Source organism: Parasteatoda tepidariorum, chromosome 3, assembly GCF_982258835.1.
Source record: "Parasteatoda tepidariorum strain Cologne lab strain chromosome 3, Ptep-v5.0, whole genome shotgun sequence".
Lineage (NCBI taxonomy): Eukaryota > Metazoa > Arthropoda > Arachnida > Araneae > Theridiidae > Parasteatoda > Parasteatoda tepidariorum.
The window spans coordinates 659,436-803,614 of record NC_141757.1 but is presented as its reverse complement, the minus strand read 5'-3'; the positions used below and the strand labels follow the sequence as shown (position 1 = coordinate 803,614).

At 30.6% G+C, this 144,179-nt stretch overlaps 2 protein-coding genes and 2 long non-coding RNA genes across 9 annotated transcripts; 3 read left to right on the top strand and 1 right to left on the bottom strand.

The window, feature by feature from the left end:
• Positions 1–16,972: 16,972 nt before the first annotated feature.
• LOC147812691 (uncharacterized) lies at positions 16,973–18,715 on the top strand. Its single transcript, XM_087158509.1, has one exon. It carries the CDS (start codon positions 16,973–16,975, stop codon positions 18,713–18,715), a length of 1,743 nt encoding a protein of 580 aa, XP_087014635.1.
• Positions 18,716–18,860: 145 nt separating this feature from the next.
• LOC147812690 (uncharacterized) lies at positions 18,861–24,711 on the top strand. The gene is made up of 2 exons (XR_015432311.1): positions 18,861–19,466; positions 24,423–24,711. It is a non-coding gene; the product is annotated as an uncharacterized LOC147812690 (long non-coding RNA).
• Positions 24,712–50,149: 25,438 nt separating this feature from the next.
• Positions 50,150–52,043, top strand: LOC147812689 (uncharacterized). Its single transcript, XR_015432310.1, has 2 exons — positions 50,150–51,147; positions 51,233–52,043. It is a non-coding gene; the product is annotated as an uncharacterized LOC147812689 (long non-coding RNA).
• Positions 52,044–59,864: 7,821 nt separating this feature from the next.
• Positions 59,865–135,696, bottom strand: LOC107457188 (uncharacterized). 6 transcript variants are annotated; one of them, XM_087158560.1, is made up of 16 exons: positions 135,397–135,692; positions 133,755–133,845; positions 130,580–130,607; positions 127,992–128,030; positions 124,566–124,604; positions 113,824–113,918; positions 111,862–111,930; positions 96,053–96,077; positions 91,997–92,071; positions 89,581–89,717; positions 83,659–83,812; positions 79,567–79,636; positions 73,319–73,549; positions 70,412–70,583; positions 63,973–64,086; positions 59,865–60,220 (listed from the first exon to the last, which is right to left on the bottom strand). In XM_087158560.1, exons 2-16 carry the CDS (start codon positions 133,839–133,841, stop codon positions 60,179–60,181), a joined length of 1,377 nt encoding a protein of 458 aa, XP_087014686.1. In that variant the 5' UTR covers positions 133,842–133,845; positions 135,397–135,692; the 3' UTR covers positions 59,865–60,178. The 6 variants fall into 6 exon arrangements, with proteins under 6 accessions (XP_087014686.1, XP_087014685.1, XP_087014681.1 ...); XM_087158559.1 differs by having other exon boundaries at positions 60,093–60,220; positions 135,407–135,680; XM_087158555.1 differs by lacking the exon at positions 59,865–60,220 and adding an exon at positions 60,266–60,659 and having other exon boundaries at positions 135,407–135,696.
• Positions 135,697–144,179: the final 8,483 nt, after the last annotated feature.

Sequence of the window (144,179 nt, the reverse complement as noted above, 5' to 3'; positions counted from 1 at the left end):
CTGTTAGCGAAAAGTCCGGAAATCCGGATTTTTTCCGGAGCACAATGAGGCCTGAGTTACCTTATTTAAATTATTATTCTTATTAGCTCATTTATAATTATTATTGTTTTTGCTACAGTTTATAAAATTTCTCTGTTAACTTATTTAATTCGTTTTTACTGTTATATAATCTATATATTTCATCAAAAAATGGAAAGCAAAATATAATATTTTGCCCCCTAATTCACACTTAAAAAAGAGTGTGCCTCTGGGCAAGGAAAGGAAAAGATTGTGGAATAAAATAAACAAGACAGGTTCCAGAAACATGTTCATGCATTAATGATCTGCATTCACCCGTTTTATTGATAACATCGTGATGAAATCATAAAAGAAGGAAAAGTAATGGTCCGAAACCAAAGATCGTATTTTACAACATTTTTGTTCTCGAATCGTGGGTCGTTTCGAAATGATCCAGTTCAAATTGATTTTATTTCAAAATAGGCTTAAAATAGATTAAATTTGAAACGAATTGACTTAGAAGTTAAATGTATTTAAAAATAAGTCATCTTTACATTTAAGAAAAGTAACTAAATTAATTATTATAATAACGATAGGTAAAAAATAGTGTTTTAATAGTATAATTTATAATAGTATATAAATAATAGTATATAAATAATAGTATATAATAATAGTATATAAATAATAATAGTATATAAAAAAAAGTCAATTCCTACTTAAATCAACAAAGAAAAATTTTATTTTACTTACTTTTATTTTTTTCTCTCATATAAAACTAAAATTAATTAAATTTAATGAATGATTTAATATTTGAAAAAACTGTATTAATATGCATTTGAAAGTGTCATACTTGTAGTACTTCTAGTACCCAATTGAAGCGTCATTCCGAAGATTCAAGTAGAATTTTGAGGATCGGAGGTACAGGGATCAAGTTATTAAGAAAAACAGAATTACTCCGATGATTTAAGCGGTGTTTGGAGGTACTGGGGACAAGTATGAATGAAAAATCAGTCTTCCCACGACTTCAAGACGCGATTTGAGGTACTGGGATCAAGTTTTAATGAAAAATCAGTGATTCCCAGCTATAATTAGAGAATTGGAGGTACTGGGATCAAGTTTTTAAGCAAAACAAAGTTACTCCGAGGACTTAAGCAGTGACTTGAGGTACTGGGGTCAAGTTTTAAGCAAAACAAAGTTACTCCGAGGACTTAAGCAGTGATTTCGAGGAGAGAGGTTCCAGTACACCATTGGAGAGTTACTTCGATGATTTAAGCGATGACTTGAGGTACTGGGGTCAGGTTTTAAGCAAAGCAAAGTTACTCCGAGGACTTAAGCAGTGATTTAGAGGAGAGGGGTTCCAGTACTCCATTGGAGAGTTACTTCGATGATTTAAGCGGTGACTTGAGGTACTGGGGTCAAGTTTTAAGCAAAGCAAAGTTACTCCGAGGACTTAAGCAGTGATTTAGAGGAGAGGGGTTCCAGTACTCCAGTGGAGAGTTACTTCGATGATTTAAGCGGTGACTTGAGGTACTAGGGTCAAGTTTTAAGCAAAACAAAGTTACTCCGAGGACTTAAGCAGTGATTTAGAGCAGAGGGGTTCCAGTACTCCATTGGAGAGTTACTTCGATGATTCAAGCGGTGACTTGAGGTACTGGGGTCAAGTTTTAAGCAAAACAAAGTTACTCCGAGCACTTAAGCAGTGATTTAGAGGAGAGAGGTTCCAGTACACCAATGGAGAGTTACTTCGATGATTTAAGCGGTGACTTGAGGTACTGGGGTCAAGTTTTAAGCAAAACAAAGTTACTCCGAGGACTTAAGCAGTGATTTAGAGGAGAGGGGTTCCAGTACTCCATTGGAGAGTTACTTCGATGATTTAAGCGGTGACTTGAGGTACTGGGGTCAAGTTTTAAGCAAAACAAAGTTACTCCGAGGACTTAAACAGTGACTTGAGGTACTGGGGTCAAGTTTTAAGCAAAACAGAGTTACTCCGAGGATTTAAGCAGTGATTCAGAGGAGAAGGGTTCCAGTATTCCTTTGAAGAGTTACTCTGATGATTTAAGCGGTGATCTGAAGTACAGGGTTCAAGATATAAGCGAAAATCAGTTACTCCGCGGATTTAAGGTCTTTTTAGAGGATATTGGTTTAAGAAAGCTTTTTATTAAAGATTGAAAATTTAAACAAGACGTATAAATACAGGGAGAATGTGAACTAATAGTAGAAATTGAAAATAACGTGAAAAAAATAAATCGTCGTATTGTAATTAAAACTAAATTTTATAAAATTTCACTACATCTGAAATTGCAAACAGTTGAGGCGAGGTAATTTTCTTAAAATCTTCACCCTAATTAGAAATTAATAAAAATATTTAAGTTAAAGTATTTCAAATGTATCAATTGCTTTCCTTAAATCTATTTTCATCAGGCTTATCTCGATTTATCGTAACATCATATATTTCTATGGGAGAACTTTCTTATATGCATTTTGAATTCAAAATGCATTTAAAAAATTTGTGCATATTAATTAAATCTTCATCCTATTTAAAAAAAAGAATCAAAGAGATGAAATATTTAAAAGAAAAAAGGGGGGATTAATATAACTTTTGATTAGACGCTTAGCTTTATCGTTCAGAATAAACACCGGTAAACTTTATTCAAGAACTAAGATTTTGTGCGCAGGGTACGTAGCCGACTAAAAATTAGCACCTTAAATCACCAATCAAAAAATTAGCACCTTCAACTAAAAATTAGCACCTTAAAAGGTGCTAATATTATTATTGTATTACTTATATTATGATATATTAATAAAAGTATTTTTTGAGTTCCTTAAAAGTACTTTTAAGGGACTCAAAAAATATTTTTAATCTCTAGTTACAAAAAAATTCATAATTAGGATCTGTGAAGTCATACAAATTATTTTTGTCCATCGTTCTTAACTGAATTAATGCCAATAGTATCGTAAATCGATGTAATATTTTGATTGTATTTTCGGCAGTTATTGATATTGATTTTCAGTTGGTTTTTAAATGTACCGATATATTTCAAACAATATGGAAAATTTAAATCGTGCATCATTAGCATATATGGCAACGTTACTTTTAAAAAGTAACGAGTAAAAGTACAAGTATTTTTAAAAAAAGTAACGAGTGAAAAGTAAAAAGTTCTTATTTTAAAAAGTAACGAGTAAAAAGTACAAGTAAAAGTACAAGTTCTAAACAAAAAAAGTAACGATTTAAAAATACATTTCTAGGAAATCGAAAATTCAAAGTAACCTAAAATTTTATTGAATAATATTCTTATGTTCTTTAATGTTTTTGTAAAATTTTTGTTATTTATTTAATTACTTTTAATTTTGAAAGTTATGGACATTAATTTATTTCTAAATTTGGAAGAATGTTATAATATAATTTTATAATATAATCGTATAATATAATTTTAAAATCAAATATAATTTTAATATCAAATTTTTTATGGATTTTTACGAAAAAGAAATTTTATCTATTGATTTTAATTTTTTTTTATTTGTTTAAATTACCATTGATTTAAAATTGTATTACTCTATAGAAACGCGTTTTAAAATCACAAACATAAACAAAGCAAACACAAGGTTTCAGATAGCTTTGTGATCTTTGAGCTAGTAAAAAATAATTGAATGTGCAGTATAAGTTGAAACAGAACAGTCTACAGTTTTATTTGTAACAATGGCTAATGTTAAAGTAATGCGAGAAAATCATTTTCCGAACATCTCTGCCTAACGGATTAATTAAAATTTGCAAACGAATTTTAGTATCAGCGGTTAAATTAATACCTTCGAGTTTTCAAGAGTTAAAATAGTAATTATAATAGTTTTTAATAGCACAAGTGAAGTTCTTAGAGATTTGACTGGGCTTTATTTAACAAGGTCGGGCATGAACATAATTTTAGTGAAAATGTACTAGGTAAAAGTGTATTCAGTAAAAAATGTATTATTAGTGAGTTCAAACAGAAAATTGAAAAACGTAATAACAAAATCCGAAATTTTTTATTTAAAATGTATTAAATAAATGCATAGAACTCGAAAATGAATGAAAATAACTTGCTAATTAATATTTTTATTCATTTTGCAAAATAATTGCATTTCGAAAGGGGTGTCACTGAGTCTGCTGCGAGAATTTCTCAGAACGTGCTTAGCCACGCTGAATAAGCGCTCCACGGGAGCACTAGAAGGTACTGCAGTATTATATTTCACATATAATTTTTTTACGATTGGATATCGATTCGAAATTGATATGCTTTCGGTTTCGACATTTGAGCTCATGTATGCCATAAATTCTTCTGTCGCTGGTGATTGGCATGATGTTTTCAACTTTAGAAAATTTAAAATCCCTGGTTTTTTTTTCTGTTACGTTATAGTTATAGCAGGGTGTTCAGCTTGGACAATTCTTTCCAGTTTTTTTGTAGCCTCCTACCTACATTTTTCTTCCAACCAATTAAATTTGATTCAAGGTACCAGACCTGCAGCATATAATAAATCTTCCTGCGATTTCACATCGCGAAACCTTTCGCGCACGCCATCTAAAAGAGCTTTGTTGAAGGTTTACAAACTGTTGTTTTAATAATGTTACTATGAAGCTCTTCTTCAAAAGAGCCGCCTTTTGCCTTTCAGGAATGACAATTTTAAAAGATAAAGGTATTTAAGCACGAAGTTAGCTGCGAATGCATATATATGTCACATTAATTTTATAAATTAAAAAAACATAAGCATTTTTTTTTCTCTTCTTTTTAGAAAGCTTACCGAGTTTTAGAAAAAAGTAACGATTTCATTCGACATTTCCGTTACAAATACTTGTACTTTTTCCCTAAAAAAGTAACGAAAGTACAAGTAAAAGTACTAAATTTAAAAAGTAACGAAGTACAAGTAAAAGTACGTACTTTTTACTTGTACCGGCGGTACAAGTAACGAAAGTAAAAGTACTGCCATATATGATCATTAGTGTATTTACTTTTTATGGCAATAATTCTATCGAATTTTCTGTAGCTAAGTACTATTGATTTCTCCATTATTTATTACATCAACCTAATCTCCAAACGAAACGCACATTTGAGGAGTCAGATGCACGGGATTTCCTCGTTGATCTTTTTACCGCAATTTTCAACTGATTTCATGATTAATAATTTTTTTTCATCGTGATGATTACTTACAAAATACAAAGAAAAAAATTATTTGTGCCTCCCCCCCCCCATCAAAATGAGAAAATTTCAGCCATAATCTTAGAATAAAAAATTATGTAGTTTTTTTTGTTGTTGTTGCAAGCACAGCGCTTTTGTTATTTTAAATGAGTAGCGAACATGTTTGTTATTATTAAAAGTATCATTCAGAGAGATATTAGTGCTAGAGAACTTTGTCACACATAACTCGAAAAAAATTCCACCTCCGGGAAATTGAGTATCGCCAGGGGTGAGAAAACACCTGCACTGACTACCTTAATTATTTTCAATGAATCGGTTATTATAATTATTATTAGCAGCAGGTACCTCTTTTAACCAATGGTTAAGTATTCCAAAGATGATCAGCAAAATGAAAATATTTCAGTACTATACAAATGATTTGTTGTTTAATATGAGTATTTTAAGACAAATTTAACATTAAATACAAATATTTTTAAAACTTATTAAATATTGCCCATGGGCTGCAATAGTGGCACACCTCAGAAAAACACGCCTTTTGGACTAAGAACATGTGTAAATTTGAAAAAACACATTCTTTCAACAGCAATGCTAGCACAAATCATAATTCAACTTGAAGGTGATCTTCGTTTAAACAAACTAAAGCATTTTGCTTCAAAGTTAATTTTGAATTATTATTTATCCTGTTTTTATTTTGCTTCCTGATCTAAATTTATTCTTTATTTGAAGTCTGAGTGACAAATAATGTCTTTTAATTAAAAATTTACGAGTGTTGAGCTTGGATAAAATTAGCGATGATTTTCTTGTAATCAGTTTAAAATAGTTTTAGTTTGAAGCATTGTTAATTGTAGTTTTAATGTTGTTTTAAGATAATATTCAGAGTTGTGTTTTGTCAATGTAAAAAAAAAATAAAAGATAAGAAAAAATCAAATTTATTTAAATCAGAATTTTTGTTAATTTTGGAAACCATTATTCTTTTTTCCTTCTCTTCATCTGAGTATGATTTAATCCACCTTAAATTTCTTACTCAATTCCCAATATATTTAAGATTAAAAAACCAGCAAAGGTAGACAAACTATTATTGGAATTCTTAAAATTTAAGTTCTCATATTTAGTCACGTTGCTATATAATACTAAATTGCCATAACGATTAAAATTGACAAGACAATTTATTCAAAGGAAATGCTTCTTTACTCTATATAGAACCTTGTACAGAAAACTAATCGAAAAATTAGTATCGAATATTCTATTGAGGAAACGATCGATAAACGAAATCTGTTGTTCAGCTGATCGATAAGATGAGTTACAATCGATAAACAAGGCTCAAATGAAGCAGATTCTGCTGTGGAATCAACCAATGCGCCAGACAGCCTGTAATTTTCCATCGCGAGCCACGATAGCTCAGGGGATAGAGAGTTCGCCTTTCAATGAACCGGGTTCAAATCCCAGCGATTGCTCGCAGATACGAATCAGCATTTGGCTTGCAACCGACCACAGTGCTGACGTATCCTCAGTGGTAGATGGATCATGGATTAGAGTTCCCTTGCCGCCAGGCAAACCATGGGAGGTTTTCCTCTTCATGTAACACAAAAACCGTGGAAGGTTCTCGTGATCTTCCTCTCCATGTAACACAAATGCGGGTTGGTTCCATCAAAAAGTCCTCCACGAAGGCAAATTTCTCCCAATACTTGATACAGGAGTTCACTGGCCTTCTGGATTCGATTCAAAATGACAAGGCTACGGAGTTGAACATTAGTAGTTGTAAACCCAAATTTCGGCCAGCTGTTCAACGACGGTTATAAAATAAAATACCGAGGGTGTGCGGTATTGGTCCTCGTTAAACTGTGCTACCGTAAAGTGCTCGACTTCGCGCGCAGGTCGTCGGGCTACCGAAGCGGGGGTGCCATCCCCTCCGCAAAGGATCAAAATTGTGATGGCATGTCTTCGGATCATCCTCAGGGATGTTTCCCAGACCGTCGCCAATAGCCCATTGTGCAGCTCTAGTGCGACGTAAATGAACAACAACAACATAAAATAAAATATACTGGAACTGTATTTAGTTAGATTTTTTTTAAAGTTTTATCTCTTGTATAAGTTATACAAAATTGCATGTTTCATGTGAGAGTGGATTATAAAAATTTATCAAATGATAATGGGTTCAAGCCAATGAAAGGAGAGTGGGTTCGAGTACCTAGTTTTAAACAAAAAACAGTGGATCAATCAAATGGCAGTGGAAAATTATCAAATGATCGTCGGTTCAAGCACCGATGAAGAGAGAGTGGGTTCAAGTTTTAAACAAATGAGAGTGGATTATAAAATTTGATCATATGATAGGGGATTCAAGCACCGATTAATGGAGAGTGGTGATTTGAGTACTGATGTAAAGATAATGGGTTCAAGTTTTATACAAAATAGGGTGGATTATGAAAATTGATTAAATGATAGTGGGTTTAGGGACGGATTTAAGCTTGGTGCGGGTCCCTAATCTACTGAAAATGATGAGGCCTTTAAGTTCAATTCTATTTCCATACATCTAAAGTAAATTGTCATTATTTTTTATTGTTGATTCTTAACATTAAAAGAATTAATAATATTACTTGAGTGTTAAATATGTTGATTGTGATGACACTATAATGTAGAACCTTTCTTTTACTACACATATTATTTGAACGAAGGAAAAACAAGTTAGAACAGAAACACTTTTTAAGATCATCATAAGCCCATTTTACGTACCGAGTAAAAATTTATCATGCTGGAAGGTACATTGTATATTCCACAAAGCTCTTTTTTGCAACCTCTAAATATATAGTCTGCAATTTTAAATGCTTTTTACATTTTGCTTTACTTCTCAAAATCTATAAGACTTACAAACTTGAAATTATGAAGATGTGTAGAAAACATTCAAGGAGTTTGAAAGAATACACAGAAGACAAGGAAACTCCAGTAACAAGTATTGACGACAACAAAGCAAGATGCAGGTTCAACAGTTTTTCAGCTAGACATTAAATCAGGTATCTGTTACCATCAGCACCAGCTCTTTGACTAAACGCCTGCTTCTAGGAGGCCAAGTTCATAGTCCCGCAGTGGGCTGATCGTAAGCACACGGTTTCCAGTAGCCTCACCGAAGTCAAGCCTCACTGGCTGCTGTAAGTAAACAGGTGGGTGACCACAGGGACTAAGGGTGCACGGTCCAACTGTTCTACGGTAAAGGGCTTGACTTCCCGCTCAGAACAACGGCAACAAAAGTGGAGGAGTCATTCACTCCACTGAGATGCCATGTCTTCGGATCATCATCTAAAATGTTTCCCAGACAGTCGCCTATAGCCCATTGTACAGATCTAGTGCGATCTATGTAAAAAAATCTACCTACCAAACTCATAAGCAGTTTCGGATATTTTCTTTGAATCTTAATTTTAAGATCTAACCTATTTTATTCTTTATTTCTCATTCTCTTGTAAGCGCTGATGTGCCATTTGGAATACGAATACGTTGCTGCCACACTGCTGAACAATAGGTGTGGTTGTTCAAGTCTTCGTTTGCAAAGTCTTGGGTGGCAATTCGATTCCTCAAACTAGGTGTTTGATTACGATTGTCTCTTAATGGTTCGGAAACCACCCTAGTTCGATCTGGCCGAGCGGTATCAACCGCCAAACGCTGTGCAAAGAGTTGAGGTAGCTGGTTCGAATCCCTCTGTTATCCTGGATGTATCCTCGTGCTGTCCTTCTCTGTGTTGCGCTATCTGTCCTTTTATTTGACAAAGGTTTATAAGCCTAAATTGAGCACACAAACCAGAAAATGTACGTAACTCCAATGAATCAAATAAACAATAAACACTAGTTCGGTGAACCCCTTCCCTGTAGTTTCAAAGATGAAAAAGTCCTTGCACAATTGGACAATAGGCAAGAATGTTAAAGTAGTCGGTAGATTGCCACCACTCTGATATAAATTGTGTCAGTGAAGAGCGTGCATACGAAAAAAATTGTTTTCGGATTATCATTAAAGATCGTCGCCAATGATTCATTCGCGTAGCTCTAATGAAACTGCCACTAGTAACTCTCCTTCACTGTGGTCCCGCAATGGACTGATCGTAAAGACACGGTTCCCAGTTGTTGTTGTTCATTTACGTTGCACTAGAGCTGCACAATGGGCTATTGGCGACGGTCTGGGAAACATCCCGGAGGATGATCCAAAGACATGCCATCACAATTTTGATCTCTGCGGAGGGGATGGCACCCCCGCTTTGGTAGCCCGTCGACCTGCGCGCGAAGTCGAGCACTTTACGGTAGCACAGTTTAACGAGGCGGTTCCCAGTAGAACACCGAAGTCAAGCCACACTGGTTACTGTCAGTAAGCGAGTGGGTGACACACTTGGATCAGCCTAAGTAGGGGCCGAGGGTGGACGGTATCGGTCCTCGTTAAATTGTTCGACCGTAAAGTGCTCGACTTAACGTGCAGGTCATCGGGCTACCAAAGCAGGGAGCCATTCCCTCAGCAGAGAATCAAAATTGCGATGGAATGTCTTCGGATCATCCTCCGGGATGTTTCCCAGACCGTCGCCAATAGCCCATTGTGCAGCTTCAATGCACCTATGCTCCACTGCGAAACAATGACTTCTTGGCCACCGAGACAAAATAGTATTAAAAATTTTACTCATTTATTTTTAAAATCCGTAATGTACACAAGCATCGTGGGCTTTGAAGTGTTCACCAAATTGAAAAAAAAAAAAGTAAACAGCACTAAGGAAAGTATGAAAAACATCTAACAGTATGATCAATCCTATACCTCACTCCAAAATTTTTAATAAAAGGCCTTGTTACATTGAACCACATAAATTTATTTTGTCTACTTAATCACGGGTATGTGCAGGGATCTGATACAATGCCCCACCTGAAGTAGAATAAGAGTTAGTATTAACCTGAAAGGAACGGCACAAAGATATGCTACGGCTAAGTTTCGAACTCGTTACCTCCTACGCTTCGGATCAATTCGTAGGAGTTTGATACTCCTCGACCACAAGCATCTTTATTGAAATTACATACATTTTCAGATTTGTGTTCTCAATTTAGGCTTATAAACCTTTGCCTGGCAGAAGGACAGATAGAACAATTTAGAGAAAGACATCATACATCCAGGGCTGGATCGAGATTCGAACCCACCACCTTCACGCTTCGCACAGCGGTTGATACCACTCGGCTAGGGAGGCCCCTTAGTGAATATGGAAGTAAACAAAAAAAACCGGTAGTGGGAAGCGTTCTCACTTGAAATTGTCGTTCTATAAAAGAGCATTTCTCTGCTTAATACTGAAATTTGTTAAGTTTGAAGTTTAGGCCAGTGAACACCCATGTTCAACTTGCCAAGTTTGGTAGGATTTCCGTTACTAAATGTTACTCGGTTGCTAAGCAACCCATTTTAATGTTTTGTGATGAAATAATGTTCTGTGATTGCTCTGAGAGCAGGGGCGGATCTAGTTAAGGGCTTTTTGGGCTGCAGCCCAGGGCCCCGTGGATACAAAGGGCCCCAGTCCCCACTGAAAACAATAGGTGATATTTTGAATTAAAAAAATATCTAATATTAAAAAAAACCATTATAAGGTTGGCGACCCTGAGATCAATCAACCCATGCATGTGCGCGTCTTCGAACGGAGCACTTGCTTTGGCTTGTTTTTGGTCAGTGTATTTTTTCGCATCTATTACGGAGGACGCGTCTATTACGCCGCGCCGCCGCACATCTGTTCTTGTTGTCAAAGTAACAAACTTGTTTAATTTACTAATTTTAATTTCTAAAATCCCTTCTAAATACACAACCGGATTTTCTGATTGGAAACACATAGGAACTTGTTTAGAAAATCATGAAAATTCTAATGAACATAAGAAATCAGTGTTAGTGTGTTTGACACGAAAGGAAAATAGATCTGTCTTAGACAAGCAGCTTCAGAAGCAATTAAGAAAAGAAACAGAATATTATCACAATTTCCTAAAATGGGTTATTGCAGTGGTCATATTTTTTAGTATAAGGAGTTTAGCATTTTAGAGGTTCCGAGGAAGTATTTGATTCTCCACATAATGGTAATTTTATGGTTGCTCTGGAGATATTGGCAGAGTTCGATCCATTCATTCGTGAACACATTGAACAACGAGAGCTGCGACCAAAACGAGAGCTGCGACCGATAATATCATACTTATCAAAAAAAGTATACGAGGAAATAATTGAGATTATGGGACGACAGATAATTAATTAGTTGTCATACTGACTTACATTTATTTAATATTCTACAAGACTTTTTAGAAACAAATGGACTACTACTGGATAATTGTAGGGGACAATCTTATGACAACGCTGCTAATATGGCGGGTCACTACAATGGTGTACAAGCACTACTAAAACAAAATAATAAATCCGCGGATTATGTGCCATGTGCTGCGCATTCCCTTAACCTAATTGGTGAAGAATCTGTTAGGGTTGCAACCGAAATTTTGAACTTATTTGGAGCAGTGAAAAATATACATTTTCTTTTCTACTTCTACCCATGGGAGGGAAATGTTAAATCGAGAAACAAAACTCAAATTTACGTTAAAAAGTTTAAGCCAGACCAGACAGTCTTGTAACTATGATGCTGTCAAAGCTTTGAAAAATAATTATGATGACATTATGAAAATTTTCGACAGTTTCAGCGAAAATTAGGATGAGAAAGATGATTTCCGGAAAGAGGCACGTAATTTATTCAATAAAATGGTGAAACTCGATACTGGAATTTTGATTATTTTATGGGAAAAAATTTTGGGGAGATTTAATTTAGTTAATAAAAAAATATAGAGCCTTGGTTTAGATATTTGTGAAGGCAACAAGTTAATTGTGTCATTAAAAGACTTCGTGAACAACATAAGGCACCAATCAGATCAGAAGCTAAAGGAATACGAAGAGAAAGCTAAAAAATTAAGTACTAGTGTGGGAATAGACTACAATGACATAAACAAGAGACGCATTGCTCCAAAATTTTCAGATAAGTTCTCAGTATACGGCGCAGAAAAATTTATAAAAGACACACTAAACCTTGCGTTGGATAAGCTAATTATGGATTCAAATAAAAGGAGGCAACTCTATGAGATGTATAGCAAGAAATTCAAATTTTTAATGAATTTGCAAGACAAAAATATGGAAAACATAGATCTGGAAAGTGTACGTAATATTGTTGATTATTATCCAGATGACGTAGACGAGCATTTAGTGAATGGGTGCATTCAGTTAAAATCTTATTTACTTCAGTCTAAGCCAGAGTCTTACACCTCTTGCAGTGAAATTTTTATGCTAATTTATGAAAAGAAACTTGTTGATTTGCCATACTATCTTAAAGATCTTTTTGACTTTGCCAATCACTAGCTGTGAAGCGGAGCGCTCTTTCTCCAGGATGTCATATATAGAAAGCAAATATAGGACAACAATGTCGAACCATCGACTAAATCATTTATCAGTTCTATCCATAAATTGTGATTTAAGGAAGGACTTACAATGTGATGAGCAAATAAAGGAATTTGCAGCACAAAAATGCAGAAAGGTTACTTTATAATTTATATAACATAACTACACATAACCTGTCAATTTCTTTTGCAATAATGTTGTACAGTTGCTGTTTGTATGCATAAATAAATAAAAAATAAATAAAATTATTTTATTGTCCTATTTTTTTTTTCTAAATACTTATCTGCATCACTATAGAAAGCAGTTTTTTGAATATATGGCTATTAGGGCCCCTAAGTAGTTTCAGCCCAGGGCCCCACAAATTCACAATCAGCCCATGTCTGAGAGGTTTAATTAATTATAACTAATAGAAAATATCTCGAAGTTTCCAGGCAATAGAAAATTTTTAATCTGATTTCTGTCCAAAAAGCAAAGATTTATTTTCTTTTTCATCACCTTTGTAAAGAAAATTTGAATAGATGCATAACTTATTTATGATTTTCTAAGCTTTTAGAATTTGAATACACGAAATTTTAGTCTGATATTATTTGGGTTTTTTATGTTGTGTTTACTTTATTTATGCTAGGAATTAACACTAAAATCAAATTTACATAAATTATTATAACTAAATACAAAATTTTAGGGATGATCATTTTTACTGTTTTAATTCTTCTAGGCAAGAAAGTTTGAAGAAACAAAAAAAAAGTGCCTGAAAAATAAAATGTATATTGTATAGTAAATTCTAATGCACATTCATAAGATTTTATATAATTTGCGATATTTCTTTTATCTCTAATTAAAGTAATTGCTGAATGTTAAGTGGCATTTTAAAAACATTGAAATATGTTATGTTTAAGAATAATATATTGAAACAATGTTGTATGAGTAAATGTTTAAAAAATCGCTTCATTCTGCCAGATATTTAGGTTATATGGTTTTCTTTGGAGATAAAGATACAAATAGCATGCTGATATTTCGAAACATTTTGAAACTTATTTCCGCAAATTCACCATAAAATGTATACAATTCATTGCTATTTTGTGAGAAGACGGGAGAGCCGTGTTAAGATCACCGTACTTCTTAATGCTGACCATGAGAGTTGTATTAAGTTCACGGTCGTGGTCGCTACCACCTTGGGCCTCTACATTTCAGAGCATTTGGCAAAAAAGAACAATATCACTAGGTCACGGAGGCCCAAATTTTCTATACATGAAATATTGTGTTGTTCTATAAAGTAAAACAATCGTTGTGGGTATTTTTTTTTCTAAGTATAAAAATGCTGAATGTTTCATGGATGACTAGTCTTTTTTGGCTGCAGGTTAGAGTTTAACTCGTAGTTCAGTACTCTGTAGTTTTATGATTTAAAAGATTTTGAATATTAATGTGAACTTAAGCGCAAACGAGCCAGATTAAAAAACCTATCACTGATTAACATTGCTTCGACGCTTAGGGAAAAGAGTGTTTCCGTTAAAAGTTTTACCCAGACGAACTTGCGTCTCTTCAAAAGTATTGGAAACATCAAATTTTGAATTCTCAGAAAACTGCGAATTTTGCACCGAATTAGTCCTTCGCGATCATTTTGTGCATTCACTTCTTCCTTATCAACTCACCCACTCCAAAAGTGTATTAGAACTACAAAATTCGGATTTCTCGAAAAACTGCAAATTTTGCATTGAATTAGTTTCTTCACTGTACCCTCGCTTCTCCATCACCAACTCAACCCAACCGAACTCTCTTTTACAGCACAGAGGATATTTCTTCATTCGACCAAAAAAAACCCACGAACCATAATCCAATTCAGCGTGATTGTCCTGCATTTTTAAATTTTGAGAAACTAATGAGAATTTAGTCTACCCATCATGTTCCGATGAGTGAAGCTAGGAGAATTGCTTATTTGAAAAAGCCCTCATACGCAGAAATTACCCAGTCTGTGCCAGGAGAATACATTACCCGAGCAGAGTTAAAATCGGAACTTAACAAGTTCGCGGGTTCCATGCAACAACTGGTCGAGAATACCTGCGCAAAACAAGTTTCTATACTGGCGGCCCAAATTGAGAATTTGACGACCTCCATAAATAATGTTCTTATTCCCGCGATAACTAACATCCAACGAAGCACTATTGCCCAGGGTGCAATCACAGATACCAATATCTCAACCTACTCGTCCGACTTCTCTCCAGTACAGGCAAAAAAGAAGAAGAAATCGAACACACCCCCAACTTATGTGCAATTCACTACAAATCCTCTCCTAACAGCTGATCACCCTTTAGTCCAAGATCCGCCTATACCTATGGACAACTCCTTATCAATGCCTCTAATACCGTTGAATAACGATGAGGATGAATTATCTCTCGAGCCTTAAGAAAATGCTTTATTTTTTAAAAGAAAAACTCTTACTATATACTCTGTCCCAGGCGTTTAGAAAAACTTAAAAAAAAAAAAAAACTTTTATTTTTATTTCTTATAAACTATATCAATTCCGATATTTAATATAGTGCAATGGAATGCTCGCAGTCTTAGAAATAAACGCTACTGGCTGAGTCAAAACATCTTTTCAGAAGCCGATATTATCGCAATTCAGGAAACCTTCCTTCAAACCGATGATCAAATTAACTTTAAAAATAAAATTACTCTCCGACAAGATCGTGACCCCCCTAACCATAGAGGTGGTGGCACCCTCTTAGCTATTTCAAAACATATCCCATTTCAAAGAATTTATTTCCATAATCTCCCCCCTTCCCGAATTGAGACCCTAGGTGTAAAAATTCAAGTTAATAATAGACAAATCACGGTAGTTAATATCTATTCACCAGACGGTAATTACTCCTCACAATGGTTGGAAAATTTCCTTCCCAATATTGGGAAACCCTTCATCATCATCGGAGATTTTAACGTAAGACACCGAGCCCTCGGCTCTGTCTCGTGCTCCCAAACTGCTGATATCTTTCTCGACTGGATCCTAACAAATAATATTACTATTTTGAATACAAAGACTCCCACCCACTTTGGCGGCCCACATCATCAACAGTCATTATTAGATCTTACCCTAGTTTCCCCTGAACTTTACCAGAAATCTTCATACTCTGTCTTCCCAGACCCTTTTTATAGTGACCATTTTCCAATTATTACCAAAGTTAAATTCTCCTTAAACAACCCTAACATACCACGCCCGTACCTCCATTTGCAAAACGCACAAAATGAAATCACTCAAGCTCTGTCAAAGAGCAACTTCAACGCAAGGAACATAGAAGATACTTGCAATTCCGTTGTCAAAGATAATACCCGATTTACAAAATTTTCCCCGCATCCCACGACTCCGTGGTGGGATAAAAAATGCGCGTTTCTGCTAGGTCAAAAGCGCAAATTTTTGCGTAAGGCTAAAAAACAAGTCTCATCCACATTTTGGCTTAAATACAAACACTACTCCGCTCAACTCCGCCAATACATTAAAATCAGAAAAAGAATCTATTGGGACAAAATTTGTTCCAATTTAGGTTCCTCAAAAAACATTTTTAAAATCTTGAAAAGTATCTCAACTCGAAATTCCTCTGCTCCCTCCGAAAACTTGATTTTAACCCACCAAGCGACAGCTATCACCTGCCCAATCGACCAAGCGAACCTTTTTGGGGAGCACCTTTTTCAAGCTCAAAGCCCCTGTCCAATCCCTTTCTCATTCTGGGGCACAGGCTACAGCCACTTGGATACCCCTTTCTCGTCTACCGAACTGGAAGCAGCTATTCATCGAACAAAGAACACGGCACCCGGGCCAGACCGCATTCCGGCTATTCTCATTAAATTTATTCACTCCCATTACCTAACTAAGTTCCTTAACTTCTTTAATGTCATTCAAGATACAGCCCAACCTCCATGTTCATGGACCCAAGCAAAAATCATCCCGATCTTAAAACCAGGAAAAAACCCATCAGAAATTCTCAGCTACAGACCTATTGCTCTCACCTCGACTTTCGCCAAGGTCTACGAACGTATGCTTTTACAAAGGCTCCTTAATTTTTGCCTTCAACAAAATATCTCCCCCCCCCTCCCACACTGGCTTCCTCCCCTTTCGTGACTGTAATACAACTCACTCAATACTCTACCATGACATACGAGAAGCACGTGAGCGGAGAAAATTTATCGTTTGTGTTGCACTCGATCTAGTCTCGGCATACGACAACGTATGGATTGATGGTCTCCTCACCAAACTCCTCTCGGTCGGCATATCTGGAAAAACAGCGCTTTTCTTACAAAACTTTCTGTCCAATAGAACCTTGTACATCTCTTGGCGCAACACCCGGTCTAAAGATTTCCAGCAACCCCAGGGCCTCCCGCAGGGCAGTGTCCTCTCCCCCCTTCTTTTTATGTTTTACCTTAAAGACATTCACAAACACCTTCCTACTGGAGTTCAAATTCTTGTGTTCGCTGATGACATCTACATTTACTATGCTGCAAAATCTTTTGACAGGGTAATTGCTAAACTTCAAGATGCCCTCATCACCATTCAAACTTGGTGCACAGAGTGGAAAATGGCTATTTCACCCTCAAAAAGTGCAACTATTAATTTCTCTAACAAACGTGTCTCACCTACGATTCAGTTAACAATTTTTAACGAACGAATTCCCCAAGTTAATTCCATCAAAATTCTCGGCATCCATTACACTGCAAACATTTCTTTCCTCTGTCATTTTCAATACCTAAAAAAGAAATGTTTAAAAAAAATTAATGCACTCCGCTGCATCTCTAGCACTCAGTGGGGGTCTCGAACCTACCACCTCATTCAGATTGTAAATGCCACAATCAGAAGTATCTTAGAGTATGGCAGCCCAATCCTCTTCTCTGCGCCAAAGTCACATCTCCGAGTAATTGAAACAATCTACAACTCTAGCCTCCGCGCAGCAACTGGCCTCCCACGATGGACTCCAATTCATATCCTCCGCAGAGAAGCCGGCACTACCTCAATCTCACACAGACTTATTTTAGCAGCTAAAAAATTCTACCTCCGTCACTGTTCCCTTGGCTCTCACTCCCCAATAAATCGCCTTTTGCATAAATTCCACTTTACTAGACTTAAAAAGAAACCCCACCTTTTCCTCAAATTTCAGGACATCTTCAGCCAAAAAGGCATAAGTAAATTCAATATCATCCCCTTCCACATTCCAGTTTTCCTCACAGATCTCCCGAACCTCTGTCTTTTTGTACACGATCTTCCTTTTCAAACTACGAAAAATCCCAACGAAATCCTCCCTCTCTATCAGGAAACCCTCCACACCCTTTGGAAAGACTTTGTCATCCTGGCTACCGATGCCTCAAATTCCAGTACGAACACAGGTATTGCGGCTATTAACTCAAGGAACAACATGTCTTATATCTCTCAAATCCATCCTATTAACTCAGTTTTCACCGGAGAAGTTTTAGCAATTTGGTTAGCAGTCACAAAATTCACTACCGAGTATCTAGATTACGTTATTTTATCGGACAGTAAGTCCGCAATCACTGCCCTCATCTCAGCCACCCATAAATCCCCTCACAGCATCCTCCTCTTACAAAACAAGATAGTTTCAGCAAGTGCAAAAGTGAAATCAATCACGATCGCCTGGACACCAGCACACGTTGGCATCCCCCCCAATGAAACCGCTGATAAGCTGGCCAAACACGCCACCAATGCCCCTCGAGCCATCTCTTTTATCTCACCTGAAGACTTGTCATATTCAGCAGTTTTAGACTCAAACCGCGAACTCAGTAACCTCCGGACTAATTCAAAATACCACAAGCGTTTCCCCTTTGATCACCCTGTTAATAAAACTTCCCTCAATCAACTCCCAAACCGAAAATACGATATCTTAATCTCGCGTCTCCGAAGCAACACAATCCAACTTAACGAAATTTATGCAAAAATAGGGCTCGTAGACTCCCCTTTGTGCGATCATTGTCAACTTCCAGAATCTGCTATCCACCTCCTCTTTGAATGCAAAAAGTTCGAGCATCAGAGACAAACACTGCGCGCCTCAATCGGAGTTTTTCCACTCTCCCTTCACCGTCTTCTTAGTTATAACCAATACGATAATCTTCTCAAAAATTTAGTGGATTTTTTTAATTTCAACTAAGCGTTTCTAGCCTCCAGTTTTCAAATCCATAATTAAATGCAGTTACTAATTTTTAAGTTTTAGTTTAAGCCTCTCTGAGCGCCTGGGAAAAAGAGTATGTTTTTCTTATTTTTTTGTTTTGATGAACGTGTTTCTTCAAAAGTATTGGAACCACCAAATGCTAGTTTTTAATTTTTTCTAATCTTCCTCTCCAAAAGTGTTTTGGAAAATATTTAATTTTGATCTCTACTGTAAACTTGTTTCGCTTCTTCAAGAACAGCGTGCACTCTCATCACCTCATCGTCATCATCTTCAGCATCAACAACTCAACTCACAAAAATACACCTTACAGCAAGGGGGATAAAAGCGAGTAGCAGAGATCCCCCCCCCCACATCATCATCATCAAACCGCGAAAGTTGTTTTAAAAGGCAGCTGAACAATAAATGCGGTGTGAAAGTCGCTGAGTTTGGATGATTTAAAATTACTTAATTTAATTTAACGTGTCACGTTTCTCACAGTTTATTTTTTTTACTAATTTTGCTTCTTGTGTTAGTTTTTATGTTAAATTTTAACTGGTTAGATGAAAAAAAATTAATTTTCAAGATGTTTACGTCAGTTGACGTTATATTCGTCGAAAGGCTGCCGGCAATTGTGGACACTGGATTACGTGTTGCCCAAGTGTTTTTGGTTTGCTAAGATAATTTTCAACTCTGCCATAAGTGGATTCCTAACCAGTTGATTCCTTGCTGTCTTCTTAAACTTAAACTTACGGTAAGTCAAACTTCAAATTGTATGATTTGATTTAAAATTAATGTTTTTCTTGTGCCATTATTAATAGGAACATTTTATGTTTTTAAAATACATGATGATAATTTTGTATTCTTGATATTTGTTTTTTATTGACTCTCTTTTTTAGTTAGTATTTGAGTTTACTTTTGTCTTTACTAAACTCTATTACATTCTACCTTACATAAATCTGGTACATTCTACCATCGTTTTTCTTCAACAAAAAAAAAATTATGCTTGTTACACTTCCGAACTATATGTGTAACATTCCGAACTATAGAGTAAACTTTAAGCCATTTAGCTTTTTCATTACGTGCTTTATTTTATTGTATTTCTCTATTGTAAATGAAACTAGGACAATCTTAAATTATCTACGATAAATGCTTCTTTAAATTTTTCAAGTGAAGATAAATATTCTACTTATTAAAACTTATAGTTCCTTATTGAATTATGTGCGAATTTTAGTTTAAGGGTTTATACTTGTGTATTGCTTCAGTTTAAAATCTTAAATTTTTGTACTATAATTCAAAAATATATTTATATTAAAAGTTCTCAAAGAAACTTAATTTTGAAAAGTTGTATATATAGCCTGTAAAAAAATTTAACCAACTTTTGCTGTTTATTGTTTTTATTACTAAAGTGTTTTTCTGTAATATACCGTGAAAATATGCAAGACTTCAAGACTTTTGAATTAAAGTAAAATCCTAAACTGCCCTTATTTTAACTCTTATAAATGCATAACGTGAAACATTTAATTCTGAATTTTTAAACAGTCAGTTAATGTCTATATCAGGCTTAATTATTGAAAATTCGTAACAAATTTTGGGGGTTTGAAAAAGTTTCTCAAACAATATTTTCATTTTCTCAGAATAAAAACTCCTCACAAATGTATATTTTTGTAAATATATCTCAATAGGCATATACAGTCAAACTTCTATTAAACGAACTTCCCTTTTACGAATTTCTCAATTTTGCAAATTTTTTCGAGAAACCAAGAACATTTTGGAAATTTATTCGTAAAATAACTTCCAAATAGCAAAGTGAATTTTATACTTAACGAACTTTTTTTGAGATCCACTTTCCCTGTTTCCGTAAAAATTCAGAACATTTTAAACTTGTTAACGCATTTTATGGGGAAAATGCTCTTTAATTTTTTGAAGCCACTTAACTTTTAGAGAAAGCAGTAAAATCCCTTTTGTTTGAGTTTTTCGTTTGAAATGGAAAAAAAAAACTAACGGATTTTATCAGTAGCCATTAAACTTAAGAACGGATGTGGAAATGCATGCTTAATGTTGCTTTTATAATAAATTCAGATATAATATTATACATATATTTAGCTTCTTTTAGTTTAAAATGTATGTAGCATGATAGTGTAACACTGGATAATGTTTTGCTCTGTTCTTGCTTTCCGTGCAGATGTCTTTTTATGGTTAAGATTTCAAAATAAATTGTAGATAGCTACTACATAGCAAGATAAAGGTGTATTAATTGCTATTTTAATTATGTCTACTGTTTATGAATATAAAACCTGTTTTGTGTCGTTTAAGTATTTCAAAAGGTGACTTTCTATTTAGCGAATTTTCTATGTAACGAACTTATTATCGTCATTAAGCAACTTCGTTAAATAAGGGTCCGACTGTATTTTTATTTTTTCGGTTACTATTTTTCCGCGATAAGAGTGTTTGCGTATTTGGATTTTAAGTAATTTTTGAGGGACATAATTTCTCTTAATTTCTTCGCGTGTCTCCGCTAAGCCACACTGCAGTTAGATTGCTATATAATGGAAATCTATGGCTCTGATATAATTTTGGAATATAATATTGTAATTTCGAATTGACTGATGAATCATATGGCTAAATAATTCCTTAGTATAATCTCCCTTTTTACAATTCGATGTAGCTTAATTTTGTTGCATGGTTAGTTTTCCACTTAACTGGACAAAAGTACTTTTTCTGGAGAGTGGAAGACTGCTTATATTCTTAGATTTTTAACTATGAAAAACTTCTTTATTTACATGGTTTTGAAGAAGGAAAAAAACGTTATGGTTGGTATGTGAGCTGAAATGCTTTATGCTATTGTGAGCTGAAATGCTTTGCTCGTAAAATTGTAGTTTGAACTTCTAAATAGCACCTAGAATTTTAACTCTCCAATATTATAGTATTTAAATATTTAGTTTGACTTGAGAATACGCGCTAGAAGAGTCTGCACGCCATTAAACAAAATAAATCTAAATGTTATGCTAGTTGTGTTTTTCATGCAATTTCATAGATATTTTGTCATACAAAACTTACGTATTTTTATAACCTTACATAGTAAGAGAAACTGCTATAATTTAAATCTTTGCAATTACAATTAAATCTGTGACAATATTCGCACTTGAACGACATTTTTAAGGTTTTTGTTAGAAAATAATTTTTCACCCTCATGATTAACACTAGGTTTACTGACGTTTCTTATATACCTATCACTACGAACACTCGTCAATTTGAACGAATACATATAACAGCCATTACAGAGATGCCAACTTGCTCCGGACAGCAAATATATATTTTAAAGTGGTAGTTTATCAGTTGTGATTCTTTGTTTAATAAATTCAATTTAGTAAATCCACCACTATTTCTAAATAATTTGTAGGCTTATATTTTATTACTCAACCCTGTCCCGCTACCGTCAGGGGACATCCAGGAAGTACTGGTTGATTACAAACATTATTATAAACATGATGAATTGAAAATCAATCAATCGAAAATCGTTCAATCGAAGCACTTAATTTACAACAACGCTCAATCGTCCGCCAGTTCTGGACGATTGTTTTCAAAATGTTTTTTAATTATCTGTTCGATTCCCTTACTTATCCTTGGGGCTGTCCATAATTTCTTAATCAAATTGTTAGTCAGATTTGGAGAGTATAGGTTACGGATGTCCCAAGATTTCGGACAGGTAAGTAATATGTTAAAGATCGTCTAGACAACTTCACGTTTGGCACTGATCCGTTTTATTGTGGAATCTTGCTTGGTACGTACCCTGGGTTCCGTGATTAGTTAAACACTGATTAATATAGAAATTCGATAGGGTTCTCCTGTGGTTTACCTTTTTAATGTATTCGTATGTGTTTCTTCCCTGATTTGAAATATTGACCCATTGGTTTTGTAAATTTTGTTTAAAGATATCTGCTTTAATTGAGTTTTTAGATCTAATTTCGTATAAATCAATTTTTGGTTTTTAGCGTGCTAATTTAGCCCGACTGTCAGCCTCCTCATTGCCACGGTAGCCAACATCGGCTTTAATCCAATTAAACTTCATATTGTACCTAAAATTTTCTTTAACCATTTTGATCAAGAAACTCCTTCTCTTCCGTTCCCGGAAAGAGAATCCGAATTGAAGATTTGGTTATTGATGATCCAATGGATCGACTGAAGGTTTGCCCAGAGCACTGCCTTAAAATTCGTAGGCTTATATAATTCACCACTTGCAAAATTTACTTAGTTATTTACCGTTTTTAATTATTTTAGCATGTCCGGAGCAGTTGGCATCTCTGCACTTAGAAAACAATGTAGTTATATACTATAAGAAAAATATATGTGATATATATTTATGAAATATTCTTGTATTTTATTTTTCAATACTCTAACTAAACAACTGAAACCTTCAAAATCGGATATCAATTGACATTCTGCATTTGATCTTTCTATTATTGCCTATCGCAATAGTTGCTTATAGATTCTTAGTTATTAATTATTGATGTGAAGTTTGCATGTTTACTCAAAATTTTGTCGAAATTACGATCTCGTCAAATTGAATCATATTTATAGAAATGTACCACAAAGAGAATTTCAAAGATTTTGAAAGAAATAGACTTCAACATATATTTACCTCAATCAATGGATAAAAGTCATTACAAGACATAAAATAAAAATGTTCTGTAATTTTCCTTATAAAATTCGAAATGCGTCAAAATGACGCGTCCCGCGTAAACCTAGTGTTAAAAAACATTCTTAAGCTTTTCCTGTTTTGGAAGAAGTAATTTCGCCAAAGTTCGTATTAATTTAAATAAATTTCAATTATTGTAAAAATTATTCAATAACATTTTTACTGTTAATTTTTTTAATGATCATTTTTTTTTAAAAAGATTGAATGAAGGGTCGAAAGTGTAGTTTATACCCAAATTTTTCGGTGCTCTAATTTCTGTCAGTTTAGACTATAAGCTGGCTTATAGTTTATTTTAATAGACGTTTGCTTGTAAAACTTTCAGAGTTCGTAAGCTGGAAATGAATCAAATTTTAATTAAAGATGACAGATTATTTAAGATCCTGAGTTTTGATAGTTTGGTAAATTTGGAAGGTTACTTGAGGGCAAAGATGGGACACTGTTTTTTGATGCTCTAATAACAATAAAATATGTTAATTATAAGAGCTATCTAATATGAACTAAAATGTCTGTTAGATTATCAGAGTTATATTTGTACTAAAATAAAGAAATTTAAAAAGAAATTTCATAATCTAAAATTTATCGAAAATTGACTTTCTAAATTAAAGTAATTTTCATGATGAATAACTGTTTATCTAATATCTAAATAACTGCAAATAAGCACAAATTAAAAAAACTGTTTGAAAGTGAGCAGTGTTTCAAAGATTAAATTTTAAGCCATATTAAGTGATGTTTATCAAATTTGTAAATTGAATGTTAAGTTAACAATATATTTTAGCGGAATTTTGATTTTTGTCGGATATGATTGATTTTAGTTCGACTATTTATATGCCAGAAATTTTTCAGAATTAGGATTCTAAAATTTTCCTTGATTGCACGTTAGTTTGTTTCAAAACCAAAATATTGGTTCTTTATTCTTGAACACTTTTGCTACCATACTTTATTACATTAATCTTATATCAGATTGTTTCACACTTTATTTTAGTATTCATGAACATGTTTTTTCACTTTTAGGTCTGCCTTCTGGGAGTCTTGTCATATTTTCTGAGTTTTTCTGATGATACCTACTGACAAAGCCACCTGTTTTCATCATAAAAGGTCATTTTATAAGTCTTTCAAAATGTTAATGCTGATAATTCATTCTAATTTTGAATGGCTTGTGCATATTTTGTAGTGTTTAATATATCTCATTTGCTAAATAATCTGATACAGATTATCCTTACTTATTTTGTTAAAGCAAGATTGGAATTCAGTGATTTGTAAATAACTTCTTTAAAGTAAAATTTTTATCATTAATCAAAAATTAATTTTTCAAATATTTAATGACAACTGAAAGGCGGGCGAGAATCGTAATATTCCGGCTAAAAATAATTCTTATTGGTTCATCAAGAGTTGTTAATAACAAAATATTATTGATAAACTTATAGGCGTTACAGCCCAAAAGAGGGGTGCCCATCTCAGTTTTCTTGACCTGATGTGCAACAGCAGACGTTCCGATTGAGCCCTCCCCTCCCCCCCAAAGTTTAGCACTCATTTTATCGACCCTACTGAAGGAATAACCTTTAATATCTAATGGGAAAAGCTTTGTGTTGGATACTAAATAAAACAATCCAACTGTTCACTGATTTCAATTGTTTGTGGTCCCCAAACTATTTTTATTTTGGCACAACATTGTTTTGTTTTTATATTTTGCTTTAATATACAGATGTGTCATCTCAGAAAAATCTTCAATTGTCTGTTTTCAAAATTTCTTAGAATGTTTCTCTTGAATCATGCAGTTCAATCGATTCTTTTTTATTGTTAGGACTATTCTTCAGAAATTTAATTTCAAAATATTTTGTAAGGGGCCCGGAAAATTTGGGTCTTGGGCCTGAATTTGTCCTGATCGGTCCCTGGATATGTACATATAGAAGGTAAATCAAAATTCCCAATTTCATAGGCACTCTATACAAAATTTAATATAAATTACATTCATGAAAAATGTATATGCAGAGGTAATGTAAGCAAGTTTTGTATGTTATTCCCCACAGATGTTTAGTATGTGCTTTGTTTTACAACATCCATCAAGCACAAAATGTACCTGTCAAACATTTTTGCAACCTGCCTGAAATAGTTAAATCAATCAATAATTAACATTATTCAACTAATAAACATTGTTTAAATTCTAATAATAAATTGAATGGTTTCATACTATATTTTCTTTTTCTTGCCAATTATAATGACACTAGCTGACCCGGCAAACGATGTTTTGCCATATGAATTATTTCTAGAGTATGAAAATATGTCTTATTTATTGTAAATGTGTGCGTATGTGGTATATGAGTGGAAGAGGCATGGAGCGCTGGGAACGATGACGGAATGTGAAAGTAACAACACACCAAATAATATTTTTTTTTAATTTATGGCAACTTTTTCTTATAAATTATATATACAACGAATTCTGAAAATATTAGTCAACAATATTAATCTCTTAGTGCAATGGAGTGTACAATATTATTTTTTGTCATTCCATCTTTAGCTAACACAAATAAACTGGATGGTTTGCCCACTCGAGAGTATGCCACGTATCTGTGCGAAAAACATGGTGTGTTAAAGTCTAAGACGCAAACAGACATTGTTTGGCCTTATCATTGCGAATGCCAATCTAATGGGGAACTGAATGCGTTTAAATTGAATTGGCACATCTGTGGGTATAATAGAGATTAGTGGAAATAATATACTTTCACCCCGGAATTTGTCATTTAAAATAATGACTTCGATAACGTTGTTCATTAATTTTTTAACGACTAATCGCGTGCCGTTGCACAGCCAAGGTGGGTTCAAATTACGAAGCAAAATAACCGGAGATCCAACTTTGAGTACTAAATTATGCGGTGATATGCCAGGTAAATCCAATGAGTTTAAAAACTCTATTGGAAAATTTGCAGCTTCAATAGGATCGCAATCTGCATCAACGGATTTGCATGTCACCAAGTTACCTGGCAATAACTGTTGCATCTACAGATTCAATTCGTTGAAGTCCACATTTTTTGCTGCTAAAATCACCCTTTCTGCCAGCCACTCATGATGAATGCATTGCGTGTGTACATCGGGAAATATTAGGCTAATGAGAGCATCTTGTGAATCAATGATTGCGCAGAAATCGTCCGGTAATTTAAGCATCCAGTCTCATCCTTAGTAACCTTTCCATCACCGATATCTAACAATTGTTTTGAGAATGTTTCAGCAGATGGATCTTGAAGCATTTGGACGCGCATATTTACTTTTAGTAGAACTTTTTCAACATTACGCCAAAGTGGAGATGATCTCAAGAAAGCATTGATCTCATCAGCGTATATTAAACGCGGAATGACGAAGTGTTTGTCTGAAATCACCTGAAAGGAGTAACAGAGTGCCGCCAAATAATTTGTCATTATTTTTTTATATCTTTCAATGTCCTGTTCAACGCCTCAAGCGATTTTTGTGTTCCATAGTGCAATCATCCCAGATGATAATTTTACTGTGTTTTAACACTGTGGCCATAGAAGAAATATTTTTATGTTGCACACTGCATCTGGGTTGTTTTGAATATTTAGTGGCAGCTTAAATACTGAATGAGCTGTTCTGCCTCCGTCCAATAAAATTGCCGCAATGCCAGATGATGCAACGGCCAACGCGATGCCATTATTTGATCGTATTTCACAGAGAATTAGCGAAGTAATTAATGTTTTGCCAGTTCCACCTGGTGCATCAGGCAAAAAATCCACATTGTCCTGCTGAAACTGCGAACATAATGCGGTCATAAATGCTCCTTTGTTTCTCATTCATTAGTGGAACATTGCGAGTAACAATCACTGCCATTTTTATCGCATTGTATTGAAGTTCACGATTCATGTCAGTGTTTAATAAATCAGATGCACTTCGATTTGGCGAAAGCATACCGAAATGACTGAGTGGCAATTTGGCAATAATAATGCAAAGATCCTCAATAACAATCAGTGCTTCATTGTACATAGCATCGCTGAATACTATCGTTAGATCGTTGCAACGTGTGCGATATTGATACCGTATATCATCAGTCATCGAATCTTTGTGATATTCTCATAACGTTTCTATACGGGCCGAGAAACATGTAGCTAATACTATAGCAAATAGTAGACTATTTTGCTTTGCAGTACAGTTCAATGCTGCTTCAGCAAGCATACATTCCCACTGGTTGTCGTCTTCCAGCAAGCCGAGTGCAAAGCTTGCATCTTCATACGTTGGATGCTGATTTCCATCGACTTTACATATATCTTGAAATGACAATGAGCCGGTGTAATTAACCAACAACAGTCGAAAATAAAAGCACTGTCTGCCTTGGATTGACTGTAAATATTCTCCCCAAGGCGTTTGATTTGAATAAACCGGGACATGCATCAACCGGTGTGCCTTGCTTGTGGGGTGTCCATTTTTTTGAACTCTTGTGAAATAGGGTGGTACTTCTGAGTAGAGTAATGTCCGTGCAAAGACGTGCATCCGTACGATTACCCAATTCAAAAAATTTGGCGAGTGTAGTTTTTGGTGGATTTATAGCTCGGTCAATCGCTGTCTCGTTCGTGAAATATACGCTCTGACCGTTTTTAAGATGGACGGCTAAATGAATAACGGTTGGATCCCGTTCATTAATTGGGAAACCAAAGATACGTCAAACAGCTTCATTGGAGCTGATGTACCGGCCTATTTGGTACAGCGTTATTTCGTCGCTGTTATTCACTGGAAGAGCAGTCACATTGGTATTTTCAACTCGAAGTACTGCTATATCATTGCCTTTATTCACATACTTGCAAATATATTTGATGCTCTTCTTTTAAGGGCATGCATAAGTATTAGAGTTTAATATGACTTGTTGCAACGTGCGTGAATATTATTTTTGATTTATTATGTTTCTATGTCTAGTTTAGATCCGAATACGATTAAATAAAGATATATTTAAAATATACGTTAAATATGTCCAAAAAATGAAAAAAAAATTAGATACAAAACATTCTCGAATCCTTCTGAAGGTACACAGAAAATTTCATTTAAATCAGTCCAGCCGTTTAGGAGGAGTTCAGTGACATACACACGAACAGACGAAATATATATATAAAGATTGTGTGATTTACAATTTGGCAGGAAACAAGAATTTGCTGTAACTTTTGGATACTTCAATAAAAATGTGCCTTGATGCTTGTAGTTGATTTAACAAATCACAATGTAGAAATATTTCAACTCTTGTGAGAATTTTACGAGCTTTCTGTAACAGACATCTCTAATACTAATACCTTTCCTAGAAACATTTTTAATAGAAGCAAATATAGATGTTACTTATTTAAAGTAACCAAAGTGCTTTTTGTTTACAAAAATAGACTTTGTGTATGGAACAGAACAGTATATATATTTTTTAATAATGTAGTATATTTTTTAATAATAAAATCACGAGCATTTTTTTCATCACTGATATGCGAGAACGGGATTTTTTTAATATAATTCTGCAGAAAGTTCGGTAGGAAAAAAATATGTTGAAAAATTTTGCAGATAAAAACCCTAACTCTTTTCAAATAAAAAAAAAAAATTTCTGCAGGAATTCTGTAATATTATGCGACAATGTCCCCACGATTCTGCCACGTGGATCTCAACACAAAATAAAACATGGTTTATCACCATAATAAATTCAAATAATATCTTTTGATGACGAGTGAGATTAGCATGAAACCACTAAATTGAAAAGGCAAAGTAACAAAGGCTTTCATAGAAATATCTATTCATTATACTTTGATGATTTCTTGAGCATGAATTTTCAATAAAGATCCACGTAAAGAAAAATATTGAAATGAGATATAGAAATCTGACCCTCATATGATTATTTATATTTATTTAAAAATTAGTACGATAGATCAAACAACATTAACAATATAGAATTAAAAGTGCCAATTAGTTAAAGGATTTAAATTAAGTGTTCAATGGTTAAGCGTTTCTAAAGTTATATCAAATGGCTCTTTGGACTCATTCGATATATTTCAATAAAATGATAAAACTATATCGATAATTTACAATCAGGTCCAACAAAAAAAGCAGAGAATCGAAATTTACACTTTGCATTTTATAACTTAGTTTTTATATTTCAAAATAATAACTAAACTTGCATTTATTGAAAATTACTTTGCAAATTATTCCCAGAGCGTCAGTATAAATATTCTCTGAACATTAATTTTAACACATGTGTTATATAACTCAAAATTATAAAATAATACTTACTTTCTATATCCATGAAATCATTATCATAACCTGATCTAAACGGATAGATTAACAGAGGCATTGATAAGTACCGTTAACTGGGGGCATGCATTTTCTCCTCCCCCAGTTAACCTTAAATGCTGCCTCGCTTTAACAGCTTTTTTATTAAATTGTTTTTTGTTTTTTTTTAAATGTTTATGTAACATTGCCGAAATTGTAGGGCAGTTCCTGGATTGACTCCAGCAGTTTCACTGAACTGCCCCGCAATCTCCGCGAAAGCTTCAGCTTTTTTGGCCGATGTTACTTTGTCTCCTTATTTTCTATAATCCCAAGCTTTGGTTCCACTAACTGCATCAGCAGTTCTTTTTCAGTCTCTACAGAATGCCACTTTTGAGCCTTGTTAAATTAAGAAGAAAAAATAAATAACTGGTAGGAATAATCAAGCATGCAACTTCAGGAGTAAACAAGCAACGCGGTTATCACTTGTTTCTTATCCAATAGGAAAATGCCTATAACTGCCGGTCAAGTAACCCGCAGTTAAGAAACCGACGGTCAAAAAATAATGGTGGAATCTCTTTTGAACTCTCGGACAAAGTTTCCAAAAGGTTTCGGAATTGGGAGTTGCGCGCTAGGTCAGAGTCAACGGTGAATACGGGGGGGGGGGGGTAAAGGGATGAAAGGCTGAGTCAACCTTGCTTGGCCCAAGGAGCCAGGGACCTGTGGCACGACTGGGCGAAGCGTTACCACTGAGCCACCGGGAGTCTTATTGATAAACGAGTCTTGCCCCTAAATTATTTATTAACAGTTGATATTCGTAAATTTGAGTATTTGCATTTAAATTGTACCATGTATTAAAATGGTTGATAACTTTAAGCAGAAAATATTTAAGCTAGATTAACTTAAAATCCGGTTACGCGTCTTGTAAATTGGCAGCTTAAATTTATACTTCAAAAATAATTGTTAAACTTCAGACATTTTTTTTAGGAAAGTTAAATCATATCCTCTAATTAATCTTAACGCATTGTTCGCTCCAAAATAATAGAAAATAAGGATTTAAATTAAAATTAAAAATAAGCTGAAACAAACTTTCACGAAAAAATTTTTTTTATTGTAATTTAAGCTTCAGTTCTGCATGTTCCTGGCAGCTGGTTCAGAAGGGCGATTTGGTCTTGCATTTTTGTAGGCGAAAAGTGAAACATTACGAATTGGTATTGAATAGTTTAGTATTAAAAGTTTTAAACTAAAAAAAAGTTTAAGATGAGGAACAATACGCTATTTTTGAACGGCAAACTAGAACATTTCTAGAAATCTGCCTTTCTTTATTCTGATGCACTCTTTAGCAATGATTTGCATATTTCGGCCATTGGATTTTTAAACAAATTTAACAAAGTTTCGTATCAAAGTATAAAAAGCGAAAATACTTCTGACCATTTTAATTTAAGATAGACTGTATCAAATTTAATATTTAATTTATAATTTTAATTTATTGAAATTTAATTTTTTGAAGTTTAGCTTGATGGGGGTTTAACTTAATGGAAGCGTTATTGTTGTCAGTGAAAGGGGATAAAATAAATACTGTTTGCTGGCAGGATCCAAAAGCAGACTCGTATTATTCCTTGAAACCCGGAGAATTTTTTTCCAGAAACAAATTTTTAAACAAACGTGACAATTAGTGCAAGTAGTAATTACTCTTAGAAATATATTCTATCTCATAAAATACACTGCTGGACAATTGCTAAGGACTGATAACACTATCATCCATAGCAACCACAAAATGAAAGGAAGCAAAATGTGGAAAATTAGAATAAGTGCGGGATATAGTAAGAAGAGGTATGCGTATGCAATTTTTTTTCCCACGTCTGTTCATCACGTGATAGCGTTGACAAGAGCTTTAAAGGTTTTGATGCGTGTGGAGTGTTGCTGTTTCAAGTCAAAGTTTTACAGGAAAGATTTAGTTGACGAACTTGAAATTTTCGGCGTGTCTTCCCGATATCACTTAGATGATTTTAAGCGTGGCCGAATTATTGAAAAGATCGAAGAAGGGCGAAAAATAACAGATGTTGCCAGGGAGTTCGACATCGCTCACAGCGTTGTTTCACGGCTGTGGAAATCATTTAAAACTACTGGAATGTGTAGTAGGCGGCACGGGGGAGGTCGCGTTGGAAGTACCACGCCTGCTGAAGACAGATACATCGTTCTATCAGCAAAAAGTAACAGGCGCACCTCAGCTCAGCAGGTGGCAAATCAGTTTCTTGCTGCCACAGGAAAGCAGATCTCCCAAAAAGCTGTTGCCAGACGTTTGAGAGGAGGAGGACTATACGCCCGCAGACCTGTTGTGTGTGTGTCCCATTGACCAGACAGCACCGTACTGCCCGTTTGCAATGGTGTCGTGAGCATCACAATTGAACTAAACAGGACTGGGCATGAGTACTATTCTCATATGAGAGTAGGTTCAGTCTGTCATCGGATTGTAGACACCAACTGATCTGGCGCGAGAGTGGTACTGGTTATCGTCCAGAAAATATCCAGGAAAGGGACCGATATCCGACATGCAGTGTCATGGTGTGGGCCGGCATCATGATCAATGGCCGCACGCGCCTACATGTGGTTGCGAATGGGACTATGACGGGCCAACGATACATTGATGAAGTTCGACTTCCTCATGTTCGTCTTTCCAGTGGTGCTGTCGGTGATAAATTTGTTTTTATGGACGACAACGCAACATGTCATCAAACACTCGCTGTTCAGGATTGTCTAGACAGCGAGGGTATTCATCGCCTCGTATGGCCACCACGTTCTCCAGATCTAAACCCCATTGAAAATGTTTGGGATGCTTTGGGGAGGCAACTTGCTGGTCGAAACTATCCTCCGACAAACAAGAACACCCTCATCCGTGCACTGACAATGGAATGGGATAAATTGCCTCAACAACTGCTGGATAATGTTTGAAAAGTATGATACGACGTGTAGAATGTTGCATTACACTCCACGGTGGACATATCCCGTGCTGACACCTTTCTTCAAGTTGCCTGCTGACATTTAGATGCATTGTTCCATTTTTCCGTACGCAGCATCAAATGAACATTTTTTTTCCTTCAGATGTTTCATGGCTTTTGTACTTTCCAGAACAATGAATATTCTTTATTCTAATGTCTGAACAGTGTGGCAACTATATTTTATTCTACAAGGCCGCATGTCTTGCTTAATGTTATGCTACATTGCAATTTGTGATCCGTCCTTAGCAATTGTCCAGCAGTGTATATTTCTACTAATTTGAATTATGAGGACCGATACCGCCTAATCCCTGCGAAGCATTGCCCGCCAAGTATGGCAAAACATCTACTTTTGTTTCTTATAATGAAAGTGAAGTACGTACTTCGGTACTTTTTTAATCTAGTACTTTTTATTTGTATTTTCGTTGCATTTTGAGGGAAAGAGTAAAAATTTTTGTAACAAATGTCTAAAAATTAGCTAATTTTGAGAATTTTTTTTAAAATTAAATATTTAAATTATCAAATATTGGTTAAGTAGTCTTTAACAGTTAACCTTTTCGAAACTCTTGATGATTTTATAAACAATCTTTGAGCAGCTTACCGAATTTTTGAGTTTACGGCTATTAATGCTGAACTCCGTAGTGTGTAATTTTGAACCTAATCCATAGGACAAGGGATCAAGTATTGTGATAGATGTTTCCTAGGGGGAAAGATTATGACTTTTTTATGGAGCTAACCCGCATTGGAGTTACACGATTTAAAAAAAAAATAAGAACCTCGTACAGTTAGCCAGACGGCAAAGGGATTATAACCCGCGATCCATACACAATTTAGCCTAATATTTTTCGTCAGCATTTTGTTTGGTGCGGAATTCTAATCTACCAGCCATTTCTGAGATTCGAGCCCTGTTCACCTGATTGGGAACACTCTATTCTCTAAGCCACCATGACTGGCTTAACTCTTGATGATTGTAATTTCTTGTACGGGATAGGATGACTCTTTTGAGCACTTCACTGCTGCAAAAGTCATTGAGTGACTGAAAATAATGTTTCTTACTATGTTGGAATAGTCGAAGGATCTTTGGAGAATAAATGTCTTGTTGAGAAAGAATTCAGCTTAAAAGGTTTGCGAAAAAAATTAGATGTGGAATGTGCATTGAAATTCTGTAAACTAAGTGTGTATACTATTTTCAAGTTATCAAACTTCTAAAAAGCGCTAATAAATTATCAAACGTCTAAAAATTTAAAGGTTATAATTATTCTGATATGGTTGTACTGTATACCTTGACATCAAGTTCTCTATGAAATCTGGGAGAGAGTTCCGCCGCTAGTTTCCACAAACACTCTTGAAATATTTAAAGTCAAAACTTTTGTGGTTTTTGTTAATATCCCTTAGTTGTATCCGGTACGCTAATGGTAATTATCGGTCGTATGATTTGGGTACGCTATTATCAAAGCCTTGGAATATAAATTTTTGACATTCTATTTATAAATTTTGAAATCTCCTAAAAATACATTTGTTTGTCCTTGTTATGCGAGAGGACAGAAACCAATGGACATATGTTGAGGTTCCAGTTTTTAGTCGAAGAAGTACTTAAAGACTAAATTTTTTTTAAAGTAATTTTACATCAGAATACATTTTCTACTTGAAAAATAACTCAATCTTAGATGTATTTATTCATTTGAGTTTGACAAACAATACTTTTGTCTACCATATGTATGCATTGAAAATATTCAAAAATTTCAATAATTTAATGTTATTAAACCAAAAACTTTTAGCACAAAATTTAAATTTTTTAACAAGTTTTGAAATATAATGTTTATTTAATTGAAATATAGTATGGATTTAAAAATTTAAGGAGTCTAATCAGTTTTTTGATTTTGTATAAATATTTTTCGAATTTCACAATTTAAATGTGTAAGTTCATATCATTGAATTTAAAAAGATTTTGTGCTCAATATTTTGAGTGAATTCAATATGGAATATATCTATCACAAATTGTTATTTTATTAAATTTTAAAATTAAAATTTTTAACATTTTTAGAAAAAATAATTTTTTATTTAGTAGATTTCAGAGATTCCTACAAATAGTTCTTTCTTTAACTTTTTAAACAAACTTTTATCAAACGTGTCTGAGGTGAATTTATGGTAAACTAGTTTCTGAAAGTAGAAATAAAATTATATAAAATGTGGAACTTCAAAAAATTTACCAAATTAAAAATCCTTTTTCTGCGAAAAATTTTCATATTTTGGTTTCTGGTTATTTTAAGTTTTCTCTTTCAATAAACTTTAAGATATTTATAAAATTTTATAAATTTCGTATTTCAACTTTTTAAATAAAATTTATGATTATTTTGAGTACTTTTTAAAAGTAATTTTCTCATGTAGACTCACCGCAGACAGTGATACTGGGAGAAGTGTTACTAGTAGGAACACAGTTTGAAAATAGATATCGAAGTATACGTCGAATTTATTTTTTTTTCAAATTTTGGTGTGAACCTTTCAATCCCACGGTGGCTGCGAGCGTGTTATTTTTCAAAATACTTTCTTTTTGCCCGAGTATAAATTTATAAATAAAATAATTAGAACCATAATATGGTTATTTTTAGACTATCAGTTTAATATTATGAAATACTTAAAGTAGATTTGAGAGTTGAAATTTCTATGGATATTTTTTCGTTTGGAGTTTAGAAATTCGGTGAAAGTTTACTTGAAAATAAAGCTGTTAGAATCCATCTTCTAAATTTGCATCAGATGAATTAAAAGAAATACTCAAACAGCTTCCCCAATAGTAATATAATAAAGTGATATATAGTAAATAAGTTTATCTCTGTACAGTTTGAATGGATTATACACTTGAAAATACTAGATGCATTTAAGTTTCGTTTAAACCAGAGTAAATATAAAATTTTAGATTATTCGTATTGTTAGCAAATTTAAGAGTTTTAATGGACGAATCTAAATTAAGATATTACTCAAACTACTTATAAAAACATGATTTAAAAAAAACTTAGATTTGAATTGGAAAAAATCGTGAACATTAAATGTTTCATTACTTTGCGTAGTGTTTAGTGTTTTCCGTTAGGTTTCAAATCTATTTTCAGAATAACTTTTTGTATGTTTTCATCGCGGAAATTGTTTTATAAAATTGTAAATGTTTAAATAAATTTTATTTAAATACATTTTATTAAATCTTATTTTGCTCTGAATAATTACTAACCCATAACCTCATAACATATCTGTAAAAAAAATAACATTAACTTGATTCAGAGCAAAATAAGATTTGTTAAAAAAATGAATGTCTATAATGCAGATTGGCTCGTATAAAATAGTCGCATTTTTTAGAGTATATAATGAACATGAAGAGTACTTGCAAATTTCAACTGAATATATCTTCTCAAATCTCGTATTTTCAACTGGATATATCTTCTCAAATCTCGAATATTCTTCTTCAATATCTCGTATTTTGATTTATTCTTTAATTATTCTTTCAAAGGTTTTCTAAACTCCAAAAAATATTGCATTGTAAATAGTAGTTCAGTTTCAACTAAATTTGTAATCTGTTTTCTACAGGATTAACGAAAAGGCTAAAATTGAATTTCGAAATTATGTGAAGTTTTATCACATTACTCCTTCATGGAAATTTTACTTTTAAAAAATCAGTAAAGAGCAAAGTTTGGATGTTTGAAAATTAGCAAATAAAAGAATAACAGTAAAATTAGCACGTCAGATATCAAGCTAATTTTACATAGCAATTTAACATTACAAAATTATTTTCTCAATCTGCTTTGTGTATTGATGAAATATTACAACAAAGCAGTTAATTTTTGTAATCAAAATTTACTCGAATGTGTTTCTTAAATATCTTGTCTTCGCTTGTCACAGGTGACCCCAATGGCATTCAACGTGTTAAGAGTACAAAGCAAAGTTACTATATTTAAGCACACATCTGGTAATCTTAAATTTCTTTAATAATGCATGAATGTAAAATTTTTAATTAAAATTTTTATTAAATAATATATTGTATCAAATTTTCCTTTGAGTTTATAATTTTAAACTCTATGAAAATGCTGTGTAAGTGGTTAATATTGAACACTCAAACGAAACAAAATATCAAAATTAAATGTTTGCATTTAAAAAAATTTTATCTTAATCTTTTTAAATCTTCGTAATTTTTCCGAAAGTCAATTGATTTGTTGAACAAATTCGATATACATTATAAATTTTGTTTTAAAAAATAGATAAATAATTAAATTCTATTAATATGCCAGAAAATCTTTGAAACCCGCGGTATTAAATTTCGTACTTTAAACGTTATAAAATTATTATTTTAAAGGAGTTATTCAATTTGATATAGATATACTATATTAAATGTATTCATAATCAAAAACTGAGCACAAAAATTGATTATGTAAGATAATATTTTTATACAATAATTTTAAAAAAAGTTATAAAATCACTCAAAATTTTTAATGCATATATATTTCAACCAAATAAGGCATATATTTTATACTGTACTTAAATTCTAAATAATTTAAATTTTGGGACAAAATTTGATGTTTTTCAGATAGATAACTATTAGACTTATAGACAAAAATATTAAGTTGCCTATGTATGTACTCCCGTTCTGTTTTTGGGCAAGGAAATTCATCCGTAAGCCCATTGTTTAGTAAAAAAAGAAAATATATTTTTAAGTTTATAGAAAAGAAATATTTTTAATTAAGAAAATGGGGTTGAAAGACTTAAAATACATCATCAATAAGATGTCAAACTATTGATTCAGACATCTGTAAAATGTCTCACCATTTTTATAAAATTAAACTTTTTAAATACTTGAATGCTATAATTATTCTCAGATAGCTGTACTGTCTATTTCGACATTCTGTGGTAGCCGGCAGGAGGAAACTATTGGTTCTTATGAAATCAGATCAGCAATAGGCGCGGGATAAACATATTTTTTTTTTTTTTGTGGAAATAGCAATCATCAAAAGTGTTCCGAAAATAAGTTAACTGTTGAATATTACATTTAACTGAAAAAATTCAGAAACTTTCGAAAATGTTATAATAACTAATAAAACTTATTTCGATATTCTCGTTGCATATTTGTAGTTTTTTCCTCAAATCAACGAAAAATCAAAGGAACCAAATTAGAAGAATAAAAGAGCGCATTGTAACATTAAAAGTATTGCCATGTATGCTCACTAACCAATTACAAATTCATAATTTTAAAAAGAACAACGTCGTAAATTTGAATCTAAGAAAATAGTTTTTATTCATAAGATATTTTTAAATTAAAAAAAAAAGTTTTAAAGATAAAAACTAGGTAGCTCAAAGTATTACTCTGCTTTTAAATTTATTTTTTCTAAAATTCTAATATCTTAATGGTAGGAAAGAATACGTCATCAACAGAGCTTGGAATTGAACTAAAATTATTTCTTTTGCATCAGCTTAATTTGATTCCCTGTCATTAAGTAACTTAATTGGTGGTAAGAGTAATTAATAATTATGATATTTGAATAACAGTAATTATACTTTAATAGTTTTTAATAATATGACCTATTTAAATTATAAAAATTTTAAGATTTTATTGGTGTGCTGTCTATGTATTTAATTTAACTTCATTAAGACTGGAGTCATTAAATGTTCGCTTTCAGCCCTAATTTCATTATGTTAACATGGTTATTTAAAATCTTACTATTATCTTAATTATCTACTCAACAAGTGTAATCGTTTGAAACTTTAGAAGCTAATGTATATTTTCAAATTTTTACTTAACTGTAATACATATTTAAAACATTGTCATTATGCACAGTTAGCATTTCAAAAATGAAATTTCTAAGTTCAATTCAAATAAATCATACAGTGAAGGTAATTCAAACTAATTTGCTCGATTTTCCGCGATTTCTTAGATTGAAACGAAATGGTACTACGTTTTTCTTTGAATTCCCCAAAGAAACAAAATGAATTTTGTGATCTGAAACTTGAACATTGTTCAACAAGAGTGTTGTTCATTGTATAGTTTGTGTCCGTTATTGGTAAACGAAACTTCAAAATATAAAATTTTTGTCATGTTGCATGTTTTTCTTTCTAGCCTCCTACATAGTTAATTTTATGATTAGAATAGTTATAGTGACATCAAATGTCTTGTGACATTTTTTACTACTGAAGTTAAAACTTCGTGAAAATTAATCATAAGCTAATGTTACAAAGGATCTTCAATAGATGGTCTCATTTTATAAGTCGCTTATCCCTGTTACATTCATTTAGTGTCAGTATTGCGATCAAGATGTAGGGTAATTGTGTATTTAGCTGGTTGTAAATGGTTATATTTTTATCTTCGAAAAAACAATAGGCTTACCCTTCAATTGGTAAAAAAAAGCATTCTATTTTCTCTTTACAACTAACACTGAATTAGATATTTCGAATATTACTATAAATGAAGCATTTGAATATTTAAAAGAATTCACTTGTGTCAGCATTTTTGTCTTTCAATATCGAGATTTTTGCCACGCTTAATGTTTCGGGCAAGAACTGGAATAGTTAGAACTTAATGTGTATTCAAGATTTTATTTTTAAGATACCAACACGTAATACAATTTGAATTCATTAGGCATTTAGCGATTTTTGCATCGTATCGCAATATTTTTTGTTTCACCAGTCACTACAACGGCATTGACCAGATTGTTGGTCTCTAATCGAAGTAGGTATGGGTAGAATGTAGATGGAAGTTCTGTGCAAATGTGGAGCCTGACGTGGTAGTGGCAGACAGTCGTTCTGCTGCTTCGTCATACTTAATATTCGTCCAGCTGTTTCAGAACTTACAATTTCACTCATATCTGCTGCTGCAGTGAATTTTAGGACAAAGTATGGGACAAAGTTTATTCACGATTAAACGCGGGATCTGCAATTTCATGCCGTTGTGACTATACCTATTGGTGCATATTTAACTTTCAAAACAGAGGAAACAAACTACAGTTGAATCCACTAGTCGATTAAACTTTAAGGAAATTTTATTTCATGGTTAAGGGAGAAACGAAACAAGAAAAGGAATTAAGACTAGTTGACACGAATAGTTATAACTTAAAATTGTGCTATATCAGTTTGGTTAAGTTTAAGCATTGCGATGTTAGATCGAAAGTTTTGTCACTAACAGCGGTTGAATTCGATTTAACGTGGATATCAGATCATTCTGTTAGCACCACGTGATTTCACCTCTCTTCCATCTCTCTACCCTTTTTATTTTTCTCTTCCTTATTCTAGCAGGGCTTAGATATGTAGAATATCTTTCCATCTTCTTGCTGCCCACGTTAACGCTATCCATGGTATTAACGTCAGCGCTATTCAATCTTAAAATTAGACATATTCATTCCACCTTTTTTTTTTTATCGAAGTGGTTTCCTGTTTAGTTTTATTGCAGAAGTCTGGACTTGCGGTTTGAAACCAGAATATTTTTAAAATATTTCTTCAATGTTCGTCTTGCCAAGTCTTTTAGTTTTATTCAGCAGCTTTGCGTCCAGATTTCTTACCCATTTAGTTCATTCCTTTTATAAAGAATTTACACTATTTATTCTCTTTTACAATGAACTATTTGATTACCAAGAAGTTTTCGTTAACGCATTTTTAAGAATGTTGAATTATGATGTGCAGTATTTTTGCAACTTTTCAGAACCTTGATGACATATACTGCAAATGTGCACGAATACTGCTTTAAAAATTTAATTCTACTTAAAGGCAGGAATTAAAGGACTGAATATTGCCCATTGCAATAGTTTCGAAAATCAAGTTAAAGATGTGAAGAATTTTCTTAACTTGGTTCTGATCTGAGAATTAAATAAATGTGTTTAATGTGTTTTCAAAAAATTATTTTGTCCCTAAAACTATAACGAAAATTAAGAACCTTACGCTCTTGTTCTGGTACAATTGATTATGTTTTACAGTATAAATTGAGCTCTTAAATTTTAATTAGAGAACTTCATAATTTTCTTGGGGGGGGGGGGGTAAAAAATGCTTAGGTAAAACATGCAGGTCATTTGAATTTTTTTAAAGAGACAAGTAGCCATAGATTAATTTCAAAAAATTTAAGGGGCCAGAAGTCATGAGTTTAATTTGAAGTCAACGCTCATATTTGTCTTAATGAATACAAATAACTAAATGGTTGCTTCAAAATGTAGTACCATAATCTCGTTTAAAAGTGGTTTTGATTTTACTAAAATATTTATCAACATCTGCGCTCCTGCACCCCAGAGCCCAAGGTCAAGAAGACTGAGATGGGCACAGTAGGCCTTGGGCCCTCTATGGGCTGTCGTGCCACTGAGATTAGTTTTTAGTTATTTATCAATGATCTACAAAAGTTCAAAATATTTACTTGTGTTTGAAACCACATTACCTGTGTTTAGAAGTCAGTATGTATTGTAATGGTAAGTCGTACAATGGAAGTTTCTCTCTTATGAAATTGTATAAATTTATATTATCTAAAAGTGAAATGGTTTGGAATGTTTTCTTTGTGGTTAGGGAATATTTTCCTTCCACGATTCGGTCAGAAACCGATTGCAATCTTAGATGAGAAATTTACTACTTTTTTTAAATTTTTTTCTTTAGGCATTTCTTTCAAGTTCATTTACCAATGAAATAATAGACAACAGTAAGATTCTTCTCGAATTCGTAGAAATAACTTTTACTTTGATTCGCAAAATAAAATTAAAATAATAATCGTAAAACGATAATTTAGTAATCGTGATAAGTTAAATTCTGTTTTACAATTTCATAATTTTAACTGCAGACATTGGCACATTTTTACAATTCTGAAGTAAATTTGATTCATGGTTTTATAAATGTAAAACATTGAATATTAAATCTAAAGGTGAAATTATGAGATTGCTTTATAATATATTTTTAGTTTTGGAGACTTAAATAATGAAATAGTTAAAATCAGATACTTGTTAATCGAGGAATATAAAGCAGTGATAAATGTCGTGATGTCAGTTAAGTATAAAAAAATTAACAATGTACTATAAGATTTTTTTATTATCCTGTCCAATAAAATTCGAAAGCAGTTATCTTTAGATTTTTAAAATTCAAATTTGGTAATTATCGGTTCTTAGCAAAATATTTTTCTTTACTTTTTCTTGCTGTTCTTAAACTGAGCTCACTGCTAAATGCAATGTTTATAATGTATATTTTATGTACAATTTGTAATATATCACATAGTTTCGCTTTTGGTTTGGCGCTTAAGACAATTGAGTGACAAGCTGCTAGGATTGCAACTGTGTCAGAGCTGTATTTACATGTTTGTCTTCTAGAAAAGATTATATAGCAGATCTGACCTAAAGAATTGGAATAATATACATCTTTTTATTACAGCCCACCTTATAGTATCTGTCAGAATTATACGAATTATGTTAATGTAAGCAATATCCCTGGTGATAAAAATATTTACCAAGACAATGTAAAAATCCTGGAGAAGAAAAATTTTAACAGTAGAACATTTTTTTTTTAATCGAGACGTCTTGGAAAGAAATATAATTATTTTTTAAAAAAAAATTAGCTTTTTTTCTGTAAGTGAGAGTAAATTAATTAAACTTGAAGACGGAAATGTGTTTTTTTCTTCTTGCACTATACCATCAACTTCCTGTTCACTTTTCCTCAGAAAATTTTGAGGGACAGTCTTTAGTTTGTGTCCTTATGGAAAGTTATTCAACACCCCTGAGAAACATTAAATCTTTTTTTTTTTTAATTTGATCTTAAATAGTGTAGATATTTATCTATGCTAGTAAATTCAATTATGATTACTCATATAGGAGTTAAAATATTAAAATAGACTTGTATATTTTAAGGACATACTCCAATACTTGATCCAGGAGTCCCTTTTTCTTCTGGATGGGACTCAAAATTAAAAGGTTACGGGACAGAATAATAGTAGTCGCAAACCCAAAATTATGTCTACTATTCAACGACGGTTATAAAATATAAAATCTTATTTCAATATTTTACTCTTACAATTTTTGATTGATCAGTAAATAGAAGTGCCTACCTCCTTATGTCTGTATCTTATATCATGATGATAATTAATAACTATTTGAGCAGCAAGTGCACAAGTTACTTTTTAAGCATTATGGATTCTTAACACTATAAACGTTCACAAGGAAGATTTTTTGGTCCTACGTTTTCGCCTGATTCATTGAACCAAATTGCCGACTTTTGGCAAATACGTGGCTCATTCGCTTTAAAACACAGATGAACGTGCTATGAAACGGAAATTTTCAATGCATTGAACAAGTGTGAAATCCGAATCGGGAGTGGTAGACGGCCGTTCTGCTCCCTCTTCGAGCTTCACACTTGTTCAGCCGTTTTGGAACTTTTCCGTTCTTTCGACTACGTTGCCGTAAGAACCGGGGTGTCAAAAGAACTGGGTGGTCCTGAACTGCGATGCTAGCCCGCATGTCCGTGACCCTAAGTATCTGAAGAACTCTGGCGCTTACAGCTACATATATTTGACTGTTAGATCATCTAAATTATGCTTACCTACTCTAGTTAAAATTTAAAGGGCTGGGGTGGGATAGAGTAAGGTCCTGGATTGTAACTAAAGGTTGCCAATCCGTGCCCTGAAAAACCACCCGGTGCTCTAACGTTTAACCTTAGAAAAAAGAACGTTTATAGGTGCTTGGAATTCATTAATTTCGACGGTCACAATATTTTCCGGTTGAAAGGGATATTTATTGTTAGATGAGATTAGAGATGGGATAGGATGTGACATTTTGAAATTATTATGTATGTTATTATTCCAATTTTGAGCTTAACTTTAATCTGGTTCTTAAGATTAGCTTTTAAAGGCTTCAGGTTTATATGTTCGGACAACTCTTTCTTAATTACGAAATTTTTTAATTTGAAAATCTAGTTTAATATTAGAAAATATAAATATTAAAAGTTGAAATTGCCCAAAACTCTTCTATCCTGCGCTTATACAGATTTCAAAATCCCGGGCAATATCAAAATTATCTGAAAATATACTAGCTTTTTGATAATGTTTACCCATTATAAGCCATCAAAATTTTTCAGTTCTGTTAGGAAAAAATTATGTTCAGTAAAACACTTTCTCATTTTTGTTTTATGATGCGTGCAAAGGTGGGAAACATAGTATAAAAATGTGTAGTTCATTTTAAAACTTGCTAGATTTAAATTTTTAACATATTATTGGAAGACATTCGCTTGTTGCAAAATTAAAGTAATTTTCTAGCTTTAAACTAAATCTGTTTCTTAATAGATCTTATATAAACTTCAGTTTTTTACAGGAGTATTTTTATATCTTTTGAAAAAAGATTATTCAAATTGTTTAGACCTATTTTTAAATTTTGATATACTTCTGTTTTTATTTCTACTCTATTAAATTTAATGATCTAATCTATGGAATTCTATATTTTTGTTTACACTCTTGATATTTGTTAAAACCGAGACATGTGTATATAACAGATGAATTTAACCAAGCTTATTTTTTAGTATTACCTTAGAATATCGTTTAAAAGTAAATTTCTTTTTTACTTTTCATGCATTGAAAGACTTCCAAGTATTTAACTTTTGGTTAGAAACTTCATGTGAAGTTTTCGAACTGTACGATCAAATAAACCAGTGGTTTTATTTAAAATGTACTGTTGGCTGAATGTTCCTAGAGGAAGTGAACTCTTAATATTAACTTATTTAATAACTTATTGCATTTCTATCTAATAAGTATTAAAATTAAATTACGGTCACCATTTTTGTTTAATTCAAGTCAAAATGGCAAAGTGCTATAAACAGCTAAAATTAAAATTGTCTTAAGTAAACAATTTAAATAAAAATGTGATAAATTAACTAAACAGAGCAAATTTTAACTATACGCATGTTATCACTAACGGTACTTCATCCTAGTTTTTGGTTTAGTTAACTACGAAAAAACTCCAGCATGTTAGCGTCCTGATGTAGTATTGTTTGTGCAAACATTTGTATCTTCAAAATTTGTTTGGTTTTTATTAAATTCTCACATTTTTATTTAAATCGTGTACTTTATATCAAATAATATTGTTCTTAAATATTTAAATTCTGCATTATTGGATAAGATTATCGCTTTAAATTTATCCTTCTGTTTTGTGCGTGGGTACTGTTTTTGTCTCGTATTTTTCAGAATTGTCTTACTATTCGATTCGCTGCTGCTGAAGTTTCAACAAGCTGGTGAGGTGGTTCAAGTTTAGGGTGGTTCAATGAGGTGGTTCAAGTTTTGCCGAAGCTCCGAATGAGGTGGTTCAAGTTTTGCCGAAGCTCCGAATGAGGTGGTTCAAGTTTTGCCTAAGCTCCAAATGAGGTGGTTCAAGTTTTGCCTAAGCTCCGAATGAGGTGGTTCAAGTTTTGCCTAAGCTCCGAATGAGGTGGTTCAAGTTTTGCCGAAGCTCCGAATGAGGTGGTTCAAGTTTTGCCGAAGCTCCGAATGAGGTGGTTCAAGTTTTGCCGAAGCTCCGAATGAGGTGGTTCAAGTTTTGCCGAAGCTCCGAATGAGGTGGTTCAAGTTTTGCCGAAGCTCCGAATGAGGTGGTTCAAGTTTTGCCGAAGCTCCGAATGAGGTGGTTCAAGTTTTGCCGAAGCTCCGAATGAGGTGGTTCAAGTTTTGCCGAAGCTCCGAATGAGGCGGCCCACAGTAATAACTTAAGGGATTGTGATGTAAAAAGCAAAAAAAGGTGAAATGTTATTTTTCCATAATATCAGACAAAAGTAAAAATATCTTCCATTCTTTCATGTAACTTTGTTAATTTTAATAACAGAAATGCTTTTTCCCCCAAGGGAATTTTTGCCCCAAAGCCGAAGGCTAATAAATGTTTTTAGAACTCGTTATAAACAAAGATTTTTCTGTCTTGAAATGATTTAGAAAAGTTATCACGCTTGCCAGACGTCATGAGTTTTCAGCTTATTTTAACTTCAAAGAAAAATGAAGTATAAAAATTATCAAACAAAGATGCTTTTTAAGGTTTTACTCTAGTGTAAAAAAATCAAAATTTTAAGTTGATTTTTGTACAAGTAGCACCCTGTTTTTCCTGTGAAATCAAAATCTAGACAGTTCAAAAATTGAGAACGAAAATAACATATTTTAACCTGTAATTATAACCTATTCTGCAGCTCTAATGCGGCGTAAATTACCTCCCTTTTAAACAAATTGGAACCCGAACAAGACAATAAGGTGGGTTGACTACATTAATGAGGATTTCAAAGCACTTAGAAGAATCGAATACCTTCTCGAACTAAAGATTCGTTAGTCCTTGACTTACAAGAAGTCAAAGAATTTTACTAACGATTCACGTTGAAACAGAACTAAAACTTTTAATTTTTGCTGAAGTCAATTACTGATTTGTTAAGTGACATTTCAGTTTGCCAATGAGTTGCATTTGTTAGACCTCACTATTTCGTGGCGTTCTTTAAAAAAGTTCCTTTTCAAAAGAGTGCATCCAATTTTTGTTAGTATGTCTCATATTTATAAAAGTTAATTTTTTTAATGTTTACCCATTATAAGCCATCAAAATTTTTCAGTTCTGTTAGGAAAAAATTATGTTCAGTAAAACACTTTCTCATTTTTGTTTTATGATGTGTGCAAAGGTGGGAAACATAGTATAAAAATGTGTAGTTCATTTTAAAACTTGCTAGATTTAAATTTTTAACATATTATTGGAAGACATTCGCTTGTTACAAAATTAAAGTAATTTTCTAGCTTTAAACTAAATCTGTTTCTTAATAGATCTTATATAAACTTCAGTTTTTTTACAGGAGTATTTTTATATCTTTTGAAAAAAGATTATTCAAATTGTTTAGACCTATTTTTAAATTTTGATATACTTCTGTTCGTTTAATTTCTACTCTATTAAATTTAATGATCTAATCTATAGAATTCTATATTTTTGTTTACACTCTTGATATTTGTTAAAACCGAGACATCTGTATATAACAAAGACAATGTAGATGAAAATCAAAACTCAAAAAAAAAATTTCATAATTTAAAACGCCATTTTTCTCGCTTTACAATAAAATAGACATAGAAAGCATTTGAAGCTGGTATAAAATTCCAACTTTTAAAGCTAATTGAATATTTTATATTCAAAACTTGTTTACATGTACATGAATTAACCAAGCTTCTTTTTTAGTATTACCTTAGAATATCGTTTAAAAGTAAATTTCTTTTCTACTTTTCATGCATTGAAAGACTTCCAAGTATTTAACTTTTGGTTAGAAACTTCATGTGAAGTTTTCGAACTGTACGATCAAATAAACCAGTGGTTTTATTTAAAATGTACTGATCTGAATGTTGGTTGAATGTTCTTTAGAGGAAGTGAACTCTTAATATTAACTTACTTAATAACTTATTGTATTTCTATCTAATAAGTATTAAAATTAAATTATGGTCAACATTTTTGTTTAATTAAAGTCAAAATGGCAAAGTGCTATAAGCCGCTAAAATTAAAATTGTCTTAAGTAAACAATTTAAATAAAAATGTGATAAATTAACTAAAAACAAAGCAAATTTTAACTATAACCATTTTATCACAAACGGTACTTCATCCTATTTTTTGGTTTAGTTAACTACGAAAAAACTCCAGCATGTTAGCGTCCTGATTTAGTATTGTTTGTGCAAACATTTGTATCTTTAAAATTTGTTTGGTTTCTATTAAATTCTCACATTTTTACTTAAATCGTGTACTTTATATCAAATAATATTGTTCTTAAATATTTAAATTCTGCATTATTGGATAAGATTATCGCTTTAAATTTATCCTTCTGTTTTGTGCGTGGGTACTGTTTTTGTCTCGTATTTTTCAGAATTGTCTTACTATTCGATTCGCTGCTGCTGAAGTTTCAACAAGCTGGTGAGGTGGTTCAATGAGGTGGTTCAAGTTTTGCCCTAGCTCCGAATGAGGTTGTTCAAGTTTTGCTGAAGCTCCGAATGAGGTTGTTCAAGTTTTGCCGAAGCTCCGAATGAGGTTGTTCAAGTTTTGCCGAAGCTCCGAATGAGGTTGTTCAAGTTTTGCCGAAGCTCCGAATGAGGTGGTTCAAGTTTTGCCGAAGCTCCGAATGAGGTGGTTCAAGTTTTGCCGAAGCTCCGAATGAGGTTGTTCAAGTTTTGCCTAAGCTCCGAATGAGGTGGTTCAAGTTTTGCCTAAGCTCCGAATGAGGTGGTTCAAGTTTTGCCGAAGCTCCGAATGAGGTGGTTCAAGTTTTGCCGAAGCTCCGAATGAGGTGGTTCAAGTTTTGCCGAAGCTCCGAATGAGGTGGTTCAAGTTTTGCCGAAGCTCCGAATGAGGTGGTTCAAGTTTTGCCGAAACTCCGAATGAGGTGGTTCAAGTTTTGCCGAAGCTCCGAATGAGGTGGTTCAAGTTTTGCCGAAGCTCCGAATGAGGTGGTTCAAGTTTTGCCGAAGCTCCGAATGAGGTGGTTCAAGTTTTGCCCAAACTCCGAATGAGGTGGTTCAAGTTTTGCCGAAGCTCCGAATGAGGTTGTTCAAGTTTTGCCTAAGCTCCGAATGAGGTGGTTCAAGTTTTGCCTAAGCTCCGAATGAGGTGGTTCAAGTTTTGCCGAAGCTCCGAATGAGGTGGTTCAAGTTTTGCCGAAGCTCCGAATGAGGTGGTTCAAGTTTTGCCGAAGCTCCGAATGAGGTGGTTCAAGTTTTGCCGAAGCTCCGAATGAGGTGGTTCAAGTTTTGCCGAAACTCCGAATGAGGTGGTTCAAGTTTTGCCGAAGCTCCGAATGAGGTGGTTCAAGTTTTGCCGAAGCTCCGAATGAGGTGGTTCAAGTTTTGCCGAAGCTCCGAATGAGGTGGTTCAAGTTTTGCCCAAACTCCGAATGAGGTGGTTCAAGTTTTGCCGAAGCTCCGAATGAGGTGGTTCAAGTTTTGCCGAAGCTCCGAATGAGGTGGTTCAAGTTTTGCCGAAGCTCCGAATGAGGTGGTTCAAGTTTTGCCCAAACTCCGAATGAGGTGGTTCAAGTTTTGCCGAAGCTCCGAATGAGGTGGCCCACAGTAATAACTTAAGGGATTGTGATGCAAAAAGCAAAAAAAGGTGAAATGTAAATTTTAAAAATTAATTAAAAATTATCAAACAAAGATGTTTTTTAAGGTTTTACTCTAGTGTAAAAAATCAAAATTTTAAGTTGATTTTTGTACAAGTTGCACCCTGTTTTTCCTGTGAAATCAAAATCTAGACAGTTCAAAAATTGAGAACGAAAATAACATATTTTAACCTGTAATTGAGGGAGGGAGGGTAAGAGGCAACTTAAAGTATAAACAAAAGCAACAGGTGGCTAGGTAATAGAATTATTTAGCTACTGAAAACTTCGAAATTTGCCTAAAATGAATGCAGAGCCCTGATGGCTCAGTGGACAGTGTTCGCCTTCCCATGAGTTGAACCGGGTTCGAATTTCAGCGATGGCTGATCGATACGTATTCCGCATCCGGCTTGCACTGACCTCGGTGCTGACGTAAAATATCCCGAGTGGTAGACGGATCATGGGTTAAAAATCGCTTTACTGTCTGCCTAACCGTAAAAAGTTTTGATGGTTTTCCTCTCCATGAAACACAAATGCAGTTAATTATATTGAAAGTCCTCCTGGAGTTCCCTTGTCTTCTGGTTTGTGTTTAAGTGTGCAAGGCTACGGAGGTGAGCAATAATAGTCATAAATCCAGAAATGGGTCTGTTGTTCAATGCCGGTTGCGCAATTTTTCTGTAAGAGTTTGTGGAGCAAGGAAGGACAAAAACATTAGTTTAATAATGAAACTCAAACTTATTTCCTTTTTTTTAATTAAATGTTAACATCGATATCATGGACGGCGAGATCTGCCTACACGCAGCGGTGCTGGATCAAGAATGAATGCTAAATAGATTGTTCTATGGAAAAGAGTTATCAATTCCCCGTCTGGACTCTATGGCATCGTGGATACCGGGGCTTAAGATAATGTTAACGTCTTTAGGGTCGTATTAAGTTTATACATAGTTGTCCGTAACTTTTCAATGAAGGTCACACTGATAGCAGAGCCTTCTTATGTCTGTATATTAAATAGTGGATATCTTTAAAAACGTTATGCAAAACATAAACTTTTTAAGCATTATGGATTCTTAACACTATAAACGTTCACGAGGAAGATTTTTTGGTCCTACGCTTTCGCCTGATTCATTGAACCAAATTGCCGACTTTTGGCAAATACGTGGCTCATTCGTTTTAAAACACAGATGAACGTGTTATGAAACGGAAATTTTCAATGCATTGAAAAAGTGTGAAATCCGAATCGGGAGTGGTAGACGGCCGTTCTGCTCCCTCTTCGAGTGTCACACTTGTTCAGCCGTTTTGGAACTTTTCCGTTCTTTCGACTACGTTGCCGTAAGAACCGGGGTGTCAAAAGAACTGGGTGGTCTTGGACTGCGATGCTAGCCCGCATGTCCGTGACCCTAAGTCTCTGAAGAACTCTGGCGCTTACAGCTGCATATATTTGACTGTTAAATAGAGCAGGAAAATTTTAGATAATTTAAAACGCTGAGGTGGGATAGAGTAAGGTCCTGTACTGTAACTAAAGGTTGCCAGTGCGTGCCCTGAAAAATCACCCAGCTAACGTTTTATCTTAGAAAGAGAACGTTTATAGTGCTTGAAATTTTTTAAATCTATAATATTTTCTGGTTAAAAGGGCAAAAACATAGCTGCTGGGTAAAATTAGTTAAGTGATAGAATGGTGCATTTCTAAAATGTTAACAATGGTATTATTCGAAATTTGAACTAAGCTTTAATCTAATTCTTAAGAATAACTTTGAAAGCCTTGAGATCTATCTGTACGAATAATTTTTTTGTTTCCGAAATTATTCATTTGAAAATCTAGCTCAAAAATATTTACGATGAAAATCACTAAATTTTTTAAACTTGTGCTCACATAGGGTTAAAAAATCTGAGGTATGTCGAAATTTCTTTAAAATGTCAGTCTTTGAAGAATAGTTTTAAGGATTTGGGGAGAATTGAGGCATTGGAAGGCGAACGATCTATCACCTGAGCCATCACGACTCTTGTTTACATATTGCTAAAGAGTTAACTAAAAGCCTTTTTTAGTATCACTACTTTGGAATATAGTTTAAAAGCATATTTTTTACGTTACTCTTTTAAACATTCATAACTATTAGTGATAATTATATAAAGTTCTGTACAGTCTTCTGTGATTAACTTTAAATTGTACTCATACACTGCGAAATGAATGTTAAATATAGCAAGTGCATTATTACTATTGTTTAATAACTTTTTTTCGGTTTAGAATGTTGGATTATTCTACCTCATTGGTTTCGATATGTGCATAGGTACTGCTTTTGTGTCTTGTATTTTTCAGGATGGACTGTCTTCTTGAAATGCTGGTGTTGAACAAGCCTCGGGGAACTAAAACTGCACAGCTTCGAATAAAAGCATTAGAAGAGTCTATGGAAAAACTGCGCTATTTTAAGATGGCTTCTCACACCAAGAAAACTTTTCAATAGTTGGTGAGACCACGATTTTTCTCTTCTCTCTCTCTATTTAAAACAAAAAGTTTAATTTTTCTCAGACTGAATCTTTGCAATTTTGCAGATTCATGTGTCAGCGAAATCCTAAGGACATCTTGTTTGCAAATGAAATTAAGAACTGATTCATGGGTGCCCTCCCGATGAGGTATCTCAAGTTCCAATCCCCGGATGGTGCAGGCAAATTATTCTACCGGCACAGACCACAGTGCTGACATAAAATATCCTGAGTGTAGACGGATTGTGGGTTAAAATCTCTATACCGTCGGGCTAACCGTGGGAGGTTTTCCAGGTTTTCCTCTCCATGTAACGCAAATGCGGGTTAGTTGCTACAAAAATTCCTCCTTGAAGGCTTGTTTGGTCCAAGAGTTTCCTGGTCTTCTGGATTGGGTTCCATGGTGCAAGTTTATGGAGATGAACAGTAGTAGTTGTAAACCCAGAAATGAGTCTGCCGTCTAAGCCCGGTTGTACAATAAATTTATTTGATGGCACATATTACTGCACATAAAATAAACTGTTAACCAAGTTTCAGGGAATGGAAATTTACGTGGCTCCAACACCTGCAATGACATCCAAAACTTTCTATAAATTGTTGCTTACTTATAAAACGTTAAACTCTAGGCGGTTGTATTAATTTCATACATAGTTGACATACTGACTGTAACATTTTTTGTTGAAGGAGCGGGCGATAAAAATTAATGTAGAAAATTTGTTTTTTTAAAGAAAAGCTGTTAAATATAATTCTGTTAAATACTTCCAAGTTTATGTATTTCCAGAGCCTATACGTAAATAAAAAGTGTTGTTAAATGTAATGTGTGTTTTTTACTGTTAGAATAAAGTAGAGAAAAACTTTTGTGTCTACAGAATGAGGTTTTAAAGTGGGACCGGACCATGGATAACAGCAGTAATATTAGGAGTAATTGGTGGGAATAATCTACCAGCAGTGTATACAAACCATTTCTTCAGTTTTATCAAAAGTATATCTGGTAACATGGGCACTCATTTAAATTTTTTATGGATGTGTTGGCAAATCTAATTGATCTCGCAGAATATGTATTCAATCTAAAATAATCGACTAAACTTTCAGATGAACTAGGGATTTTATACATTTAGTAAGTCAGTCACCAAAGCTTTTACTGTCTTTGTTCTTTCAGCAAAGATTTTCAAACTTAGCCATTTTATTAACTGTAATATATATCTGTTCGAAACTAAAATATTTGAACCAAAATAAATTTTAGCAAACTTTTGTAAAATTTAAAAGTGTAATTACTACGTATTTATGTACTCTACGGTTATAGATGTGAGAAAAACTAGAAAAGTTGTAATAAAAGTGTTTTTATATATATATATAGTTAGCTACTTCAAATTTAGCCAATTGGTAGCAAATTTTGATACGGTGTAGTATTGTGTTGGGCAGTATTGTATAATTCTGATATTGTGTGTCTGACATTGTACTAAATTTTGTTCTATTGGTTTGTTGAAATAACTCAATTTTGTAATTTGTGTAAGACTTTTTATATAGTCTACAGATTCTATTTCTGTGTTTTGTAGTATATTAATTATAAATAAAAATGTTATACTTGCAATTTAGTTTTTGAGTTAGTTTTTTATTAGTTTGTGGTCGATTCTATATTTTCCTAGGCTTGATAAAAGTTAACTTTGAAATTTCCCAATAAGGGAATATAATTAAACTTCAATAAATTAATGTTACTTTTTTCAGATTCGAAGAGAATATATCAGCGAAAAGTATTTCTGTAGTATCTGCTTCAATGTCGTACAGCGCGCAAAATAAACTATTTCAAGTTGTAACTTTTCGTTCAAGTGATCGGATTTTCGAAAACTGAGTACAAATATTAATTGTTCAAAAGAATGACTTCAATAGCTAACAATATTTAACTATATTTAAGTATTAGGGGCTAAACTCGCTGCCGCTTACCAACCCCGATGATTTCTTCGCAATAATGGTTTCTTTTGCAGAAAATAGTTTTTCTACTTGAGATAAAATTATTCACTTAACATATATGAATTAACATAAAAGAATTCTGTTTGCTTACGCTTGTGCCTCCACTTCACACGTCCAAATATTATCTATTAGTATTATAAATATTTAGAATATATATTGGTGAATAGAGAAGCAATTTTTCATTTTTTTTTAAAATAACATTTATAGTGTTATAACATTATATTGTTCAAACGAATTTGAGCTCACAATCGTACTTTAATATTTTCGCTCACTCAACAGGCAGATATATTAAAAATTACTTTTATTTGTTTCTTATTGCACAGGAAACTGATCGTTAAGTTCTTAATAGATTTCTAACAGTTCTAAATAGCTCCAACAGACTTCTTTAACTGTAATTTATAACAGTATATTAATGTTTGCACAAAAATAATTGTAAAACGGTTAATAAGATTAGACCACCTTTCTAAATAACTTTATCTTAAAATGTAGAGCAGAATAACATAATCAAAAACAGTTCTCTTGAATTAAAAGCGCAATGATAACAGTGTAAGAAAATAATTTGGATAATGGAATAGATTGCATATATTTAAAAAAAAATTTAATAACTGAACAAAAATTTAAAAATTATTACGTCCACTATCCCATTTTCTCTATTCAAATCGTCTAATGCTTGTTAATATATTTATTTTATTTAGTTCGACTTAGTTTAGATTAATCAAAGATAAATGGTCACTTTTTGAAAAAGAGATTTTAGATGTCTTTATAATCGTCTGCTTCAAGAAGCTGTTTGAATATTTTCTCTTCATGTGCTAACCTCGTAGATGCTGGTGAAAGGAACTGTTTGAAAAAGCAGGTGAAGTGAATATCTTTTTTTTTTTTTTTTTTTTAAAAAAAAGGATCTCATTTTCTGAAATTTACTCGACCATAAGTTTGGCCTTTCAAAACCAGATCGTTTGTTTCATTTAAAATTTGAATTTTAAAAACTCGGAAGAAGGAAAAAAGTTCTTTTCAAAATATGCTCTTTTTTCCACTTTGTTTTTTTAAAAAAAATAGCATTTTTCTTAAGGTAAGTGAAATATTTTTATTTTATGAATAAAGAAAAATTATTTCTTTTAATTGTAATAAATACATTAATATCTAGTAACAAAATATAATTTTATTCTACAAATTTATGGTTTCTTTTCTTAATTATATTAAACTCTTTAAAAGTTAAAGCTTCTAGAAGAGAAACTCATTATTATACAATCAGTGATAATTTAGGAAGAAATAAAAGGATATAATAAACTATGAATATTCTTAACTCAATCTAAACTGACACTAATCTATCTAATTGTTTAAATTAAAATAAAGAATTGGGTGAAAATTGCTTTAGTGTCCCTCGTAATTTCAATTTTTTTTTAGTAATAAGGGTTTTGCTTATTCAACATTTTCCCCCTTTAAATGTTTATTTATCGTCTTTTAAAGTTTATTAATGTAGTGCACACCTTAAATGTGAATGCCCAAAATTAAAATTTTGTTTGGGAAAATCGAAAATTAGATTTCCGGACGTGAGTGTGACAAGCATTTTGTTACCCTCGGCCAAGCATGTAAATATTCAGCGATATCATAAAATCGCAATTAATCTCCCCTCAAACTTTGAAGAAATCCTTGAAAGAAGCGAATGAAGGACACCGAAAGAAATTAAATAATCGATTATATTTGATAAGATCTAAATATTATTGAATTTAATAATCTAAATAAGAATTTATGAAACAAAATGTTAAAATTTTTTATTTCTCTAGTAATGCTCATTTCTATTGAAACAAAAGTTTATAGATACATAATTCAAACACATTTAGTGCCTGCTGTTAAAGTATTTGTAAATTTAATAATTTGATTATGATTCTTATGCGCATAAATGTCAGTTACTATAATTATCTAAAACTTAGAGTAAATAATTATCTTCCTCTATATATTTATTTCTAAATAACTACTATCGTTTTAACATGCCTTTTTTCTTGATTCAGAATATTTTCTATTTTTGTGGGTCACTTTAGTTTATTCACTCCCTAATGTCCATGAAAATCTTCTTTTAAAATTAAATTTTCTTTTGTTATCCTAAAAAAGTGATGATACATCAAAACTAAAATTTCCTTTTCCAAACTATAAAAGTCCATATAACTTGCGACAACTGCTATTTTTCACTTCCAATATTGCTTTTGCTATTTCACTTTTTTTCTATTCATTCTTTCTATTCTTAGTTGCTATTTCACTTACTTTCTATTTTTAATAAAAAGAAATAAGACTTCGGAAATCGTCTTAAAGAAGGGTTCATTTCATTTTTTTCATAAAAATTTATACTTTTCTACTTCAAGAAAATTTAGAAACTCATTTTTTCCAGGATATTAAAAGTTTGCGAAATGCTCTCGGGGGGGGGGGGGAATAAATTCTCTGTACAAATTTAGTAAACACAATTTGATGCATTTTGGTTTCAGTGTAAATAATTGTGTTCACGTATTGACCACAACTTGTTATTTGTTTGCAGTAACGTATTTTATTACAGTTGTTGCTCTGATTAGTTTTTTTTTTCCAACGAACTTTGCTGTAAGAAATAGTTATGCCCTGACAATTCAATAGATATGCGTTTGGGATTGATTTTGTATCGATTGATTTGATTTGTTTTTCATGAGAATTGATGGATTTGTTTTTCATTTGATTTTGTAGAAATTTTTTGAAAAACTGTCATTCCTTTCCAGCGAGCTTTATGAATGTAATAATATAAGGGATATATTACTATGATGCCACAATAGACATTACGTATTTTTCTAGTTTTTAAAATTTCTTTAACTTTTTTTTAATCATTCGTAACCAAATGTTGATTAAATTAAATCAATCATTTAATTTTTATTACATTTTATAAAAAGAGAATATAAATCTTCTTATCGATCAATGTATTGAACGATTAACTTTTTATTTTAATACTAATGTAAGACTCGCCTCGCTGCCTCGAATACAACAATCTCTGACCACAAATATGTTTCAATAACATGTTCATCACAGTCTTGGTGGACATTCGCCAAATTATTTTCTGATTATGCTTTATTTATTTTTGATTCCATAATAATTTTTTTTTTTTTGGGGGGGGGGCTTTATGTTATTTTTCGATAAATCACCAATCTTGAGTCACGATGATTCAGGGGATAGAGCGTTCGCCTTCCAATGAGGTGAAACGGGGCTCGAATCTCAGTGATGGCTGGTCGATACGAACCCGCATCCGGCCGAACCGACCACAGCGCTGACGTGAAATATCCTCCTGTGGTGGACGGATCATGGGTTAAAGTTCCTTTGCTGTGAGGCTATTCGTGGAAGGTTCTCGTGGTCTTCCTCTCCATGTAACGCAAATGCGGGTTAATTTCATCAAAAAGTTCTCTACAAAGGCAAATTTCTCCCATTACTTAATCCAGGAGTTCCCTTGTCTTCTGGATTGGGTTCAAAATGACAAGGCTACGTAGTTGAACATTAGTAGTCGTAAACCCAACATTTGGGAGGGATGTTCAATGGCGGTTATGAAATATAAGATAAAATCACCCATCTTGGATCTCTTCCCATGCTCCGAACTCTCTGTTGGGAACAATTCAATCACTTTTTAAATTGGCTTTTGATTAGACTACTCGTGGGGGATTTATCTCCCATGGCCTGTCCTTATTAACATTATTATTAAAAATGTATTATTTAACTTAGTCTTGTTGTAGATAAAATATAATTTTATATCTGTAGTTCTACAAATACTAAATAAAAGATTTATTACAATTATGATCCAGTTTTCATCTTCAAATGTCATTATCCTGTTTTCATCACAATCTTCAACTAGTTAACTGCACCATACAACTTCCAAACACACAATATTCCGTCATTAAAATTATTTTCATTCAACAAAAAAAAAAAAAAAAACCTTCATCAAAAAATTAGGGTGTGATAATTATTTGCTTAATTATCATATTTTCTGATTCATTATTTAATTCATATTAAAATTTCCTTAGAAAATTTTCAGCCTGGATGGCTCGAGGTATAGACCTCCCCATGAAGTGAACATGGTTCGAATCCCAGACACTTCTGGTCGATCCACCTTGCACCGGTAGACAGATGTTAGTGTTCCTTTGCAGTCAGGCTAACCTTGGGAAGTTCTCGTGGTCTTCCTCTTCATGTAACGCAAATGCGGGTTAGTTGCTACAAAAATCCCTCCACGAAGGCAAAATTTCTCCCAATACTTGATACAGGAGTTTCTTTGTCTTCTGGATTGGGTTCAAAATGACAAAGCCACGGAGTTGAACATTAGTAGTCGTAAAAGCAAAATTGCGTCGGCTGTTCAACGACGGATATAAAATAAAATAAATACGTTATTTTGCTTTTCAAGTTTTTTTTAAATAAATGCATCATTTTAAAATAAAAATTTCTAGGAAATCAAGAGGCGAACTATTAATATCAAAAATAGTAGAAGATTTTAAAAATAATTTCTCGTGCTCCCCCCCCCCCCCCAAAAAAAAAAGAATTTGAATGTCTAAAATTTAATCGCCAACTCATGATAGTTAAAATTTACCACTTTCAAGTAAAACACTTATTTCCACAGTATCGGAATTAAAGCTGATAAGAATTGGTACAATTTTAAAAATCTCTAATGTAACTATATATTAATATATTTAGTACTTTTTACATAACTCCCTTCAACATTTAAGTTTTGCACAAAATACATTTATCAGCGGCAGCAAATCAAAGCCTGACTTCTTGCAAGATTTTGTATTAAATTCTTACGAGACCATTTCTCTATATGACCTTCAATTTAGTGTTTAAAATACTCATAAGTACAAAAAAGTTCTGTTAATTCTAATTCATTCATATATTACTGAATTATTAGACGCACTCTAGGATTCTATGTAAAATCTTAATTATCAGAGGTGATACACTATACACAGCATTATTGTTTTTATGCGGCTGTTTGCACTTGTTTACGTTCAGATATCAATGGATTAACATTGTAATGCAATATGTAAAAAAAAAATACAAATAGGAAGTATATAAAAAAATCTCCCAATTAAAAACCCATTACATGTTTGTTTAAATATAAAAGTATTGCCTAGAAAATCGTGCAAAACATGTCATTATTAAAACATTAAAGGGCATCTAATCATTGGGTCTAATTATTTTAATATACTAATATAATACCCGCTATTTTAAATATTCAATATTTATGCAATATATCGTCTCATTTAACCCATTGATACACGATTGTAAACAAGTGCAAACCGGTTTCAGTCGAGTAAAAACAATCAAGCTGTATAGTATTACCTGATAATTGAGATTTTACACATAATCTTATACTGCATCGAATAATTTGGCCACGTACTGTGCATTTGCTACCACTGATAAAATATTTCCTGAAATTCGTTGTAAATTCTTATTAAAACTGCACCAAATTACCACAATACCGGTATTCAGTATTTCCAAAATTTATTAAGCTTCCTCCTCTGCGTATGACAATTTCCTACGATTCCCTTAAAAGAATTTCCCCACAACATTTTCTCAATTTTGTTTCTTACCACGTTGCTTATTTTATTTATTTCAATTAATAAATATTACCAATATTAATTTAGCATTGGAATCGATGATAATATCATCAAAAAGAACATGTTACCTCTTTAACTCCAAAATGTTATCGAAGGTTTTTCACAAGTGATTTCAATTTTAGTCATTTACTTGGTCCACTTGTGTTGGGGTCATGAAAACCGGATTGATTGACAAAATTTAGCTTGAATATAAACGACTCGTACTCATGTAATTTTGTGTAAAAAAAAGTTTACCAATTATGACTAATAGAGCCGTGATGGCTCAGGGCGCTCAAAACTGTCTCCATGGATGTTTGTCGTCTGATTGATTTTTCATATCCTATCCTGGCTATATACGTGTTTTAAGACGTCACAAAATACTTCTCCTTTATTATTCAAATCACCGTCAAGACAGTCATTATTTTCATTATGTAAATACATTAAAAATGCCTGTTAGTGAAAATAAAAAGAAAAACAGCACATGTCACCATAGCAACGCATGCAAAGACGACGCATGGGCACTGTTTACTATTACTTTTGAACACAGTTGAAACCAAGACCCATCTTGTCAATAGGTAATATTTTTTCTCTTGAAAACTCATAGTATATCTTTAATATCACTTTTATTTATGTTATAAGACAAGAAATAGCTGAATGAAGAACAATAGTTCAAGTTGACTCCATGGCTACGAAACATTTAGAATAAATGAGATTCTGCGCGTTTAAAAATGTATAGCTAACACAGTTGTTATATTGATTTCAACTGATTAATTATAATTGTATTCTTGGTGAATAAGGATTACATTGATGCAGCGTGGAAATCAGCCGAGAGAGGGTGGTGTTATTAGAATTAGAACGTAGAATGGCTAGAAGCGGAACTGCGTCAACGTAAGTTTAAGTAAGTACTGAGCACTCTATTTTTGCCCGAATATGAACAAATATTTTTTTTATTTCATATAAGAAACAAAAGGAAAATAGCCTATGTAACATTATATAGAGTGTAGTTAGGCTTTTTGAGCTGATTTCTGCCCACATAGCATAATGGTTTGGCTGATTTCTGCCAACATTATAGTGTTCTGTTTGGCTGATTTCCCCCAATATGCCATTGTTTTGTTCAGCTGATTTCGGCACAAGAACAAAAAACACACAGCAATAAATTTAAAAAAGCATTATAACAACATTCATTGAAATGATAGGTATAACCAAAAGTATTATACTCTGCATGTATAGATTTTAAATTTAAAAAACAGAGTAAAGAAAGAGTTGAAGCAATAAAACAGCTGGAAAAAAAAATACAAAAGCAAATAATTTTTTTCTCTGCAGAATTGGATTCTAAAGATACTTTTCTCGTTCATAGGAAAGGAAAGAAATGCTCCTGATTTTTCTGCTCTCATTTTCAAATAAAAAATATTCGCCAATGACTGCTATGAAGAGGTTCCATAGAATTGAGTCAACACGCTTTACATACCAGTTAATTGGAATAGTATTCTTGTAGTGGTAGACGCACTAAACACTATGAAAAAAAAAATTTAATCAATACAAATGATAGAAATCAAAATAATAAAAAGATCTTTATCAAAGAGAGTACAATAATTTTCTCAAGAGCTGTAATTGACCAACTGTTTATTAAATGGATATAAAGTCGTTTGTGACAGTCAATAGTAAGAGGATGTATTTCTAAAAGAAGAGGAAGCGTCGTACAGTCCTTGCGGTTCATCGGATAAAGTGAGTCCGGGAATCTGCGTGACTGAAGAAGAGCTGTAAAATGAACCGGGAGTCTGTGTCATGAAAGCAGGAGCGGTGGGTGGTTTTTCCGGTTGGGAATCTCCCATCCAATTAAAGAAAGAAGAAGCCTTTTTGCTGTTGAATTGGCTCACAAGATTCATTAAGCTGTTTAGATTGTTTGTAGACTTGTTGCTTTCGTCTTCTTGTTTTGGATTGCTTTGATATTTCTGAAATCACATTAGAAGAAAATGAAAAAAAAAGAGAAGTACCCACAGCTTTAATAAAAAAAACTACTATTGGATTTACATGGTGATAAGAAACAGGGCTTGTATGATTTGCATCACTTGATTCTTCTTTTTCATTCATAAAATTTTTTTTACAGCATTTAAAAAAAAATTTTTCACAATATAATATAGATTATATCGCAAAATTTTATAAGAATACAGTGAAATCTCTCGGAAGAGACCACCCTCTGTCCCATAGCATTAATCTCTTCCTTCTCGCTTCCGTGAAAATGACGGGATGAGGTTTCGCCCCCCTATTTCTCGCTCCCGTGACATTTGCGAGATGGAGTGTTCAGTAGTAAAGTGGCAATAAGAATAAAACTAATTCATTTCTTTTGCCCAGAAAACCTTTTATTTCTCATTTTACACACCAGATGGCAGTACCAGGATATTTTTAAGATAATTGTAGATAGTTTATTTTAAACTCAGAACTAGGAAGAAACTCGGTACTACTGTCCAGTTTGTGACATTGGCCTCTGTATCTCATGCTTAGAAATTTATCACACAAGAAAAAATTACTAATCTTTATTTATATTATATGTAAGTTTAATAAAATTCTTTTTTAATGTTTAAAACACATATTTTTTAAATTTTCCCTGCTTGCTCTAAGTCATGTCGGCTTTTCCTAAAAATTTATTTTTTTAAAATTTCAAGATAAAAACAAATCAAAACTTAAAAATGAATATATATATATTGCTCACACACATATTTTTATATAATTTTCAGGGATAAAAAATTAGGCACTTTTATGATCGTTTTCATGAAAATTAACCGATTGTTAAGGGGTTAACAGTAGTATATGAAAAAGTAACTTGGATCAAATGCATCAAAAAGGTGAAATTAAACGTAATTTATCAGTAGAGTGAAATCTCTCGGGAGAGATCACTCTCTGCGCCACAGTATTAACAGTAGTACACGAAAAAGTAACTTGGATCAAATGCATCAAAAAGAGGTTCATTAAATGAACATTTCGAGAATCATGTTTTGATAAACTAATGTGAGGAGGGTTGTTATCGTCAATCTGCTACATTTCAGATTTTCAAATTCATGACTAATTCCTAGAATTTTTAATGACTTAACGAAGTTACTATTTTCTCCGACAATAACACAGCAATAAATTTAAAAAAGCATTATAATGACATTCATTGAAATGATAGGTATAACCAAAACTGTTATACTCTGCATCTTCATATTTAAAGATTTTAAATTTAAAAAACAGAATAATATCGTATTAAAAGTACCAATAATTAAAGAAATATTCATAAGTATGCACAGTTATTACGATTTTATAAAATAGTGAGAACTGTGGAAAAATTTATATGGAAAAAAAACAATAGAATAAATGTGTCAAATAGTAAATGCTCAGGTTTGTGATTTGAATTTTCTGTATCATAATATTATCAAGATTTTCAAAAATCAAGTAGAAATGAACAGCAATAACTGTAAAAATAAAAAAAAAAACTGGTCAAAACATCACACGAATTTTGCACAAATCAAGTCTGTCAAAAAGTAATTACTCAAACGAGCGATTCAAATTTTGCTTGTAATATTGGAATTGTGAAAACCATAAGAAAATCAGTTTAATTAACTGCAAAAGAAATAAAATCAAAACACGGATTGGGATGATATCAAGGGGGTTGAAAAGTAATTTTTTAAATGCACAAATTTAAAATTTTCATGGCGTTATATCACATTAAATATTAATATGATCTACTTGTAGCCAAATAAATAAAAAGGGCAAATATATCACAGCAATTTAAAAAAATTTAATAAACTACTTGATACCAATACTTGATCCATGAGTTCCACTCGTTTTCTGGATTGGGTTCGAGATTACAAGGCTACGGAGTCGAACACTAGTAGTCGTTAACCCAAAAATTGGCTCGACCGTTCAACAGCGGTTATAAAAAAAGCGAAGAAAATAAATTATTGATGCAGGGAAATCGGTGAGTTAGTGGAAGAATCACATGCCTACTCTTGTAATGTATTGATTAACAGTCATGAAAAGTTAAAAGAAAAATTAACCAAATACTTATATATTGCACAAAATTTTTGAAGGAATTATATAGACTGAAAAAGAAACGCAACCAACAGCATTTGGTATAGAGGGGAGAAATTATTTTTATATATAATATATAAATGAGTGAGATGCCAAGTCTAGTTCTAATACTTTAAAATAAAATGTACAAGAATTTTTATACATAGGTGTGATTTCTTGAAACTTCTGGACCTTGGAATTCTGGATTGGGGCTAGTGAAATCATCTCTGTGGAGGGGAGGGATGTTCTTTTGTATTTAAATCAAGATAAAATAGATAGTTTCAGTAGGATTACTAGCCCAGCATTGCTTTTATCTAAAAATCATGACTTTCCAGATTTGTAGATGTTCCTAACTTAAAGCAAGGGTTCCTAAACTGATTTGATGTTCCAAACTGGTGTTGGACTGGGTACATGGGTTTTATTGTTCTTAACTGCCTTAAAGTGTTCAAAACCTTGAACTTTGGTAAAAAGATAAAAATTCTATATGTGTAACCATTGTACACATAATTAATTACATACTTTAATAAATATGTGATACCTTTTATACAATTAGCTCTAACACATCATAGGAAAATAATATAATAGGAAAAGATTTATAACTTTTAAAGCTCTACAATTGATCAACAAAGGTGAATACATTATCCTTTAAATATGAATAAATAGGCTTTTAATACTGATAAATTATGTTTCTGCATAAGGATAAAATAAGGCGATATTAAAAACAATAATTAACTTTTTTAATAAAACCAAAACGTGTCTTAATTTTGTTTCTTGTTAAAAAATTAACCTTTTATTTTTCACACTATTTTTTTTTAAATTGTGACATAATTAGAAAAAAAAAAAGGATTTTGGACAGGACAGTTTAAACCGTGGATTAATCCATTCTGTCATAAACCTTGCCAATTCTGTCTCCTAGTAGGCCCAGTTACTATGTCATAAAAGAACATCGTTTCCAATGCAACTTTTTTTAAAATAAAAAACAAGTAGCTTGGAAGTTTAATATACATTAGGTAATTAATGTATTCATACATTTTCATTAATGAGTCACACTTGGTGTCATCACAAAACTATTACATTAATTTGATTTTAAAATGAATAAAGAATGATAGTAATAATATTAAACTTTTGCTTTACCAAATTTTTTACCTATAAAATTATTGAACATTAAGCTTTTCTGGGATATCTAAGTTGGATGTTTTTCTTAAAGGAAATACTTACACCGAGAAGATCGGGTGAAAGTTTTTGTAATTTTCTATTCATCACTATTGAGATCATGTGATTTCCAATCTTTTGTAACATAGAAAGCTCATCTTCTGTAGGATCCATTTTTTCCTGTAAAAAGATACAGTCAGAGTGCTTAAGTCTAATGAAACTAATTTACAAATTCAGAAAATATACAAAATAAGTAAGTAACATTTAAAATAATAAATCAAAACAGAAAAGCGCTTAAAGCAGCTAGATCCAAATTTGTTTCATTATTTTAATACATAAAGTCAAAAAAACAATTATAGCTGAAAACAACAAAAATTATAAAAAATTTTAAGATATGTGTGTTGGCAGAACAACACTTCACCAGGGCCTGCTAACAAGCCTTTCTGTTGTCAGAGATGAAACCAAAAACTGACAGTACCCCCCGAGGCCCCATAATGGAAAATCAAACAAGAAAAGCAATTAGAAAAATTGAAATGTAAATGCAGAAAAATAAATAACAAACAATCGCAAAGTAAGTCTTAATAATGACTTAAAAGTACACAAAATAAGACATAATAAAGAAACACCCACAAATAGGAAAAAGATAAAGTTACAGTTAGAATTGCCAAATCATTAAGAAAGTTTTAGAAATAAATCAAGCGCTGACCTCTTTTTTGAAAATCTTGAAAAAATAAACAGAAAAACATTCAAGGAGTACAAATTTTAAAAAGGTGTGTCCCCTGATGACGTGCAGCTTTGCTAACACACATATCTCTTTAAAAAAAAAGTTATAATTTTTGTTATCTGCTAGAATTGTTTTTCTGACTTTATAAATTGCTTAATATAAAGATCATTCGTGGATCTTATATAACAGGGTTCCCACTCCTTTAACAAAGCAAAAATTAAAGACTTTAAAAATAAAAAAAATTAGGACTTTTTTGAAAAATTAAGGACCTTAAATAATAGTACAATTGTTTATCATCAAATATACATATACCACCAGTGGCAGTGCCATCTATTTACCTTTAAAAAAAAAATCAATCAATAAATAAAAATAATTTTAAAAAAAACCATTTTACTATAATGTACGTTCTGATATAATTGTATTAATTAACAGGGCTTGCCAAAGTAGGACCAGGCAATTTTTGAAAACACGGGTCAGGTTTTTTAAAAATATTTTCAGATTGTTAAGGCCCAAAGACATTTATGAAGCTAATCCATATTCCATTTTTAATCACTTTATTGAAATTGCATTGTATAGTTAAATGCAGAAATTACGATTTGCAATTTTTTTCATACATTTAAAATAATTTTATACTTTTTCAAATATTTAAAATAGAAAGAAGAGTAAATAAAGAAATTTGGGAAAAACATTGAAAAAATTATCACAAAGTTTTATATTTCACTACAAGACTGCCTCACATATTCAGTTGAGGGCCAACCTTGCTAAATATTCAAATACGCCAAAAAATTCTTTCTTTTCTATTAGTAAAATATTTCATTTATAAGAGTATACATTAAAAGAATTAATACTAAAAGGTTGTTTTAGAGTTATGCATGAGAGTAGTTTTCTTTACTATGTCATAGTAAATTAAGTCCTATTTTAAGTAAAAACAGGATATACTAATATCTAAGCATCTTAAATCATTCCACTTTTATTTTCACTAGACTTAACTTAATATTTTTTTAATTTATTGCATAAATATTTTTATGAAAAATTTTTATACAATAAAAATACAATTATGCTTGAGAAGATTTATAATTTTCAAATCAATATGTTTTTTATTAGTTCTTAGTAAGAAATGTAAATAAAAAGGTCGAAAATGATTTTTCAAAGGTATCAATCCATTCTTATGGCCAGAAAATTGATAAGGTTCCTTAATTAACAAATACTGATAAAGTTTTTTTTTCATCATTTATAAATATTTACTTATATTATATTTTCATAATCATTCTCCTAATATTATTCTCTACTATTATTATTATTATTTGGATATTTTATTATGATTGTGAATTAACAGTATTAACAGTGGTATTCTTTTATTATAAAGTAATGCTATATCACCTTATTAGGTAACGTTTTGTAAAAAAATATTTAAAATTTTTGAAAAATTTATTGAAAATGGTATGTAAAATAATGGTTTGATATAATTATTAAACAGAAGAAATTTAAATATTGAAAAATTTTATGAAAAATTTATTGAAAACTGCATGTAAAATAATGGTTTGATATAATTATTAAACAGAAGAAATTTAAATATTGAAAAATTTTATGAAAAATTTATTGAAAACGGTATGTAAAATAATGGTTTGATATAATTATTAAACAGCAAATGTGTTAGATTTACTTAACTTTACATAATACTGCAACACAATCTGGCAAAAAACATGAACTAATTTTAAACAAACAAAAAGCTATATAGAAATTTAATAATAATAAAAAAAACGTACATTAAGTTGCAATGTTAAACTAATAAAATGATTATTAAAATCTAAGTTTGAATTTTATTCTAAGAGACATTAATAACAAAAAGTTTGGGACCTTTTAATTGAGTAGACTTAAATTTTTATGTAACAATCTGCTTATCCTTTAGAAACAAAAATTGACATTGCATCAAAACAAGTTATAAATAGTTACCAAACATTTAACTTTCTTGTTAGAAGCAAATCTTATTTGGTACTCAAGAAAAAAAGTTTAAAATATTTTTGAAAAAACTTGGTGTTTTATCATGTTATTGCTTTCTATAGATTTACAGTGACTTATTACTCACTGAAAATATTAAACAAATTTATTTAATTCTTCAAGATTTTTGGAAATAGTTCTCGTTATGGATTCTAGTTTAATTTTTTTTTCTTCTGATACTTCTATTCTTAGGGTTTTACTTCATTCCTATTAGCAGATCCCTTTCTGTCCCCCTATAAAGCTCTACCCTATGATGCATGGTCAAATTCTAAGTGATAAAAGAACGACTTTTTGTTTTAAAAAACTGAACGTGAAAATTGTTCCTATCAACAATAGTGATACTGAAAAATTAAGGACTTTCATAAACCTTGCACCAAAATAAAAATTAAGCAGTTTTTAAGGACTGTGGGAACATAAAGTAATTTTAGTAAATCATCTATATCATATTAAATAATAAAAAATGAAGCTTATTTATTTCAATTATTATTATTTCATTAAAATGAATCTTAAAAATAAAACAATAAGTATTAGTAAAACAAAATTGTAAATCATAACTACATAGCATTATAAATTCTCAGACAATATGCAATAAAAAATTGCACTACAACAGAAGAACACATTCTGCATAAGTTAAAGTAAAACATAAATGGAGGAGAAAAAGAAAATTTGGAAGATAAAAATGATTACTGATTCAATAAAGATGATAACTTCCGTACACATTGTTCATTTACTAATATGCACTTAACAAAATCAATCCATTCAGAAAGAGATCTAGAGCATTAAAGGAGCTTAAAAAAAAAAAAAAAAAAAAAAAAAAAAAAAAAAACAATTAAAGAATTATTTATAAAATTGAGGAAAAAATGCAGACAGAAAAATTAGTTTACAATCCTGTTTCAACCCACTTATTACAATAAAAGGTGCAGTTAAACATTGTTTGAATAGTGATCTTCTGACAAGTTAGGACATGCTATTATTATTATTTTGTATCTGATTTAAGTCAATGGCGTTTGAAAAAAATTGCAGAAACGAACATGAAATAAAGGACTCCTGGATCCATACTGGGGTCTGCCTAGGGTAAATTTATTACCCTTTAGCAGTACCTTCACAAAATAAACTTTCAGAAAAACGGTAGTTTCACAGAATACTTTTAAAAAAGGAAGTTCTCATGCAAACCCCAATCTCGTTGCAATCTATGGAAAAGAAGAGCTTTTCTGTCAGCTGTCTTTTACGAAAAGGTAGATCGTGTTTGGTCAGATAGCGTAATGTGGTCAGCCAAACCGGTCATTTACAACATATCAATATTTTAAAATGAAACGATGAGGCTCTTCCTCTATAAACTTTACAGGAAGTTGAAATTCGAACATTATATTAAATACTATTGTAAATTTATTCTAATAGACCTTTATTTTTTTAATGAACCATTCTTTTCGCTGTGAAACCTTTTCTGTACGGCCCAGTCAAAATGTTCTCATAATTAAAATAACTTTCAGTACTAGTACAGTAAATGCATGTTTTTATTAAATTCAAGTTGAAATTTAACTATGGACAACGATTTTTATGGATTTTGAAGTTTGGATGCAAATTTTAACCCAAAATTTTACAATAGCAAAATTGTTTTTGAATGTATGGGGAAAAAAATATAGAAATTTACCAGTCAAAAATGATTTGTAGTGACAATTTTTGAAAATATTTTCTTACTTTACCATATTTTTGTGTTGATTTCTTAATATATTTTGTAATTTTCACAAATTACGTCTAAATAATCACAAAATAGGAATTTCTTAAAAAAACCTGGACAGACCCCTGCCGTAGTGCAATGACAACACAAACAAGTAATATAAAAAAACAAATTTTTAAAGTCAAGTTTTAGTTACTTTTTCAATAATTAAAAAATTTTTGTCAAATTTAAAACTAAAATTAAGCAATTAAATTTAATGAATGAATTAATATTTGAAAAAGCTGTAACAACATCAAGTGTCATCATCCACTACAAGTTTAAAAAAAATGTATTTGAACTTGAGATGGATGACTAAAAAGTATTTTAGTAGAGATTGAAAATTTGAACAAGATATATAGGGAGAGTGTGAACTCATAGTAGGAATTGAATAAATAAAAAAATAACCAGATAAATGAGCATTAAATCAATGACTTTTTTCAGAATCAAATTTTTGAGAAAGAAACATTTTCTTTAATTACAAATTATTTATATTTTGCAATGTTGACACTGGATTAATTTTTAACAAATTTTAATTTGCTAAGTTTCTTCTGTGCTCTTTCCTTAATATTTTTAATCTCAGTGACCTTTAACGTTAGATTGATTTTTGGTTACAATTCTTCAATTTAACCATTACTGAATACGGATTTCTTAACCACGGCTGATTGTGAATCCTATGGGGGAAGAGACTGTTGAGTATGTAAGATAAATAGAAGAAGTCTTATCTATACTAGTTAAGACTTCACTTTTACACATTTTGCTCCTCAAATTTAGTCTCACTCTTACATCTATTCATTCCTGAGAAATGTGTGGTAACCATAGCTGCCAACATGGATAGGGAAAATATCCAGTACATTTTATGCAATAACATAAATTTCATGATAACTGTTGCATGATGTACTAAATATTCTACACATAGGGAATTTTAGGGATTTTAATAGTCATCAAAATAGAAAAACTGTAATATTTTCCTGTACATTAAACATACATAGCTGCCAACCTTAGGAATCAAAAATTAAGAACACTATATGCGACAAAATTATACGCACCCATTACGAGAGTAAAATAAAAATATAACTATTAAATAATAACATTAACAGACATATATTTAAATAATTTATGTAAATTAGTAAAACAAAACTATAAACACTATCTTTTGTGCTAAATTTATACTATTAATATTTTATAATTAGGAATGCCGGTATAATAGTTTAAAAACAATCATTACCTATTAATATATAATTTTCCTTCTCCACATTATAAAACACAGTTAAATAATACTCTACATCATAAACAAATATTTCTGATGCAAGTGTTTAAATACAATATATTTTTTAAAAAATAATAGTTGTTTAAGATTCAATTTAGTGAAATGATCAGCTATTGCAATAGTATTTTCCAATAAAAAGCTCCTAAAAATTACTTCTGAACAATATTCACAGGAAGCGTGTTTGCGGGGATCAGAACAAGGGATTGATTTAAAAGTAAAAATACTGCAATTTTAAAAAAATTCAGATTTTTTATTAAAAAAATCCGATTCTCAGATTTGATTTAAAAATTAGGAACAAATCCGAAAAATTCTGTTGAAATGTTATCTATTATGTTTATTCATAATTTTGAATATTAATAGGCAATTAATTCATCCAACATAGCTAAAAGTTTTTTTTTAATTAATTTAAAAGTATGAGTAAAAACAAACTGAACATTTTAAAACAAAACAAGTTTTGAACAGATTTCTATAAATGAGGTTATGTATTATTAACACTTGTTGAAATATTCAAGCAAGCAAGCAATAATCTGTTCAAAAATTCTATTTCAGTAGGGATTTTTTCAGGAAACTTACTCAATTTCAGGAAATTTTCTAAAATGTACAAAACCCAGGATTTTAACAATTTTAATTAAAACCAGTAGACCAGGAGAAAGTGGCAAAATCCAATGGTCTACCAGAAAATAAAGTAGAGTTGGCAGCTATGGGTAACCTTTTCATTTTTGTTCTATCTTTAAATTTCTTGAATGGAAACTCAATATTTGACATGGTTATAAAAATTGCAAGAAACTCGAATACATACTACTCTATGAAGAACAAGTTCGAGAAACATCATGGATGGCATAGTCTCAATGATTTTCAGTAATGACTGAAATAGATTGGAGTTGTTACTTTGAGTTGCTGCTCTCTCTTGCATTCTTCTTTGCTCAAGAACAACTCGCAAATCAGCATCAGATTCTCTTGTCTGCGAAACACTGATGGAAAGTAATTCAAATTTCGCAATCAAAATAAGTTTGTAGAAATGTATTTTCCAATATATATATATATATATATATATATATATATATATAGCATAATAAATATATAAGAAAAAAAACCCACAGAAAATTAAGAAAAACAAAAAGTTTTATTTACTGCGGATAAGCTGTAAGTAAATAGAACTCATAAAATAAGTTCAAAATGTAGAGAAAACATGGAAAAAGTTATAGAACAGTGTAAAAAGGGGAAAAAAAGAAGAAAAAGAATAATAAAAATCCGGGGGGGGGGGATCCGAAAAAAAGGGGAAAAAAGAAAAATAATAATAAAAATCAGAAAAAAGGGAAAAAAATTAATAAAAATCTGGAAAATAAAAGATATAATCTTTTCATCAACTTTTTGCGTATATAATCGCGTGAGCTAATGAAAAGATCATATCTTTTATCTTCCAGATTTTTATTAAATTTTTTCGGATTTTTTTTCTCCAGATTTTTATTATTTTTCTTTATTTTCCTTTTTCATTGTTCTGTAATTTTTCCCATGTTGTCTCTACACTTAAACTTTTATAGATACACAGTAAAACCTCGCTACAGCAATATTTGGGGGGGGGGAAATAACTATATTGTTGTTGAGGGGGGAAATATTGTTATATTGAGGGCCTACATACTTCGGAGAAACAATAAGATTTTTTTTATTTTTAATGTTATATATGTATTAACCATAAATATATTTATATATTATATGAAAAATTAATTTGCGGAGTGTTAATTATGGTTAAATATTAAAAACAACTGAAATAAATACAGAAAATAAGATGTTAGACATACCAGAAAACCGTTTTTATTGAAAATAATCCGATATTTTTGTTTGCTTATGGATTTTTTTTGACTGTTAATTCAACCTACAAAGCATGCATTGAGTCCAAAGTGTGAAAACGATTTGACTTTGTGAATGGTGCACCACCCACCCTCTACAGAAATAATTCTCTTTCAGGTGTTATTGTGATGCTTGTGGTCATTTGTGACTCATGATCAGCATTTAACATGAAGGAAATGAAATCAGATAGGAACGTTATATCTGTGACTTCTTACGAGATAAGGGAGGAAATTTCTAAGAATGGAAGCTCTTGGGGTGGTCAGCAGCGAGTCTTCTTTTGTCAGAAAAGGCAAAAGATGATAAAATAAGATTTTTTTTACATTATTTAAAAACCAATAATAAATGGAGAAAATACGGTTTAAATTTGGAAACAAAATCGTTTTACAAGGATTCACTTTCACGAAATTCCAAGGAGAGGCATAACAAAGGGTTGTGAGGATAGTAGTTTTTGACAATGTCAACCTTCATCTATGAAAAGGTACCCCTCCATAGAATCGAGTTAACATGACAGGGTGCGTAGCCAAATCTTTGAATCAAAAATAAGCACTTTTTGAAAACTTTTCAAGCACTTTACAAAAATTTTCAAGCACTCAAAAAATTCATATTCAATCAGTGATATCACAAAAACTTTTTATAAACAGTTTTAGCGTTAAAAAAAACCCAAAAAGAAAACAAATCAGTACTTTCCCACATCGCCGAGTGAATTCAACTTGACCCTGAACTCAGAACAAAAGTACCCGTACCCCCTACGTCAAAAAAGTGCTAGAAGTAAAATAAAATAAACAATAATAAAATTAAAATTAAAAAAAAAAAACATTTCATAAGGATCTGATATTCTCCATCCGAATTGGAGCACTCGGGTTTCGGTTTCAAGTGCGTGCATGTGCAAGTCATAAAGTGGGTACGACATGAAGTCCGCGTGAATGATTACGTAGCAAACTCCCCATTTTTCATGAAATGCATGGGATCCACCAGATATCACTGAAGGGGAAAAAAAATATTCGGGATAAAAGCACTTTTTAAAAACGCCAGATGAAAAATGCACCTTTAAAAGCTTTTAAAAACGAAATCTCCAAAAAAGCACCTTTAAGTACTTTTTACAAACGCTACGCACCCTGCATGACTTACATACTAGTGAATTGGAATCATATTTTTGTAGTGGTAGATACACTACAGGCTTCATAGCAGGAAAAAAAATCAAGACAAAATAAAATTGTTAATTTAGGACATTTTTGGGAACAATATACAAATATCGAACTGCTTTCAAGCAAAATAAACTAAAAAATTAAAGTCAGACCTCTGACTTCTCTTTTATTCATACAAAGATTTTCACAGGTCATTATATAAGGAAATAATGATAATTATCATTCGTTTTTGCGTCACACTGAAAAAAATAAATATTTCAATTATGTACCGAAATTTCTCTTAGAAGAGCACACATTTACTATTTGTTTAAAAAAAAAAAAAAAAAACAGATCTGTGTTAGAAAAAAAGTTTATAGACTAAAAATTGAAGCAAATAAACAATCGTTGTTACAGATAAAAAGAAATATGTTCCCATGCAACAGTTCATTTCTCTTCCCAGTGCGAATTAGCGAAAACTTTAAAATGTGAATTTTAGATAGATGAAATCTGTGAAAATTTCATCGAATGATACGTTTTTGCTCAGCGAAATTCCGAAAGCCGACAGTCTTGAGAAACACGGAATTCTGCAATAATCAGAGAAACGTCATACGCCTTGCTCCTAATATTTAGACCAGGAAGGGTCGTATGAAAAATGCGGAATTCCGGGCAACCCCCGGAACACGGTCACCCCTGGGTTGTGAAAATCTGTTTCATATAAGTGATATTTTTTGTACCTTGGTTGTTGGGTTGTTTCATGATGGCTATAATCAAATCGAATGGGGGATCTCCTTTCCCTGGGAGATTCGCCGCCACCGTAATAGCGACGATCTCTCACGTTGTCCGAAGAATACAAGTATCTTTCGTCGTAAGGGTCGTCTGAAAAGTGACCACCTCTCTGAAATTCTTGCTGTTTGTGATCAAGGTGCCTATAGTCCTCATCCCTATCACCCACATAATTAGTTCGCCTAAGGAAGAAAAAAGTAGACATTAATTATCAAGAATATTGTTTCTCGAAATTCAAATATTTTGATGCGGACCATTTTACAACAGTGGCATAGTTTTACTGTACGTTTGGAAGGGCTTATGCCTTCTGACACACACATACTTATATCTGCCAACTTGTACGGTCACTGATTTTACAAAGTGATAGTAAATGAACAAGTAATGTTCGAAATTTGTTTTTAATAATTAAACACTAATTAAACATTTATGAGCTAAGTAAGTTAACAAATAGATCATATTTACATAATTTTTAATTGTTGATCTGTCATAGTTAAAAATGTTTTTCTAAACTTTAAATTGAAAATTTAATAAGTCAAACTGCTATAATGTTACTACTACTAAGAAGTTTTTTTCTCAATAGCCATACAGGTTTGTATGTATATATATTCTGACATTAGGTGTTCAACAATATTTGTTTTCTTCCGTAATTCATTGTCAGTCTCTCAAACCTCTGAAAGCTTTAAACTTTATTGCAAAGAATGAAAAATCGCATAAACTAAATACTTTTAAAATTACAAAATATACCTCCAAGCATTTCTTGAGAAATTTGAAAAAAATAATAATTATATAGATATATACACAGTAAAATCTCCATTAAGCGGACATTCTAGGGACTGAAAACATTTTCTGTTTAGGAGAGTTGTCCACTTACGGGAAGGGTACCCTAATAATGAAGTTTAACACAGTTAATTGTTTTTAGAATATTTTCAAAGAAGTAGAAATAATTAAATAGTTTACAATATCTATCTACAAGGATATTTATTTAAACTTTAAGAAAGATAAAATAGAATATATAAAGAAGTTTGATATAAATACATAATTCTAGATGTAGCTACAGATAAATGAATATAATTTTCCTACTAGACATAGATACTCAAGTCAGACATATGATACCGAATAGGAGCTTTCAGTCTTTAGTCAGTTTCAATAATTAGGTTCACATCCCCTTACAAAAACCTATGAATTGATAGGGAACATGATTAATACCTTCTTGAAAGTAAACCTCCCATGATTCACAGTCATTCACATGAGGACCTATGGAAGTTGATTATTCACAATTGATCAGCTATCAAGTGTCTGAATAAGTGTGCCATTTATATGAACACATCAAAGACTATATTTCTGTTCTCTTTTTTACTGTGTTAAATACAGTCTTCAAACTAATGAGAAAATTAAAGAAATTTTAAAAGGGGAAGAAGCATTGAGAGCATTGAAGATGTCATTTCAACTCGAGGGGTCTCATAACCTGTGTGGTCCAGATGAAAAGATCAAAATATGGTGCTGTCCGAATTATTTCAGGAGAGCGGTATCCTTTTCTCTCCTTTCTTTACAAGGATAAGGCAGGGTGACAGGAGAAAGATTGATTCTTTAGTAGTGAAATAGCTTAACTATATTTTTAGTTATAGATAAGGCAAAAAAATAAAACAGTTTTAAAAATGGCAAAAAGTTGTATTTTCCCCCTTGCAATTTAAAGCAGAGATTTTTTTTTTTTTTTCAAATTTAGAAAAAGTAGTGTCCGGTTTGAAGAGATAGAAAATAATGTTTCAGGGCCAAAATGACTGTTCGCGTCTGGTTACAGAAGTGTCCGCTTTGCGGAGAATGTACATAATGGTTTATTCATAGAAGATTACCGGGGAATTAAAAATATGTCCGTATTGAGAGGCGTCCGTTTTGCAGGAGTGTCCATAACAGGAGGTTTCACTGTATATATATACTATAGGGCTCCGCCCCTTGCTCACTGCCGCTTGCTAACCCCTGATAATTGCTACGCAATTACATTTTCGTTCGCATTGCGAACAAACTTCGCGAACAACGAAAGTTGTCTTCCTGGAGATTAGCTGGCAATTTTTCTGCACCAACATCACATAGAGAGAATATGATAGGATTGTAAAATGTCAGAGGAACTTATTATCAACATTATAAACTTATATAAAGCAATTTCAATACAAACAATATTATAAACTTATATAAAGCGAGGAAGCAATATTATTTAACACATTACTATAGGGCATTAGCCGGAGATTAATCTCCGTATCTGAAGCACGCGTGGTAGAGCCTAACTCAAATCATTGTTGATCCTATAGGATGCCGAACGTTCCCTATATGTGTTTTATCTCTTCCCCCCCCCAGTAATTTAAATTTCAAACAAAAAACAATTAAAACCTGATGAAAAAAAACTTTAAAAAAATTACAAACAAATTAAAACATGTAATACAGTACGGAACCGATTATCCGGAACGATGAGGACCATCGCTACTCTGGATTACTGATTTTTCCAGTTATCTGAATCGCTACAAAAAGCCGTTTTTTTTATTGTTAAACCCAACTAAAAAAAACATTTTGGAAATAATCTTAAAAAGAAGAAAAAACGATGAAGTAATACACTAATGATTATTTCCAAAATTATGGTAAGGTAAACATCTTTCAAAAAAGAAAGAAAAATCCTAAAATCTTATGAGGAAAAAAAATTTTTTTTTTTTTTTTAAATGGCGGAAAAGTTATCGAATTTCGTTCCGGTTTTCTGATTTCCGGATAACGGGTTCTGTACTGTATTAATAAGTTGATTCTAAGTAATATTTCAAAAGCAAATACCATTGCAAGTAAGTACTCAATTAACTTCAATACTGTCAACTGACAAAATATTTTAGTTTCAATCAGAAGTATTCGTAAGTACACCAAGGAATTCGTTTCATTTAAATGTCTTGACCTTTAAATGTTTCTTCGCCGCGCATTCCGCCGCCGCGTTTTGATAGCACTATGACTATTTTCCAGTTAAATTTTGTGCAGCTAAATCATGTTCAGCTCTATGCCGCTGTTGATATCGCCTAAGATATTTACAGTGATCAATTTTTTATAAAAGATATAAGTATTTTAAAGTAAACTCTGTTCAATATATTTTGATAATTTGGAATGTAAATAGTTTTTTGAGAGAGTGTTGATTCGTGCTTCCAATAACTCTACCCGATTTATCAAAGCTATTAAAATATATTGGAATTCTAAAATAAATAACTGCGTTCTATCAAAACAAACATTTTATTATAAAACTTTAGAACAACTATCTTTTTGCATCGCCACTCAAAATTATTAATTAACACTGGATAATATTGCGTTAATGACACTCTTATCTAATCATAAACAATCGTTTGCATAAAGTTTAGTTCATAATAATCATACATAATCGTTTGCATAAATAATCGTTCGGTCTTTTTATAGCTTTACGTAATAAGTGTGTTTTTTTGTTTGTTTTTGGAATGGCGATGTTATAATTTTGTTGTTGAGTTAATAAATCTTCCTTTTTATAAACGTAATAGTAGAGTTTTCTTAATTATTTGATTCGAAGTCCTCTGAGTTTTATTTGAGGTCAGTTTGTATTTTGTATTTTTTGACAGCATTATTAAAAATTATTACCTTTTCACATATATGCGTTCTCTATTTTGATTGGCTGTTTTGTGCGTTACTAACCAGAAGTCTTCTGTGATTGGCTATGTGTTATCATTCCACTCTCTTCTTATATATAAAGATATATATATATGTATGGATTAAAGGTTTGAATGACGAAAAAAATGAATAACAAAAACTTTTTATGTTTACATCTTACTCACCTAACCGAATGGCTCATTAATCGAGTAGTGTATAATTTCAGGAGGGGCTTTGTCCCCCAAACCCTTCCAAAAACTATGCCACTGTCTTACAACAATAAAGAAGACTACAACAACCCCTCTTCCTCACAAATTAAGCAGGCCAGGGGAAAAAAATGATAAAGAAAAGTCTAGTCAGGACAATCTCAAAAAAGTAAAAACTTTGAAAAATAAAAAGTTGCAAACATAGATTTCGAATCAGAGAGACATCAACCTTCCATTCAGAGTTTCTCAAGAGATCACTAATCAGGCATCTCTTTTAAAGAGAAGAATTCAAAGCAGGCTCTTTATATCTAACCATATAAGATGTCAAACTAGCTGTCAATATTCAAAAACACAATAACGGAATTCAAATTAGCACAATTTATATGTACAACTTTATTCTATTTCGATGTACAATATTAATAAAATTAGGCATGTGGATGGACAGAATGGCCCACCAGGATACCGGGAAGTCCCGCTACGTCCTTCAACCTGATTACTTTCTGTTGAAATAAATTAAAAAAAGAAAGTGATATTAATTTTGCATTGTATCAAATAAAAAAAAATAAAAAAATTGATATAAATTTTACTTTGAATCTTAGTTTTTTAAGAAAAAAAATTATAAATAAAGAAATTTTATTTTATGGTTCAACATCATTTTTGTTTCCTCTGAACCTTCTCTAAGGTCCAGCCACGATGGGGGAGGAAAGAGATCACAGCGCTCCCAATAACAACCACCCCACTAGCTTAATAAATTTTATTTCAATGGGAAATAAAATGTTCTTCTGTTCTTGGGGAAAAAAATCTCTATTTTATGGAACGCTTCCTCCAAGAAAGTGCTCCTTTCTGAGTCTTCTTCTTCTTTGTCAGCACCCCTTGTAGGCCTTGGCTGTCTAAGTAAGTTTTCAGAGTAAGCAATTTATTTTTCATGGCATGGCAAAGCACGTAAAAAAGTTATTCAAGTTTAAGATCCATAGCAGTATCGTATAAAAAAAATCATGATTCGCAAAACAAAGTGACTGCCGAAAAATAACTTGAAATTTACGATGAAATCATAACAAATAAATCATGTCAAAAAGATATTAATTAAATGAGCGATCCACAACTCACGACTTGGAACATCGCATTAAATGCAATTAAATCGTATTAAATGTATTTTAATAATCATGCAAAAATTGGTAGTTTCGACTGCCAAAAAAACTATCGAAAAGTCATATGAATTTATGATGAAATTGGTAAAAATAAAGCGGGTCTAAAAGGATTACAGGAATTTGCGCATTGTAATAAAAATATTGCTTTTTTTTCTTTTTAAGAAAAAAAAAACATGTGAAACTCTATAGCAATAACCACTAAAAAATTGGTCGAGAAACAACATAGATTAGCAAAAGAGTTTGTGCAAATTGAGCTCGTCAAAAAGAGATAACTCAAATGCCCGATTCAAAATTTCCAGCAACATTTTTTAATTTTTCAAATAAATAATAACTTTTTACTTGTTTTCAAAAGCTCCCATTGGCTGCATATCAACAGTTAGTGTGCCTTGCAGCAGGGTTTGTTGATTTAAATCAGCTTGATTTAAATCACGATTTAAAACAAATGATTTTTTTAAAAAGAATCATTGATTTAAATCAACTGATTTTTTTAATATATATATTGATTTAAAAAGTTTAAAAACAGTGTTCTAAATTATTTATACTTTTAATATTTTATTTTCTTAGTTTTAAAATTTTTAGCTTGTCTATTTTGATATAGGATTAAAAATGAATATTTTAATATAAAAATAAAGATTAAATATTTATTTATATTTTGATGAATGACTACATTTATAAACACAATCTGTTACATTTATTTTGTCATTTTAAAAATCAAGAGAAAAAAAAAAGAAATAACAATTTCAAATTAAAATTATGGTTTGGTAATTGAAACTTTGTTTTAATAGTTAAAATATTCCTTAAATTCTCTATTTCATCTAGTCTTTAAATTTCCATCATGCATTTGTTTCAAAATGGTAGCTATGCATTCAAAGCTATGTATTATAATGAAATATTGCTTTAGGTAGTTAGAGCTTCTAAAATATTGCCATAATACAGATTTAATAAGAATTTAATTTTGATAAAACATTTATGAAGTTTTTTTTTTTACATCATAAATCAAAGTTTTTACAGTGTATTTAAATTTTAAAAAAATCCCATTTTTTGAATTTTTTTTTTTTTTTTAAATCAAGAACCCTGGCTTGCAGGCAGTAAGTTGGGGACCCCTATTTTAAACCATAACTTTCCCTGCATTAGAAATATTTCAACAAAGTCAGTAATTAACTCAGATTTAAAAATCAATTAAATAAATTATAATGCTCTTATACATACCTATCACCCCTTTTCACATTATTATCAATAATATCCTGATAAGGTTTTTTATAACTTTGACTTGAAGACACTAAAAAAGGAAGAGGAAAAAAATTAAAAATTTTCTTAGTTAAGTATCAACAAAACAGAAACTTTCAAAAATCTGTTATTTTTTTAAAATTCAAACAAATAATTGCTATTTCTTTTTTTAAATAAAAAATTTTAAAACATTCACTTCTTTTCAAAAGATTTGCTTTTTATATTACAATAAAATTTACTGGATGCATTTGGTAGTTTTTTTTTTTTTTTTTGATAGAAAAGGCTTTAGCTATAACTTAGGGTTGCACAACCTTTTGTGGTGAAGGGCCTATTGCACAGCAGGTAGATTAACGAAGGGCCGCACACATGATAGCGGCAAATATGATAATTTTTATATAAACATTAGTGTTTACATAAAAAATATTAAATCACTTAATATTTTTATCAGAAAACTTAGTATATTTTCGGAAAATTATTTGATTTTAATTAAAACTAAAAAAAAAAACATACTTTTTTAAAAAAAAACTTTTTCAATTTTTTACAATAATAATTTTTTTAATATATATACATTCATATATACATAAATATTGGGGGGGGGGATATAAATTCCAACCAAAATGAAGCTTACAGAATGAAAGTGCCTAAAACATACACATTTTAGAGTAATATAAATTTGAATTAAATATTTTAATTTAAGAAAATTTATAAAGTTTAAACAAAAACCAAATTAAAAGAAAATATTTTTATTGCATTCAGAAGTTCCCGCGGACCTCATATCAACAGTCGGTGGGCCGCAGGTTGTGCACCCCTAGTATAACTCATAATTCTTAAAAATGTTTGATAAAGATACAGTATGACATGTAGATACAGGAAAGATACAATATGAGCATGTGCTTTTTAAATAATTTCTTTCCACTTAATAATAATTTCCTTAATTGTTTTATGAAACAGATTGACTTCTTTTTCATTTTAATGAAGTAAAGATTTTATCTCATTTATCATTTATGGTTCTTCTCTTAGTTTAATTATGATTCGTATTTTCATTGACATATTACAATTCTTTTTTTTCAACATTTAAACAAAAATACTGGGTGGCTAGAAGGCTAACGGCTTAATTTCTAAGCACCTGGCATTTGCAAATAATATTTAAGATCATGTTAATAAATCCCAACTACAAAAAAAATAAGAGTTGTAAGGTTTTTTTTTGTTGTCAAATTTCATTATTTGTAAATCATGTATTTAAAATGATAGTTTATACTAACTTACTCAATATAAAATCTAATATAATTTTAATTCATAACTTGAAATAGAATTTATAATATTTTAAAAGTTACGGTAAAAGTGTAAGAAGAAAAAAAAACAATTTCATAAAAAATAAAATAATTAAAAAAATAATTAATTATGAGCTAAAGCTAATGAAATAATTATGAGCTAAAGCTTCAAAATACAAAACAGTTATTCAGCTACTCAGCATATTAAATATTTATAGTGGAATAAAATAAAAATGATAAATCTAAGAAATAAAGAATTCTCAAATTTAGAAAAAGCAACTATCAAAATATAAAAATAGCACAAAATATTTCCATTTCAAGTATATGAAAATTAAAAGAAGAACACTTTAACACAATTTCATTCATTTTATATATATATATATATATATATATATATATATATATATATATATATATATATATATATATATATATATATATATATATATATATATATATATATATATAGTTAAGATAAGATTTGGCCAAACAATAAAAGTACAAGAATCTTTTTCATTCCATGCAACATTAAATTATGACATTTGGAATAAGAACCAGAGTAGTAGTTTGAATATTAAAAGAAAAACATAACTTTCAATAAGAAATGAAAATTTTTTTTTAAAAAAAGTAACATAAACTTTCTTTTTAAACTTATCTTTCATTTCTAGCTTCGTTTTTATAAATGACAATTTATGAAAATTTGATGGGCAATTCTAGCAGCTTTTGGCAGTAATTTGATGATGTCTTCCTTTTCAATTTTGTATAATCTCACACAACAATCATGAAACCAATGATTTTTTTCCTACTTAAAAAAACTAGTATACTTCAATTATTTAGTTTCAAAAAACTTAAAAGAAGTTACAAGTCAGGAAGGAAAAAAAAAATTATCCCAGAAAGTATCAAAGAATTCAAGCATTTCACCAACTGTAAGTTTGATTTAATTTGTAGCGTATCCCACAACTAATATTCTAAATTAGGATTTTTCCCCCATAGATTTGTTGTCTGTTTATGGGGAAAAATCATTTTTAAATTGTTGATTGCACACCAAGTTAACAAGCAAGTACAATTCCAAGTACTTCCATTGTTACCTCTATATTCCTAATCTCTATATTCCTATAGAGGTAACAATTCCATTGTTACCTCTATACAGTCCCTAGAAAATTATTAGACACACTATAAGATTCTATGTAAAATCTTAATTATTAGGTGATACTGTACAGCTTTATTGTTTCTATGTGACTGAAACCGGTTTACACTTGTTTATATTCTTGTATCAATTGGTTAACATGCAATACGTTAAAAATAAATACAAACAGGAATTATATACAAAATCTCCCGAATAAAAGCCCATTGCATTTATGTTTAAATATAAAACTATTGCATATAAGCTTGTGTAAAACTTGTCATTATTGAAACACTACAGTGCTTCCAATAATTTTTCTCTAATTATTATAATATACTAATATAATACCTTACAATAGATATTCTATATTTATATAATATATCATCTAATTTTACCAATTGATACACAAACAAGTGCAAACCGGTTTTAGTTGCACAAAAACAATAAAGCTGTATAGTATCCCTTGATAATTTATCCTTGATAATTGAGACGTACAATAAGATTTTGCATAGAATCTTATTGCACATCTAATAATTTGGCTAGAGACTGTATATATACAAGGTCCGGCTATTAATTTCCAGGACTGACGTAACTGTAGGAGAAAGAAAAGCCGGAAGATGGCGCTAATGATTGCATATTGAAGGGTGTTTTCTTGCACATGTGCAGTGCAATCGGCGCCATTCTGAAGCGAGTAGTTCTCGTGTAAAGGCGCATTAAAACGGAGCTATTAAATTCCTGTTGTCGTAGTGAAATGGAGCAAAGAATTAACATAAAATTTTGCTTCAAATTGTGCAAGACAGCTGCAGAAACCTAAAAATTGTTAAAACAAGTTTACGGCAAGGAAGCATTATCTCACTCAAGAACTTTTGAATGGTTTAAATGCTTTCGAACGCTAAAGCGTGGAGGTTGATCCGCACACAGTTCCTACGCAAGCCGGAAGCAATTGAAAAAGTTCGCGTCCACACATTGCGTTTGCTGTGAGGCGATTCTCAGCTCAGCATGGTGTCGTTGAGTCGCAGCATCCACCATACCCGCCAGACCTAGCACACACTTTTTCCTGTTTCTTAAGCAGAAAAATTCACTGAAGGGAACAAGATTTCAGGATGTCGAAGCCTTCCCGAAAACTGTAACGTCACTAATAAAGAGCATTCCAAAAGAGGACTTTAAAACTTCTTTCCGAAATTTGTACAGCCGAGCACAGACGTGCATTACGGCTGATGGGGATTACTTCGAGTAATATTAAATAGCTATGTGTTTAACTTTTTTTTCTTCTGAGTTATTCCATGAGTCCTGGAAATTAATAGCCAGACCTTGTATAATTTAGATAAAGGATCAATTTTCAGTTTTCCCTAAATTCAATAATTATAGTATTGACATAATTTGATAGTGACATAAATGATATAATTTGACTTCACAAGAGCTTGAAATGTCAAATTTTTCAGTTTTACAGAAAACATTCTCAACACTTTAGAAGTTTACGTAATTTACAAGTGGAATAAAAATCATACGACGAAAGGGGATAACAAAAAGAGATTCTATGAAATACCTGTTTCTCAATAAAGATTAAGAACAACACAAAACAAAATAATTCAAATAATATCATGTAACCTCTTAATGCTCTTAACATTTCACTGACAAGTAAGCTACTGAATATTTATACAATATTTGTGAGACATTTACCTGATGGTTTTGACAGATCTAGTTTGACTTGCATAGTCCCAGTTCCGTGTTTATCTTGATGCAATCGAATGCATTCTGCCACAACAGGTTCAATCATTCCTTTTTTAAGATTAGTCTTATCAATCAGATCATGCTTCACTGGATCGTGTTCTTTCTGCAAAATATTTTGCAATTAAAATCTAACATAAATAGAGGGTCATTTGAAGAAATATTTATGGAGAGTAATTTCACTTCTCTAAAAAATTTTTGAATAGTCAATTCCAAACCATAGGTAACATTTTATAAATAACTGCCACTTTGTAACACAGACTACTACTATTACTTAAACAAAGAAAACATACAAAGATTATTGTTTGAATATTTCACCGAAATTCCATATTAACAAGTTAATTAAGGTTTCTAAAGAAAATTATACAAAATAAAAAAAGGAACTTTTTGTTAATTGTTTCTAAACGTCTATTGTTCAAATGATTAAAGAATTATTCAAACAATTATTTAACATGGTTAAAAATCTCAAATGATATAGCCTTTCCTCTAACAGCATATTGAAAACTGATATTTATAAGTTAAAAGTCATTATTTCTAAATCTTCAATTTTTTACCTTGAAAATGATTCTTTGCTTAAAAATATTAGGTTTAAAATGTTGATCATCTGGCTAACCTTACTGTAGAATTATCCAGCGACAAATTTGTACCTGTACAGTGCAGAACAAAAAAATAAAGGTTTTGTTTTCCTTCTTCCTAATAAAGAAATAAAATTCTTATATTTTATGTTTATATATCATTTAACTTGTTTCCCATACATTCTCTAGTTTTTGCAGGCTCTTTTAAAGTAAAAGGAGAATCAGTTATTACCTATGGAATGTAAGCAACATTTACGAACTTTTAACATTGTCATTACTACAGAATTGGAATTTTGAATCAATAATCGAATATTTACCAACAAAACAGTAAAATAAAATATTAATTTATAATTGGTTTGTAAAATAATCTCTATTTTAAATATAATTGTTATTTATAAGAGTTATATTAAAATGAAAAGGTTCAAAAGAAATAGAGAAAATTAGCATCAATGCAACAATTGTAACAATTTGTCAACAAACATTGCTGTTAGCAATTATAAGAAAATGAGTGATTGGTCGGCCTTGCTGAGAAAAATAATTTACCGATTTCATTGGAGTACAAAAGCTTTCAGAAAAGAAGTGCAATAAAAATCTATTATTAAATTATAATCAACAGGATTCCCACTCAATTTCAGAAAAAATATTCCATGACTTTTCCACCATATTTTATCTATAACATGCAATTAACTTTTAAATTTTTTTATTTGTTAAGTCAAATATTAGATTTTGTGAGCAAAAACATATAATAGAATGTGAATAGAAACATAGAAAACAGGGTGGCCACTGAAATCAGGTTACAAATTTCCTTGATTTTTCCAGGTTCTCCAGTAAAAATCTTAAAATTTCCAGGTCAGTGTGTGTGTGTGTTTTCTTCTTTTTTCTTTCTTTTAAAGTGTAGGTGGGTACAAGAAAAGTTTCAATATTATAAGGTATTTTATTTAAAATGTTATTTTTTTAATATATCAACTTGATTAGATATGGAGGAAACAATATGTTTAGTTCGCAGAAAATAATTTAATGAATTTTTTTTTTAAAGTGTTAAGTAGTTTTTGAACAAAATGTACCAAATAGCAAATACAGAAAAAAAGCCCCGGAAAAGTACTGTTTAATATATTTTCATTTAGCAAAAGAAAAAAATTCCAGGCGATTATACGTCGATAAATTTGTATATTTATTTACATTTATAATTATATTTATTACATTCAGAGCCATTCTATCCAAAGAGTGCTCTTGATAAAATTCATTGATATAATTTTCTTTACATTAATATCTAAAATCAAGTATTTGAATAGCGTTGTTTGTTTTGAATTAGCACTATTTTTTATGAGATATTCAGAAACTGTCAAATTTCTTGTTGCATATTCTATTAAAAAATAAAAAAAACTAGGTAAAATTTTTTAAATTTTATTCTTTTTTGCTTTGTTTTTTTTTCATATTTGAAATTAGAATATTTAAAGAATTCCAATCTAACCACATGGTTTCTCAACTTAGATGAGTTATTTTCTTTGTTTTGTTTTTACAACTGGGCAATTTCATGATGTTGGACCTAAAAAACGAACATAAATTTCTTAAAAAAACTATTTTATAAAACATAGGTTTATAATCATCAAATTTTTATATGAAATATTTAGTACATCATAACCTATCAAAAAACAATTTGTTTGATAAAAACTGATTATAAGTTCGAGTTAAATGGATTAAAATGTTGGTGTCGGATGTAAATCGCAAGAAAGCCAAAAATTATTACTCATTTACAAATTGTCTAAACTGTGTGAATTTGTTTGTAATTTAAATGTAAACTTGACAGAATTTTGAAGTTGACATTTGAATAAAAAATTTGAATCTTTTTTCCTTAGTGTCAGACGTAAATTTTTTGAATTGGATATAAATTTAAGTTAGTGATAACCATTATTCCCGATTGTAGCATTAAAGATGTGCCAAATGTATGAATATAAAATTTTATATGAATTCTAGAATAAATGTTAAGTTCAAAACACTATTTTTCAAAAAAAAAAAAATAATAATTGTTTTCCATCTTTCTAATAAATACATATAAATTTTCTTATACTCTAAGACAATACATCATTTAACATGTTTCCCATACCCCCCTCCCTTATTCTTGCTGAGCTTTTTAGTGTAAAAGGAGAAACAGTTTCAGAAATATCATCTCTGGAATGTAAGAAGCATTTACAAATTTATGACATAGTGATTAATACACAATACGAATTTTGAATCAAAAGTTTACCAACAAAACAGTGAAATTAAATGTTAACATCTAATTAGTTCGTAAAAGAGCCGTACTTAAAATAAAATATATTTCAGAAGGTTAAAATGAAATCCAGTAAATTAGCATCAATGCAACGATTTTGCTGTTAATTATGTTAGGTTCAATTATTATGTCACGTATTCATTATGTTATTCAAAAAAATGAATTATTATTTGGCTTTGAGAAAAATAATTCATTGGATGAGAACACAAAAGCTTTTAGAAAAAGAGAGCAAGATAAAATCTATTATTAAACTATAACCAATTATTTTTTGGATAATTTCAAAAAGTTAAAAATGATTTATTATTTTTAGCTATAAAATATGTGTCAAATAATACTTTTATAAACTGTAACACAAAATACTAAATTTTTATTGCACATTTATTTAATAGCTTGTGAGTTAAGCATAAATTGTTCACTCTACTATTTTTTATGTGTGATCTGTTTTTAATACTTTCTAACATTTTTAATTTGTAAAAAGGCAATCCAAATGCAGCTTTTGATTTTAAAAAAATGTGCTATATTCTGGAAGATTCTGTATATTTTACATTTTGCTGTTCTTTCTTAATAAATTAATCACAGCTTTTAGACAATTCGCAATTGCTTGGATTTATCTTTGTTCATTTGTTTGTGCAACATCGCTTTTTAGATTGAAACAGTTTTCATAGGTGTTATAAATAATAACAAACATATCAAAATATGGAGTACCATGGAAACTATAACGTCATCCAAAGTAACAAGTTTTTTCTTTACAAACATTTTTGAAATGCATGTTTTTAAAACATGTTTTTTACTAAAATTGTAGATACAGTAGAGAACCATGTATCTGGTATCCAGATAACGGGGGGAAATTTTGCTAGGTTATCCCAGGGCTAAAGAGAATACAAGGGCTAGTTCACTCCGCTCTTAGAGCTGAAGCGACGATTTCCCTCCTTATGACGTCACTGTGTCCACAGATCTCGGAGATCGCAAGCAAAGATATGATAACTTTGCATCTTTCTCTTTGTAAAAATAAGTTAGACTTTTTCTGGTTATTAGCCTTCAAACTTTACGTAATTAACACATTATTTCCGTTCATAAACATAGTTCAAAAAAAACTTTCTTGGTTATTATATTAAAAAAATACCATTTTAAACTTATAAAAATGTTTTGCTAGTTGGTGAAAATGACACAATAAATACTTTAATAAAAGATTTTTAATAATTTTCTTAACGAAAAAATACCCTCAAAGCATTGGAAGAAACTTGAACAATAAATAAATTCAATGCACGGTCTAGAAGATTAAAAAAAATAAATACTTTTATAAACATAAGCAAATATCCTAACCCCTTCTTCCACCTCTATCACTTTCCTTAATTACATAGTCTTATAATCTAAAGAGTCCAGAGGTTTCTCCATTCATTTAACAACTATAGGAGAATTTCAAGTGGCATTCTAATTTAGCAAGAAAATAATGGTGAGAATTTTAATGCAAGCAAAATATTGCTAAGTTGATGATATTTCAACTGTTTGAGGATAAATTTCAGTCTAAATAAAAGTGGATATAATGTATGGTAAAATAATTTAAATTAAGAGAAAATTTTCAGTTTTTCTTTTAAATTCCCTGATTTTTCCAGCTTTTTATCCAAATTTCCATGACTTTTCCAGGTTTTTTCAAGTATAAAAAAATTCCCTGATAATTCCAGGTGAGTGGCCACCCTGAAAAATTGCATTAAAAAGTGGAATTTTGCAATAGATGCCTATTGAGACTATTGAGCTCTAATCTCAATAACTGATTACTGTTATTGACAATTTTATGACTGGTTATTTTGCTAGTATAATGTAGGAGTTATACAGATTTTTTGCAAAAAATTGCAATTTTCCCTGTTTTTTAGAGTTGAAAAAAAATTCCTTGACAATTCCAGGTTTTCCCTGTTCTCCCTGACCCATGGGAGCCTTCAATGAACTAATGTTTAGAATTTTATAACGTTATTAAAACATTTTAAAGTTTTGTCCCAAAAAAAAAAAATACTAACAAAGCACGGAACAAACTTTAATGATAAATGGATTCAGCCCATGGACTAAAAGATTTTTTAAAAAATCTACTTTTATAAAGAGAAACAAATATCCTAACCAATTCTTCCACCCCCACCACAATCTTTGCCCTTCCTAAACTGCACAGTCCCTTAGTTTCCAAAGATTTCTCCATTTATTTAACAATCATGGGAGAATTTCATGCGACATTCTAGCTTTATGGGTTATAATGGAGCAAATTTTAAAGCAAGCAAAGTTGATATTATTTAAATTCTTTGGTGATGAATTTCCATTTAAAACAAGGGGGTATAACAAATAGTAAAATAATTTAAATTCAGAAAAAAAGATCTAGCTTTTCTTTAAAAATCTTTGACTTTAATCCAAATTTCCCTGATTTTCCCAGTATAAAAAAATTTCCTGATTATTCCAGGTGGGAGGATACCCTGTTAAAATCCTCCACCCTATATCTAAATGTATACTATTTCTATCCAAACTGTAACTGATTTTAATTAAGTAAATAGGCTGCAATGGAGCATTATTTTAACTTAAATATAAGTGGAATAAAATAATACCTTCTATGAATCTTAACACCATCAATTTTAGCAGAGGAGAAATGTTGATTCGCTGTGAAAAGCTGAACAATAATTTCTTTAGCTAATTTATTAATAAATAAACAGTTTGAAGTTTTAAAAATGTTTTTTCCATTTTGCACACTCTCCCAAAGCCATAACTTTAATTCACAAAATTTTTACTAATAGTATACAAAGGATGTTCATACGATATAAGTGAAATCAAAACTAAAAAAGCGGATGGAGGTGACATGTTTCCATTCAGCACACGTGGCGTCATTACCAATCGGGGATTTTTGATTGCATCACTTACGGAAGCCTTTTTGGGCAATTTAAATGTTTAATACTTAAATAAATAAACGTTCGAGAAAAAAAAAACAATTAGATATATAGGAGAGAATTTCCAATAAAAGATGGATATGAAAATAAAGAGATGTTGTCCTTTACTTACAAGATATGCCATTCTGTGCTTCAAACCAATGACATGTTCAATTAAAAACTGTCCATTCGGGACATTGGCAGAACAAAGAAAGCAATTGTAGATAGGTTTTCCTTCAAGACGCCGAATTTCACAACAATGCTGTAACCCTGAAATTAAACACAAAACTTAAATAAAGATCTAGAATAAATGAAACAGAAAAATTCAAAATACCTCTTTTATTATAAAAGTTAACATAATTATAAATAACCATAACAATGTCCTTTCGTTCCTTTTTTTTTGCATTATATCATTTTTTAAAAAAAAGATTTCTTTTAAAAACCGTCATTGAACAGCCGACCCAATTTAGGGTTTACGGCTACTAATGTTGAACTCCGTAGCCCTGTATTTTTGAACCCAACCCAGAAGACAAGGGAACTCATAAATCAAGTACAGTAGAGCGCCGATAATCCCAACTGCTCGAGACCAAACGTGGTTCGGATAATGAGAAGTTCGGATAATAGGAAAGTTGCTTAAAATCTAGTTTAGATGATTATTATTTATGCGCCAACTTCCCTTCACACTTTTTCCAGTCTTAAGACTGGCAGTAATATCTTAAATAGCTCTGGCGTGTTTAAAAGTTTTTTTTTAATTTTTAAATTTTTGTAAAACTTTTTTTTCATTTTAAATTTTTTTGGGTCATATTTCAGCTTTTTATAAATTTTTTGTCAATTACTGATTTTACTACATTTATCTTTATTTTTCATTGCCAAAGAAATCCAGCAAAGATTTTTGTTTCAAAGAAGATACTCTTTTTTGAGCAGCCATATCCCTTATTTTTTTTAAATAAATCAACTGAACTGAATCAACATCATTTTGACGTTCCAGCCAATTCATTGCAATATCTAATGCATTGCATGCTTCCATATGAGAAGGTCCACTATCTTGAACTTGGTCGCCTACTTCTTCCTCTTCGTCGGTGGAGTTCCGATTTTCATTCAAAATTTCAATAACAATTTCACCATCATTTAAAATCCTGGGTCATTTTCAGTGTCTCGACACCAACCTTCGATTTTTTCTGCTGTATAACCTGGCATCTTTTCATCCGGAAATTCTACTGGCTCAGAAACTTCAGTTTTGTTTGTTTTTCTGTTAAGAATCTTATTCCAAGATTTTCTAAGTGTCGATGTTTTTACTAAATTCCAGGCATCAGCTATCATCATGCAGCAATCTTTTAAATCAATAGCTCTGATTGAGTTTCGAAAATCCCCCTCATTTTCTTCATCCGAGAGAAAAATCTTCCTTAAAAGTTGCTTTCTATAAAGACGTTTTATGGTTTCAATGACACTTTGATGCATCGGCTGAATCAAAGGTGTCACATTAGGTGGCAGGAAAACAACACGAAACATTTCATTCTCCCTATCTAAGAGATCATGATTTGGATGCGACGGAGCATTGTCCAAGATGAGTTAATACTTTTCTTGCTTTTCCCAAATTTTCTTGATATTTCTTCCCATTTGGAATTAAAGTCTTATTGTACCACTCAATAAAAATGCTAGTGTACAGGCTGGTCTCAGTGTACACATGAGAGTACAATAATCTCAAGCTTTGTAGAAACACACGCGGACTCACAAGTATTTCATCAAACATGTAAAATGATTGGAGCTTTCATACGCTAATGACGAACGGTACACCAAAATAGATAGTGATTGAATGAATTGTGAAAGCGTTGAATAGAACAATGCGAAAAGCACGCTTTTACATAATACACGGCAAAAATCAATATTCCCTTTTCAAAAATCTCATTTTAGAAAAAGCACGATTTTTGGCCAATTCCACACGGTTTTCCGAATTTCGATATTTAAATAAATTATTAAAACATTCGACTTTAGTATTTAAGATATTTCTGTTTGACAAACTTGATTTGCGACAATTCTATAGTAAATCTACATAGTTTTTATATCTTATTTTACTATCAATTCCAGATGTTTTTAAAAATTTTGATATTTTTAAGTGATACGGTGTTATTAAGAAGAGAATCGCAGTTTCGCGTAAGGACTATTCGTCAACAATTTATACCAAAATAGCTCTTAACGTACTTAATTCCACAATGTTTTTCCATTTTTTTCCGGCAGCGTTAACTTGTTTCTTTTTCTAATTCAGATATTATTTTGGTTTATTAGATATTATAAAACAGTATTATTTTGGGAGAATTTTAAAATTTAAGCATTTGACGCTCTAGATTCCACACAGTTTTGGGATCTCCTTTTAGCCATTTCAACAGTTTGGTGCAATTTTTGCAAAAAGCTGGCATTTTAGATTTCGCTTTGGAGTAGCTATTCCAAACCCTATATAATGCAGTCTAATGTTTTAAGGTTTGAATTATAAATGTCTAATATTAAAATTTTTATGCTTCAATTTGTTATAACCATGAAAAGCATGTATTTACCTATAATTGGTTCTGATGACTTTTTAATTTCTGGTAATATAAGAGGATCTTCCTTAAGTATTTCATACTTCATTTCTAAAAAAAAAAAAAATCAACACATTAAAAATATACATTTTCATTATACAGCAGAATTACATAAAATTTTGTAGGGCATATGTCATCGACAATGTCAACCGTCATCCACGAAAAGGTACCCCAACATAGAATTGAGTTAATTGTTTTACATACTAATGAATTGGCATTGTATTTTTTTGTAGTGGTACATGCTACAGTACTCCCCCACCAGAATTATATCTGAGATAGATTTCGATGAACGGATACCACTAGTTGATTCGTGAGAAGCCGGGAGAGCTGTATTAAGATCACGGTCGTGGTCGCTCCTGTGTTGTCTTTAGTAGTCTAGTGTATATGTTGTACGTTGTATGTGATGGAGACTGAGAAGAAACAGCGTGAGGAGGTCAATGTCGCCGTCACAAATAGCAAATCAACTGTTCAGTGTGTGGATCATCCATCGAAGTAGGCTTGTTCAAATCATAGTGGGTGCTTCTGCCAAGGTAGGCATGTTCACATCACATCAGGGTCACCAATGTGGGGAAGTTATCGACAATGTCAACCTTCATCCATGAAAAAGTACCCCAACAAAGAATAGAATTAATTTGTCTTTTATATCAGTGAATTGGAATTGTATTTTTGTAGTGGTATACACAATACACTTTCTTTAGCTGAATTAAAAGAAGGGGTCAGTAAAAGTTTACCTTATTGTGAATCCCTTTATACACAAATTCTTAACCACCATCGCTCTTATACATAAACTGGCAAAATTACTCTTACCATCAACCAAGAGTAAATTTACTCATTTTGTAAATAAAAGTTTGGGCAGCAAATAACAGTTAAACTGGGCAATGGTTAATGTTGGCATCATATTGCACCGATTAATTTGTAAAGTGACTGTTGAGCAAGTAATTAGGTTGCTTTGATGCGCGAAGCACAGGAGAAATAACTGGAAAGTTTATCGTTGCATGTGATTACCATGGAATCTTTAAAGCCCCTGGTCAAATTATTAGACGCACTATAAGATTCTATGTAAAATCTTAATTATCAGGTGATACTATACAGATTTATTGTTTTTACGCAGTTTGCACTTATTTATGTTCCTCTATCAATTGGTTAGCATTGTAATGAAATGGGTTAAAAATAAACACAAATAGGAAGGGTATAAAAAAATCTGAATAAAAACACATTACATGTATGTTTAAATATAAAAGTATTGCCTAGAAAATCGCGCTAAACATGTCATTATTAAAACACTGCAGTGTGTCGAATCATTTGATCTCATTATTATTATATACTAGCCGCCTAAGGCGGCCAGATGTCCGCCACGCTAAAGGTTTTCACAAATAAAGTTTTTTAAAACATAGCAGGAAATCTGAAGATTAGTGGACAATTAAAGTGTTCCTGTCCAGCAATTTTGTCTTCATATCCAGTTCTGCTGCAGATGTGTTATAGCTCTTGAGGATGTTTGAAATTATATGGCTACAACGCTTAAGAAAAAAAAAAACTAAAATGCTAAATACATGAAAAGAACACGAAAACGAATAAATTTTTTATGGTATCAATTTCTATTTCTATATAATTTTTCATGGTATCAAATTCTATTTCTATATCTGTTACGTCAAGCACTCAGGTATTATAATTTGATCTAGTTGTGCTTGTATAATTTTGATCTAGTTGCGCTTTCTACGTCATTTTGTTAACATATCGTTTGGTTTGTTATTTAACATCGTTTGGTTTGTTATTTCTAAGTTAACTTTCAAAAAAATGGCTGGCATCAGCATTTTTATTCTTTAAGTTGTTTATTTTTTCTTTTGGAATTCGTTCCTTTTTAACGAAATGTTTTTCAACCTAATCGAATTCTTTGCCGACTGTTCTCTGTATATATAAAGAAAATAAAGTAAATATCTTTAAAGTGTTGTGAAAAGAATTTTTAGTTGTACAAAGTACTACAATATCGCTATAAAAATTATCGTCTTCGCTTAAGAAAAAAAAATAGAGCGTGGAAGGAAGAAGAAAAACTTATTATAACAATTATGAACAGCGACAAATATATCAAAGCGAAGCGTTCTATTTACGTATCGAATATGTTGCCACATTTTTAATACAAAAATTAAACTTTTCTCCACTTTAATAAATGTAAACTAATGCGAACTTTACAATTAAATTATTAATTCCTTCGTATATTATTAGTTTAAGTTGTCAAAAATTAATATTTCAATTGTGAGGTTCGCATTAGCATACATTTATAAGAGTGGGGAAAAGTATATGCATTTTTTAATAGTTTTTTGAATATGGCTCTTTGAAGACGAAAAAGCAGACGAAAAGCATAGACTTACAAAATGACTGATAACTAAATAACTAATCAAAATTTTTGAAAAAGAAAAAAAATACTTCTTCATTATGTCAAAACACAATTATGGGCCGAGTTTCGTGCCCGGGCGAGGCTTCTGGGGCGATATATTGTGATTACAGACACACACACACAGCCGCGTTTATTATTATGTATAGATTAATATAATACCTGATATAATAAATAATCTATATTTATATAATATATCGTCCAATTTATCCACTCGTCGAATTTATATGACATATCATCTTATTTAGCAGATTGATACACGAGTGTAAACAAGTGCGAACCGGTTTCAGTCTCATAAAAACAGTAAAGCTGTATAGTATCAACTGATAATTAAGATTTTACGAAGAATCTTATAGTCTGTCTAATAATTTTTCAGGGACTGTATAATCCCCCTTGAACTTGCAAACATGAGTCAAGGTTACGAATTTCTTTAGAAAAACGAAACTAGTCAATGATGTTAACCATTCATGACTTGATATTCCCTATCTGTTAAATCAAAAAAAAAAAAAATTTTACTTAAGTTCAGTGGATAAACCCATCATTTCCATGATCAAAAGTTTTCAAGATTCTATCGTCAAGAAAACAAGGTAAAATCTTTAATGTAGGAAACTTTTTTAAACAGAGTGAGTCCGATCGAGTAGTATGTATCAAGTCGAGTAGTAAGATCAAGTATTGGGAGTAATTTGCCTTCATGGTGGACTTTTTGATGGAACTAACCCGCATTTGCGTTACATGTAGAGGAAAGCCACGAAAACCTCCCACGGTTGACACAATCCGTGATTCGTCTACCATTTAGGATAGTTTACGTCATCACAGCCAGATGCGGAATTCGTTTTGACCAGCCATCCTTGGGATCCAAACTCGGTTCACCACGTTGAAAGACGTACGCTCTATCCCCTGAGCCATAAGGGCTCTACTTAAACTATTTTATTTTATATCCATTGTTCATCAGCCGACCCAATTTTGGGTTTGCGACTACTGATGTTCAACTCCGTAGCCTTGTCATTTTGAACCCAATCCAGAAGACAACTAAACTCCTGGATCGGTACCTCCAGAGGTATTGATTTGTTACAGGAACATTGAGGATTTTGCGACTCGACAGATTTAATGTGCATTGGCCACCATTTACTACAAGGAGAGTCTTCGGCCGGCAGGGAACGAACCCACGAGCTCTGGGACATGGGTCCAGTGCCCTACCCAACAGGCTATCCCGGCCTTACTTAAACTATTAACACACTTAACATACTGCAGTACTGGCAATAGCACCATCTGTTGAAGAATAAGAGAAGCATTTTTGCCATCAGCAGATATTTTATCGCCAAAATGATTTTTTTTTCTCCAAAATTTCTTTTAACAAATACGGAAAAATTGGAGAATATTCGGGTAAACAGGAGATAGTCGTAAAATACAGGAGTCTTTGTTAAAAAAACAGGAGACTTGGCAGGTATGTAAAAAGCAGAAAAAGTTTGCAGTCCTTATCTGAACTCCTTACTTCAGGAAAAAAGTCATTAAAAAAAAAAAAGACAAAAAATCTTTTTTTTTTTTTTTTTTTTTTTGCATAAACATCTGTAGAAAGGCAGTGTCTATGCAACACAGTGAGCTTGGCGGCAAAATACGAGAGTAAGCATATAACAATTCCTCACCTCCATGATCACCTTTCTTGGTATGCTGGAAAAAAAAAAGAAAAGGAACAATTAATATACTTTTAAAACACTTTAAAGAATGAATGATTTGAAAGTACTCAATCTCAATAATTTTAAATACATAACAGAAAAGGGATTTATTTAAAATCATATTCAAAACAAAACATGCAACAAAAATATTTTTTAAAAACATGGCACGAGAGTGAAAATACTCCCTCCCAGAAAGCGCGTCATCTCACAGCAACCTCGTGTCGGAATTTTCCTTTTATTGTCACAATAATGTTAGTACTAAAAACCTTTTTTCAATATAGCAAAAATAGTGCAGTCTCAAACCTTTCCTCCTAAAAGGATTAAAGATTATCTTAAAACCGTTTTTAAAAAGTATTGCCATTAAAGTAAAATGGTCACTTAAGTCCATAATGACGTTTTAGCCGATGTCAAACTGGCCATAGGATCGAATAGCATTGTCGATTAGAATTTAGTGATGAGGTGAATTTTAGTTGAGCATACGAGTGGTTGCGACAAGAAACCTTATAATAACCTAGATTTAAGAATATTTTCATCTTGAGACTAGCTTTATTCAAGGATTTTTTTCACGCTTGAAAACTCTACGTCGACCTCGATTTACGGTTTTTATATAGAAAGTAGTTTTCCAAAGTTTTGGATTACGGTAATGTGTGTAGAATAGAGCAGATTGTCACAGATTTCATTTTAAGATTAAAAAGTTTACACACAAACTGCATAAAAAACTTTTTAAGGTTTTCATTCAAAGGTTTTTGCTGAGTGAAAATAAACCTTATTTTGCTATCTTGGACTGTCTTCACATATATTTATAATTAATTTAAATGACATTTATTAGAGTATAAAAAAGATACAAACGTTTATTTACAACTATTTTTTCTTATTATTGTGATGCACAAGTGGCAATGGTCGATGAATGGTCTTCATCAAACAAAAATTAGAAGAATTAAAGCCCAAACAGTGAGACAAAGGGTTTCATGCAAGAATTAAAGTGGTTCTAAGAGGGTTCTTTTAAAAGCCAGTAATGATTTTTGAAATGCTTAATTATATTAAGATCTGATCAATAATCCATTATTTGTTTATCTAATATTTCAATTGCACACACAAGTTTTTTAAAATATACCAATGAAAAAAAAAACAATTATTAAAAATATTAAATTGGTATTTCCAATTCAAATCAAAATAACTAAATTCATTAATATAGGCAAATGTTTCTCTAATAACCTTTTTAAACATTTATAGAAGTTTTAATCTCAAAGAAAACCCTAATTCAGCATAGTTGGGGAGAAAAAATAAAAATGGGTTGGTAATTCTGAAAAATGTGGATGATAAGATCTTTTAAGTATTTCCAATTTAAACTAATATATTTATATTTAAAAACAATTTTTTTTTTAATAGAAGTCTTTTTTATCATCCTGTGATTCAGAAATTGTAAAATTTTTTAAAAAAATATTGTGCAAAATAAAAGGTTTATTTTTACACAAATTTAGTATTTTTTTAAAAAAAAATTTATTTTTTAATACTGCATTATTTATCCTTATGCAAAAACATTATTTATCAGTATTAAAAGCATATTTATATTTTAAGGATTAGGCATTCACTTTTGTTGTTCAATGAATTGTGGAGCTTCAAAAATTATAAACCTTTTCCTATTATATTATTTTCCTTTAATAAGTTAAAGTAAATTGTATAAAAAATATCAAATATTTATTGATACATGTAATTATTATATGTTCAATGGTTACACCTATAAAATTTTTACCTTTTACCAAAGTTCAAGGTTTTGGACAATTTAAGACAGTTGTAGCCACTTCAGGACAGTTTATGACAGTAAAACCCACGTGTCTTGTTTAGGACGTCCAAAACACCAACCCTGGTAAAATTGTCATTATGCTTGATCTTATGTTAGAAACGTTTTTCTTAATGATTTTGAATAAATAGAATTGTTTTTGCAATGCTTCATAAAATATTCACTCATTCATACATTTTTTGCTTTCCACTACTACTAATGATGTGTGCTGAATTTAACTCCATTTTGGAATCTGACATTATCAAAACAATACTCAAGTTCTACTATATCTACTGTAATGGAAAAAGGAATCTATTAATAAACCATTATTAGGAAGTACTCCGATTTGGTTCGTGTGTAGCACATATATTAGAGCCTCGACGACCGAGTGGTCGAGGCTCTAAACTGTCTAAAAGCTTCAACTAGCTTCAGATTAGTAAAGAAGGCTTATGCGCATTGCTGACCACATTGCCACAATGAGGCCCTAGGTCACAAAATTGTGAAGCATTAACCATAATGATACCTTGGCCTAAAACAGGCTGTTTCTGGAATGCTTTTACGTAGCTATATACAGGGTATCTGCACATTTTATTCTTTCAAATCCATGACTTTTCATGAATAATTCAAATAATTTTTCATGACTTACGGAAGTTACTATTTTCTCCACAAAAACACAATAAATTTAAAAAACCTTTATAATAACATTAGTTGAAATGATAGGTATAACCAAAACTGCCATGCCCGTCATCTTCATATTTATTGATTTTAAACTTAAAAACAGAGTAAAGAAAGAGTTGAAGCAATAAAAAAGCTGAAAAAAATACAAAAGCAAATAACTAAATACTGTCAGATATATGTAGTTATTTAAAGCTGTTTTATTTCTTTTTTAAAGTAAGTGTAATATAAAAAGCCTAAACTAGAATTTTAAATTGATAAAATAAAAACATAAATAAATAAAAAAAATTCTGAAATCACAGAAATTTAAAAGATATTTTGCTCTAAAATCGATGTTCTTTCCTTTTTTGAAAGAACACCATAATTTTTAAAGAACAGGATAAAAAAATTTTTTATTTTAATAGAATATGATTATGAGTGGGGATTTTGTCACTAATTTAAATATTTGGAACATCAAAACACTGTGAAATTGGGAGGGAGGGTAAATTCCATATAAAAAATTAGATTTTTCGACGACCAAAATTCATGACTTTCCAGTTGCGCAGATACCCTGTATAAATAAAGTTAAGAGTATTTTATCCTTTCCTTTTTCAAACTTACTGCTAATTGAGCATAATCTTGGTTGAACTGTTTAGGAGAGTAAAAAGTGTATAACGAGACATTTTAAAAATCCAAATTGACTTCAATCAATTGATGGATTCAGTTTTAAATATTTTGAAGAGTGTTTTTCATAGTAAAATATTCACGTCAAGAGTATTATACACTGTAAGAGTATTGAGAGTACATAAGCAAGAAAAAAATTGCAAATCCAAAGGAAGAACCTCGTGCCTATTAATGCGCAAAAAGAATATCTTTGTGCACTAAATCAATTAATGCTTTTGTTTTTTATCCATTTACAAAGTAATAACTCTGAACCGAGACATTAAAAACAGGGTCTAGGTTTTTTTTTTTAAAGAAATTTTGTGAAAACATATTATTGTGAAAATTTAGACAAAATTTGTGAAAATTAAAAATTATGTTAACAAATCAACACAAAAATATTGCAAAGTAAGAAAATATTTTCAAAAACTGTCACTACAAATAAAAATCATTTATGACTGGTAAATTTCTTTATACATATATTTTCCCATATGTTCAAAAACGCTATTGTAAAATTTTGGGCTTAAAATTGTATCCAAATTTAAAAATTCATAAAAATCACTGTCCATTATTAAATTTCAATTAGAATTTAATAGAAACATACATTTAACAGTAATAACACTGAAAGTTATTTTCATTAAGAGAACATTTTCGAATGGGTCGTACAGAAAAAAGCTTCACACGGAAAAAAAAAAAAAATAGACATCTATTAGAATAAATTTAGAATAATGATTCAAATTAATTTTCGGTATCACGGCATGGTTTCAGCCAGGCATGGGGAGGAAAAGAGCTCTTCTTACAAACCGAGTGGGAAACGAATTCTTTTATGTCGTAATAGAAAACCACGTGTGGGTTCTATTACAAATCAAAAAGCATAATTAACTGCAAAGTTTATTGTTTTTTTTTAAATAGATACAGCAACAAAATTTTAAAAGACGGGGGGGGGGGAGGAATTTTTTAGAATTTGCTGTTTTAAAAGTATTTTGTGAAGCTACCGTTTTTGATAGTCCGGTAATCGAAATAAATTTTCCTCCATGAAATTTAAGTATAGAAGTTTATATACAAAAATGAATTCCTTTTTTTATTTGTATAAATTTCAAGACATTTCTAGCCACAAGCCTGGGAATAGAAAGAAATAATAAATTTTTTTAGAGAAACTTACCTTAAAGTTTGCCAACATTGGAGAAATAAAATAACCGAGATATTACTAACCGACCCAATTTTGGGGTTTACGACTACTGATGTTCGACTCCGTAGCCTTGTCATTTTGAACTCAATCCAGAAGACAAGGGAACTCCGGGATAAAGCATTGGGTGAAATTTGCCTACATGGAGGACTATTTATTTAACAGACCCACATTTGAGTCACATGGAGAGGAAAACCACAAAAACCTTTCACAGTCAGCCTGACGACAAGGAGACTAATGCATGATCCGTCTACCAGTGAGAATATTTTATGTCAGCACTTTGGTCGGTGCAAGCCGGATGCTGAACTCGTATCGCCCAGTCGTTGCTGGGATTCGAACCTGGGTACACCTCAATGGAAGGTAAACGCTCTATCTATACTTAAACTATTTTATTTTATATCCGTCCATGAACAGCCGATCCAATTTTGGGTTTACGACTACTACTGTTCAACTCTGTACTAGCCATCCTGGCTTGACTTTAACAATTAACACTCAGCCTAACACAGTACTGGCAATTGAACAATAGAACCATCTGTTGAGGAATAAGAGAAGTTTTTTTTTGCCATCGATGGATATTTATCAATTTTTTTTTTAAAATTTCTTCAACAAATACAGAGAAATTTGAGATAGTCATAAAGATAGTCATAAGGGATAGTCATAAAACTCAGGAATCTTCGTTAAAAAACAGGAGACTTGGCAGGTATGAAGTTTTCTCAATTTCTTTCATTGTTGTTTATTATGAACAGAATATTAGGATGTGAAAATTATTAGCTTTAAGTTATTTTTGTGAATTTAGAAACTGAAACTAGTTATAACTTCATACTTGAATTCATAACATCATATGAGTATATTAAATTATTTAGAAGTGTTTTACAATATTGTATTCTTATAAAAAATGGTGCGAAAGCACATAAAATATTGAATTGAAAATCTACATGTAGAAAAATAATGGGTTCAAAATATTTTCATTTGAAATGTATCATTTACTGCCAGAAGTCTTTGTTTCAGAAATAATTTTAAAATATTTTTTCAAAATACACGGAAGGTCAACCAATGAGATAAGCAGGTGATTCTGTCAATGGTTCACTCCAGATTACTTAATAAAAATATTTGGATTTCTCAGCATATGTATCTTTTATGACTTTTTACATTTTATGGGTGGGAAAAAATTTCATCCACATTTGGCAAAATATGTCTAGTCCTGTTGTTATAAGATTTAACTCTTATTAAAAATTAAAATAAATGCATGAAATATAAAATTTTTTTCCTTCAAATAATCAATGCGCATCAAGCACAATGCACACTATAGAATACTTTATATAAAGCGCAGCTATAATGTCTTAAAAATCCATGCATTATAACACAATTAAATATTATGGACCTATTCTATAAATCCAGTCTTTTTTATTTGATTTTATTTAGCGAAAAGGAAAATAATGTTACATGTAAATTCTTTGCATAAAAATGTAAATTCTTTGCATTTGTTTCCAGAATTATTATTGCAGGACAAAATAATCAGGGTTGCCACTCAAATCTGGAAAAAAAATTTCCTGTTTTCCCTGTATGTATTATACACAATGTATTATACACAATGTATTATACACAATGTGTACTGTGCTCTTGTATGACCTACATTGGGTTGACTGAACTAAATTTAAATGCTGGAAAAATTTAAGAGTAAAAAAGGAACAGTCAAGCATACTTAAATAATGCTACAGTAAATGAAATAGTTTAGTATAGCTGAAATACGTTCCTTAAATATTCCATAGATTGCCCTTGAGTGGTCACCATTTTCTAAATGACGAAAATAAGAAACAAAATTCCCTGTATTTTCCCAGTTTGTAAAGAAGAACTAAAAAATTCCCCGCATTTTCCCTGTTAATTTTGGTGATGTTTAAATTCCCTGAATTTTCCAGGTTTTTCTCTGTTCTCCCTGTGGAGTGGCAACTCTGATAAATTAAATTCTTTTTCAAAAAAAAAATTAAGGCTTGTTAAATAAATAACCAATTTGCTATAATTTTAAGTTTTTATCTCAATTGTTGCTCTAATGACTCGTCTTTAATGCCACGTTACTCTTTCTTCCATCTAGCTTAATTGTTTTAAAAGATGACTGGAATCTTTCATGATGGAAAAAATATTCAGCCACGAAAATAACAATGTCTTGCCATCTCTCTTGCAATCAAAGGACAATTGTTGAGTCGGCATGCGAAGAAAATATAACACTCGTATGAGCTTTCTTGTGTCCATATTGTTTACATACATACTACAGTATAGTTTGTCTAAAGTAAGAACTCCCCTAGACGTTCGCCTGGACCCATGGCGGTGACGGTGGTAACGAAGTGTAACTATTTCAAGGAAGGTTGTGAGGTCACTGCTCGGGACAGGTTTTGGTTCGGATGAGAGAAAGGGAATATTTTTCTTCGGCCTATTGTATTAGCCCTAGAATGAAGAGAAGCTAACCATCCCGAAGTGAGCTATTCTTGTTTCCGTAGCAGCAGGTGGTCTCAGACTTTGTGGGCAGGGGATAGCTCTTACCATAGATGAACTATTTATAACGTTTGGAAATGAATGAATTTCAAACATTCAAATTTACCTCATTCAATTCCAACTCACCATGTATTGAATGAGCTCATGGTCACTTTCTATCCAAAAAATAAACTTTATAAAGAAGTAGAAATGGCTTGGGGACGAAAATATGATGTTGACACCACAATTTTCAAACACTTTTGAGTCATCCTAACGTTCTGACTATGACATTTGTGTCTATTCCAGCTCTTTCATAATAAATTAATACATTCAATATTCGCCAGACAAGCGGCGGTACATAACTTTCAATAATTTAATAAAACTATTTTACTATACTTACGCTTCAGTAGAGACCTCATCCTTTTGTCACTCATAATTTGTTTTTCATTTAGTTCTAAAATCCGAGCCCCAATTTTAGAACTATTCTGAAAAACTCTCATTTCATCATAACTTCCGCTATATAAAAAACATGGAGTCATGTTTTTTATATAAGATAGACAAATATTTATGGAGTGATATATAAAACACATGGAGTCATGTTTTTTATATCAAGTACAGACATTTTCTTTCTTTGACTTTGTAATGTTTTTTCTAAACGTTTAGAAAAAACATTATGCTTACAAGAAACAGTATGAAAAAGAAAAACATTATGAGTTTGTAATATTTTTCTTGTAATATATTGGCTCCAACTGAGGCGAAATTCATTGACAGAAATTTTTTTATAATGGGTATTTTTCTGTTTCGTTTCCAAATTGAAAGAATGGAACTATAAATACAGAAGTTTGATAGAATTGAATATATAAACAAAAATAATTTTAAAAACTCAACAAAACAAGCTCAAAGAGCATTGATAACATTTGCTGCCTTAAAAATGTGTCATTTATAAGATAGAAGCAGTGGTTTGTTAACAAACGGAGTCAAAAAATTCCCGGAATGTTCGCCGACATTCACCTAGGTGTCAGCACTGGTAAAGAAAACGCACAGCCATTAGAAATTTACTTCTGGCACTGTCAGCTGCAGATCATTTATAGCATTCATTGTCATTTTTAGAGCAAACATCAAATTCTACACTATATAAAAGCATACAGAAATTAAAAAAGACGACTGCATACCTGCCAAAGTGGACAGGAAAAAATCGAGTAGATTTTACAAAATATAAATTTCATGATAATGTACTAAATATTTTAAACATAGGGAATTTTAGGGATTTTTATAGTCATCAAAATACAAAAATTGCAATATTTTCCAGTTATAATTGACATTAAACACACTTGAAATGTTATGTATTATATATAATTTAGATGTTCAAAAAAAAAAAAAAAAAAAAAAAAAAAAAAAAAAAAAAAAAAAAAAAACAATTAAAGCAGGAAAAAGCAATAAAAAAAATACGTGTGTGTTGGTAAGACAGCACATCATCGGGGAGGGGGGGCATTGCCTGTCAACACACAGGAGCCTTTCTGTTGTCAGTGGAAAAACCAAAAGTGACAGTGCCCCGAGGCTCCATAATGGATAGACAAATAAGAGAAAATCATTATCAATCATAATCACTTAATGATACGCCCACTTATAAATATCACTGGATTTACTTATAATACTTTCTCACTGGGTTCAGCACTTAATTTATTTGTTATATTTTCTAACTGATTTGGCAATTTATATTTTATTTTGATTTGGTTTTTCTAACAGCAAGTATTTTTATTTATAAGTGGGTGTATCATTTTTAAGTCTTACTATGTGTACTTTCAGGTTGTGTTTGCTGGTTAATTATTTTTCTGTGCTTTTCAATTCTTATAATGATTTTCTCTTATTTGTCGATCCATCGTGGGGCCAAGGGGCACTGTCACTTTTGGTTTTTAAACTGACAACAGAAAGCCTCCTGTGTCTTGGCAGGCAGTGTGTCCCCTGATGAAGTGCTGTCTTGCCAACACACATCTTTTATTTTTATTACTTTTTCCTGCCTTAATTGTTTTTTTTTTTTTTTAATATCTAAATTAAAATAAAGCAAATTTGGTTTCAACTGCTTTAGGAGCTTTTCCATTTTGATTTAATGTTTTAATTGTTAATTTACCCTTTTGTCCCTTTCTGAATTTGTAAAGTAGATTCATTTTCTGATTAGATGTATTTTTTATACTCATAATTTCAAATATTAAAAAGCATTTAATTCATCAAAGATGTTAAAAGATTTTTTTCCAATTAGTTTAAAAAGAGAGTTCTGAATAAAAACAAACTGAACATTTTATAACAAAAAAAGTTTTGAACTTATTTCTACAAATGAGGTTTGCTTCATTATGTATTAGTAATACTTATTTTAATATTCAAGCAAGGAATAATCGTACAAAAATTCTATTTCAATAGGGATTTGTTTAGGAAACTTTAATTTCAGGTAATTTTCTAAAATTTATAAAAACCAGGAGAATTTTAATTAAATTGGTAGACAAGGAGAAACGGCAAAATCCAGTAGTCTACTGGGAAATCCAGTAGAGTTGTCAGCTATGCGGCTGTGTATGTTTTCGAAAATATCGCAGAGTATCAAAGATGACCCTTGAGTCTGGTGCCGTTTGAGTAATCGTGACTAGGGACAGGCGAATAAATATTGATGCCTCTGAACTTGAAATTTCACGTGAGAGTGTTCACAGCTTTCTTCATGATGATTTGAACATGCTGCAACATGTTCAAATCATCAAGCAATGATGATTTGCACATGGTTATAAAAGCGTTATCACCTGAGTGAGAGGGAACAAGTTTAGAGATTTGACGACAGCTGATTAAACATGGTGCTTTAGGGCTTTCACACAAAACGTCAGTCAAGTGAAAGGAAAGCAAAAACATCATTAATCATCATCATAGTTGGCCAGAGAGTCCAATGAGGGCCAAAGCCTTCCTCTGAAGTTTTCCCCACGGCGACTTCCAATTTATCTTTGATCTCCAATTCTTTTCATTAATTGCAAAAAAAATCAGACTCCACCGAGTCAGTCCATCTCAACCACGGCCTTTCCCGCTTTCTTGTTCCACTGGGTCTAAAAAGCAGTATCATTTTTATTGTATTGTCATCACTCATTCGAATCACGAGGGCCATCCAATTCATTCTATTTATTTTCACGTATCTAATAATATCGGGTTGTTTATAAATCTTGTACAGTATAAAGTTAAATCCCCTTCTCCAGTTATTGTTTTCATTTACACCATCAAGTATACTCTGCAAAATCTTTCTCTCAAATGTTGCAATACAATGTTCAGCTTCAGAAGCGTATGTCAAGACTGGCCTGACAAGAGTTTTACAGATTAAGATTATAGAAAGAAACCTAAATTTAAAAAATCTTCTCAGCCCATAGACAGCTCTATTTGCCAGATAGAGTCAGCTTTTCATTTCAGGAGTCATTTTGTTCTCAATAGTAATACAGGGTGGCCACTCAAAACAGATTTCAAATTTCCCTGATTTTTCCAGGTTTTCCAGGTAAAAATCTTAAAATTTCCAGGTTTGGTTTTTTAACTTTTTTCTTATAAAGTGTAGGATGTGTACAAGAAAAGTGTCTGTATTATAAAATATCTTATTCAAAATGTCATTTTTTTAAACATATCTTGAAAAAAATCTATTTTTTTACAAGATATTTTTTTATTATTTTTTAATGCTCTGGTACAACGTTAATTTTTAAAAAATTAAGACTTGGAGAAAATATGCTTAGCTTGCAGAATATATTGTTTTTATTGAATAATTTTAATTGCTTTTATTGAATTTAATGTGATACTTTAAGTAGTATTTGCTCAAAGTGTACCTACAAAATGACAAAATCAGAATAACCAATAAAACCTTGGACAAGTATTGTTTAATATATTTTCATTAAGGAAAAGAAAACCGTTTCAGGTGATTATATATCAATAATTTTTAATAATTACAGTGACTCCCAAAAGTGCTCACTCACTTATAACTTATATTGAAATAGGAAATAAAAATTCAATAATTAAAATGAACATTTCACAATGGGTATTTGATAATAAGATGTATAATCTATTCTTAGCAAAACTGCACAGAATATTTTAAAAACAAAGCAAAAGTTAATTTTTTAATCAAATAGTAACAAAAATTCTACCCCACGAAAGTCATCGTACATTTAAATGTTTTGGATCTCAGAATTAAAATTATCGTCAATTGCTTTTTTTATTTAATTATTTTTCATTTAATTTCTTATTTCTTTATTAGCAATTTAGTATCAAACCTATAATAGCAAAATTATATTTTAACTTTTGCTTGCTAACTCCGTAATATTTTATTTTATCATTTAAAAATGACTTGTGGTCGTAATAAAATAGACCAAATTTGATTATTCGTCTTCATAAAAGGTAAATCAGTGATGAATATGTTAAATTAGTTTACTGTATTCAATTGAACTGTGCAATATGTGATAAAATGCTTAAATGAAGGACTTCATATCAGAGATTAAAATTATAAATTTTGTTGAAAAATTAATAAATTTGCAATTGAGTGTTGTAGAAGTTTCTGTAAAAATTTTAAAAAAATATTCTGCACGAATTTCACCTGACAAAAAAAAAATAACTAGTTACACATATTTTCAACCTTTAAAAGCTATTGTAGATGCTAAAGGAAACTCCACTAAATGTTAATTTAACGAAAAATTAGATTTACTAATAGACTAAGTTTTTTCTTTAAAAGTGTATGATGACTTTTGTGGGATAAAGTTTTTGTCACTTTTTGATGATTGATTCTTAAAAATAAACTTTTCCTTTGTTTTTAAAACATTTCATACTGTCATTTAAAATATTTCAGTTTTGTTACGACTCGAACACATTTTTTATCATTAAATATACATTCTGAAACATTCATTTTAATTAATGGATAGTCTTATTTCATTGAAAGTCATAAAGTGTATCAACAGTTTTGTGAATCACTGTAATTACATTTCAATATAAAGCTGTACTATATACTGCATTATATTGTATTTCATCTTACCAGTGCTTTTTATAAAATTCACTGATCATATTTTCCTTAAACCAATATCTCAAGTCAAATTTTTAAATAACGGTATTTTGAAATAGCATTTTTATTTTAAAAGACTCAGTATAAAAAGATAAATGTCAGAAATGTAAAATTGTCTAATTTTTAGTTCTATACTCTATAGAAAAAAAATAGATAAAATTCCTTAAAATTTATACTTTTTTGATTTTTTTTCTTATTTGAAATTAAAACATTTAAAGAATTCCAATCTAAACACACAGTTTTTTAGTTTAGCATAATTAATTGTTTTTGTTTGAACAACTGGAATCTTGTACAGTGCAGAACTAAAACACTAAGTTTCGTTTTCCTTCTCCTGACTAAACACATATGAATAAAAAAAAATATATTTTATGTATATATATCATTTAATATGTTTCCTATATATTCCTTATTCATTGTCAGCTTTTTGAGGTAAAAAGAGGAATAGTTTTGAAATATCATCTCTGGAGTGCAAGCAACATTTACGAACTTTCGATATTGTGATAACTATACAATTCGAATTTTTAATCAAAAAACTAATATTTACCAACAAAACCGTAAAATTTGATATCAATATACAGTTAGTTCTAAAAAAATCTTTTTTTAAAATAAAAATATACTATAAAAGGTTAAAATGAAATAGAAAAAATTAGCATTAATGCAAGAATTGTAACAATTTGTCGAGAAACATTGCTGTTAGTGATGGGGGGAAATGCGTGATTGGTTGGCTTGCTGAGAAAAAATAATTTACAGATTTCTTTGAATGGGAGTTCAAAAGCTTTCAGAAAAATAGTGCAATATAAGAGTGCAATATTATTATTAAATTATAACCAACTAACTTTTAGAGAATTTAATAAAGTTAAAAATACAAAAACATTTTCTCATTTTGTCAAAATAGAAAAAAATTACCACTCTCAATTGCGAATAAACTTGAATCATTGTGTGAACAAACCCACGGACAGAATTTAAAAACCGAATCCACCATAATCTTTGGTTTTCCTAAATTGCACAGTCCCATAGTCTGCATACTACATTTGCATGGGAGAATTTTATGTTGTATTCTAGTTTAACAGGGCTATAATGGAGCAAATTTTGAAGAAAGCAAAGTAAGTAGATGATATTATAACTGTTTGGAGATACATTTCTGTCTAAAAAATGTGGGTGCAATGGATGAAACAATTTAAATTAAGAAAATTAGCAAATAATTTAAATTAGTGAAATTAAAAAAATATATAAGAAAAAATTTCCAGCTTTTCTTTGAAATTTCCAGGTTTTCATCCATATTTCCCTGATTTTTCCAGGTTTTTTCCAGTATAAAAAAATTCCCTGATAATTCCAGGTTTTCAAGGTTTTCCAGGTGGGTGGCCACCCTGTAATAATTGATCCTAGGTAAATAAAACTCCTTACTATTTCAAATCTATAAGAATCTATTTCAAGATGGGGGTCTGGGACTCATTAAGGAAGGAAAAACTTCACTTGAATAAAAGCAGAGAGAAAGTTATGTTAGAAGAGTTTTTTTCTTCGATTACAAGGCCTTCATTCACTATGAATTTATTCCTCTGAAGGTCAATTAATGTCTTTACCTGGGGATTCTTAAACAACTACGAGATGCAATTAGACTAAAACGACCTGACAACAAATTATTGGTTTCTTTTACACAACAATGCTCCACCATATCGTGCTCTAATTGTGAAAAAGCACAATGTTACAACTCTGAAATAACCTCCTTATTCTCTCGACCTAGCATCAGCGGAATTTTACCTGTTTTCACGGCTGAAAATGAAATTAAAGGGACACCACTTTGTGGATTCAGATAAGGCAATAAAAAATTTGATGAAGCAATTGAAGGTATTCCAAGAGTATTTCGAACATCATAGGAACGCTGGAAGAAGTATGTGTTTGCAGGTGGAAAGTACTTTTAAGGCCAATAAAATAACATTGTTTTATTTTTAATAATTTGTTATTGACCCATTCTGGAAGTTTTTTGACCCTACCTCACACTTAAGAGCTATTTTCCAAATTTCTTATACTCTCGAACCACAGAATAATACGTGTGACTCGCAACTAACAAATGACACCAATGGTTTTAGTTTTATTTTTTTAAAATGGTGCTCCATTTTGTGGAATGAAATTTGTTTTTTCATACTTGTATCAAAATAACTTTTAAAAACGATTCAAAACCTAATTTTTTTATTTTTAGAAGTACAAAAAAATATATATATAGAAATAAGCCAAAAGGCTCTAAAAACTTAAGAACGTATTATATTGCATAGTTTGTTTTATAAACAATTTTCTTGCTATTTTTGGTGGGAATATCAAGTCTTTCTTAAAATCATGCTATTTTGCGGTAGATATATCAAAAGAATACCATGTATTTTATTGCTATTCACAGATACAATCATGAAATAAATTGCAGATACTACTCCAATCTAAAATGAAGGCTTCATTGAAGAAAGTTAGTTTGTTTTCCTTTAAAAAAATTAGTTTTTGCTGCTCAATAGAGGTAAAGAGAAATTTTTTTAGTTAAGTACATCTGATTTTAATTAAAAAATTGTTAGACAAAAAAAAAAAGCTAAGCTTTTACAACACAGACAATGGGAGGAGGTAGTGTTCTATGTAATACTATGTTATCAATAAGATCAGGGGTCTGTCTAGGTTTTTCTGAGAGGTACCTATTTCGTGAAAATTTAGATATAATTAGTGAAAATTAAAAATTATAATAAATATCAACACAAAAATATAGATTTATAGTTTCTTACGGGATACAAAAATAAAATGTTAAGAAAAAGTATGTTGTGAAACTACCGTTTTTCCTAAAGTTGAATTTGTGAAGGTACCGCTAAACGGTTTTAAATTTGGCCTGGACAGACCCCTGAAGATATATAAAAACATAACTTCTAATTGTGCAGTGAGATTTTTTATTTTATATTAAAGGTGGCAGAAGCATTGAAATCTAAAATAAATAGCAGACAGTAAAATTTAAATTTTTCTAAAATTTAATTTTAAACAACTTTGACCACCACTACATTAAAGAAAGTTAAGCTATACATAAGACTCAATAATCATCATTTTAAATTGATTACCAGTCGCTAACTTTCACCTCAATATCTTATGATAGATAGTTGCTAACAGTTTTAGTCACTCTGACTGTTTTATTTAACTAATCTAACTTCAATTCATTTTTTTCAGCAGCATCGATCGTACACACTTTACTTGTCTATCAAATTTACTTTCATTGTTAAAATACATTCATTTTACAATGCACCATGTGAAAAAGACAAAAGTAAATGGAAAAAATATATGTGAACGGAGACAAAAGTGTAAATGGCCAAAAATAAGAACTAGCGAAGTTTAGAAAGCTATAATGTACGATGCGCAAATTCATTATACATCACAATAAACCCCAGATCAAATAACGGCAGCCAAAACAAAATCGCTTGGAACTCAAGAAACTAGTCTACAGCGGTTGTCAATGCAAGGCCGCACCTGCGATAGTTTCACCCATTTTCTCCTGATGATGGCTACTACCGGAAAAAAAGTTTGTTCGAAGTACGGCTATCGTTCGGGCAGCTGGGGTTTCAGACCAACTGTAATAATTGGACCAACCAAAAAATTACGTTTTCGGAACATTGCTGTGACATATTAAGAAGAAATACACAATTACCGTATTCTTGTGTGAGCTATATTAGGATAAATATACTAGTTTTAATTGCTGGAAAAAATTAGACAAACAAAGAACTACTCAAGGTATTTAAAACAAATAATGCTATTGTAAATGAAATAGTATAGTGTAGCTGAACTATCATCCTTCCTTTTAATTATAAAATTATCTTTCACAGACTGCAAATGGACGAAAATAAGAAATAAAATTTCCTGTATTGTCCCAATTTGTAAGGAAAAATTCCCTCCGTTTTCCCTGTTATTTTAGATTCTATTCAAGTTCCCTGCTGAATAGTAAAATAGTTTGAGAAGAAGACTCTTACTTTTTGGTGACGTTTTCCTTGAATATGAGCTTCCCACATTTGTTCCGAGTTCATATGAGAGTCACAGGCCTTAAGAAAGAAAAACCAATTAAAAAATTGTACATATGTAACAACTAAATAAAAACTAACATTGCTCATATTTTGAGTGATACCAACATTTCAAACATTGATTTTAAAACAAGTTTATTTCACTTTTCTACATTAAAAAGGTATACCCGCCAACATTGGAGAAATAAAATAAAGGAGATTTTACTAGCGACATTTTTTAGGCTACGCATAAAATTTTGATACATTGCATAATGCATAATCATGTAAGTCAAAATTGGAAATAATATAAGCACTTACATATATAGCGAAATAAAAAATATGTATATAAATCTTAATCTAAAGAGGATTTTTCTACACCATTATTTATAATTACTTAAACTATAAAACAACACACTCCAGTACTGACAATAGCACCATCCATTTTTGAGGAATAAGAGAAGTATTTTTGCCACCAGCGGATATTTCATCGTCGAATTTTTTAAATTTCTTCAGCAAATACGGAGAAATTTGAGAATATACAGATAAACAATAGATAGCCGTCACAGGAAAAAAACAGGAGACTTGGCAGGTATGTATAACTATAAAACATAAACCATATTTTTAATAGGCCATTTCAGAAGTAGAATATGGAAATGTTAAGGAAAAAAATTGCCTTAAATGCTTCAGTTTCGCTCTATATACCTGAAGTTTCTAGTGGTATAAGTTATAAGGGTTTTACATAAAAAAAAAAGTAATTGCATGTTTTGCAAAATAATATGTCACGATTGCATTAAAAGGAGCATGATAGTCACTTTTTTTTATTTTCAACAAAACAAATTTAAAAATAAAGAGCAATACAATTCCACTAAATTAATTAATTGGAGAAAACATAAACCATATTTTTAATAGGCCATTTCAGAAGTAAAATATGGAAATGTTAAGGAAAAAAATTGCCTTAAATGCTTCAGTTTCGCTCTATATAAGTACCTGAAGTTTCTAGTGGTATAAGTTATAAGGGTTTTACATTAAAAAAAAAGTAATTGCATGTTTTGCAAAATAATATGTCACGATTGCATTAAAAGGAGCATGATAGTCATTTTTTTTTATTTTCAACAAAACAAATTTAAAAATAAAGAGCAATACAATTCCACTAAATTAATTAATTGGAGAAAACATAAACCATATTTTTAATAGGCCATTTCAGAAGTAGAATATGGAAATGTTAAGGAAAAAAATTGCCTTAAATGCTTCAGTTTCGCTCTATATAAGTACCTGAAGTTTCTAGTGGTATAAGTTATAAGGGTTTTACATAAAAAAAAAAAGTAATTGCATGTTTTGCAAAATAATATGTCACGATTGCATTAAAAGGAGCATGATAGTCACTTTTTTTAATTTTCAACAAAACAAATTTAAAAATAAAGAGCAATACAATTCCACTAAATTAATTAATTGGAGAAAACATAAACCATATTTTTAATAGGCCATTTCAGAAGTAGAATATGGAAATGTTAAGGAAAAAAATTGCCTTAAATGATTCAGTTTTGCTCTATATAAGTACCTGAAGTTTCTAGTGGTATAAGTTATAAGGGTTTTACATAAAAAAAAAAAAGTAATTGCATGTTTTGCAAAATAATATGTCACGATTGCATTAAAAGGAGCATGATAGTCACTTTTTTTTATTTTCAACAAAACAAATTTAAAAATAAAGAGCAATACAATTCCACTAAATTAATTAATTGGAGAAAACGTAATATAATAAAATAATAATACAAAAATGACACAAAGTAAATCTTAAATGAATGCAGTACAGTTAAAAGGATCTCTTTTAATATGTTTTTGGATAAGACATTTTAAATAGATTATTTCATCATAATCTTCAGATGAAAAGCATTTTTTAAGCACTGATAATAATAGTACTGAGAATAGATAAGATACCTTGCAATACAGGTCTCCAAATGATCGGTCAGGAGTGTCGTAGTCAGTGTCATCAATAACAATTTCAGGTAGTCCTTTAACTTTTTTATTGTGGTCTAGAGAATAATAAAATAATGTAAAAAACCTTTTAAGTTAAGACATTATGCCATTTAATCAGGGACCAATTGAGACAGTCCCCTTACAAAAGATTTCGAAATTAAATTTCTGAAGAGTAGTCGTAACAATAAAAGAGAATAAATTGAACTGCACAACTCAACAGAAATACAGTCAAAACCCACTATAGCGAACCCTCAAGGACTTCACTATATCCATTCCGCAAACAATTTTAACTAATGGTTTCAAACTCATCTTTTTTATTACAGATTATTCAAATAAATAACCAATAAAATGAAATACAAAAATAACTGAAAAATAATACGTAGTAACAAAAAATGTGTTGACTTATATTTTTTATTTCTCTTCGTCGTGCGTACAAAAAAAAATCTTTAGCTGATGAACAATGCTTCACATTAGATATGGAAACACTTTCCAGGGGTAACACAGAAAACACTTCCCACTTTATAGTTTTAAAAATTTTCAAGACTGAAAATTTCAAAATCAGAAGTGGGCATGTCCTGTTCGATAATTTTAAGTAAGCAAAAAATTATATATGAATTCCTTTTATAAAAATTGTGAACAAACTTTTCAATAAAAATTAAAATACACAAAATACATTTAAGGCTTATAAAAATTCCATATTTATTTTAGCAAACCTACTATAGTTCAGGAGTATAAACAAAAAAATGCAAAGTAATTAGTTATTTCAAGCAAAAATAACCTCAGCTTTTAATTTTTTTCGAACAGTTAATTTTCCAGTAAAATAAAGTACTAGCATTTTAAGGAAAAGAATAATACTTAGTTAAGTTAATACTTTGTTAATAAATAACAAAAACAATTTTCAAGCTAAACATAGTTCAATAGTAAAAATAACATTCAACAAAATGTTGATATTTAATAAACGTTAAGTCCACAATGCTTATTAAAATTAAGATATATTGATTAAAAATATATTGCATGTACACAACTATCTTTACAGTATATCTATATTTATCAATTTTAAAAAGAAAAATTATGAAATTTTAATTACAAACTAAAATTATTTATCAATTTATATTTAATTAAAATTATTTGCGCATCACTCTCTTCTAACCAAGCAAATCTCCACTTATTTTTTATTCCTACACCGTTAACTTTTAAAGCATCATTGTCATTGATAAATTCCATTATAGCATTTAATAACTCACCCCCTCTCACACCGTGACTAGTAGACACGTGAGATAGAAAAACAATCCCACAACAATCCACAAATTTTGCGAATTTCACTTTACTTCACTTCTAACCAATACCAATTTTTTTTTCTAAAGAAAAATAAAAACGGAAATTTATTCAAGCAAGCACGGAACTTACTGATTGATCTTAAACAGGAAGGTGAAGTCACATGTTGCAGTGACGTTTTCCCCTACACACCTTCGACATTAGAGAAAACTGGTTCTCTCCTCTGACGTTAACCTACATACGGAACCAGGAAAAGAAAGAATCGGTCGTGTGGGACTTTTCCCACTGAATCCGTCTATCGCATAAAATATTAAAAAAAGAAAAAACTTAGAATTTACCTATAGTAATATTCCGTTTCGCTCCATCTTATGTTTTTTTTTTTTAAAGGATGGAAATCCGTCAAAACAGGAAAACTTTCACCCCTGACACTTCCAGACTCTCCGATAATTTTTCATGAATTTATGTTATTCTGCTTTTTAAACCTGTCTACCCAGGCATTTGAGAGCATAAAAGTAGTCACAGCAAATAGCTTTGCAAATTCATCTGCTTTGACTTGAAGCATTTGTCCAGATACTGGAAGATTGCGGCTTTATGAATGCAGAACCAATTCAATGATGCTATTCAATAATGAAGCAAACAAGAAAAAATGCTTCTCGCTACATTCCATGCAATAGATGGTTTTAAAAATCAGTATATGTATTTACTTTGAAGTAGAAATTTCAAAATCATTACTTAGAAAATGAAGAAAATAAAATAAATCGAAGACAGAAAAAAGTTCATAATATACAACTTCCTCTCTCTTTTTTTGATTCACTATATCCACAAGAAATAACACTATATGTGTATAGCAAGGAATGGGAGCGAACATTTCGCTTACTCTATCCGGGAGTTCACTATAAACCTTGCTCGCTGTATTCTAAGACATTTTGAAAACAGACAATTGAAGATTATTTTTCTAAGATAAAGTTCACGCATCCATATATTAAAGTTTAGAGACAATAGTTTGGAGACCACAAACAATTGAAATCACCGATTTTTGATAAAAGTCGGTGATTAGCTGAATTATCTTTTGCTGTAAGCTGTAATTATTTTTTTATTTAGTACTCAAACCAACACAAAACCTAGCCGGCGTTTCATTAGATTTAACCATCAGTTCAGCATGTAATGCTAAGATATTAAGGTTATTAATTATAATTTTCATTAAAAACATTTCAATACACAAAAAATATCCAAAACTACAGCTACTCCTAGAAAATTAAAAACACATTTAAATAGTAATTAATTTAGATATAACACATTTTATTAACACAGAATTAGATGCATATAGTAGGATTTTTCTTTTTTAAAATTCTAATTGAGAAATTATTTAAATTTAATATTAAAAGTCTTTATTGAATCATTAAACCTAGCACAAGTCAGTGTATTGAATATTTCTTGGGGTTTTAGCATTGCGTTAAAATATTTCATTGTGTTAAGATAATTAAAACATAACATTTATTCTTAATGTATTCAGATTGTGTCACTATATCTGTGGTTTTAAATTAACCATGTCATTTTATGATAGTTTAAACGAATATGCTTTTTAAATTCGGAAATGTTTCATTTAGTCAGTCTACAGATTTAGAACCAGTTCTTAACACTAAACATACCATGACCAGTCAAATGACTGTTTAAGAACTTTTGCATCAAAAATGTGCTTATCATCTTATCGTTGTTGCACATTTGACTTTTCTTAACAAAAATATACAGTTAATATTTTATTATTATTATTTTGTACTTGTGACAGTATAGTACTTGTCGTATACCTATTTTTACCACAACTGGTCATTTGACCAGGAGAACAATTTATTGTTTTATAAGGTGAACGGATCAGAATTGACAATGTAATGCGTATTCAACGTATTGCACTCGATGAGTTGTATATTTCTGCAAAGACTGCTGCGTAGTGAGTTCAATCAGAATAACAGTGAATTCAAATGTCAAGAAAGTACCTACAATTTTAGATTGACATTTTTGTGCAAGAAAAAGTGACAAAAACTATAAATGTTTTGGTAAGTAGCTTATATTTCATTTTGATAGCTTTAATTCATTTCTAACTAACTGTTAGTTTTCACCCAGAAAAATGTTGATACTATCAAGACAGCACAAGTTCTTAGAAGAAATAATATTAATTGTAAGAATAATTATAATCCTTATATATACAGTGTAACGTCCCATATCCGGACGTCCCTTTTCCGGAAGGGTCAATTTCCCGGACACTTTTTAACAATCAAAATAAACAAACATTTCTTCATCTTCCCCACTCTCTTTTAAAAAAAAAAAAAAAAAAAAAAACAGTTTTTTCCTTTCTTAGCTTCTAGTGATCTATGCATTAAACCCATAAATCAACAGAAAAGAGAACAGAAGATCTACCAAGACCGTACCGTTAGTAACGCTCCTCCTCTGGAATGCAGGAAAAGGGGGGGGAGAGATTTGTTTTCAAAAGAGCACAATTGAGTCCCCTCCCCCCTTCTTTCCTGTGCAGCTGGCTGGTAAAAGAGGCATTTCCTGGAACCTTTTTGATAAAGTGTTAGGGAAAGAAGTACTGTGAAAAAGGGTAAACACAGCAAACGTTAAAGTGGAGGGGGAATCCCCTTTAGTCACACAAGAATAAATAAAGAGAACCCAATCAGCATGCCACGCCTTTATGCTTGATTGATAGCCAATGACAGGAGAGAAAATAAGAACTTGTCACTTCCCCCCCTTCAACTTGAATGACAAGTAAGAAGGAAATGAATTTTGCTTCTTCACCTACCCACCTTAATGAATGAATGACGGGAATTTCCCCTTCTTGCTTGAAACGTTCTAGTTCAAAATGGCGGAGAGAGCAATTAATATTTTCATAACTGTAAATTTTTTTAGTTTTCTATATTTATTTTTATAATAGCAATAATTATTTTTTTTTAAATATTTTGTTTTTGATTGATTAGATATCATTCTAATACTAAAACATTATTGCCCGAAAAATAATGTTATTTAATTTCTGCTTCTTAGATTCAGATCATTTTAATCTCTGTTTACCTTGGGGGTCTATTATACGGAAAAATCGATTATCCGGACTTCGGAAAGTCCCGCCGATTCCGGATACGCGACTTTCCACTGTATATACAAAAATTATAGAAATAATAATAATAATAAAGAAATAAGTTTGCGGAAAATGTAGAATGGAAACACCCTGTATACGTAAAAAATGCATTGAGCAATGAATTGAAAATTCTTATGCCTTGCATGTACATCGAAATTAGCAATATACAATTTTGTTTCATTATAATAAAGTTCTTTTTAGTTCACTTCCTTTCTAACATCCATATTTCATACATTCAATCAAGAAACATAAATTACGGTCATTTGACCGGCTATGGTAGAAATAGGTATATGCTAAGTGTTGGTATGCTTAGTGCTAAAGTTCACAGACCTGTTTGTTAAAAAGAGTTTAAAATTTATGAAAATAATGCAAACAATGGTTTTAAAAATACTGTATAGTTTGTCTGAAGTTAGAACTCCCCTAACCAATGGTAACGAGGTATGCCTATTTCAGGTAGGAGTGTGTGGTTTAGGACAGGTTTAAGCTAGGGTCGGACAGAGGAAGGGAATCTTTTTCTCCGGTCTATTGTGTCAGCCCTAGAGTGAAGAGAAGCTATCCTTCCTGAAATGAGTTTCCATAGCAGCAGACAGCCTCAGACTTTGTGGCAGGGGGGAGTTCTTACCATAAACAAATTATATTGACCTTCCTTTTTCTAAAAAAAACTATAACAAAACATTACATGAAAGAACCATAAAATGTTAATGATGATGCGCTTGATGTTAGTGATCTTCCTGACATTTAAAAAAAATACCACTTTTTAAAAATATATTTTATATTAATTTAATGTTCAGAAGTTCAATAACTAAGCAAATGTATGCTGGAAGTAAGATATCACAGGGCGACAGCAAATTTTAATTTTGTTTTTACAATGTGATGCAATTGATTGATCATCTGACACCCTTTCCTGAGAAGGAAGAAATTCACACAAATAACATTTCACCCTGACTTGAGAAAGTTCGCGAAATTCCAGCAATGTTCCACTAAGCGATCTACTTTACTTAACTAGGTAGTTATTGTAATGATCAATAGGCGGCATCATTAAAATTTTTATGAGGACAATTTTCTAAATGCTCTATTATTTTTTAATTCCTACTTTTAGATCTCACTCTCTCTATATATCTTGTTCAAATTGTTCATAAAATACTTTTAATTCATCCACTCAGGTTCAAATACAATTTTTTAAGCTTGTAGCGAATGACACTCAATGTTAATACAGTTTTATTCAAATATTAATTCATTCATTAAATTTAATTAATTAATTTTAGTTTTATAGGGGAGAAAATTTTTTAATTATTTAATAAAAAACAACTAAAATAAAATTTCTCTTTGTTCTTTTTTTATTACATGTTTTATTAAATGTTACTTAAATATTAAGAACATGTTTCAATAGCTATCCTTTTATACAACTCTAAATTTTTTATTCAATATTAAGAACATATTCTTTTATTTTTGATTTAGAATAAAAATTCTACACTAATGTTTTAAAATAGAAAAAACAGAAGTCATTCTGGTTGATATCAATTACCACAGCACGAGGGGGGGGGGAGAGTTGTGATATATAATTATTGTTTTTAAATACAATATGTGAAATTATAGTGATAAGCCACAATAGAACCAGGGGTCCCACTTAATTTCTAAAAATTGCATACATTTTTGTATCAGGAAAATTTAGGTAATGTATTATTTTGTATCAGGAAAATCTAGGTTTTGTATAAGTTTTTATTATGTAACAAGCAAGTTTTGTAACTGAAAAAAAGAAAAAATTTTATAGATCACAACAAATATCACACTAAATAAAAGATTCTGTTTGAGATCCATTAAACACAATTTTTTTTTTTACAAGATAAAGTAAGCAAAAGCACTAGAATAATTAATTTATTTTCCTGGGAAAAAAAACATTTCCTTGAAGCTAAAATTGCCTTTATCAGTAAACTAATAAATAATGAAGTAAATATTTGTTTAATACAACATAACAATAGAAAATGTATTAAAACTTTACTGCTAAAATTAAAAACATTATCTTATAAAAGGAAAACTGTGATGAAAATTCTATCCAAAAATTAAACTCAATGAAACTTAGATCATTAAATAATGATGCAGACATGGGAGGAAAAAGAAATTATTTGAAATCTTTTACAAACTATGGATAGAATTAGGTTTCGTTTTTAATAAATACCTAACAATTAAATAGTAAATACCTAAATGCGTGATACGAATTTCTTGTATCATAACAATATCACGAGGAAATATAAAAGGATATATATATAAAAAAAAAATTTCAAAAAACATGCGGAAATCAGCAGTAATAACTGCCTGAAAAAAAAACAATCAAAACACCGCATGAATTTAGTGCAAATTGGGCGTGCCACAAAAGATAACTCAAATGCATGATTGGAATATTAAGCACCAAAATATTATGATATAAACATTGGGATTTCAAAAAATCCACATGGAAATCAAAACTGCGAATGGGCACAAATTGAACACATTAAAAAGTGACTACTCAATTTGAATCTCGTACATCGTAATATTATAGGGGTTTTAAAAACCACGAAGCACTAATTATCATTGCATAAATTTGAGATCAAATTGAATGCATTCACTATAAGTTAGTATCGAAGTTAATCCTCAGTATGGCCAGACGATTTGAAGTTTCTCTGACTTTCATAATTTAAATTAGCTTATTTTCAATTAATAATTTGGTATACACAAAAGTATACATTGAGAATTTATGTATAAATAGAGAAATTTCTCTTAAAATAAAAATTTTAAATTTTTAAAACTAATAAAGTTTGTTAGAAAATATAGATATGAACTAGTTTTCAAAAAAGTTTTATTTCAACATTTCAAAAAAAATTTATTCTAAATAAAAAATACTTAATAAAAAGTTAAAATAATGATATTATTTATAAGAACAAGAAAAATTAATATCACTGGATAAGTTTACAAGTAACGGATAACTTTAGTGATATTACCTATCCATGAAGTAACTAACTATTTAAATAAGGTAGATTGGAATAATACAGTAACTCCATAATTCAAGAATAAAGGCAGTTGTCAATAGTGACATCAAAACAAACTAAGAATGACTAGCAAAATAGAAAACAAGCATTAGCAAAAGAAGTAACTGGCATGTTTATAGCCCATTCCAGAGGTTGGAAAATCTACATTTTTATTACAGTTAATTACAACTACAGCTACTTTTTACTACAAACATAATTAACCAACCACACAACTTTTTTTTTTTTTTTAAATGTCAAGATTACAAACTACAGTCAAACCCCGTTACAGTAAACCTTCGAGGGATCGAAATTTCGGTTCACTATATCCGTACTGCAAACAATTTTAACTAATTTTACCGAACTGCTCCTCTTTATTATGCATTATTTAAATAAATGACCCATAAAAAGAAATAAAAAAGTGATTTAAAAACAATATGCAGCAACTAAAAATGTGTTCATTTTTTTTTTCTTATTACTCATCGTCGTACGTACAAAAAATTTAGGGATGGCGTTTTTTTAAGGATGGGAAACTGGATTTTTTGTTAATTTTTTCATTCAACCTTCAACTTTTTATGTCTTTTTTGACAGATAATATTTATAACAAGAAATATTAAAAAGTTTTGATTCTGTTAAGTGTTTAAAACTTAAGTGAATTTAAAAAACAAAAAAAGTTTAGTGAATCAGGGACATTCTCATTACATCCGCTGCTGCAATTTGTAAGCTTTGATTCAAAAGTTTTGAACCTTGTTTCTTTGCTAAACTCATGTTAAAAGCAGTTGCATAGAACTGCTACAAATTACTGGGGCTTTTTTTTTGGATTGCACTGCTGACTATATTACTATTTTCGAAAAATCGCACATTACACTAAAAATTATGAAAAAAAGTAGCTGCTGCAGAAGTTTTCCTATTTGCAATGGATTAGCTACAGCTTCTGCCCCATTCAATCTTCATTAACAGGGTGAATAGTCAAATCTTTCAACAAAAAATAAGCACCTTTCAAATATTTTTCAAGCACTCAAAAAATATTTTTAAGCACTATATACATTAACAAAATGCCAAATAATTTTTAAAGACTTTGCATGATCATGATAAAATAACTAGTTTAGGACAAAGAACTCTTTTCTTGATTATATTAGCCACCATTAAAAGATAGAGAGATTTTTTGGTTTGATTTCAGAGAGTGGATAATGAAGCCTGAAATGGAGAATATCTTCGAAAATGAAACAGAGTCACACATGAGTGGAATAATCTCACCGAACAAAGCTCAGTAGAAGCACATGCAGACTCACAAATTTTTCATCAAACATGTAAAATGATTGGCACTTTCATACGCTATGAACCAATGGTATGCTGAAATAGATTGTAGTTGAATGACTTTTGAAAAGTGTTGGATAGAACAACGTAAAAAGCATGATTTTACATAATATGTGGCGAAAAAACGACATGGTAAAGAAAAAATCTCATTAAGCATTTTTAAAAATTAAGCACTTTAAAAAAAATTAAGCACTTTTTAAAAACACCCGATGAAAAAAGCACCTTTAAGGGCTTTAAAAAACGAAAATCGAAAATAAGCACCTTTAAGCACTTTTCAAAAACACTATGCAAGATTATTAAGACAATGCATAGATAAGAAATTATTACGATGTACCTTCACATGAAAATAAGCATAGATAATGACAATTTTCATAGAGAACATTTATTATTACAACAGAACATGATGTTCCGTCAATAAATCTGACGACCCAACACATGAACATGAGCTCTAAGCCAAGGACAAAATTAATACATTATTGTAATGATTGTCACATCTACACTTAATGTAATGTGACAATTTAATCTTTAATTTTATCTAATCCCTTAATTCTCTTTAAACTTTATTCTTTTCTTTCAATATAGCAATTTTTATTTTACTTTCTTGTTGACCTCGCTTACAGTCAACGCGGTCATCGCACTTTCTGTGGGGGAGAATTAGTCCCTCTTTCTTTTTTACTTCTTTTATTTTTTTAAGGGGGCTAACTAACCGATCTCCTTCCTTTAATTTTCAAACTCTCCTCCTCTTTAAATTTAATTGGCTGCAACTTTTCTGGTCCTACCCCAGTTAAGGAATTTTTAAGCCACTTTTAGGAGCCCTTGCTGGTTCTTTTTTCCCCGGGATGCGGACTTCGGTCCATGTCGAGGGATTTTTTTTTTCAGATTTTTTTCTTAACCTTTATCTTAAATTAAATGCATAACTATAATCAATTTCTGAAATTTAAAATCAACATTTTATACCTTTAATTCTCTTTAACATTAAAAAAAAACCTTCGCGAATCTAAGCTTTCTTTCCATATTTATTTTAATCTTCAAATTACTCGTTCTTTTATATTTTACTTTTATCTATGATGTCTTCTTTGTTTTAATTCTCCCGTCACCCATTTCAATAAAATGCCTTTCTTGCGTTAGTAGATGTGGTGAAAGATCCATGTCACTAAATAAAATGATATGTTAATAATTTAATCTTGTGCAGGAGAATGTTTTATTTGCCTCTATTTCCATGATGATTGTCTTTATCATGTCCTCCTGTATGTGTGTGGTTAGTACCTTTTTTATTGTTAAGGGAATTTGTAATTTTCTCATTGGAAACATCATCTTACTGTATTAAATGTCAAGTCTGTATCTGGATATAGCATGTCATTAATCGTTTTCATCTTTAACCTTAAATTTATTTTAGTTTCGCCTTTTTTCCAAATTTGGTGATGCCAATTTATCCAATTAGTTCAAACCTCACATTTTGTGACCCTTTGAACCTATTGGGTTATTGTTATCCCACATTAGCTATGTACTACCACTTTCCTTAAAAATCATTTCCCCCTTAATTTAATTACCATTTCACACTATTTTCGGCCTTAAGTTAATTATTATGAAATTCAATCTTAACTATTTTTAAGCATGACTATATCCAAATGCATATACAAATATATGCACTTATACAATTTTTACAACCCACCATCTTTATTTTAATGTAAACAAATTTACTTTATTCGCACCATCACATATTTTATTCCAAGTGTTACAATGATATAACCCATAAAATCTTAGAATGTTATAATGCATAAAAAAGAAACTAAGAAAGGTTTTTAAAGATTTCACAAGAGTTGGAAAAAATAATTTGTTTTGAATGTTTTTAAAAGAAAATCTTTTTAAGCATATATAAATTTTAAACTATCTTTTTCAAAAGAAATCCTCCAATTGACAGAACAAATTATTTTTTCACTCACAACAGGCAAGTCATTGAGTTTGAATGATAGTCTTAAAAATATTACCTTGTCTTCGAGGGGATTCAGAATACCTTTTCCTGGATTCTAAAAAGTAAACAAAGAATTTTAAGACATGAAAGTAAAATAAATTTTCTTTATATTCAGAGATATAAATAAATTTTCTACAATAATGGAAAATTTACGAATACAGCATGTGATGCCACAGTAGGCATTACATATTTCCTAGTTCTTAAAATTTCTTAACCTTTTCTCTTTAATCATTCTTAATGGAATTAAACTAAATCAATTATTTAATTTTTACATTTTATAAAAAGCGAATATAAAACATTTCTTTTTTCTTCTTCTTAACAATCAATGTAAGAGGATAACTTTTTATTTCATTACTAATGTAGACTCATTCATTCACCAAAATCCAGTTATAACTCTTTATCTCTTAATGCAAAAATGTTTCAGTTACACTAATTCTCATAGTCTTTTTGGCGATTTGCTTTCGCCAAATTATTTTCAATAATATGGATTACGGGGGTTGCCTATGTTATTGCCAACCTTCGATTTTTAATTTGGCTTATAAATTGGCTCTTGATCAGGCAGGTCAAGGGGGATTTATCTTCCATGGCCTGTTCTTATTAGCATTATTATTCAAATTTTATTATTCAATTTAGAAAGTTTTATTATACAGTGTTTTTCATTACAGAAAAAAAATGGGAGAGAATTTCTCACCCTTTCTCAAAAACAGGGTGAGATTTCAAGAAGTTAAGTGAGATTTCTAAAAATTAAAAAAACTCGAATAGCCGTGGAAAAAAATTTTATTTAATTATAATAAATTTTTAACGTCTTATTTTTAAAGCATTAAATATTTTTGCTGCATCATCACATGGAAAATGTTCGACATTTATTTTTTCATCAGCTATTCTCATTAGGTTGCTTAAATGCTTATCAGTCAATCTGTTACGAAATTTTGTCTTAAATCAGTTTTGGGTGCTAAGTGACCTCGCAACAGATGCTGACCTATCCTCTACATCTGCCAGCATAGGCTTTTCAATTATTTCTGCTTAACGTAAGATAGTGAAGTTCGTTGAAGCTCTTTCCATGTTCATACATCATGCTATGTCTTCCAGCATAGCATAGTTTTCACAGTCTTCAACTTTTGTAAATTGCTGTAAATTGTCGATAAGGGAGTTTGGTAATTCATTAACAGCTAAAAATAGAGCTGACTTTAAATAACTTATGATAAAGGACTCATTTTTTTTTTCTCAACTGATTTTTTTATTTAGCTGAAAAATATCCATATTTGTTTCGTTTTGACTGTTTCTACCACCATTTGTTTCATTTTTACTGTTTCTACCAACATTTGTTTCATTTTCATTTGCCCGTTACGGAGTAGAAGATGTTGCCGTTACAAGGTATTTGTCCATCTTACATTCATGCACAAAACATTTAAACATCTTACATGAAGAAACCTTACCTACGGTGAACACGTGGTTGCAGAGAAATGTGTTTTGAAAGGGGTTCTGCTGTTCGCACCTGTTCTGAACAATACTGGTAAATAGGGAAGTTAAATAACAAGGACCAATGTTGAAAATAATGAAAGATTAGATTAAAGAAAAGTGAAACGGATTTTATTCAAAATCCTGGAAGACTAAACTTTTTTCAAAATTCGAGAGATTCGCCATTTTGAAAATGATTAATAGAGTGGGCGAATTTCTCACGTTAATAATTTTTTAATACGAGAAAAGAAAAAAATATGCGAGAGACGGCAAAAACATGCAAATCGTACTCTTCAAAAAGGAGTTACTAAATGTGTGTTTTCATTTTGAGATTCAGTTGCTGTAATAAATAATACAGTATTAAAAATATTTGATTTTAATACTGAGTGGAAATCAATCATAAAAAAATGAGAACAAAAATTTCTTCAAAAATTTTCATTATTCTCAAATGAAAACAGAGAAATCACAAGCATTTTCCCTCCACTCCGATGAGAGAGAAAATAGTCTTTTGAATATTATGAAAAAAAAAATCCTTTAAAAATTTCTACAGAAAAGAAAACTAAAATTTTTTAATTCCCAAAGGAAAAATCTTTCTGCAAGAAATCAGTAAGGTTCTGCGACAATGTCGCCACAATTCGGCCACAGGGAAGCTAGGATGCCTATTGTAGCATTACGAAGCATTTGAAATTTTAATAGCTTTTGAATAAATTAGAATTTCTTAAAAAGTCTCACATTAAGATCATAAATAAATAAAAAAAATTTCAGCATGTCAAATTTCAACTGTATAGCTGCAGTTCTGCAGACTGCAAAGCTACTTGCATGATATTTTTGACTATCAGTTTAACAATTAATGATTCGCAAATTAGCTATCAAATATTAAATTTTTTTATTCCATCTTACTCCCTGCGCAATTTTCAACCTCATAATTTTTAGTTCGGTTTAGTTTTTCTCGTTTAAGAAAAACAAAGAAAATTAAGAAATTTAAAAAGTGTTATTTACTGAGCATAAGCTGCAAGCATATAGAACTTAGAAGAAAAATTATTAAAATAAAATAGTTTTTTTTTAAAAAATTTAAAAATATATATTCAAAAGACGGAAAACAAAAAAATGAAAAGATATTATATCTTTTCATTTTTTTGTATTTGTTTTCCAGCTTTTTATTATATATTGTATATATATATATTAAAATAATATTTCAGTTTATTAACTTTTCTTCTTCGCTTTTCATTAACCATTAATACTTTCCATGTTTTCTCGATATTTTTAAGTTATATATACATAGTTAAAACAAACACACTACATTTCCAGCATGTGCACAGATTGCACATTTTTTTTCTTTTCAAAACATGAATGAATAAAAGGAATTACTATTCACATGCATGTATGAACTATTAAACAATGGAAGTTACCCAGTCAATTCAATATTTAAAAATTTAGAGGTAAAATGACAAAAAAACTTATTTTTTCTCTTTTCTTGGAATATTAATTACATGATTAAAAAAAATCATGTATGACTACGTAGGGAGTCATAAAAGTAACTAAATGAAATTTTTTAAAAATTATTTAGTTATTATTTGCAAAACGTAAGATTCTTCAAAAAATAAATAATTGTTAATATAGGGAAATACAACATACATTTGCAAAAAGGGGAAGAAAAAAATGAAATAAAAAATATAGAGGTTATATTCAATGTTACATATAACAATTTAAATTTTTGTTAATTCAAAAATATCAATGATTGCAAATGCTCAAAATTTACAAGCAGAAGTAAAATAAATCTGAATAAAATGTACATTTTCTAAAGATATTTTTATTTTCAAATCAAACTTTTATTTCAATCTAAATGCTTTGCATATTGCCCTTATGCATATTGCCCTTGGTGCTATGCATATTTTAAATGCAAAGACAAATTTTTATTTTAATTTTCAGTTTGTAAAATAAAATTATTTGTGATTATAGCTCAAAAGAAAAATAATCTTCTTACCATGATCTTTAGGAGATGCTGAGCGTCTTCTTCTATAGTCTGAAATTAAAAAAAGGCATGCACGTTAGAACTAAAATACTACTTTAAGTAACAAACAGAGACAGAAAAGATATTTATTTTAACAACAGGGTATCCACTAAGCAGACATTTTCTTATTCCATGATATTTCCACATAAGTAGATGATATTTAAGAATGAATTTTATTAAATAAAGGATTACTTCATTAAAACTTCATTACTTCAACCTTCATACTACCTACCATGGCAAGTATATTTACCACCACTATAACTTTGGTATACCATTTGTTATTTTAACTCCAGCTCTGATGAAGTAATATTGAATAAAATTGGTTACAATATGCCTGTGTTTAGGGAATATAAAATAAGTTATAACATATAATTCCTTTTTCAATTTGGATAATCAACTAATATAAATGAGCATTTTCATCTAAATTCAAAAAGCATTTTAATTAATGTAACCTTACTAGAAATAAATGGCCCTTTAAAGTGTTAAAAAAATAACTGAGGGTGTAGCCAAATTTTCAAACAAAAAATAAGCTACGTTCAAGTACTTTTTAAACACTATAATAATATTTTAATCACTTAAAAAAAAAAAAAATAAAGAAATGAAAACCATAATAATTAGGATATGCAAGCCAAAAAACTTTTTTTGTTTGTTATTGATAAAAGTTCTTCATCTATGCGAACATAAAATTAACAGAATGACAAAACATTTACAGGTGTTACAAAACTTACAGGCAATACATTATGATAAAATAACAAAGATTCTTGATGTTATAGGTCAGAAGAAAAAAATTCACATGCAATTTTAAATGTATTTAATATGGAGTTGCTCATTCTATTTTTTAAATTAATAATAACAATATCAAACTATGCAAAAAAAATACTTTATTTCTAAGTTTAAATAAAAATTTATAATATTAATTATAAATGATTACTCAACAAAAACATTTACATGATTAGAATAATTATTGAACATACTGAATTGATAAAAATGTTTAGAGAATTTAGCAAACTAAAAAAACCTAAATGAATTCATATTACAAATGTAAATCAATGAATGGTGCCATATTAATTTTTTCTGTTGGTTCAATTCAAATTTTTAATTTGTTGGTTCAGTATTTCTTTAATGGAACGATTAAAACATTTTTCAATAATTTTAAATGAAGTTACGATGAATATTAAACCTAAATATTTTTGACTAGAGAAAATTAAAGGGTCTCTAAGAAATTTACGATAAATTAAATTTTAAATTTCATTAGTTTTTAAATTAAATGATTAATCGATAAATTATATTATTTTGAAACAACAAATCTGAATCGCAAAACATTTCTAAATCCATTTTCTAAGTATTAAAAACAATGAAAAGTCCTTCACATCATACTTTTTTTAAACAAAAATCTTGCCTCGAAAAATTGAGTTTTCTCTTTAAAAAAAATAATAACCCAAAAGTACTGAAAATTTTTATAACAAAACCAATAAAATAAGATTACAATAAAAATCCTAAAATATTTCATATAATTAATGAATAGTTCTTTAGGCACAAACGTTAAAAAATCTCATTTTTTTATTAAACGAAATAATGAAACTCAGCAATTGTTCACTGCTCCCAACCCACTTGAAAGTACTTTATTAGTGAATGATTCCCAACTTTAATTCAAGGATTGTAAAACCAGGGGTCTGTCTGGGTTTCTTTGAGAGGTGTTTTTGAGAAAATTTAGAAACAAAAAATTTTATAAAAAAAAACATAAAAAATATGGCAAAATAAGAAATTATTTTCACCCTACAAATAAAAATAATTTATGACTGGTAAATTTCTATATATTTTTCCCCATATATTAAAAAGTAATTTTGCCATTGTAAATTTGAACTTAAAATTGTAGCCAAACTTAAAAATCCATATTACATAGTTAAATTTCAACATGCATTTAACAATACTAGAACTAAAAGAATGAGACTAGAACTTGTTCGAATGTTTAGAATGATGTTCGAATTTTGAATTCCTGTATAGTTGCTTCATTTTAAAATACTCTTGGATTTATAGTTTTTCATGTGTATACAAAAACAAAATTTTAAGAGGCGGAGAATCTTAAAACTTGCTTTTTTTTAAAGTTAGTATTTAGTGAAACTACCATTTTTTCTCACGATAAATTTGTGAGGGTACCGCAAAACGGTAGTAAATTTGCCCTGGACAGACCCGATTGTAAAAAACAATAGTCAAAAATATTATTTAAATAGCATAAGTTTATTTCGTAATCTTATATACTCATTCAGTTTTGTTTTATCTATACTAATGTTCTCACGCAAAAGAAAAAAATAATCCTATGCGAATTGTGTGATTGGTGAAATATTAGCCACGCCCTTAGAATCAAATATCGTGGAATGTCTGATTCCAAGTGAGTGGTACGGTATTGAAGGTTCGAGGATCCAAACTTTCCAGCAGGGAAATAGTAGCTCATGCAATAAGCCAGATTAACTGGGGAAATAAATTTATCAGATTATTATATTGGCATAGTGATACGGATATGATTTTAATGCTGGAACATATAAAATATTATATCTACTTACTGCTGGAATTTCTGTAACTGTAATCATCCTGAAATAGAATAAAAGAAAAAGTAAATACACACATTTAGAAATCATACATTATTGGTGAAAGAGAAAACATTTCTCAAAACAGTATACCATACTATTTTTAAAAACGACTCACTAATAAATATAGTTTGCTCTGCTACATTGTAATACGAGCAAATTTTATTGCAAATGAATAATCATAACAGCAGGGGTGATTGTGATGCAAAGACAAAAATTTGATTTTTAATATATTTGATTTATAATTAAATTACTTACCAATAAAGAATACCAAACTTTTATAGTAACTAATTTAGGAAAAAACTTAGTTCGTACAAGAATCCTGATATTGGACTTTAAAATCGCGTGAACATGAAGCACGATATTGGATATTAAGAACGCAATAATAACGCAAGAATACCAAACTTTTTTAGAGCGTTTTTTAGATATTAAGAACGCAAGAATACCAAACTTTTATAGTAACTAATTTAGGAAAAAACTTAGTTCGTACAAGAATCCTGATATTGGATTTTAAAATCGCGTGAACATGAAGCACGATATTGGATATTAAGAACGTGAAAACATAAATCACGATATTGAATTTTTGAATTGCGTAAGTAGAAATCGCGATGCATGAGTTTTAGATTCTGTGAATACGTATAGCCACATAGGATTCTTAACTCGAGTGAATACGAATTGCGATATTGATTTCAAAAACTTGTAAAAACAAATTTAGGTGTTTGATTTTTAAATCATGATGTACGATTTTTAAATCATATTCACAATGAGTAACTTTCAAATCGGGTAAATATGAACATCGAAGTTTGATATTAAAATAGCAAGAATATGAATCACGAAATATTAGCGGATTCCAGCATAATTTCAAATATTAAAAAAGACAAAAATCCGACAAACCAAAAAAATTGAATAATAATAATAAAAGTTAAAGAGTTGCATGCATGAAAACATCGTTAATGTGATTCAAAATTTTAATTTTAGATAAAAGAACTTGATTGTTACTTTAAATATTAGATTGCAGTGAAAATTTCATCAGATTATAAGTTTTGATGTGTGGAAGTTAGTGAATCATTATTCTTGAGATACAAGGAGTTGCACGAAAAATCACACACCCTACTCCTAGTCACTAGACCTGGAGGGATGATACGAAAAAACCGGAATTCCGGGGTATACCCAGAATACAATCACCCCTGATAACAGTTTCAGATCACAGCATAAAAAAACTTTATAGAACTGTTACATTAAAAAAAAAATTTACCAGTACCAATTAGATATTAATATGTAATATAAATTTGTAAGCGAGTTCAAGATTTCTTTAATTAAAAATTTAGAAAGTAGTGCTTTATAATCTGGAAACAAAAACAGAGTGAATATGTTATTTAACAGCTTTGTACAAGTATGTTTCATACTAAAATGAACATAGTAAAAATTTGATAACGTAAAATTGTTAATCGAGTTACTTTTAAATAAAATAACTTAATTCATTTGATTAATAATTAATATAAAAAGATGTTAGATCAAAAACTAAAATTTCTCAGTTTTCCAAATCTATCTTTCGAGAATCCGCATTTGTATTCAGGGTGCGTAGCCAAACCTTTCAACAAAAAAAGCACCTTTTCCGTACTTTTTAAGCACTCAAAAATTACTTTTAAGAACTATATACATTAACAAAATGCAAAATCATTTTCAAAGACTTAACGTGATCATGATTAAATAACTAATTGTTCACAAAGAACTCTTTTCTTGATTTTATTAACCTTTATTATGAAATGATCAAGAGATTTTTCGGTTTGATATCAGAGAGTGCAAAATGAAGCCTGAAATTGAGAATATCTTGCAAAATGCAGTAGAGTTGTACATGAGAGAGCAATAATCTCACTAAACCCAGCTCAGTAGACGCACACAGACTCGCAAGTATTTCATCAAACATGTAGAATGATTGGAGCTTGCATTTGCTATGGACTTACGGTATGCCGAAATATATTGTGGTTGAATGAATTGTAAAAACGTTGAATTAAACTATGTGAAAAGCACACTTTCCTGTAATAGTGGCAAAATCTACATGGTAAAGAAAAAAAATCTCATTTTTGAAAAGGGAAATTTAAGCACTTAATAAAAATACCCCAAAATACCAAATTTTAAAATGATTTTAACAAAGAAATACAGTCAAACCCTGCTATAATGAACACAGATTATAGTGAACTCCCGAATATAGTGAACGAAATGTTCGCTCCCGTGCCTTGCCACACACGTATAATGTTGTTTTTTGTGGATATAGTGAACCAAAAAAGGAGAGGAAGTTGGATATTATGAACTTTTTTCTGACTTCATCCGATTTATTTTCTTCACTATTTGTTGACAATTTTGAAATTTCTACTTCAAAATAAATACGTACACCGATATTTAAAACCATTTACAACATGAAATGTAGCAATAAGCATTTTTTGTTTATTTGCTTTTTACTTCATTATTGAATAGGTTCAGCATTCAAAGAAGCCCCAATCTTCCAGTATCTGGACAAATGCTTCAAGTCAAAGTCGACGAATTTGCTAAGCGATTGGGTGAGGCTACTTTTATGTACTTGAATGTCTGGTTAGAAAGGTTTAAAAAGCGGAATAGGATAAATTCAGGAAAAACTATCGAAGTCGAGAATTGTTGCCATATTTTAAGTTAAAGATTGCTCATCAGATAAAGATTACTAATTTTTATTACACGCAAGACGAAGAATAATAAAAAATAAAAGAGAATACCAGGGGTCTGTCTAGGTTTTTCTGAGAGGTACCTATTTTGTGAAAATTAAAAATTATAATAAAAAATCAACACGAAAATATGGATTTACCGTTTCTTACGGAATACAAAAATAAAATTTTAAGAAAAAGTATTTCGTGAAAATACAGTTTTTCCTACAGTTGAATTTGTGAATGCTCCGCTAAACTGTAGTAAATTTGGCCCGGACAGACCCCTGATTACATTTTTATTTCTATGTATTCTTTTTCAGCCACCTTTGTATTTTATTTTATTTATTAAATAATGTGTAATAATAAAAGGAGGGGAGTTTGAAACCATTAATTAAAATTGTTTGAGGAACGATTATAGTGAACTGAAATTTCGGTCCATTGAAGGTTCACTATAGTTTGACTATATAAAGATATACTTTTCTGGGAGGTTTATTCTGTTGCACCGTTTTATCCAATCTTTTCAGCATATCATAAGTTGATGGCTTTCTTGATCTATTCTCCATTTTTCTGAAAGAAACATACAAACCATAACATAAATTTATTGCATGCAGTAAAAGACAATTAACATAGAAACTATTCATTATCTAAGTGTAAAGGTTGAGTTAATAAATAAATTCACATCCTTTATTTAGAAATGCACTATTTTCTCCCGACAAAAACACAACAATAAATTTAAAAAAGTGTGATAATAACATTAATTGAAATGATAGGTATAACCAAAACTGTAATATACTGCATCTTCATATTTATTGATTTTAAATTTAAAAAACAGTGTAAATAAAGAGTTGAAGAAATAAAATAGCTAAAAAAATACAAAAATATTTTTCTCCAAAATTATATTCTAAAGATACTTTCCTTGTTTATCGGAAAGGAAAGAAATACTAGTGATTTTTCTGTTCTCATTATGGAATAAAACAAAAAGTCGCCAATGCTAGAATCTTCAGCTAAAACTTTAAAATGATAAAATAAAATTTATAAAAAAAAAAATTCTGAAATCACAAAAGTTTAAAAGATAATTCCCTCTGGAAATGATGCTCTTTCCTTCATTATTTGAAAGAACACCATACTTTTTACAGAACATAATAAAACATCTTATATTTTAATAAAATATGACTGTGAGTGGGGCTTTGTAACAAATTCAGAACACCATGAAATTTGAGGGGGTATTCCATTTTAAAAATTAGATTTTTCAGGGATCTAAATCCATGACTTTTTTAAAAAACAGTTAAAATCATCACATTTCATGACAAATGTTGTTCAATACCGAAACCCATGACTTTCCAGGTGCTCAAATACTCTGTATCAGGGTGCATAGCCAAAATATTCAACAAATAATAAGCACCTTTTAAGCACTTTTCAAGCACTCAAAAAATATTTTTAAGCACTTTAAGAAAATATCATAATTGGAAGGGTTGGAAAGTTTTTGACAATTGACGATTTTATCCTGTTTTAATCGTCATGTCAAAAAAAAAACTTTTGGCATTGTCTTTGACAATTGTCAAAAATCATGAAATTTTGAATCATATAAAACGAATGACGTTTTCATACGCGACGGACTGACAATAAACCAAAATAGAATGGGGTTTAATGAATTGTGAAAACGTTGAATAGAACAATGCGAACTGTATCGTTTTGTATCATAATTTGAAAGGAAAATCAACAAAGTAAAGGAAAAATCTCATTTTGAAAAAGAGTAAATTAAGCTATTATTAAAAACACCTTCAAGGGCTTTTAAAAAACGAAAATAAGCACCTTTAAGCACTTTTTAAAAACGCTACGCACCTTGTGTAGATCTCAAAGATGTATTGTGGATATTTGGGCCTGTGTGGGGTATAGTTACCATTATCAAAATTATACTAAAACAATGTGATTAATGCCTTTTAAAACATTTTCAACTTTAAATTTTTTTCAAAGGAGAAATTCATATTGAAAGATAAATGTATAAACAAGTTGCTTTTTTTCAAGTAAATATTTGTTTACCTAAATCCTATCAAACCCCAAAGCAAGTTTTCCTCTGAAAAAAAAATATAAAAACTATATAGATAGATATTAATTTACCTTTTTATACCTTTCAAAAGCAATTAGCATTTTCTTTTAAAAGACTGTTTCAGAAACAATGTTCATTTTTCCATTCTCATATAGTTGACTACAGAGAGAAGAATTTTTAGTCTCTCCTGTTTACCCACCAGCTATGTTGAAATGTATTGGAAGTTCTTTTTCTACAAAGGATGATTATTGATTTTTCAATTATCATTAATTAAAAATAATATGACTAGCAAATTTACTACTTATTCTAAACCTCAAAATGCTTAAAACGACAACACAGTAAAAATCAATGCAATAAGTCTCTGGCTGCCTAATTCTGTTAAGCAAAAAAACTGCATAAATATTAGAATTCATGATCGGACACGCCATCTGGGAAGAAGATCGGATCCATGTTTATACCCTCTTCTTTTTCTCTCCTCTTTTCAATTCGCGATCGCAACGAACTATAGGGGGTATTGTTGCATGAGACTAATACCTGCGATTTCTATATGAACAGTCATTCAGTTACTCTGGAGACGTCTTTAATGTAGCGTGTAACATTGTAACGTTCCTTCTTTATAGTGGCTTATTAAATTTATAAAAGAAAAATTTTTGATATCCTTTCTTATTCAACCGAAAACAAGATGGTATATCTTTTTTTTAAAGAAGGAACATCCAAAACACATCTGAAAAATATTTGTAAATAAACAGAAAAAAATATGCATCTTCTTATTCGAGTTAAAACCTAATGCCTGAGAAATAAATAGTTTTACTAAATTTAATGATATAACCTGAAAGGCCTATTTAAACTTTACATTCCATAGTTTTAAGAATCATATTACTTCAAACATTAAAATAAGCAAAAAGTATACATAAGCTTCATAATTTTACATAATTTAATTTTGTAAAAAAAAATTTTTGACAACAATTTTTATCAAAAAATTTTCGAAGAATTCCAAAATGATTTGTTCTTCGATTTTTTTTTACCATTTTTTAGTGCTACGAAAATGCGTCTTTGGGATTTGCCAAAAATAGAACAAGATGCAATTTATTTTTTCAGGAGCGAAATATTTTGCCCATTGTCCACCGAAATCCGATAAACTACTTTTATTTTAAATAAAGTGTTTTATTTTATGATTTATCGCAAAAATTTTGGTGTAGATTGGTGGCACTTAAAAACCACCAAATCTGTAGTTGCGGTGGCGTTATTACGTAAGTACCGAATTTTTATTCCATACTTTTTTGAATCATATTACTTCAAACATTAGAATATGCAAGAAGTATACATTAACACATAATGTTATACCATTTAATTTTTCAAAACGATTATTTTAACAAAAATTTTTATCAAAAAATTATAAACTAAAAAACGTAAAATAAAGAATTCTTAGGATAAAAAAACGATTTTAGAAATTCCTCATATTGAAGTAAAAAACTTCCATATTGTTTCTCTTTTTATTCTTATAGTTCTTAATCAGACGTAAAAAAGCATTCTGTAAAGAACTATCATCAAATGAATAAAAAATATTTTATTGTAAAAATCATTGCACTTACCTGATTTATAATTCCCGGAGAATTCCAAAATGATATGTTCTTTGTTGAAGATTTTTGTTGAGTTAAAATAAACCCTATTTTGCTATCTGGGTTTAGATAGATGGAGGTTGGCATTGTCTTTAACACTCTTACATTGGTGACCTGCGGACGTGATATGATCACGCCTACTTCGATGGATGGTCCACATTGAACAGTTCGTAATTGTGACTGCATCGACGTCTTCCTTGCGTTGCTGCTTCAATCTTTCATTTACACACAACGGGATCCTTCATGCACTCGACTGCTATTAGCAACACAGGACAGACGACACACACACAACCATGACCTCAATACAGCTCTTACGACAAACGCTCAAAAACTCGATGAACTTAATACAGTTCTCGTAGTCTTTCGCAAATATGGAAACTAATTATATCCGTTCATCGAATCCTATCCCTAATAAAATTCTGGTCAGGGAGTATTATAGCGTAACTACCGCTACGATTATTAAGAATAAGTTCACTTGTATTCACATTTTAACTCGATTCAATCTTGGGGTACTTTTTGATAAATGAAGGCTGATATTGTCGGTAACACTCTTTCCCTATACCCAGAAGGCATGCAACCTTACGGCAATCTTGTGTCGGATTTTAATTTTTATTGTCACAAAAATGTTTGCACGAAAAACCTTTTTTCAATAAAGCAAAAATATTGCAGTTTAAAACCTTTCATCATTAAAGCATGAAAAATTATTTTTCAAGGTTTTTTTAAAAAATATTGTCATATTATTTTTAAAAGTAAGTCCATAATGACGTTTTAGCTAACGTCACACAAGCGATGAAATCAAAAGTTGCATTGTTCATTAAAAGTTTATGACAAGGTGGATTTTAGCTGAGCATAACAAGACTTTGCGAAAAAGAAACCTTTTAGTTAACTAAATTATTCTTGAGACTAGCTTTATTAAAGGATTTTTACGCTCTTGAAAACCCTAAGTCAATCTCGATTTAAAGTTTTTATATAGAAGGTTGATTTCCAAGGTTTTGGATTAGGGTATTGTGAGAAGAATAGAGTAGATTGTAACAGATCACGTTTTAAGGTTAGAAGGTTTACACGTAAACCGCATGAAAAACCTTTTCAGGTTTACATGAAAAGGTTTTTGCAGAGTTAAAATAAACCTTATTTTGCAATTTGGAAAGCCTTTTCTAAAAATACACTATTAAGAATTAGTTTTTTGAGTCAATGAAAGAAATTAAAAGGTAATTATTCGAGTTTACTAACCTAGCGGTCAGGGGTTCGAACCCCAGCGGAGCATTTATTTCGCACTTTATTTTTAAAAACATTATAAACTTACTAATAAACTACTAACCACTTATTTTTACATTTATATAGCTTTTTACATTTGAAATTTAGTAAATTATATATTATTATATATAATTTAAATTTAAATTTTGATTAAAAAAATTTAAAAAATTTTTTAAATGTAACATTTTGATACGTTTATAATTTAATATCCATATACATTAAATATAAATATACTTCATATAAACAACTGTAGCGTCTTATTTTTAATTTAATAAAATGAAGAAAAAAATTCTATTTTAGTTTTCTTTTCGTTATAAAAAATTTAGAAGTTAAATTTTACTAAACATTTTTAATTTTAAAAATTTTAAATTTCGACAAAAATATGTACTAATTAATTGAAGAAATATATTAATTTCTAAAATCATAATGACTAAGAATTTTAACTGTTTATCTGATATTAACTAATTTTTAAGTTAAAAATGGAATTATTAAAATTGTATTCAGTTCTTTATATTTCAAATTATTTTAATTTCACGAGCAAATTTTGTTTTATATAATTTTATAACAAAATAAAAATAATTTTTACTTTAAAACACATACATATATATGAAGTAAATCTTTATTTTTACATCGCTAATTTGTTTAGCATTGATATGTTTAACAAAACCAAGTTAGTATGTGAAGTCTAAAATATTTTAGAATATATTATTATTTTATCTAAAAACAATATGCTAGTAAAATAAAAATAAAGTCTTTTCCTTACTCTATACAAATAATACTTCAGGAAAAATATCGTAACAAGGATTAACACTTTCTAAGTGAACATTAGCTTTTTAAATGTCTCCTCCGACTTATTCGGCTGCCACTCAATAAATATCCTTGCAGAAAGTGCTTGTTTGTTAGTAACATTTCGATTTCCTCATCCTCTTCTTCTGATAGTTCACAAGAAGCTTTCGTTTGAGCGATGATATCATTGTCATCCCACTGACCACACACCGTTACTGCATCATCTACGTTTACAAAGTCATGAAATTCCATGTCATCAAGCTTCATGAGTCCGGTCAATCTGTCCCAATCATTTTCGGTGTAGTTTTCAGCAGAATTAACGAATTAATTGATTGTTTGACTACTTTCATGATCTTTAATGAATCCAGCCTTCTTGAAGCCATTCATTATCGTAGAGAAAGGCACATCATTCCATGCCACTGACGTCCTTATGTCTATTTTTAAAAAAAAAGTTTATCATTATGGGAATTGGTTCTCTATTCTTAAAATTTTTCATTTTTTTGGAATATATTTTAATTTTCGGAAGAAGAAAAAAATCTGCTCTATTTATGGTAAAAAAATTCGAGTTATCGAGGGATTAGAAAAAAAAAATTCGTGAAATCAAGTTTTTTTTAACATTGACTGTATAGGAAATTTGAAGGGAATTTTTCGAGATATCGAAAAATTCGTGAAATCGAGGTTCGAGTTAACGAGGTTCGATTGTAGTAGTCGGAGATTTCGGACATCTTATATTTTATAATTCTGTGTGCTAATATGTTTTTATTTATATGTTTTTATTTATATGTTAAGTGAGGAACAAAGAAAAAAGAAAGGAGCAAAGAGAAAGTTGAAGACGGTTAGAATAAAAAATATCACTGTCTACTTGGACATCAAAGGAAACTTCAATTATTAACATTTATCAGTTATTTATTTATAATAACTATTTATATAATAAAAAGTAAGTATAGTTTCAAATCTTGCGGCAAAGTTTTTAAGTAGTTAAATCTTTGGGTTTGAAGATTTGATAACAGAGAGTAACTTCTTTTCTCTTCATCATAAAGGATTTATTTTAATATATCTAATTTGAAAAAATAAATAAATAGCTTAATAATTTTTTCAGTTTCTCTTAATTTAAAAATGTAAAAATATTTTAACCACAAGCGAGCCATGTAAGAAGTAAATTTTATATACGACACTCTTTGAAGGAAATATGAGAAACTTTTATGTCACATACATCTCACTAGATGGCAGCATCACTAGAAATAGTTATTTCAAACTGACATATGTTTTCAAGTTTAATGTGCAGCCTTTTTCTGTACTTCTCTATGATAAGTAGATATTATTTTCTGTTTATTTACTAATATTCATACAAAAAATTTTTTAATGCGTTCCTTTTTTTAAAAAAGAAAACAAAAAGATTCTATGGATGTTTGACTGGTTGTAAACAATGACAAGGTTTCTAAAACCGGAAGAAATTTAGAGAACTTCATACTAGATGGCCCAAGGAAGTCATTTTTACTGCTTTTTAATTTCAATTCGAAAAACAATGATGTATATAATGACACAATTTCTTAAAATTTTGTGACTTAATAATTATTTTTATTGTTGATATTTATTAATCACTTGTTACATAACTGAAAATAACATCAAAAATTAATTTTAAACAAATTTCTTTATACATCAGCTATTCTTTTACAGTGCAGTCATTTTGACTGTTTTTGGGCAATATAGGTATTTCAGTCTTTCTAGTGTTAGTGTTATGTTTACGACGCAATGTGTGAACGGGCTTCTAAGAAGTTTTATTAATGTGATTTCGGTTTCAATTTGTTCGTAATTTTACCATTCATAAGAGAGCAATTTATAAATTTCAGCTGGTTGTGAGTCGAGAATAAATTTCAGAAAATAAAATATCACAAAATAAATAAAGTGTAAGTTCAGCCATGTTTTCAGTGTAATCCCTTATTTGGCTATATTTGTGTAAAATATCAACGTCAAATCTGTCAAGTCTCAATGTCCTCCATGTTCCCATAACAAATCAATTCCTCTGGAGGTACTGATCCAGGAGTTTCCTTGTCTTCTGGATTGGATTCAAAATGACAAGGCTACGGAGTTGAACATTAGTAGTCGTAAACCCAAAATAGGGTCGGCTTCTCAACGACTGTTATATTGTAAAAATCATTATAGCAGACTCATTATAAGATTCAAATTAAAATTCGCTCTCATCATTTCAAGAGATGGTATTGCTATTTTAAATTTCATGACATGCAGGCTCCTAGAAAATTTGAGATTTTTATTGTAACAAATAAAGCTTAGTATCGGAAGAAAAAAAAAGAATTAATTCTCACCATAACAAAAATTATAAACTGGAGAAAAATAGGGAAGAATGCATACCCAAGTCAAAAATTTTGATAGTTTTCCATTGATGGACCACCACAATCTTGATGGTAACCATCAATAATTCCATCATGAACCCATTATATCTTTTGATAGTAACCATCACCCAATGTACGGATTCGGACTGATTTATGATGGTCCGACATAAAAAAAAAATTGTTTTATTGGTATTATTCCAGAGAACCAACAAAAATTTCCATTAAACCATCATAGAATTGTGTAATTGGAACCATCATGGATTGTTGGTCCATGAGAATCAAACTTCTCTTGATTTTTAATCCTCGTAGTATTAAAGTAGCATTTTCCATCATGCATGAAATGATGGAAGTTTCTTGTCATATCGTAAACCATGAACGTATAATGGGAAATGTTGAATGATGGCGACCCTCCAATGATGCTGGACCATAGTGAATCGTACTGAAACCAACATAAATCATCAAAATGTTTTGATGGAACCATCGAGAGTTTTGACTTGGGTAACAAATGAAAATAAATTCGAGTAAAACTAATGATTAAAAACTAGAATATGAGATAACTAACGCTTCTGAAACATAGTTTTTCTTTTCTTCTTAAAAATAAAAGGTGTTATTTATACTTTTTATTATTTTGTGTACTGTTTCGAGAGTACTTGGATCACAAAAACTTTGAAACTTACCTCCGTTTCAAGGAATGCGTGAGTAAACCCTTCTTCTTATTTTTGCTTACACGAAATAAGTCTCGTTATTTGCTTATCGGTGGGAAAAGAAAGGTTTTTAATGAAGAGAAATTTGCAGACCGATTATCTCTCGAACTGCTGGACAGATTTTAATGACATTTGATGTGTAGTACATACATTGATACAATACAAAAGAAATAACCATTCAACACGTGATCGGGTGTAGCACTCGTTGGAGTCAGAAGGTATGAAATAGTGGGTGCAGAATAAACCATACATGGCAGTACTTTTACTTTCGTTACTTGTACCGCCGGTACAAGTAAAAAGTACGTACTTTTACTTGTACTTCGTTACTTTTTAAATTTAGTACTTTTACTTGTACTTTCGTTACTTTTTTATGGGAAAAAGTAAAAGTATTCGTAACGGAAATATCGAATGAAATCGTTATTTTTTTCTAAAACTCGGTAAGCTTTCTTAAAAAATAAATAAATAAATAAATAAATAAAAAAAAAAGCTGTGAATGCAATATATATGCATTCACAGCTAACTTCGTTTTTAAATACCTTCTGTTTCAACTTATACTGCACATTCAATTATTTTTTACTAGCTCAAAGATCACAAAGCTATCTGAAACCCCGTGTTTGCTTTGTTTATGTTTGTGTTTTTAAAACGCGTTTCTAAAGAGTAAAACAATTTTAAATCAATGGTAATTTAATTAAACAAAAATAATAAACTAAAAATTAAAGTCAATAGATAAAATTTCTTTTTCGTGCAAATCCATAAAAAGTTTGATATTAAAATTATATTTGATTTTAAAATTATATTATACGATTATATTATAAAGCTATATTATAATATTCCTCCGAATTTAAAAATAAATTAATATCCATAACTTTCAAAATTAAAAATAATTAAATAAATAACAACAATTTTGCAAAAACATTAAAGAACATAAGAATATTATTCAATAAAATTTTAAGTTACTTTGAATTTTCGATTTCCTAAAAATGTACTTTTAAATCGTTACTTTTTTTGTTTAGTACTTGTACTTTTACTTGTACTTTTTACTCGTTACTTTTTAAAATAAGAACTTTTTACTTTTTACTCGTTACTTTTTTTAAAAATACTTGTACTTTTACTCGTTACTTTTTAAAAGTAACGTTGCCATATATGGAATAAACAAACAAAAAAAAAGGGGTTAATATGGGTAATGGTCCATTCTTACAGATATACAGACCTTGCAGCGCGATTTCATACTCGAAATAAGGCAGTTTATCATTTCCTGTGGCAATTGTCCTGAATGATCCTGCTGCAATTTCATACCTTCCAACTCCAAAGAGTGTTGCGCATGCGTGTGTATTACAATTGTTGAATGGTTATGTGTTTTGTAGTGTTTCAATGCATGTACAGATAAAATTTCATTAAAATCGGTCCAGAGATAATCGACCCGGTCGCCCGGTCTGCAAATTTCTCTTCATCTCTCACAACATTGTAGAATAACGAATGATTTTAAAAGGAGTCACGTGTTGCCTTTGAAGTCACTAAACAGATGACGTCAAAACAACTTTTGTTGGTGTATGCGTTTTGGTTAATAGATGCAAAAGAAGAAAAAAGAAACACAAATAAAATTGTTTTTATTTCTCAAAAAAAATAAAAATGTTTTCTTAAACTAATAAAATTTATCTCAATAAATTACAAATGTCTTTCACCCGTTCACGAGCGTCTTCGTTAAATAGAAGTCTTTCAACTGTCATATACACAAATGTTGTTTTTGAAGAAACCATGTTTTTCTTCTGGTAGGAAAAGAAAATTCGAAAGGAATACTCGAATCATTTTAATATACACTGTTAAAAATTTCATTCTAAAAAGATGGTAAATAACTGGCAGCTGTCTGTCTGTCCGATTAACCGTAACGGTTTACGGTAAAGAACATTTTTTTCCTTTACTGTTTTGAAACCATTTACAAAAAGTATGGTTATAAAACCATGAATATAAAACTGTACGGTTTTTTTAAGCATTTATTACTAGCCTTATTCCAAAACTGAAGGAAAAAAAAATATTTAACTAGACATAGGAGCTCGGCTTTTCGTCAGGTAATGGGCATTGGAGATTGTCGGACACTAGAAATTCTTCATGTGTTGAAGGGAATGGAGGAAATGGTGTGGTG

Bases quoted from the DNA above. Each gene is read 5' to 3' on its own strand.
- LOC147812691 (XM_087158509.1), top strand. From the start codon at position 16,973: ATGTTTTACCTTAAAGACATTCACAAACACCTTCCTACTGGAGTTCAA.
- LOC107457188 (XM_087158555.1), bottom strand. From the start codon at position 135,426: ATGCTAATTGCTTTTGAAAG. The intron at 92,072-96,052 runs GTGAGGAATTGT...TTTTTTTTTTAG, and splicing joins CAAGAAAGGTGATCATGGAG to AAATGAAGTATGAAATACTT. The intron at 73,550-79,566 runs GTATGTATAAGA...TTTCTTCCTTAG, and splicing joins AATGTGAAAAGGGGTGATAG to GCGAACTAATTATGTGGGTG.